Source organism: Cervus elaphus, chromosome 8 (assembly GCF_910594005.1).
Source record: "Cervus elaphus chromosome 8, mCerEla1.1, whole genome shotgun sequence".
Lineage (NCBI taxonomy): Eukaryota > Metazoa > Chordata > Mammalia > Artiodactyla > Cervidae > Cervus > Cervus elaphus.
Genome location: NC_057822.1, coordinates 44643641 through 44787819, shown reverse-complemented (window position 1 = coordinate 44787819; position 144179 = coordinate 44643641). Strand labels below are relative to the sequence as shown.

Here is a 144179-nt window from a genome sequence, read left to right as displayed (position 1 = left end):
CTGCCAAGATGCTGGCCACACAAAGAGGTTTTCACACTTTGTGGCTCCAGTGTTTCAAACTAGTAATGAAACTCAACCTAGAATGACAGATTTAAACTTGGCAAGCACTTTGGAGACCATTCGTCCTGTGGGTTCCAAGGTTTTTTTTCAACAGTAGAATTCTTTATTCAAATGAGATTTACATAGAACACCAAACTAAAACTGCCACAAGTGGAAGTGAGGAAGTTCACTGTGAGAGGCACCCCACCTCCTCATCTTCTGCTCAACCATCTCAGCAGTCACCAAGGTGCCATCTGATCAAATTAAACCTTATCATTTTAAAGAAGATTAAAACTGGAACAGTTTAAGTCCCCTGCCCAAGGCCACACACGGATTCACAGTGGAGGGTAGATGAGCACAGACCCCAGAGCCGACACTGCCTCTTCTTCTGTGAACTTGTGTGGGCGACTCAGCCTCTCAGTTCACTCAGCAGGAAACTGGACGTGAGCGGAGTCGCTGTGAGGATTAAATATTAGCACATAATATAATAATACATAATAATTAACACATAATGTAATAGATAATAATAGATACAAAGCACGCGGGCAGTATGTACTCCTCAGTCAATTCGATACTCCATAACCACGCCTGTGTGAGAACTTATATCATTCACAAGATCTTCCTCATTATCAATACCGAACATGGTTGTTGCTGTACATCAGACAGTGAAGATAAGCACTACACGTCGTTTCTCTGTTTCTAGTGGCACTTTGTGTCAGGACTCCGGCTAGCCCAGCGTCAGGAGAACGCCTTTGCCATTGTCAATGCTGGGATGAGTGTGAAGTTTGAGGATGGCACAGACACCATCAAGGAACTTCAGATGTTCTACGGAAGTGTTGGCCCCACTGTTGTCTCCGCAAGCAAAACCTGCCGGCAGCTTATTGGGAGGTATGTCATAACACATCTGAAACATGAAACCCAGGCCTTGCCATTTTAATATTTTAATGAAAATAACACTTGGAAAATTTTTTCTGGTTATAATATACATATATATATACACGCATGCATATAATGCATTGAAAATTTAATCACTGCAGAAAAGTACAAAGAAAATAAAAATCACCCCAAAACCAACCACTTTCAAGATGCAATGATTCTTTTGTTGTAGTTTCTATGATAATAATTCACAAATTAATCTAAGATAATCTAAGTATATAGTATCTCCAGAATTCCACTTCAAATTAACCTGAAAAATAAGTAAATGCTTCTAATACTGTGTCCTAAGGTAACTGAAAATGTCCTTAAAGAGCTTAAAGGAGATGAAATAGTCCAAAAGGTGAATTGGCCTTCCTCCTGTCATTTGCATTATTTCTAGCATTTGAGCAGCAAGTTTTTGAAGTTCTTCTAACCAGGAATTTTACAGTAATTTTCATCCACCCATCATGTTTTTTTGTCAACAATTAGAACTTGATGCAAGTTTTTTTTCTGATACTGAAATAACTAAAATAAGTGTTCTCAAAGCATTTATATAGAAACTTTCAGTCATGAAAAATGGCAAGTATCATCAATAATTGAGTCATTTACTAGTCTTTAGTCGGGAAGATCCCCTAGAAGAGGAAATGGCAACCCACTCCAGTATTCTTGCCTGGAAAATTCCGTGGACAGAGGAGCTTGTGAGCTACAGTCCATGGGGTCACAAAGGGTCAAACACGACTGAGCAACCGCACACGCATGCACCCGTGCCCGGTGTGGTGTCGTTGTTGGAGACACAGCCATGAACAAAACAAAGTCCCAGATCCTGGGAAGCTTGATTTGAGTGCTTTTTTCATCCAAGCTATTTGAGGTAAATCAACATTCCAGGCCATAACATTAAAAATAATCAAAACAATCTGATTAAAAAATAGGCAGAGGATTTGAATTGACATTTTTCCAAAGAAGACATAGAGATGGCCAACGAGCGTATGAAAGGATACTCAACATCACTAATCACAGTGCAAGTCAAAACCACCATGAGCTTTCATCTCACACGTTTGAGCTTGTGGGCTACGGTCCATGGCATCACAGAGTCAAACACGACTGAGCATGTGAGCATGCATGCACCCATGCCAGGCGCAGTGTCGCTGTTGGAGACACAGCCATGAACAAAACAAAGTCCTGGATCCTAGGAAGCTTGATGTGAGTACTTTTATCATACAAGCTATTTGAGGTAAATCAACATTCCCAGGCTGTGATGTTAAAATAATAAAAACAATCTGATTAAAACATAGGCGGAGGATTTGAATTGACATTTTTCCAAAGAAGATATACAGATGGCCAACAAGCGTATGAAAAGATACTCAACATCACTAATCACAGTGCAAGTCAAAACCACCATGAACTATCGTCTCACATGTTAGAATGAGTATTATATGAAAGACAAGAAATAACATGAGTGGAGAATAGGAAACCCTTATGCACTGTTGGTAGGAATACAAATTGGTGCAGCCACTGTAGAAAACAGTATAGAGGTTCCTCAAAAAATTAAAAATAGGACTACCATATGATCCTACAAAGAAGAAGGAAACATCTACTCAAAAGACATAGGCAATTCCATGTGGCATGCAGCATTATTTACAATAGCCGAAATAATGGCTATGAGGTCCACCTAGCAGTCTAAGTGGTCATTGATGATCAATGTATAAAGGAGATATACACACACACACACACACACACACACACACATATATATATTTAATGGAATATTATTCAGCCATAATAAAAGAGGAAACCTTGTCATCTGTGGCAACGTAGATGGACCTTGAGGGCATTATACTGAGTATGATGCAGAGAAAAACAAATACTGTATGATCTTATATGTGGAATCTAAAACAAAGCAAAAACTGAGCTTGTAGATATAGAGAACAGTTTGGTGGCTGCAGCGGGGTGGAGGATGGAGTGCAAAATGAATGGAAGGGGTTAAAAATGTACACACTTCTAACTATAAAATAAATGTCATTGGGATGTAATGTACAGCATGGTGACTATACTTAATAATACTATATTGTATATTTGAAAATTGCTAAAAACAAAACTAGATTTTAAAAGTTCTTGTCCCAAGAAAAAAATTTGTAACATATGGTGATGAATATTAACTAGATTTAGTGTGGTGATAATTTCACAATATATACAAGTATCAAATCATTACATTGTACCCCTGAAAATAACATAATGTCATGTCAATTACACCTCAATTAAAAATTAAAATTTTTTCAAGAATATTTTTGAAAGGAGGACTTTGTAAGAAAATTTGGGAGCCACTGCCTCAGATTCTGAAGAAACCTAGTGAGGTATTTGAGAGTATTTTGTGTAGACTTCAAAGACAGATACATATTGCTCTCCACCTTTTCGTACTCTGCTGGATTACTGGCTGTCTCTGCCTCTCCTGTGAAATGTTCACACTCTTTCCTGCTAGGCAGTGGAACGACCAGATGCTGAGTGATGCTTGCCAACTGGTCCTGGATGAGATTTACATCCCTCCAGATGCTAAGGGTGGCATGGTAGAGTATAGGCGAACCCTCATCATCAGCTTACTCTTCAAATTCTACCTCAAAGTGAGGCGAGGCCTGAATAAAATGGTAAGGATGACTTCTCTGGGTCTCTGGAGTCTTTGGCCTTCTGGACATGAGCCTGCACATGAAGGGCCTCCACGGCCTGGTTTCAAATAATACACAGAGGGTGTCAAGGGTGGGGCTTTCGGGTGGAGCTTCCCCACCTCCAACAACTTCCTCCTGGCCCTTCTTGTTTCTCTCCTTCCCTCGCCCTCCTTCACTCCTGAGCTGAGAAGGGGATAAATGACCTTGTTATTCCATTTGCCTTATAATTTGTATGACAGATGTTAATATGCATTCATGTTGATTTATAGTAGTGAAGAACATTCAATGAATAAATATAATCTTTTCCTTAAAATAAGACCTATTTTAATATTTTGAAAATATGAATAAGACAAAAAGGGAGAGAAAATCATCTATAATCCCATAGCCTGTATATAACCATTATTAGTATTTTATTATGTACTTCTTCAAACAACAGTGCTAGCCCAGGGAATTCAAAGCTCAGGGCTCTCTCCCAGCAGAACTGGTATCTGATGTCTGGAAGAATAAATAGGATAATCTATTCCTGACATGTGTTTTTCCATGCTAGTCACTCAGATTGTAAAATTAAATGTGAAATAATCTTCTTTTCAGGACCCCCACAAGTTTCCTGATATCCCAGAGAAGTTCGTGAGTGCTCTAGAAGATTTCCCGATAGAAACACCTCAAGGAATTCAGATGTTCCAGGTCAGTGGCTGGGGTTTTTTGCTTTTTAATCTGTCTGTGCATGTAAGTGTATGCCATTATGCATATATCTTCTTTCTTTTCAATAACTTATTTTTATTACTTGTACAGACAAAGTCTGCTAAAACCAGTTAATGTTACCCATTGTCACCCACGCCTGGCTTTCTTGGTTTAGCTTCTATGCTTTTACTGAAGGCTACACAAAGAATTAGATTCTGTATCTCCTTTCCCTACTATTTTCAGTCTTGCTGCTTAAAATTTCCTCCCTTTCTTGGCCCATGTCTGTCCTTTCTTTAAAATTTGACTTAACATTTACTGCTTCGCTCAGTCCTGTCCAAGTCTTTGTGACCCCATGGACTATACAGTCCATGGAATTCTCCACGCCAGAGTACTGGAGTGGGTAGCCTTTCCCTTCTCCAGAGGATCTTCCCAACCCAGGGATAGAACCCAGGTCTCCTGCATTGCAGGTGGATTCTTTACCAAGTGCGTTATGAGGGAAGTCCCTGCTTTCTTATAATCATCCTAAATCTCCCAGAAACTTGTGTATATTTCTTGCACCAAATTAGGTGATGTCAGCTACTCTTTATTGCTATACAAAGTTGATCACATTGTGTTAATGTGTTACGGTGTATTCTGATACCTCAGCAAGGTTGTAGTCTTTGAGAGCAAATAAAAAAAAGTCTTCTTTTTTGGGGTGAGGGAGTGGTTGTAATCAGAATGTATCCTTTACCGTACAGATCTTTATTAATGTTGACTCGCAGATATAGATACCCAGTTGCCTATAGTTTTTCTTGACTTTGGAGTAGGCCAAGATATATCAGACCCAAGTTTCAGTGCTTGAGGACGTCTGGCAGTAAAATAACTTGCTTTGTTCATGAACAGTGCGTGGATCCCCACCAACCCCCACAAGATCCAGTTGGCCACCCAGTCATGCACCAGTCAGCCATTAAACACGCCACAGGGGAAGCTGTGTTTGTTGATGACATGCCGCCCATCTCCCAAGAACTCTTCCTGGCTGTAGTCACCAGCACCAGAGCTCATGCAAAGATCATGTAAGAAAATAAAACGTCCTTATATGTTACTGGAATGCATTCACAATTTCATATTAGAATTGAGAATTTATTACATATGTGGGTCAATTAAGAATAATTTTCTCTTCTGAATGGGAATCAGTCATTTTTTAAACATAGTTAAGAAAAAATATATATATATATATAATATATATATGGCCAAAAGTAAGAACTACTAACTGCTGGCACTTTTCACATGGAATACTGCCCATGACTTGTTATAAGGTCATCAATTTTTTGTGGTGTTTGAGAAATCACTTATATTACCCTGAACTTACCTCTGTAACTTCAGTGTGTGCTTTCAAACTTTCCTTCCTAGACTAATTGATACTTCAGAAGCCCTGGCCCTTCCTGGTGTTGTTGATGTGATAACAGCAGAGGATGTTCCAGGAGATAATACCTATCAGGGAGAGATTTTCTACGCACAAAATGAGGTGTGTGATTTGTGTGCCGCTTGTCATTCAAATGCTTTGCTGGAAATGCCAAAATGATTATTGGTCATGGCCCATGTTCACATCACAAAGACCTGCAGGGAACCAGTGACTCCCCCTCAAATTCTCTCTTGAACGGTGGACCCTTTTGAGATTCTGTTAAAAGCCATAAGCCTTCTCAGGGAAGGCTTCTGAAAAACCATCAAGTGGTAGAAGCAATACAGAACATAGGACATTAAAAGAACCAACATTATCTCAGGACAACTGTATTACTGGCTGTGACATGGGAGTGGGAAGGAATGTGACTGAAGACAGTCACAGGCCAGGTCCTTAAATTCTGCCTCCAACCTATGTATCCCCTGAACCCCACTCAAGTTACTGTTTTAGATTTATTCTCAGAGGTTGAAAACAATACAACATGTGGCTTTTCGGCAGGTAATTTGTGTGGGTCAGATCGTCTGCACTGTGGCTGCTGACACCTATGCTCATGCAAAAGAAGCTGCTAAAAAAGTGAAGATTGCTTATGAAGACCTAGAGCCCAGGATTATAACAATAGAGGTATGCAGGCCATCTCATGTCTTCTAGAAAGACTATGCTGGTATAATTTTGACAGAATTCAACCCGTGGGGTCACAAAACCATATAGGGGCTCACCTATACTGGGTTTAGAGTTGTCCATAGTTTTAGAGAGAAGGTTCCAGCAATCTGCACCTCGAAATATAATACTGAGAAATTTTCTGCCTGGAGCTCCCTCCTTTCTTGTGTCCATTTCTCCTCCCTTGATCTCTTGCTAAGGTATGGCCACAGAATACAGATAAGGGATACCAGTGAGATGTTCTATGACCTCACATACAAAACTAGTCAGTGGGGAAATCCAGAGAGTGGAAACTCAGAACAGTTGTAACATTTACTGGATTACAGCTTGGGTCCTCTGTCTCCCTGCCCACTTCCTGCTTAAACACAAGCTCTGGAGATAGTACTCTGACTCACAGTCTGACTCTGTCATCTAGTGGGACCTTAATAGCAATGAAAGCTTTGACAAGTTGTTTCAACTCCTCATACCTCAGTTTCCTTGACTGTAAAATGGGAACCATGAAAGTACCTACACCAAAAGGTCACTGTGAGGTTAAATGAAAGAATTCAAACGCTTGGAACAGCACTTGGGACATGGAATCCATTCAATAAATGTTAGCTGTCTTTTTGTTTTAGTTGTTTTTGTTAATGAGGACAAGAACATATTCTCAGTGCTTTATAACCCCAGTACCTAGTGAAGCACTAAGCCCATGGTAGGTGCTCAATAAATATGTGTGATGGAAGGATAGATGAGTCCATAAGCAATGTGAATCCCAGCCAATGGGATGCAGTCTTCATCATTCTCTGTGATTCTCCTCTGTCCTTCCCAATGGTTACCAAGCTCAAGTATTTCCCAGTTATCCTCGGAATGCCTCCTAATTCTGTCCCTTTCTTTCTATTCTCGTTGTCTCCCATCTCACGGTTCGGCCAGATCCTCATCACCTGTCGTCAGATTAATTATCATAACTGCTTTAAAAGGCTCTTGTATTCTATTTCAACCTATCTGTCCATCACATTAACTTTCTAAGCCTCAAAGTTCAGCAGATCACTTCTTCCACACAGCAACATCCCCTGAGATGAGGTTCTTAGTATGGGACTCAGGATCTTTTGAGGGGGGCTCTTCAGGGCTTCATTGCTGCGCACAAGCTTTCTCTAGTCATGGCGAACAGGGGCCACTCTTGTTGCAGAGCGTGGGCTCCAGGGCATGCAGGCTTCAGTCTTTGTGGTGCGTGGGCTCAGGTGCCCTGTGGTGTGTGGGATCTGCCCAGATCAGGGATTGAATCATGTCCCCTGCCTTGGCAGGCAGTCTCCCAACCACTGGACCACCACGTAAGTCCTTAGGATCTTTCTTAATCCAACCTCAAGGCACCTTTCTAGCCTAACCTACTGTTTCTTGATAGAAAATCTCCACCGAGGGTGTGGGGGGCGGGTGGGTGGGGCGGCCCCGGAGCGGCTGACCCTCTGCCTGCAGGGACCTGAGTCGCGAGGCGGCGGCCATGGTGGCGTCGGAGAGCCAGCTCAAGAAAATGGTGTCCAAGTACAAATGCAGAGATCTAACTGTACGTGAAACTGTTAACGTTATTAATTTATACAGAGATCTCAAACCTGTATTGGATTCATATGTTTTTAATGATGGCAGTTCCAGGGAACTAATGAACCTTACTGGAACAATTCCTGTGCCTTATAGCGGTAATACATACAACATTCCAATCTGCCTGTGGCTGCTGGACACATATCCGTATAATCCCCCTATCTGTTTCGTTAAGCCTGCTAGCTCAATGACTATTAAAACAGGAAAGCATGTGGATGCTAATGGGAAGATTTATCTTCCTTATCTACATGAATGGAAGCACCCAGAGTCAGACTTGTTGGGGCTTGTTCAAGTCACGATTGTGGTCTTTGGAGATGAACCTCCAGTCTCCTCTCGTCCTACTGTTTCAGCATCTTATCCACCACACCAGGCAACAGGGCCACCAAATACTTCCTACATTCCAGGCCTGCCAAGTAGGATTTCTGCATACCCATCCAGGTACCCTCCCAATCCCAGTGGTTACCCAGGCCGTCCTTACCCACCTGGTGGTCAGTATCCTGACACAATAAGTTCCCAGTACCCTTCCCAGCTTCCTGTGACCACTCTTGGTCCCAGTAGGGATGGCACAATCAGCGAGGACACTGTCGGAGCCTCTCTCAGCTCAGCGGTCAGTGACAGGCTGAGATGGCGGATGAAGGAGGAGATGGATCATGCCCAGGCAGAGCTCAGCACCTTGAAACGAGCAGAGGAAGACCTGGAAAAAAGGCACTAGGATCTCTGGGAGATGGCTACCTGTCTAGATCAAGAGGTAGCTGAGGTTGCTAAAAACATGGAACTTTTGAGAAAGAAGGATGAAGAACTCAGTTCTGCTCTGGAGAAAATGGAAAATCAATCTGAAAACAATGATATTGATGAAGTTATCATTCCCACAGCCCCACTATACAAACAGATCCTAAATCTGTATGCAGAGGAAAATGCTATTGAAGACACTATTTTTAACCTGGGAGAAGCCTTGAGGCAGGGAGTTATAGACCTAGATGTCTTCCTAAAGCATGTACGTCTTCTGTCCCATAACCAGTTCCAGCTGAGGGCGCTAATGCAGAAAGCAAGACAGACTGCCTGTCTCAGTGACCTCTACTGACTTCTCTGATACCAGATGGATACTAGACTCTTCTAAAGTATTCTTTTCTTCTCTTCCTTTCTCTTATATCAGTAGGTACCCAACATAAGTTATTGCAGTTTATCATTCAAGTGTAAAATAGTTTGAATCAATAATATATTTTCTGTTTTCTTTTGGTAAAGACTGGCTTTTATTAATGCACACTCTATCCTCTGTAAACTCTTTCTGTGCTGAATGTTGGGACTGACTATGCTAAATAAAATTTGTTGCATAAAAAAAAAATAAAATCTCCACCCTTCCAGTTGGCTTGTTCTCATTTTGGCCCCTCAGCTTGGTTTCAACCTCAAACTATTGCTTTATGAGGCGCTTTAGACCATAAATGATTCTCCCTCTCTTCTCTAGCTGTCCTCAGTTCAGTTCAGTTCAGTTGCTCAGTCATGTCCGACTCTTTGCAACCCCATGAATCGCAGCATGCCAGGCCTCCCCGTCCATCACCAACTCCTGGAGTTTAGTCAAACCCATGTCCATCAAGTCGGTGATACCATCCAGCCATCTCATCCTCTGTCATCCCCTTCTCCTCCTGCCCCCAATCCCTCCCAGCATCAGGATCTTTTCCAGTGAGTCAACTCTTCGCATGAGGTGGCCAAAGTATTGGAGTTTCAGCTTCAGCATGAAGCTGTCCTTCCAATGAACACCCAGGACTGATCTCCTTTAGGATGGACTGGTTGGATCTCCTTGCAGTCCAAGGGACTCTCAACAGTCTTCTCCAACACCACAGTTCAAAAGCATCAATTCAGCACTCAGCTTTCTTCACAGTCCAATTCTCACAGCCATACATGACCACTGGAAAAACCATAGCCTTGACCAGATGGACCTTTGTAGACAAAGTAATGTCTCTGCTTTTTAATATGCTATCTAGGTTGGTCATAACTTTCCTTCCAAGGAGTAAGCGTATTTTAATTTCATGGCTGCAATCACCATCTGCAGTGATTTTGGAGCCCCCCAAGATAAAGTCTGACACTGTTTCCACTGTTTCCCCATCTATTTCCCATGAAGTGATGGGACCAGATGCCATGATCTTAGTTTTCTGAATGTTGAGCTTTAAGCCAACTTTTTTACTCTCCTCTTTCACTTTCATCAAGAAGCTCTTTAGTTCCCCTTCACTTTCTGTCATAAAGGTGGTGTCATCTGCATATCTGAGGTTATTGATATTTCTCCCAGCAATCTTGATTCCAGCTTGTGCTTCCTCCAGCCCAACATTTCTCATGATGTACTCTGCATAGAAGTTAAATAAGCAGGGTGACAATATACAGCCTTGATGTACTCCTTTCTCTATTTGGAACCAGTCTGTTGTTCCATGTCCAGTTCTAACTATTGATTCCTGACCTGCATACAGGTTTCTCAAGAGGCAGGTCAGGTGGTCTGGTATTCCCATCTCTTTCAGAATTTTCCACAGTTTATTGTGATCCACACAGTCAAAGGTTTTGGCATAGTCAATAAAGCAGAAATAGATGTTTTTCTGGAACTCGCTTGCTTTTTCCATGATCCAGAGAACGTTGGCAATTTGATCTCTGGTTCCTCTGTCTTTTCTAAAACCAGCTTGAATATCTGGAAGTTCACGGCTCATGTATTGCTGAAGCTCGTTTTGGAGAATTTTGAGCATTACTTTACTAGCATGTGAGATGAGTGCAATTGTGCACTCATTTTGTGTAGCTTGAGCATTCTTTGGGATTGCCTTTCTTTGGGATTAGAATGAAAACTGTCCTAATCCCATTCAATTCAACACCTAACTTTCATCACCTACACAAGGTCACCCTTGAGCATTCCTGGCCCCACCAACCTCCTTCTCTTTTCCTCTCTTTACTCTGTTATTTGCCCCCCTCACCACAAAGTTGGTACCTTAACACCAAACTGCCTCAGGCCCTCATTCGGCTGTCTAGAGTAGGACCATATTGTATCTATCAATCCTTGTCTCCCCCTCAGCTCTTCCTCAGAGCCCTGAACAAAACTAAGGCAATACCAATGCCTGTAATCCATTTCAACCCAACATCTGTTGTCTCTCCTTACTTCTTGGATTGTCTTGGTGTGTGAAGATCTGATTGAGCAGGAGCTTGGGGCTTTGATGGTGGTTGAATGGCTTATTAGAATGCTTTTAAAAAAACAACACCTTTTTCTTGTTTGTTTTGGTTCGTTATTTCCCCTGCAGCAAGCCCTAGAGCACAATTCATTTCTGTCTGCTGAGAAAAAAATTGAGCAAGGAGATGTAGAGCAAGCCTTTAAACACGTTGACCAAATCATTGAAGGTAAGTGATCTTGAGCCAAAAAGGTAAAGCCTCTGCAGTTGAAGACTTAATTCAGTCATCTGGCTTGAGAAATACTAGAGCTCTCAGGCAAAGTTTCTCAACCCTAGTGTGATTTTTTGAATCACAATTTTAAATGCACAAATAATTAATTTACTAAGCTTGATGAAATTTTACATATGTATAAGTCTATGGGTGGAATGGTTAGATAACATCACCAACTCAATGGACATGAATCTGAGCAAACTCTGGGAGATAATGAAGGACAGGGAAGCCTGGCATGCTGCAGTCCATGGGGCAAAAAATTGGACACAACTCAGTGACCAAATAAGAACAACAATAGGTCTATGTAAATACTACCCACACCAAGATATAGAATATTTCCAGCACTCTGAAAGCTTCTTTGTGCCCCTTCTCAGTCAGTAAACCTCCCAAAGATTTTTGTTTTAATTTTACTTATTTGGCTGTGCTGAGTCTTTGTTGCTATGCAAGGGCTTTCTCTAGTTGGAATGTGCAGGCTTCTCTTACCGAAGAGCATGGGTCTAGGGCTCTCAGCCTTCAGTAGTTGTGGCATATGGGCTTAGTTGCCCCTCAACACATGGAATCTTCCCAAACGAGGGATCAAACCAGGGCCGCCTGAATCGGCAGGTAGATTCTTAACCACTGAACCACCAAGAAAGTCCCCAAAGATTTTATTCTAACCTTTACCACTGTAGATTAGTTTTACCTCTTTTGAACTTCATATAAGTGGAACTTTATAGTATAACTCCTTTAGCGCCTACTCCTTTTATTCAATATTGTGTATGGAGGGCTCATCCATGTTGTTGCATAGATCCATAATTCTTTTTCATTGTTCAGGAATATTTCATGGTATAAATATTTATATATCCATTATATCTGTAATTATACCCATAATTTATTTATCTATTCTACCATTGATATGTATTTGAATTTTTTCAACTTGGGGCTTTTATGAATAGTTCCTGTAAACACTGTTATTATACATGTCTTGTGGTGAAGATAAGCACTCATTTTCAATAGAATATACTCAGTAGTAGAAATGCCAAATAATTCTGTTTTAATATGTTTTGCTTTTAGTTAATGCCAAACATTAAAAAATGTTTTTCCTACTTTACTCCTAATAACAATTGTAAAAGTTCCATTGTTTGTTTATTATCATCAGTCTTTTTAGTTTAAATCTTGTACACCCTTCTCAATATTTCTTTCTAGTACTTGATACTTCACAACGCTATTGTAATGCTATTGTAAATTATATTTTTATTTAATTTTCTACTCATTTATGTCTAATATATAAAGACAGTTGGTTTTTGTATATTGATCTTACAGCCAGGAGTTTCACTAAATTCCCTCACTATTTTAATTGTCTTACAGAGTCTCTTGAATTTTCTGTGTATAAAGTTGTATCTTAACAGTTTTATTTATCTTTCCTAATCTTGATACTATATTGTTTGCTTGCTTGCTTGTTTTGAATTGCTGCACTGGGTAAGACTTAGTACAGTTTTTTAAAATACAAATATCCAGATACCACCTCAGACTTGTGAAATCGGAACCTTGGAGTAAAAAGGTCAGAGCATCAGTATTTTTTAACAGATCTCCATGTGGGTGAGTCTAATTTGTGGCCAGAGTTGAAAGCTGCAGTTGTCTTTACTAAGAGAATTGCTACAGATCTTAAGTAAGAGAAAATAGTGATTTTTACAGTAACTTTTACAATCTGTTACCTACTTCTAAATAAATGGAATGGCAAGTGCTATATGTTTTACTGAAATGCCTTCAGAATAGTTGTTTCCCAGCATCATTCTGTTTAAGCAGAAAATGTAGACTGATTCCCAATCATAAAAACAATTTACTACCTCAGAAGAATAGTTAAATACAAGCAGGAAAGCTAAGAAAGATGCTCAGAGATTTGACAATATCTACTCTTGTGTCAAACATTCATTACTCCATAATAGATTTTATAGAAGAAACTAAATGGGATTTTACAAAGACTATAAATTTGGGCTAAAGGTTATTTAGTTGTGATAAAAATATTAGTTAACATTTATCAGGTACTCATTGTGCCAGGCACCCTGCCAAGCATTTTACATGTTTTATGTTATTTAATCCTGACGACAACCCTAAGAAATGAATAGTATTATATTAAGTCTATTTTAAGTTCCTAAGTATTACTGCTTACTATTTAATATGTAAGTAGAACACCGCTGAGAAAGAACACATCAGTAGTTCTTACTTTACACATCAGTAGTTCTTTATTTTAATACGTAAGTAGAACACCGATAAGAACTGGTTATGAGATCTCAACCAGTTACTTAACTTTTCAAAGCCTCAGTTTCATCATCTGTAAAATGCAGCTACTGATGTATTCTTTCTTAGCGGTGTTCTACTTACATATTAAATAGTAAGCAGTAATACTTAGGAACTTAAAATGGACTTAATAATAATATAGGGTTGTTGTCAGGATTAAATAACATAAAACATGTAAAATGCTTGGCATGGGGCCTGGCACAATGAGTACCTGATAACACATCAGTAGTTGCATTTTACAGATGATGAAACTGAGGCTTTGAAAAGTTAAGTAACTGGTTGAGAGCTCATAACCAGTTAGCGGTAGAACCAGGACTGGAGCCCAGAATTGGTTGAGCCCTAGGCCCTTGCTGTCAACCATAGTGGTATATTTTCTTTAAATTTCTGTTCTCGCTGAGGGTAACAGAATGACAAGATGCTAGCTAGCTATTTGTCATTCAGGATTCTGGCCATAGTGGGAGTTCAAGTTGAGAGTTTGAAAGTCAAAGGGAATTTAAAATTTGGACAGAAATGACCAAGAGTTGGAGAAGACTCTTGAGAGTTCCTTGGACTGCAAGGAGATCAAACCAGCCAATCCTAAAGGAAGTCAACCCTGAATATTCATTGGAAGGACTGATGCTAAAGCTGAAGCTCCCATACTTTGGCCACCTGATGCAAAAAGCCAACTCATTGGAAAAGACCCTGATGCTGGGAAAGACTGAGGGCAGGAGGAGAAGGGGGTGACAGAGGATGAGATGGTTGGATGGCATCACCGACTCGATGGACATGAATTTGAGCAAACTCCAGGAGATAGTGAAGGAAGGGAAGCCTGGCCTGCTGCAGTCCATGGGGTCACAAAGAGTCGGACACGACTGAACAACTGAACAGCAACACAACCAGGAGTTATTGAGAATATAATGTCTTGTAATAGTTAACAGCATGGATCCTGGGGTCAGGCTGCCTGGGTTTGGATCCCAGCTCCGCTCTTTACCGGCTATGTGACCTTGGGAAGCTTACTTAACCTTTCTATGTCTCAAATTCCTAATAATACCTGCCTCATAGGATTGGTACAGAGAGTGCATACATTTATTATCTATAAAGTCTAGACCTCAGAATAATATCTATCATATGTAAAAACTATTTTATTATTAAATAAATTAGATTAAAATCAGTATATACATGCTGAAAGCAAACTTTTTTTGTAGGGGAAAGGGTGCCTTTTTACATGACTCACATCCTATTATCCCAAGAAGTAATTCAAGAAATCCTTTGTTTTCTGGCAAAGCAATTCACTTATTTTTAACAGTATGGGGTTCTTTTGGTTAGTTTTAAAGTAAAAATACTAACTTTCCAATACTTAAATAAGGGCTAAATGTGTCTCTAGTACAACCTACAAAATAATAAGGATGAAGAACTTATTTACAAAACAGATACAGATTCACAAACTTAGAAAACAAACATGGTTGCCAGGAGGGAAGGATGGGGAGAAGGGATAGTTAGGGAGTTTGAGATGGACATGTACACACTGCTGTATTTAAAATGGATCACCAACAAGGACCTGCGGTATAGCCCAGGAAATTCTCCTCAGTGTGATGGGCAGGCTGGATGGGAGGGGAGTGTGGGGGAGAATGGATACATGTATATGTATCACTGAGTCCCTTTGCTGCTCACCTGAAACCATCACAACATTGTTAATTGGCTATACTCCAATATGAAATAAAAGGTTTAAAAAAACAATAATAAGGATGTACTGAGCAAGCCAAAAATCTCAGCTAAATCAACAAGAGCAGGCTGGTTTTAAGGTAGGAATCAACCTACTTACCTTCTCTGTGACCCAATAATCCTGACATTGCCTAATTAGGGTACATACTATTATTACCTCCAATTTTCTAGATGAGGAAATGAGGATTTACTAACTTGGCCAAACTCACTGAGCAAGGATATAACAGAGCTAGGATATGTGGTCATGTTGGCCTGTGTACTCAAGTCCAACACATCGCAGATCTCACCACCCACTGGACAGGCCAAGAGAAGGGAGGGAGCCAGCCAGAGTCAGGCAGCTGGTGAGGCACAATGAAGATTGATGAGAAAATGTGGTTTAACCAAATGATGCGAAGTCAAGCTCTATAAACTGAAGTAACTTGCTCTTTACAAAGTAAACACCACCAAGAGTCCCCAGGTTGGAACTTTCAAGTAAACCTTGTTCTGTGTTTATGCTTTATAGGTGAGGTCCACGTGGAAGGTCAGGAACATTTTTACATGGAAACGCAAACTATCCTGGCAATCCCCCAAGAGGAAGATAAGGAAATGGTGATACACCTTGGAACACAGTTTCAGACCCATGTGCAGGTAACAGAGTATTTTGGGAAAATGAGACTCCAAATAGCTGTGTGACAGAGGCCCTTACAACCAGGCTTTCCACTCTAGGGGCCTTTTGATGTCTGCACTCCCTGCATACTTGCCATTGGCTGAAGTCCAGAATGAAGGAAATGGGGCAGATATTTCCCTAAAAAGGCAGACCTTTCACAGATCTGAAAATTGTGCTGCCTTCCCAAAATAGAGGGCAGAGTCCATCTTCCCCTTCTAACAACTTATAGTGTGAAACTTAATCTCAGGGAGGTCAAAGCCTTAATATTGCATTTACATTTCCCTTTGTGGTGCTTCTGAGTTGCATCTCTGTGTGAATGTTTTTATAAATCGGTGGCATACGTGTGAAGTGATTGCATCTTCAAGACATTTTCAGCCCAGTGCAGCAGCATGTGAATTCCAATCCTGTTGTGGTTGAGATTTAACCTCACCAAGGCAAGTAAAGAAAATCCTCTGACATTCCCCTCTTCTGAAACATGGAGCTGTAGGTCCTAAAGCAGTGGCAGGCACAGGGGATCCTTGGCCAGTTCTGGGAGGAGGAGTAATGACAGCCTCACTGAAGGAAGGAGCTGGGGGCTTCCTGGTGGGGCACAGTGAGTTGGTAGCTTGAGGTCCTGAAGGATGGCGAGGCTCAGTAGGTGGAGGAAGCTCCCAGCTGCCATTCAAAGAAATAAACATGTATAACAGAACTAGCAAAACAGCCTATCAGCAGATGTTTAACCCAGAGCCCTTGAGAAGATGCTGGTGCTGAGCCGGGATGTAGCTGCGGCCTCCACTGTTGCAAATTTTGGAGTGGACAGAGATGGAAATATAGGCTTTGACGCTAATCTGCTACATGATCTCCAACAAGCAGCTGGACACCAATATCTTCTGTAAATTGAGGAATTTGATAATGATCACCCCTGAGGTCTCTTTTGGCAGACCATATGTGGCTCTGGGGTCCAGAGGAATAACATGTATGTCCTAAGGTCCTTAGTTATTTCCCATCATCACCTTCTGAGGTGCAATCAGTCATGACAGCAGGCATTTCCCAGGGATAATAGGGGCACTGGGTACTCACAGCCCAAAGCCCATAGCCTGGGGCAGCATCAAAGGCAGGGCCAGTAAAGAATTTGAATAGATATTTCTCCAAAGAAAGTCTGTGAATGACTAATAAGCACATGAAAAGACGCTCACACGTGGCCAAATATTAAGTCGTTTCAGTCATGTCCGACTCTGTGCAACCCTATGGACTGGAACCCACCAGGCTCCTTGGGTTCCTGGTTGGGAAACTAAGATCCCACAAGCCTCGTGTGTGTGTGTGTGTGTGTGTGTGTGTAAGTCACTTCAGTCATGTCCAACTCTTTGTGAACCTATGGACTGTAGCTCACAAGGCTCCCCTGTCCATGGGATTCTCCAGGCAAGAATACTGGAACAGGTTGCCATTTCCTTCTCCAGGGGATCTTCCTGACCCACGGCTTGAACCCGCATCTGTTAACATCTCCTGCATTGGCAGGCTGGTTTTTTACCACTGGCGCCACCTGGGAAGCTCAGCATCATTAAACCACTGTGTGTGTGTGTGCATAGTCGCTCAGTCGTGTCCGACTCTTTGCCACCCCATGGACTGTAGCCCACCAAGCTCCGCTGTCCATGGGGATTCTCCAGGCTAGAATACTAGAGTGGGTTGCCATGCCCTTCTCCAGGGGTCTTCCCAACCCAGGGATCGAACCCAGGTCTTCCGCATTGCAGGCAGATTCTTTACCGTCTGAGCCACCATGGAAGCTCACTAGAAAAATGCAAATGAAAACACAGTAATAGCAGTTCACTAGACAAACAAAGGACAAATAGTAACAAGTGAGAATGTGGAGACATTAGAAGATTTATTCCCAGCAACAGAGCATGAAAATGGCAGAGCCACTTAGGAAACAGCTTGGCAGTTTCTCAAGATGCTAAAGATAGAGTGATCATATAACCCAGCAATTTCACAACTAGGTATCTGTCCAAGGTGGACTTCCCAGGTGGCTCAGTGACAAAGAACCCACCTGCCACTGCAGGAGATGCGGGTTTGATCCCTGTGTCAGGAAGATCCTCTGGAGAAGAAAATGGCAACCCACTCCAGTATGTTTGCCTGGAAAATTTTCCAGGGAGAGAGGAGCCTGGCCGACTATAATCCATGAGGTCGCAAAAGAGTTGGACATGACTTAACAACTAAATAACAGCAAACATTTTCATTAGGAGTGACTGCTTAATAGATATAAGTGTTCTTTGGAGATGCTTAAAATATTCTAAAATTAAGTTACAAAGATGGTTGCATAATTGTGTGAATGCTGTTTTTGCTCAACTACTGAATTTCTCTTACTAGGTAGAGAGGAAGTACATGAGTGAGGAAATAAGCCAGTAAGTTGCACTTACCTGACTTTGGAGACTTACCTCTTTCAGGAATACGTGGCTGCAGCACTAAATATCCCAAGGAACAGAATCGCCTGTCACACGAAAAGAGCTGGAGGAGCATTTGGGGGGAAAGTGAGCAAGCCTGCTCTGCTGGGAGCTGTCAGTGCCGTGGCTGCCAACAAGTAAGACTTACAGTGGCCGCAGGGCAGATGCCACCTATGTCCCCCCAGCCCCGCACCCCAACTTTCATCCCACTGATCATAGCCCTTCATTTCCAAAGGGCATGGTCAGCACGTGGGTGAAGACACACTGGACCTGGAGCCAGAGGGCCTGGGTGTCAGCCCGGCTCTGCCCACTCATTCACAGGGTCACCTTGGGCAAGTCACCTTGGTTTCCTCACCAGTAAAGTGGTGAAAGTAATAACTACCTGTGTCCCAGGGTGGTTGTGTGAAATAAATGTAATCACTATAAATTTTGACTCACTGCACAGATGTAACTAGACGTTACTTTTATGAGTTGCATTGACTTTCACTCATTTAAGTGTTTATGTTTCAAACCATTAAAATAAATCAAGCTGAGGTTGGCTGAGGAGAGGGAGGCTCAAAATCCCAACCTTATGAGGGGCATGTTTTTTCACGAAATAAATCAGGTGTATTGCTGCCTGGGAATGTTCTCTTAGCCTCTGCATGTTCTGGATGGAATAACCAGACCCCAGGAATAACCACGACTTCTGTGAATTAACCTTAAAACTACTAAATTTCACTAAGTATATTCAGGACAAACCTAACTTACCCCTGGTTACTGCTCCAAAAAGAAAGGCTGTGAATGTTCCAGCTCGTTGGCGCTTTCCAACAATAGAGAAGACCATCTAGTAAGTACAGGTGTGTAGGTCTTGGGAGCACTCCCGCAGAAGCAGGAGGAGTGTTCACTAGGCACTTGAAGAAGGAAGAGTCTGAATGCAGCCAGGGGAGGTTGACAAACGATTGGTTCTCCACCCTTTCAGCCTCCACATCCCACTTATAACAAATATATTATCCCCCTTTTAATGTCCCCAGATGAAATTCATAATAGTACAACCTGCTTACACATATAATTGCAAAATAATCATAAAATTCCTTGATGTCATATAAAAAGAAATAAAAAGGAAGGAAACTTAACCAAATAACATGTTATTTCAATATCTGAATTCTCAGATGTGACTAAACCAAAATGATTACAGTAATAGGAGTTCTTTTCCCACATTTTAATACCCCCACAAATTTTCAAAATAGCCTGCAACTACCCCCAATCCCACATTGAGAAACCACGAAACTGAACTATCTTAAGCTTTCTTTCCTTATTTCGATGCATCTCCCCCGTCATGAAGCATCCAGCATGTTAACAGAATCATCTCCTACAGGACTGGCCGCCCAATACGGTTCATTCTGGAACGTGGTGATGACATGTTGATAACTGCTGGCCGCCACCCACTGCTCGGAAAATACAAAGTGAGTGACAGCAGCAAATTCAGGAAACTGCTTACAACACTGTCCGGTGATAACCAACCTATAGTACAGACAATTTACTAAGTTCTGTGCCACTTGAAAGGGACATTGGGATGCTGCCTAAAACTAATCAGAACTTCCTGTTGAGGTCATGGTCTACTTGGTCACCACCCTCAGTGTTCCTCTGGTGACTGTCACATCAAACCATGTGCATAAGCTGGGTATAGACTGACAGCTGTGACCGGATGTGTTTGTGTTCAGCATGGTCTGGTTGTAAAGGACTATTGAGGAAACGGTTTACTTGTTCTATCACTTTGCAGATTGGATTCATGAACAATGGTGTGATCAAAGCTGCTGATATTGAATATTATATCAACGGTGGATGCACTCCTGATGAGTCTGAGTTGGTAAATAAGAAACACACCTTTCCCATAAGTTACCATTGCACTGCTCTTTGTACGAATAATCATCATACAAATTAGACAAATTCTGTGAAGCATTTGAGTTAGAGATAACATTTGGATAAGCGGTTTTGAATACTTGATAGATATGAAGTTTTGTGTTGTTCTGCTTTAACTCAGGTAATGGAGTTCATGGTGCTGAGATCTGAAAATGCATATTATATTCCTAATTTCCGGTGTCGGGGTAGACCTTGCAAAACAAATTTGCCTTCCAACACTGCTTTCCGAGGATTTGGCTTCCCCCAGGGCATAGTGGTCGGTGAAGCTTATATAACTGCTGTGGCCTCTCGGTGTAACTTAACCCCTGAACAGGTAAGTCATCAGTCTGAACACCCTAACAAAATTCTGACATCATTGGTTCAAACATATGTTGAATATCTATGTATATTAATAGACGATGTCATCTTCTAGTCTTGAGGTGTCTGGTGCTAAAGAACCCGCCTGCCAGTGCAGGAGACGTGGCTTCACTCCTGTGTACCAAGTCAATCATAAAACTTGTTAACCAAAACAACAAATAGCACTTCTGATTTTGTGGATCAGTTGGGTAGCTCTTCTGGCCTAGACCAGCTCAACTAGAGTTTTATAGTCTAAAAGACAGCCTAAGCTGGCATGTCTGGTGGTCCTTGGGCTGATTAGTCTAGGGGATGTCTCAGCTGGGAAGGCTGTCTCTGCTTCACAGTTTCTCACCCTCGAGGAGGCTAGCCCAGATCAGCTCTCAAGGTGGCTCAGAGAATGAGTAGCAAGAATGTGGCAAGCCCTAATGCACAAACACTTTTCAAGTCTCTGCCTATATTGTCCCATTGGCCAAACAAGTGTCTTGGCCAATCCCAGAGTTGGTATGAAGCATCCAAGGGCATGAATAAAGTGGAATATTATGGCCATGTGTACACGCATTCTAGCACAGTTCAAGATTTTGAGGAATTAAGTTTCATTAGATCCCATTTGTTTAGTTTTGCTTTTATTTCCAATATTCTGGGAGGTGGGTCATAGAGGATCTTGCTGTGATTTATGTCGGAGAGTGTTTTGCCTATGTTCTCCTCTAGGAGTTTTATAGTTTCTGGTCTGACATTTAGATCTTTAATCCATTTTGAGTTTATTTTTGTGTATGGTGTTAGAAAGTGTTCTAGTTTCATTCTTTTACAAGTGGTTGACCAGTTTTCCCAGCACCACTTGTTAAAGAGGTTGTCTTTTTTCCATTGTATATCCTTGCCTCCTTTGTCAAAGATAAGGTGTCCATAGGTTCGTGGATTTATCTCTGGGCTTTCTATTCTGTTCCATTGGTCTATATTTCTGTCTTTGTGCCAGTACCATACTGTCTTGATGACTGTGGCTTTGTAGTAGAGTCTGAAGTCAGGCAGGTTGATTCCTCCAGTTCCATTCTTCTTTCTCAAGATTACTTTGGCTATTCGAGGTTTTTTGTATTTCCATACAAATTGTGAAATTCTTTGGTCTAGTTCTGTGAAAAATACCGTTGGTAGCTTGATAGGGATTGCATTGAATCTATAGATTGCTTTGGGTAGAATAGCCATTTTGACAATATTGATTCTTCCAATCCATGAACACGGTATGTTTCTCCATCTGTTTGTGTCCTCTTTGATTTCTTTCATCAGTGTTTTATAGTTTTCTATGTATAGGTCTTTTGTTTCTTTAGGTAGATATACTCCTAAGTATTTTATTCTTTTTGTTGCAATGGTGAATGGTATTGTTTCCTTAATTTCTCTTTCTGTTTTTTCATTGTTAGTATATAGGAATGCAAGGGATTTCTGTGTGTTAATTTTATATCCTGCAACTTTACTATATTCATTGATTAGTTCTAGTAATTTTCTGGTAGAGTCTTTAGGGTTTTCTATGTAGAGGATCATGTCATCTGCAAACAGTGAGAGTTTCACTTCTTCTTTTCCTATCTGGATTCCTTTTACTTCTTTTTCTGCTCTGATTGCTGTGGCCAAAACTTCCAACACTATGTCGAACAGTAGTGGTGAGAGTGGGCACCCTTGTCTTGTTCCTGATTTCAGGGGAAATGCTTTCAATTTTTCACCATTGAGGGTGATGCTTGCTGTGGGTTTGTCATATATAGCTTTTATTATGTTGAGGTATGTTCCTTCTATTCCTGCTTTTTGGAGAGTTTTAATCATAAATGAGTGTTGAATTTTGTCAAAGGCTTTCTCTGCATCTATTGAGATAATCATATGGTTTTTATCTTTCAATTTGTTAATGTGGTGTATTACATTGATTGATTTGCGGATATTGAAGAATCCTTGCATTCCTGGGATAAAGCCCACTTGGTCGTGGTGTATGATTTTTTTAATATGTTGTTGGATTCTGTTTGCTAGAATTTTGTTAAGGATTTTTGCATCTATGTTCATCAGTGATATTAGCCTGTAGTTTTCTTTTTTTGTGGCATCTTTGTCTGGTTTTGGAATTAGGGTGATGGTGGCCTCATAGAATGAGTTTGGAAGTTTACCTTCTTCTGCAATTTTCTGGAAGAGTTTGAGTAAGGTAGGTGTTAGCTCTTCTCAAGCTTTTGCACTACAAAGGAAACTATAAGTAAGGTGAAAAGACAGCCCTCAGATTGGGAGAAAATAATAGCAAATGAAGAAACAGACAAAGGATTAATCTCAAAAATATACAAGCAACTCCTGAAGCTCAATTCCAGAAAAATAAATGACCCAATCAAAAAATGGGCCAAAGAACTAAACAGACATTTCTCCAAAGAAGACATACAGATGGCTAACAAACACATGAAAAGGTGCTCAACATCACTCATTATTAGAGAAATGCAAATCAAAACCACAATGAGGTACCATTACACGCCAGTCAGGATGGCTGCTATCCAAAAGTCTACAAGCAATAAATGCTGGAGAGGGTGTGGAGAAAAGGGAACCCTCTTACACTGTTGGTGGGAATGCAAACTAGTACAGCCACTATGGAAAACAGTGTGGAGATTCCTTAAAAAACTGGAAATAGAACTGCCATATGACCCAGCAATCCCACTTCTGGGCATACACACTGAGGAAACCAGATCTGAAAGAGACACGTGCACCCCAATGTTCATCGCAGCACTGTTTATAATAGCCAGGACATGGAAGCAACCTAGATGCCCATCAGCAGATGAATGGATAAGGAAATTGTGGTACATATACACCATGGAATATTACTCAGCCGTCAAAAAGAATTCATTTGAATCAGTCCTAATGAGATGGATGAAACTGGAGCCCATTATACAGAGTGAAGTAAGCCAGAAAGATAAAGAACATTACAGCATACTAACACATATATATGGAATTTAGAAAGATGGTAACGAAAACCCTATATGCAAAACAGAAAAAGAGACACAGAAGTACAGAACAGATTTTTGAACTCTGTGGGAGAAGGTGAGGGTGGGATATTTCAAAAGAACAGCATGTATACTATCTATGGTGAAACAGATCACCAGCCCAGGTGGGATGCATGAGACAAGTGCTCGGGCCTGGTACACTGGGAAGACCCAGAGGAATCGGGTGGAGAGGGAGGTGGGAGGGGGGATCAGGATGGGGAATAAGTGTAAATCTATGGCTGATTCATATCAATGTATGACAAAACCCACTGAAATGTTGTGAAGTAATTAGCCTCCAACTAATAAAAAAATTAAAAAAAAAAAGAAAGATCATGAAATAAAATCATCAATAAAAAATCCTGTATTTCTGAAAAAAAAAAAAGATTTTGAGGAATTAATCTGAGAATGATTAAGAATAAGGAAAAACTGTGTATGAGTAAAAGGCTGTGGGATCAGGAAAATTTTGTCTCAGCACTAACAAATCTTGGGACAGAGTTCATAATAACCGTTCCTACCATTGCTCAGAGTGGTAAAGTTAACTGAGGAAATGCATTTAACCTACAATCTGGAGCATATGAAGTGTTCAGAGTGGTTTCTATTGTTATTATCATTAAGTTTATACATGTATGTTTGCACTTACATATCCACAGCCATTTCAATAATTGTTTTGTTTTTCAGACTCTGTTCCTATCAGGTATATAGCAAAAATGCTTGCCTCTTGTCAACAATAAACATATAGCCTTGAAATTCACTTTATTTCCCTGTCTTTCAGGTTAAAGAAATAAACATGTATAAGAGAACTAGCAGAACAGCCCATAAGCAGACATTTAATCCCGAGCCCTTGAGAAAATGCTGGAAAGAATGTTTGGAGAAATCTTCCTTCTCCGCTAGAAAACTGGCTGCAGAGGAATTTAACAAAAAGAACTACTGGAAGAAGAGGGGGCTTGCCGTGGTCCCCATGAAATTTACAGTTGGGGTGCCCACAACCTTCTACAATCAGGTGAGGTAAAGACAGGTGTCTCTGGCAGAGAGACATGATTGTCTTGCAATCATGTGTGAGGAGGGATGGTCCCCTCCAGGGAGAACAAGAAACGGGGCACTTTCCTATAGTAGGAAACACAGTGGATTTAGGCAAGTGTTGGAAACCATGGGTATTGGAGCAGACCTGGGGCAACACAGTCCCAGGGATCTTAGAAACCATCAACAGAAAAACTCCAGCTCAGGGGGTTAGGCCTTGGACTGGGCCCCAAAAGTGAGTAAATAAGGATCCCTTCCATCTCTTTTATAATTTCTCAGTGACCATAGTCATCTGAAAGTGAGAGATTTCAAAAATGCATAAGAATAGAGTTCTCTTATCCATACAGAACTTGGAATTCCTATATTGAGGCTCAGTGACTACTATCCCTCCTTTTTAATTTCATCTTAAACAGTTTTTCATAGAGTTCTTATTTCAGATTTTATTTTTTTTGGCTTCTATTCCCATCAGTCTCTGAAATATTCTCATAACCAAACCCATACAAAGACAGGCACCCTTACTGGTGTGAATGAGTTTTGGCCAAGCTGGTCTTTTATTAAAACTACCTTTAATATACGCTCTTCCTCAGAGTCTACTAACAAGGTAGAAAGGCAAGTGAGAAGGAGGGAGGGAAGGTCAGGAGAGTTTGAAGCAGATGTTCAGTCTTTCCCCTAGGTAGCGTTTCTCAAGCCAGAATAACAGATCTCCTTTAAAGGAAAACAGAAGTATTCTTGTGGACTCTCAATAGTTGCTTGTTTTTTTAAATATTTTTAACTGTGTGTTAACCACAGAACAAAGAATAAGCTTCTTATAGCTCTTATGCCTTTATAAAACACAAATTTGGAAAATTAATAAAAATAGTAATGATAAATGCCAATAATGTTCAGAATAGTAACATTAACTAAATGTGGTAAATTATGTTGCTTTTCTAAATTAAATCCTCACTTACAAAATGATGATGGCTCCGCTGCCACTGCAGGAGGCGTTTTGTATCCCAAACATGGCCAATCATCCAAATCACCTAGGAGTTTTTAAAAAATGAGTATTTGAACTCCAAGTTCAACCTTCTACTGAATTGGAATTTCCATAATGGGGCCCACATCCCTCCCCAACCACGATTCTTAAGGTCAGCAGCATTTGGAAATTATTACAACATCCCGACTTTCTTCCAGCTCCTCTAGTATCCAGGGCAGGTTGTGCCTGGAAATTGACTTATCCAAGTTCCATTTGTTTGAAAATTAATCTTCATGTTTAGGGAGGAACAAACAATAGAGTTTTGTGCAGGTTGGGGCTTTGGAGAGACAACGGGCATGCCAACCACACAATGCCTCCAGTGGGCAGGACACGTGTGGGAGTGTGGCTGAGCCACACTTCATGTCTCTGCACTAGTGTTTGCAAGTCTGGGGCTTATCGACAGGGCTTGTCTGTAGCTGTCTGTAAAGGTTTTCCTCTCCAGTATAAACAATGAGAAGTTGGCTCACGGAAGCAAAACCATTCATCGGGTAACCTCAGCTAAACTCATGGCAACATTTGTCCACGTCAGTGTCCAAACTGGTTTTATAATTATTATCTCCAGGCTGCTGCTCTTGTCCACATCTATCTCGATGGCTCTGTCTTGGTGAGTCATGGTGGCTGTGAACTGGGACAAGGCCTTCACACCAAAATGATCCAGGTGAGATATGTATTCCTTTTCTCCATTGTGGAAGAGTATCGCTGGACCTCAACCTTGTCTGCATGTGTTGTCCTAAACTAGATGTCCCAGAGTGACTGTACTGCTGTGTAGCTACTACGAGAGAGGTATAAAAGAAAACACAAAAAGATTCTTTGGTTGGCCACAAAGAAAACAGCATATGCTTCACAGTGCCATTTAAAATCTTCTGAATTATATAATCAACATATAAAATCCCCAATGTTCCCTTAAATGTTGGTCAGTACAGGGTAGCTGTACAGTTTTATACTCAGTTCAAAAAAGAATTAAAAGGTTTTTAACTTGTGGGGAGGGAGAATTAAAGTCAATGAAATAAACAGTATTTTTCTTCTGCTCCTGGCAGGTGGCGAGCCGTGAACTGAACATCCCTGAGTCGTATATACACCTATCTGAGACCAACACGACCACGGTTTCCAATGCGACCTTCACAGCTGGTTCAATGGGGGCAGACATCAACGGGAAGGCCGTGCAGGTGACTTTTTTTCATTTCTCAGTCACCCAGCTGACCGTGCTGGAGGGGACCTTGTCCCATCCCTTCTTTTATGGAACATGAAACTGAGGCCAAGAGGGGTCAAGCAGGTGGTTCTAGATCTCTCAGCTAATCCCTGGCAGAACTAAGACTCCAAGTGGTTCCAGCTCCCTCTGCGGGCTTCTCTCCTCCCCCTTGAATAAAGTCTACCTCTAACTGTTCTAATAACTCTAAGATCACTTAAAATCCATTTTGGGGGGGTCTTGCCACCTGGCATGCAAGATCTTAGTTCAACTAGGGATTGAACCCATACACCCTGCAGTGGAAACGCAGAGTCCTAACCACTGGACCACCAGGAAAGTCCCCCACTGGGGTCTCTTTTATTAGCAGAAACTATATCATTGCAGTAATTCAAACGTCCAATCCAAAATTCCAAAATATACTGCAAATTCCACTGTCTTTGCTACTTCCCAGCTTGGGCTTGCAGGCAGAAAGGGGCAGGCATGGCTTCTCTCCGTTTCTCTCCCTACCTTTTCTCCCCTGCTACCATCCTCCTCACCTACATTTCAGAGCCTTATAATGTCCAAGGAAGAGTGAGCGCAGAGATGAGAGGCAGAACGGGTCTTACTTGGCTGGCATCAGTGTAATCTGACTGTGCTACGTCTGATTCCTCCCCTCGCGGGTGCCATCGTAAGCTCCCTAGAGGGCCCCTTCCAGGCAGCTTTGACCTGGGCCGTGCCTCTCTATGGCTTTAGCCACTTGCGACCTGCCCCAGCCCTACCCTGAGGCCCAGGCCAGCTGCCTCTTTTTACTGAGGGACCTCCCCACTTTCAGGAAGCTCTGATACAGGAAAGTAAAAGTGAAAGTCACTCAGTCGTGTCTGACTCTTTGTGACCCCATGGCCTATACAGTCCATGGAATTCTCCAGGCCAGAATACCGTAGTGGGTAGTCTTTCCCTTCTCCAGGGAACCTTCCCAACCCAGGGATCGAACCCAGGTCTCCCACATTGCAGACGGATTCTTTACCAGCTGAGCCACAAGGGAAACTCTGATACAGGGGGTCCTTTTAAATCTAGAGATTAGACATTAGCCAGAGCTGGCAGGCAGGGCAACAGAAATTATTTCATAACAGTTACAGAGTCACCAAAAAATACATACTAGAATAAGATTGCTTTCAAAAATCAGTGGGTAAAGTATAGCTTACAACATGAAAACTTCATTTATTAGTAGAACCATGTGGCTATTGCTGGGCTACCTTTGAGACAAAATAAAATCCTTCATCTGAAGTCTAAAAATGTAGGAGATGTCAAAACAAAGACTTCCCACGCACTGGCTTCCGCTGTCTGGTTTGGACAGAGCTGTCCAGCAGATCCAGAGAGAGCTACTTGGGAGGAAAGGAGAAGCAGTTTGTCCCCCAGTTGTCATCAGACCTCCTACAGCTCTGCAGTGGGCTTCCATGGTGGGTTGATTACGAAGAGCTTTCGAGGTTCACAGCTTCCCAAGGCTGTAGACTCTTTGTCAGCCAACCATCATGCCAGATTTTCAAAAGAACCACATGGAGCAGAAGCTGGGGCTTCATTGGCTGCAAAGGAGACAGTGGCTCTAGCCCTGGTGTAAATAGGCTGAGGAAAGTGAAGTTGTTGATTTCAGAACCCCAGAATTCTTTTTTAAATCTCAAGTCATTTATATGGGAGTAAAGTATAGGAAATAGCTATAAAAAAGAAAAAATGCCTTGAAGAAAAGTCCTGAATAATTTCAAATTAAAAGCAGCAGTAAGAGGATGAGGTAAACCAATACACATTAGTACAGTTAGGCCTACAGGAGTAGAGATTGACTAAGTATTAAATACCACAAAGCATAGAAAGCAGCAAGCAGAGAAGATTGCTTTCATTTTGGTTTTGTCTTCTGAATTTTGTCTTAAAATGGAATGGTTACATACAGAGAATTCTATTAATTAGAAAAAAAAATATCACCCAGGGTGGCATCCACAGCGCAGACATCACCCAGAACACGTGTACCTCTGGGGACTTGGTGAATAGGAGGATGGCGCCTCCCAGAGAAGGCCCTCCAGGGCCCCAGCCCTCCACCTGCAGACTTGGTTCAGAAGCAGACTCCGGCCTGCAGAGACCCCAGCTCTGGGGAATGCATATCAAGGTCTTGGAGTAACTCTGAAGCACCTCTCCCTGGGCTCAGCATGGGGAACGCTCTGCCTGCCCCTTCTCCCCGAAGAGATGGAGACCCCAGCGCACCAACATCCTTCTCCTTGTGACACCCTCTCCCTCATTACAAGTTTCTAGTCTCCTGGCTTCGGCCCCCTGATCCCACGGAGGCAGGTGCGGGAGGGTGTGTGCAGCCACCCTCTCTCTGCATTTCCTGCGTAGGAGGTAGAGCACTGCTGCGGTCCTTTAATGGACCGGAACTGGTGGTCCGGAGTCGACGATAAGAAAGCAAAAGAGAGAAAGAGGCTAGTATTTCCTGGGTGATGCAGAGGACCAGTAAAGACCTAGGACAGGGCTTGTACCACTCACAGAGGCACAGGGCGTCCTCTCAAAGAGGTCTTGAAAGCCTGAGAAGGAAAGTGAGCTCAGCAGGTTTTTATGCTCCAGAGAATTAGCCAGAGAGAGAGAAAGAGAAAGAAAGACATGGGGACCCAAGTCTCTAGTGAAACAAGGGTATTTTATTAGCAGAAATGCAGGCTTATATATCTTTAGTAAAATGATTACTCAGCCATTACAAAGGATGAAATCCCATCAATTGCAACAAAAGGGATAGTCTAAAACATACAACGTCACTGACGCTGAAAAGAGTCATTGAAGGGAGCTACTAAAAAGAATCCAAGCAGGTACCCTTTCCCACGATCTCAATCCTGAGAACTGTGTGCAGCTCTACTCGTTCCCAGAATAGGAACTGATAAGGAACAGAGAATCCTTGAGAAATGGCACACAAATGAAGAAAAGTACAACATACTGGATTCCTTAAAGTTGAACATCCCCTGACAATTCCCCCTTTTTTATTTTTTCATAATTGGGGGTGCCTGTAGATACTTTAGTGGAAAAGGTCCTGACCAAATGAGTTTGTTTAGCTTGAATAATTTTAGTTGAAAGGCATTGATATAATATGCATATAACCACTAGGGCAATTATTAGCGTTATAATGTTAGATCTAATACTATGTATAATGTTTTGTAACCATCTTCGAGGGTCTAGCCCAGATAATTGATCAGCTAAGTTGTTTAGCTAAAGTTTTCAAATTAGTGGAAGAGGGTAGACTTTTAGAAAAGGTTTCAAAGATTTCTTTTTGTAATAATTGTACATTCAGAGAGGCATTATCATGTATGTTTTGTAAATGAAATTTGATCTGTTTCCAGTTGTAGGCACTATGATTGAATTGAACAGGAGTAACAAAAAATTGAGTAGGCCTCCAATCACATTTTAGTATCACTTGTTTTTGTAAATCTATTAATTGATCTCTGACCCACTTGATGGCTGTTTTTAGTTCCTGTATTTCATCTTGAATTTTCTCATCTATCTGAGCCTGAGTGGCCCACATACTATGAGCATCTTTAGTCCAATTTTGGATAAAATTATGTGTTTGAGTTGAAGCTTGTAAAGCAATGCCAGTGACGGCAGCAGTGGTGCAAATAGCTATTAATCCCAAAATGCCAAGAATCAGCCATCCAATGAATTGTTTAGATCGTCAAAGTAATTTAGTAAGTAACCGGGAAGTGAGCCCAGCCATGGGGCCCTCTTCCCAGGGCCGTTGGAGATTTACTGGTAACCACAAATTACATAGAGATTAAAGAATCAAAAGGGATTTATTTTTTTAAGGAAAGAAGAGTTAAGACAGGTATATAGTTTGCAATTTATACAAGTTACAGAACGTAACATTTTATTGAATTGTAAGTTTCCTATAGCTATAACAAAAGGAAGGGAAACACAAGCTTGTTTGAAATATGATTGATTATAGTGAAAGAAATAATTACTATGACTACAACTGGTCCTTGTGAAATGTCCGGTCCAAGTCCCAAGTTCTTTGGTGTTTGCAGCAAGTTTTTAGATGTCTCATTGTTCAGGCCCAATCTGTTTATCGAGGACAATTCAAGGACGAGGGGTGCCATTCCACCATCAAGCCAGTCAAGAAGTCTTTTGTCATGGTAATGTTCCATCGTAGTATTAGTAACCTACCATGTTACTTGAGTAGCATAGTCACACACAGTACTGTCAATATCATCTGAGCAGTTAGATAACTACATACCATGGGGTCCCCAATTGACACTGGTGTACTTAGCCACAAACATCAATTTTCCTGATTTGGCTTGACATTTGTCCCAACGAACAGGAGCATATTTAAAGTTCTTATAAGTAAATCCTTCATATAATGTTTTTTGTCCTTTTCCATATTGACATGGTTTTCAGAAAAATAAAGGGCAGTAGATAATCCAAGCAATGTCTGAAAATCCTCTTTTGGAGGCAAGACGAAAGCCCAAGTTTGTCAGCTAACGTTAATGCTTAATTTTGCTGGGCCCATGCACAGAGGAAGGACTTCATGACCTAGAGAAATATTAATTAGTCTTCCCTCCTCCTCAGGGTGTGACGGCCCTTTCATACTCCAGGGAGAAGGCATATGTATGGAATCATTGGTTGATACGATCGGTCTCTTTTTTGTCCATTCTACAACCTGTAATCAAGGGGGGTTGGGTATGTAAGCCCAGTAAGTATGATTAGTTACTTCAGCTTGAGTGGGGGAAATGAAAGCAAGCAAAGCAAGCATAGCAACAAAAATATTTTCAGGACTCCAAGGCATTTCCTGTTGAGAAATCAGATTTTCAGTTTGATTAGTAAGGGTTTTTATTTGTCTCCAAGAGGGGAGATCATAAGGTTGATGCCGCCAAGGGTGATGCTTTCTGGAGATCTTTAGAGGCATCATGGCTCATATTGGAATTTCTTCCTCCTGGGGTGTTTACTGTTTCACCTCTAGTTTGAATGCCAGGGGGCCCCCTTAGGTCGAATCTTCCAAAGAGGAAGCCATGTGAGTTCGTTGGATCTATCTGGAGAAATACAAGCATACTCCTTTCCCTGTAAGATTAGTTTCCCAGATTTTCATTGATTAGTTAACCCATCTTGGTACCAAATGGGCAGAGGAAGAGAAGTGTCCTTCAGTTCCTCAAAATGTTTTTCTGCTCTCGCCAAGATATCTCCCTGCGGTAAGTTTTAAAAATTTAAAACAAATAAAACTGTATTAACAATAGTCATAGGTTTAGAGAATATCTTATGTTGAAATCTAGTAAAGTCTGCTTTAGATAAGGAAGACAGTAGTGTTCCTGTGTATGCCCCCTTTTTAAATTTTTTTATTTGTAGTTTTAATGTGTGATGTGTCTGCTTGATATGTCTTGTGTCTGTGGATATAAGGAATACCTGTAATATGTTTAATAGAAAATGTTTGTAAAAATTGTTTGAAACAACTTGAAGTATAGGTAGGGCCATTGTCTGTTTTTATAGAACTAGGAGTTTTCATTATAGCAAAACAGTTATAACATGTTTTGTAGCTTCACCGCGAAGAGGTGTGGCCCAGATAAATTAAGAATTTGTGTCAATACAGGTGTGTAGGAAAGAAGGAGAAAGTTTAGGGCAATGAATTACATCTACCTGTCATAGTTTATTAGGTTGTAATCTCTGAGGATTAATATCTTGTGTAACGGGTCGAAGATGTAGAGGTCTACAAGTAGAGCAATTATTAATAATTTTTTAGCCTGGCAGTATGGGATTTTTTTATAGCTGGTGTAGAGAGCCAACATTGTGCAACAGAGCATGTTGTTTCTCTGGAGTAGCAAAGGAAACGAGTTTATCAGCCTGTTTATTACCATCAGTCATAGGACCGGGAAGACAGGAATGTGTTTGAATATGTGTAATATAAATGGGAGAAGTGTGGTTTTTAATAATGGATTGTAGTTTGAGAAAAAGTTATTGAATTCCACCTATTATTTATGGTGGAGGTTTTTATATTTTTTAATACAAAAACTGAGTATAGGAATCAGAGACTATATTAATGGGGTAGGGATGTAGGCAAATAACTTGAATAAGGGCATATAATTTATTTTGTTGAGCAGAATGGAATTTAGTGTAAAAGACTTTATATTTTTTGAGAGACTAGAATGAGGCTTTGGCGTTTTTAGTCCCATCTATATAGAAAACTTCAGCTTGAGGTATAGGCTGTGGGCTGATGATGTGGGAAATAATAAATTTAGTATTTTTGAAGAAATTTCATAGCTTGTTAGTGGGATAATGAAATGAAATTTTTTCAAAATATTTTAGAAAAGCTATTTGGAAATCAGTAGAAGTTTGTAATGTATTTTTGAATTGAGATTTTTTAATAGGTATTACAATCTTATGGGGATTGGAGCCAATTAGAGTTTTAGTCTTATTTCTTTTATTGATAATGATTAGAGCAATTAAATCAAGATAGGGTGTAAGTGACTTTATTTTTCTAAAATGGGTATAGATTCATTTTATTGGGTGTTCTTGTTGGGCAAGAGGTCTTGTGGGAGAATGAAGAGAGGGGAGTACAAATAATTTTAAAGGTAAATCTAGTCTAATGTGGGTAGAAAATGTTTCTGTAGTTTATTTTGTACTAAATAGAGTTTCTTTCATTTCTCTTGAGAAAGTGATCAAGGGCTATTTAGATTAGGATCTCTTTTCAAAGTATTAAATAGATTAGTTAGTTGACAATTAGCAATGTCCAAAGAGGGGCTAATTCAATTTATATCACCTAAAAGTTTTTGAAAATCATTTAAGGTGGATAATTTATCAGTACGAATCTGTGTTAGTTGGGAAGTAATACGTTGCCTATTAACAACAAATCTTAAGTAATGGTAAGGCATAGAGGTTCGAATTTTTTTAGGGGTAATGATTAACCCAAAGTTGTAAGCATTGTTGAGCTATATCAAACATGTATTGAGTTTTTAAAACAGATGGAGCCGAAAGCAATATATCATCCATATAATAAATAATAAGAAAGTCAGGAAATTGTTTTTTCATAGGCTCAAGGGCTTTAGCTATGTAGTACTGACACATGGTGGGAGAATTTATCATTTTTTGAGGTAGTACAGTCCATTGATATCGTTTATGAGGCCCGATGTGATTAGGAAAAGGGAAGGAGAAAGCGAATCTCTCTCAGTCTAAAGGGTGTAGAGGTATATTAAAATAGCAATCTTGTAAATCAATAATAATAATGTGTCAATCTTGAGGAATAGTGGTAGGTGATGGGATCTCTGGTTGCAATGTACCCATAGGTTTCATAGATGCATTAACTTTGTTAAGGTCTGTTAAGAGACGCCATTTGTGAGATTTTTTTTTTTATAACAAAAATAGGAGAGTTCCAAGGAGAGCAAGATTTTTCAATATGTTTTCATTCTAATTGTGTATCTATAAGTTTTTTAGCAGCCTGTAATTTTTTTTTAAAGGGGCCACAGCTCTGTCTCAATAGGCTCGTCATTTTTTTTAAGTTATTTTAATAATTATTTTGTTTGTTAAATGAGCAGTGGCCCCTAGGGAAAATGTGGAGTGTATTTCTGAGTTTGTCATTGTATAAGTAAATCTCTTTTTATTAGATTAAGGGGTATATCTATCACATAAGGTCTTAATGTTGTAGGTTGGCCTTTTGGCCCCTCATATGGATAAATTTGAGTACTCTGATAAACCTCTTATACTTTGGTTTGAGAAATTTTTGCAATTTGGCAAGAGATTTTTTGTATAGGCCAGGATTTGGACCATAAATATTTGGATAGAATAGTCATATCAGATCCAGTGTCGAGGAGGCCAGAAAATCTTTTACCATTAACTTTGATATTTATATTTGGTCGGGCATATTCAGATATCAATGATGTCCATAAGGATTGTTTTTGATCTGTACTGTCAAATCCACCTGTCCATACAGCATTAGAGAAGTTAATAGAAATGTAAGGTAAAAGAAGTAAGTGAGCAATTTTGTCCTCCTTTGTGAATTGCCATAGAATCTGAGATGACATCATAATTTGAATTTTTTCTTTATAATCTGAATCAATTACTCCAGGGTGAACAGTAATTTTTTTTAGAAGTCAAACTAGATTGGCCAAGTAAAAGACTGAAAATTTGTGGGAGCAGGGGACCAAAAATTCCAGTAGGTATTCTAGAAGGGACTGAGGGTAAATGAGAAAATCATATAGGGCTGGTATATCAATGGCAGCACTGCTGGATGTTAAGGGTTTGAGGGAAAAGATGGAAGTCGTCCCTGGCTTTTGTTGAAAGGGACCTGGGGGTTCCCCTGCTTGGAGTTTTCCGGAATAGGTTTTTCTTCAATACCAAATTTAGATTTACAATCTTTGGCCCAAAGTATTTCTCTACAGCAGTGAAGACAGATTTTTGAAGGTTTTTTATTAGCCTTCTTAGGGCAGTCTCTTTTTAAACGGTTTTTATCCCCACATGTAAAGCATCTTTTATTTTTCCTTTTAAAGCAAGCAGCCATTGTTTCCACTAGCATTTGCATCTTTTGAGTTTTTGATCTTAGATTGTGACAAGCCTTCAAATAATCAGTAATAGTCTCAGTCTCATGAATTGGAGCTATAGCTTTTTGACATTTCTGATTTGCATTTTCATAAGCAAGTAATTTTCCAAGCTGTTTTTTTGGCTTCTTTTCCAATTACAGTATGGGAAATAGTAGTTTTTAATCTAGCTAAAAAATCAGTATAATTTTTATTAGGTCCTTGTAATATTTTAGTGTAGCTACCTGTAGGCTCTCCTTGAGGAGTAATTTGATCTCAAACTTCAAGAGCCACTGTTTTTAATTGTTCATGTAACAATGGAGGGCATTGTATTTGAGCTTCTATGGCATCAAATTGTCTGGTGTCAGTTAACATTTCAAAAATAATTTGGTTTTGGGAAGCGCCAGTTCGAGCATTTTTGTTAGCATGATCTCTGGCTACATCATGAAACCACATTGTCCATTGAAGATATTTTCCTGGTTTAAGGAGAGCTTTTATTAAAATTTGCCAATCATGTGGAATAAAATTCTCAACAGAAGATGTCATAGCATTTAGAAGCTCTTTAGTAAAAGGCAAATGTGGACCATACATAATTACAGCCTTTTTCATTTGTTGCATGTGAAAGAAGTTAATACCTTCATATAGAGATATTATGTGTCCTTGAGCATCAGGATTTCTTAAAATTGGAAAGGCAGAAAAACTATTAGCTTCAGAGACTTGTGATTGCAAAGCCAGCAATTCAGAGAGCCTCTGTCACGAAGGAGAGCAAGCAAATGCTGATTTTTTGCAAATACGAATCTGTGCTAAGGACTTATTATTATCTAAAAAAGTATTGCCAGTTTTGGTGTCAAAAGGTATCTCAGGAGAGTCGTCGTCAGAATCATTAGGTTTTAGCAAAGGAGAGACTTTTGGAGTCGCACCTGTTGGCAGAGGAGGAGCATTTGGAGCAGCTGGCATAGGATTAGTAGGAAAATTCTGAAATATTTTATGTTGTTTTAATTGGGCCTTTTGTAAAAGTTTTATCATCTAATTCATATTCATGTAATAAGTGTTCTGTCTGTTGTCAAATATCAGGAGGGCTAGAATTACCTTGGAATGGCAGAACTACAGCTTTAATGAGAGCCCACGGGGGCCAGAAATCAACTGGAATATTTTTTCCCCATCTGGTGGCTCATTCAACATTTTCTTTGACCTGGTGCCAAATTTCTAAATCAAAACTGCCTTCATCAGGGAACCAAGGATTACATTCAACCACTGTTTGAAGGCAAGCCTCTATTAGTTGGTGCAAAACCGAAAGTCCCTGAACTTTAAACAAATGGTGAAGTAAAGTAGAGAAATAATGGGGCTTTTCAGCCGTTTGACCCATGTCTTAGTACTTACCGACCTCAATAGGTCCCGAGTCACTCCGTCCAAAATGCCACGTATACCAGGTCCCTGTTCAGGCGCCACTTGTTGTGGTCCTTTAATGGACCAGAACCTGGTGGTCTGGAGTCGATGATAAGAAAGCAAAAGAGAGAAAGAGGCTAGTATTTCTTGGGTTATGCAGAGAACCAATAAAGCCCGAGGATAGGGCTTCTACCACTCACGGAGGCACAGGGCGTCCCCTAGAAGAGGTCTTGAAAGCCCGGGCAGGAAAGTGAGCTCGCCAGGTTTTTACACTCCAGAGAATTAGCCAGAGAGCAAGAAAGAGAAAAAAAGACATGGGGACCCAAGTCTCCAGTGAAACACGGGTATTTTATTAGCAGAAATGCAGGCTTATATATCTTTAGTAAAATGATTACTCAGCCATTACAAAGGATGAAATCCCATCAATTACAACAAAATAGTCTAATACATACAAGGTCGCTGATGCTGAAAAAAGTCATTAGAGAGCTACTAAAAAAAATCCAAACAGGTACCCTTTCCCATGATCTCAGTCCTGAAAACTGCGTGCAGTTATACTCGTTCCTGGAATAAAAACTGATAAGAAACAGAAAGTCCTTGAGAAATGACAGACACACACACAATAAGTACATCATATTGGATTCCTTAAAGTTGAACATCCCCTGACAGAGCACCTTGATTTGGAATGAGGGGCTGTTTGTCAGTTACTGGTCTCATTCTTATGGGTCCTTAGCCTAAAATGAGTTAGCAAAGCCTTTTAACATCCTGTCAGTAAGCAACAAGTTATTAAATAATAATAAAGAAAGAAAAAAGAGGTGCAATGTCATGTGTCATGAATCAAAGGAAGTTATGAAAAGAGCAAGTGGATGTGTTGAGGGTGCCATCTTAGGCAGCAGGGAAATCAGGCAGGTGCTAACCCTGAGCCTGGTACCTGAACAGCCAGGAGGGAAGCAGAGTAGAAGGCAGGCAGGAGAGGTGAGACAGAGAACTGAGGGCTGAGGCAGGCTGTACGTGCTCACTGTCAAAGCTGGATATGGCTATACGGAGAATATTGTATGACCCTCCTTACTTTGGCATATTTAAAATTTTTCTATCATGCCAAGGAAGCCAGAAACATTAATATCTGGCATTTGGAGCTTCAGTAGGAGGAGGTGACCTTATTGGAGAACATAAAGTGTGAGAATTCTACTTAGGAAGAAAAGGCATTCAGGAGGTTATGAAAGAAGGACAAAATTCTCTGCAACATCTCACTTTCTTAAGGGAAAGCTTACCTCAGGAGCCCCTCGCACTGTTGGGTGTAAAGCTTTGACACAGGAGCATGTGGTCAGGGTGCCAGTGAGGGGAAGAACAGCTGAGCTGCAGACAGGCGGGAAGTCTGTGACTCAGGTTTGTCTTGAACGTGGCATACCAATGAAGGTATCCATTGGTAATGAGGTCAGTATTGAAAACTGAATGAGACGGCAAAGGCAGATTTATGAAAACAGGGCTCTCCCTGATGCATGAGAAGCCAGAGGCCATTCCCCAAAGACGAGATGACAGAACAGAAGGAATAAAACCAAGAGAGGGTGTGAGGGGGGCTCTGAGGCTGAGAGGAGTAACTAAGGGCAGACAAGTAAATAGATTTGCATTTGAATTGAGTGGAAGCCAAGTTGAGGCCCACCAACACCTGGGGATCAGTAGGGGTAATCTTAAGGGTCTGAGATTTCACCTCAATAATTTTTACTTTCATTTCCATTAAAATCTTTGAAAAATTAAAGCAAGCATGTTTTGCACCATCAGAATATCACTTTATAAGTGGAGTATTGCCATGAGATCTCTTTGTCCACATTTGGGACCAAAAGTATACTTTGTGTCAAGGTAACAATAGCAGAGATGGACTTGATACATGAATGATGTTTCCTTGCCCAGTGAATAGCGAATGATGGCAAAGTATGAAGTGCAAAATAAAAGTCCATAGCAATTTAAATAAGAGAGAAAATTGATCCGTCAATTGGCACACACTAGGCACATGAACTCCGAAGTATGTATGCCTCAGCACTCCAGACTTTTCTTCATTCCAAGCAGCAGTTTAGCTCCAGAAAACATCAGCAGCCCACTGAATTAATGTTATGCTGAATTTTATTGGTCTTTAGATTGGTTTGTATGCTTTGTCATTTTATTTTTGCTTTAAAGTTATCAAAGAGCTATAACTATAAAGAGACTCTATCTAACTTTATGTTAACACATATTTAAACAAGATGATAAAAATAATTTTCAGTCAACACCTCAGGAGCCACAGGGATGTCTGTCTCCCTCAGAGGGTTTCCATTCATGACTCACGTTTAAGAAGCCCTGCCCAGAGGACTAGGAGGCAGGTTCACAAAACTGATCATCTACATTTGAATTGATTTAAGTATTCTGCTGTTCTCTGAGGCCTTCATTTCTGATATTTCAAATATTTCTTTTTAGAATGCCTGCCAAATTCTTAAGGCCCGTCTTCAGCCAGTCATCAAGAAAAAGCCTAAGGGAACATGGGAGGAGTGGGTGAGTGTTCTCTTTATCACCCTTGCCCGGAAAAGGGCAAATACACCCTGGTGGGTCAAATCCTGCGTGCACAGACCAATTGGTGGTGCCCTTTCATGAACAAAACATTTCTTAACATTACTTCTTCTTTTCCAAAAGAGTAAGAGAGATGTCTGTGTTCACTGCAATGTGACTTTATTTCAGAGCCCAGTATCTCACAGAGCACAATGACAGCATAAGTAGTAAGTGTTAGTCACTCAGTTGTGTCTAACTCTTTGTAACCCCGTGGACTATAGCCCACCAGGTTCCTCTGTCCATGGAATTCTCTAGGCCAGAATACTGAAGTGAGTTGCCATTTCCTTCCCCAAGGGATCTTCCCTACCCAGATATTAAACCCATGTTTCCTGCCTTGCAGTCAGATTCTTTACCATCTGAGCCACCAAGGAAGCCCTGATGACAGCATAAGGTCTAAACTGAAACACACCCAGTTTGCTGCCCTTCCCTGTCACTGCCCAGGCCCCCTGGGCCTGTCCCCAGGGGCCTCAAGGCCTTGGTTTTCTCACCAGAGCAACAGAGATAATAGCATCCTAATATCAAAAGATTACTCTATTTTAATAACTTTATAATAATTATTTAATTACTATAATTATACTAAATACAATAAGCTACATTCAATTAATATAATGATTAATTATTTTGTTTTTATTATTATAGCCATTAGTAGTAGTATTCCCAGCACTACCCAGTTTATTCCAGCAGGGAAGCTGACATAATACACTGAGACAGCCATTCAAATTACTTGGTAAAAAGTCAGGGAAAGAATACATACATGCATATACACATATACATATATGTGTGTTAAATATAGATATACATACCTGTGTGAATACCTAATGTACACAAGTGCATGAATGTGGCCTAGCCCGTTTTCTAATTTAAAAAGCCAAAAAGGGTGAAAAAATAATAAACTTCACACTACAACCTCAAAAAATAGAGAGTCCCAGAGTACAGCCAGCAGCTGCCTTTAAGCACCTCCCTTGGAAAGCCTGACCTGTGGCTTGTATGGGTGTGAGTCTCACTCCAGGGGAACACAGACACAGAGGTCAGTGCAAACTAGAGGATGCAAGACCCTCATGGAAGGCCTTTCTCACTGCTTTCCCCAAACTTTTATTCTTTGTAACCAATCATGTCTTCCAGATTTCAGAAGCCTACGAAGAATCCATCAGTCTCTCCGCTACTGGATATTTCAAGTAAAGGACATTCTTGTTTTGGCTTAGATTACACTTAGGCAAGGATGGTGTGCACTCAGCTATCTGACCAGGTGCCCTGAGAGCCCTGGAGCTCTTCTGGGCCCCTTGTCAACCCTCAGCCCTGGGTCATGGGGTGCAAAGGGAGGAGGGGGAGGGCCAAGGACTCCCAGGGGCCGCCAAGCTATTAACCAACCAGAAGGGACACCATAGCTCCCTACGTACCGCTCTGACCATCCCAGCAACTGTGCACTGCAGGGCAGGGGTGGGACACCAGTGGACCTTCTTCCCACATCTGCAGTGGTTCTCTTGCAACTCTGATCACTACCATCCCGCTCTCAGGAAATGGGGAGAGAGGCATCAGCCACGGGGTGGGTGCTCTCTTCATCTCCAGGACCCAGAGCTCAGGGGGCGTTCAGTCCACTAGTGGGAAAATGCCTTTTCTTTTCATTCCTGGCTTCTCTTCTCAGAGGCTACCAGGCAAATATGGACTGGAAGAAGGGGGAAGGTGACGCTTTCCCATATTTTGTTTATGGAGCATCCTGTTCCGAGGTTGAAGTCGACTGTCTCACAGGGGCTCATAAGGTAAAGAGCGACATTAGTGTTTACCATCTTCACAAACATTGTTTTCTGTGCTGTAAAGATTCTCCCAGTGGGAGAACCAGGGACAGATATATAATTTGAGTCCAGATCTGTTTTAAGTAAACAGTATTTCCAATTGTGCATTTTCTCTCATGTGTTTTCAGCTCCTTAGGACTGACATCTTCATGGATGCTGCTTTCAGCATAAACCCAGCTGTGGACATTGGACAGGTGTGTGATACCAGAACCGCTGCCACAGGGGGTTTTGGTCAGTTCCCTTTAGAAAATTCTTTCCCAGAGTCCTCTAAATGTTGTTTATGCCTGATACAAGTATTCTACAGTATATATTATACACTGCACACACAAATAGATAAGATATTTGAAGAATATTCAAGAAAAAGTTGTCTTTTCTTCAGTGGTTGCCTTTATGGCAGGAATATGTATGATTTCTAATTTAGCTTTCTAATTTAGCCTCAGTTTTGTTCAGTTCAGTTGCTCAGTTGTGTCTGACTCTTTGTGACCCCATGGACTGCAGCACACCAGGCTTCCCTGTCGATCACCAACTCCCAGAGCTTGTTCAAACTCATGTCCATCAAGTTGGTGATGCCATCCAACCATCTCATCCTCTGTCATCCCCTTCTCCTCCTGTCTTCAATCTTTCCCAGCATCAGGGTCTTTTCAAATGAGCCAGTTTTTCACATCAGGAGGCCAGTGTATTAGAGGTTCCACTTCAGCATCAGTCCTTCCAATGAATATTCAGGACTGATTTCCTTTAGGACAGACTGGCTTGATTTCTTTGCAGTCCAAGGGACTCTCAAGAATCTTCTCCAACACCACAGTTCAAAAGCATCAATTCTTCAGCACTCAGCTTTCTTTATGGTCCAACTCTCACATCCATACATGACTACTAGAAAAACCGTAGCTTTGACTATATGGACCTTTGTTAGCAAAGTAGTATCTCTGCTTTTTAATATGCTGTCTAGGTTGGTTGTAGCTTTTCTTCCAAGGAGAAAGTATCTTTTAATTTCATGGCTGCAGTCACCATCTGCAGTGATTTTGGAGCCCAAGAAAACAGAGTCTGTCACTGTTTCCATTGTTTCCATGAAGTGTTGGGACAAGCTGCCACAATCTTTTTTTTGAATGTTGAGTTTTAAGCCAGCTTTTTCACTCTCCTCTTTCACCTTCATCAAGAGGCTCTTTAGTTCCTCTTCACCTTCTGTCCTAAAGGTGGTGTCATCTGCATATCTGAGGTTATTGATATTTCTCCTAGCAATCTTGATTCCAGCTTTTGCTTCCTCCAGCCCAGCATTTCTCATGATGTACTCTGCATATAAGTTAAATAAGCAAGGTACAGTATACAGCCTTAACATACTTCTTTCCCAATTTGGAACCAGTCCATTTTTCCATGTCCAATTTTAACTGTTGCTTCTTGATCTGCATACATATTTCTCAAGGCAAGGAAGGTGGTGTGGTATTCCCATCTCTTGAAGAACTTTCCAGAGTTTATTGTGATCCACACAATCCAAGGGTTTAGCATAGTCAATGAAGCAGAAGGAAATGTTTTCCCAGAATTCTCTTGCTTTTTTGATGATCCAACAGATGTTGGCAATTTGATCTCTGGTTTATTTGCCTTTTCTAAATCCAGCTTGAACATCTAGAAGTTTTCAGTTCATGTACTATTGCAGCCTAGCTTGGAGAATTTTGAGCATTACTTTGCTAGCATGTGAGATGAGTGCAATTGTGTGGTAGTTTAAACATTCTTTGACATTGCCTTTCTTTGGAATTGGGATGAATACTGACCTTTTCCAGTCCTGTGGCCACTGCTGAGTTTTCCAAATTTGTTGGCATATTGAGTGCAGCACTTTCACAGCATCATCTTTCAGGATTTGAAACAGCTCAGCTGGAATTCCATTACCTCCACTAGCTTTGTTTGTAGTGATGCTTCCTAAGGCCCACTTGACTTTGCACTCCAGGATGTCTGGTTCTAGGTGAATGATCACACCATTATGGTTATCTGGGTCATTAAGACCTTTTTTGTATAGTTCTTCTATATATTCTTACCACCTCTTCTTAATACCTTCTGCTTCTGTTAGGTCCATACTGTTTCTGTCCTTAATTGTGCCCATCTTGGCATGAAATGTTCGCTTGGTAACTCTAATTTTCTTGAAGAGATCTCTGCTGCTGCTGCTGCTGCTGCTAAGTCGCTTCGGTCATGTCCAACTCTATGTGACCCCATGGACAGTAGCCCACCAGGCTCCTCTGCTCACAGAATTCTCCAGGCAAGAATACTGGAGTGGGTTGCCATTTCCTTCTCCCTGAAGAGATCTCTAGTCTTTCCCATTCTGTTATTTTCCTCTATTTCTTTGTATTGATCACTTGAGAAGACTTTCTTATCTCTCCTTGCTATTCTTTGGAAGTCTGCATTTAGATCTTTCCTTTTCTCCTTTGCCTTTAGCTTCTCTTCTTTTCTCAGCTATTTCTAAGGCCTCCTCAGACAACCATTTTGCCTTTGCATTTCTTTTTCTTGGGGATAGTTTTGATCACCGTCTCCTGTACAATGTTATGAACCTCTGTCTGTAGTTCTTCAGGCACTCTATCATATCTAATCCCTTGAATCTATTTGTCCCTTCCACTGTATAATCGCAAGGGATTGGATTCAGGTCACACCTGAATGGTCTAGGGGTTTTCCCTACTTTCTTCAATTTAAGTCTGAATTTTGCAATAAAGAGTTCATGATCTGAGCCACAGTCCTCAGTGGACATTAATATGTTCATAGTTAGGGAACACTATATAAATTCCTAATAGAAAGTTATAACAGTATTCATATTAACATTGGTTTTAAGTAGACCACAATGTAGCAAAATATAAGGGAAAAAGAAATGCTAAAAGTTTTTCCCCTCTTGCTGAATTTCTGATTTTTATCTCACAAATAAAATGAACATGTCCAAAGGCTTTTTAAATTTAGAGTTAAAACCTTTCCAACTGTTGGCATAACTTTGCTTTTTTTCTAGCCTGTTACTCACAGTGGGTTCCCACAAACCAGCAGCATTAGCCCACCGGAAACCTACCGACCAGTCCCAGCTGTTGGGGTTGACTAGTGCCATTCCACACCTTAGGAACAGTCTACACAGGCTGAGCAGCTTGGCTTCACACCCGACAGACCTGTGGTGCTTTCATATGCAAACAGTTTCCCACTGTCCTAAGTCCTGGGAGACTGGTTTATCTAGATTGATGTACTTTATAAGGAACAAATGGGCCACTCGGTATTGCTCAAAATGTGATCCTCAGAGTCTGCAACAGAAGACCTGTAGAGTTTATTGGAAATGAGGATCCCTGGCCCATCCAGTCCTAGACTAGCTCCATCATAACCTTGCTAGGTTGAGACTGGATTCCCCACTTTTTAAAAAAATTATTTATTATAATTGGAGACTAATTACTTTATAATATCGTGGTGGTTTTTGCCATACATTGACATGAATCAGCCACTTCTGTACATGTGTTCACCATCCCAAACCCCCCTCCCACCTCCCTCCCCATCCCATACCTCTGGGTTGTCCCAGGGCACCGACTTTGAGTGCCCTATTTCATGCATCGAACTTGGACTGGTGATCTATTCCACATATGGTGATATACATGTTTCCATGCTATTCTCTCAAATCATCCCACCCTCGCCATCTTCCACAGAGTCCAAAAGTCTGTTCTTTATATCTGTGTCTTTTTTGCTGTCTCACATATAGGGTTACCATCTTTCTAAAGTCCTTGTATATGTGTTAATATACTATATTGGTGTGTCTCTTTCTGACTTGCTTCACTCTGTATAATAGGCTTCAGTTTCATCCACCTCATTAGAATCGATTCAAATGTGTTCTTTTTAATAGCTAAGTAATATTCCATTGTGCATATGTACCACAGCTTTCTTATCCATTCATCTGCTGATGGGCATCTAGGTTGCTTCCATGTCCTGGCTATTATAAACAGTGCCACAATGAACATTGGGGTACATGTGTCTCTTTCAATTCTGGTTTCCTCAGTGTGTATGCCCAGCAGTGGGATTGCTGGGTTGTATGGCAGTTCTCTTTCCAGTTTTTTAAGGAATCTTCACACCATTCTCCATAGTGGCTGTACTAGTTTGCATTCCCACCAACAGTGTAAGAGGATTCCCTTTTCTCCACACCCTCTCCAGCATTTATTGTTTATAGACTTTTTGATAGCAGCCATTCTGACCAGCGTGAGATGGTATCTCATTGTGGTTTTGATTTGCATTTCTCTGATAATGAGTGATGTTGAGCATCTTTTCATGTGTTTGTTAGCCATCTGTATGTCTTCTTTGGAGAAATGTCTGTTTAGTTCTTTGGCCCATTTTTTTGATTGGGTTGTTTATTTTTCTGGAATTGAGCTGCATAAGCTGTTTGTATATCTTTGAGATTAATTCTTTGTCAGTTGCTTCATTTACTATTATTTTCTCCCATTCTGAAGGCTGTCTTTTCACCTTGCTTATAGTTTCCTTCATTGTGCAAAAGCACTTTTAACCTGAAATTCACTGCAAGTGGGTAAAGCTTAGGAACCACAAACCCCACCTCCCATTCCCTTTTCTTCCCCTTCCTCCTAGCTCATTCCTGCCTTTTTATTGCTTAAGCAGAGGCAGAAAGGGAGAGGTCATGATCAGGACTATCTTGCATTTTTCCCATTGGAAAAAGAAAGAAAACCACAAGTGGGTGAGACTGCAACTCTTGGAATCTGATCTTTTCCTTAGGGACAAGCATTTGGAAATACTCAAATTTAGTGTTTAAATTTATTTACCTTATTCTGTAATTTTATATTTCAATAAAATGCAAACTCTACTTCAATTTTTAACCTCCAGGAAGACACTCCTTTTAAACAAGATCTTTCTTTTCCCTAAGAACACAATCATTTGTAAATAGGACACAGCATGACTTTAATTTTAAAATATTTAATTTAATAAAAATATTTCTTCCAACCCACCTTGTTTAACACTGATATAGTCTCCATAGTAAATTATAAAGGGAAATAATGAAATGCAGAAATTATAACAAATACAGTGTCATGGTTTCATTTATTCTAGTTCATGTTCCTTTAATGTTAGCTTCTTTATTTTTTTTAATTGCTTTTAACTGCTTTATTTAATTGGAGGATAATTGCTCTACAATGTTGTGCTGGTTTCTGCCATACAACAAGGTGAATCCGCGATAAGGATACATACGTCCCCCTCCCTCGTGAGCTGCCTCCCTTCCACCCCCACCTCATCCCACCCCTCTAGGTTGTCGCAGAGTATCAGGATGGGTGTTCTGTGTTACACAATTTCCCCTTAGCTTTCTATGTTACATATGGTAATGTCTGTTTCAGTGCTACTCTCTCAGTTCGCTGAACCTAGAGTAGTCTGTTATACAGAGTGAAGTAAGTCAGAAAGAGAAAAACAAATATCATATATTCACCCATATATATGGAATCTAGAAAAATGGTACTGATGAACCTCTTTGCAGGGCAGGAATAGAGAGGCAGACATAGAGAACAGACTTGTGGGCACAACAGGGGAAGGAGAAGGTGGGACAAATTAAGAGAGTGGCTTCTTTAACAACTAATTCAACAGACATTTATTGAGAATCCACGTGCCAGGCACCATGAGTAAGAACAGAATACAGGAAGGTCAAGCCTCGGTGTACTTACGAGCTAGTGAGAGTGAAGTAAGAGCAAGAACAGAACAGAGAGTATACAGGAAAAATGCCCTCCGATGCCACCATGACAGGGTAACTTGTTCAAGATGCTGTGAACCTGAGGAGGCAGTTCCTAAGTCCACCGAGGATGGACTTGGATGGTTGGAGGACCCAAAAGTCTGCAAAGAGCCAGTTTTTCTTTGACTGGACTTGGAGGATGAATAGGCATTTGCCAGGTGGACAAGCTGAGTGGTGAACAATGAAGGGAGTAAACTGCTTTACAAAGACTTGGAGGTCCTGGGAATTCCTGGTGGTCCAGTGGTTAAGACTCGGTGCTTTCACTGCCCTGACCTGGGTTCTATTCCTGGTTGGGAAACTAAGATCCCACAAGCCTCATGGCCGTGGCCAAAAAATATGGAAAAAAAAAACAAACCATGAAGACTTGGAGATCTGAATGAATCTGATGGATTTGGCACGTTACCCAGAATTTGAGAAGTGTCAGGTCCCTGGAGGGTGGGGTCTCTGGTGAGAAGAGCTGGGGATGAGACCAGGCTACCTCTGGATGGCAGGCTCCAAATCCTGGGGACCATTCATACAGTCACCACAGTGCCTTCAAGAGTGGCTTATTATAGTGCAGAGCTCCATTTTCAGTCACACAGGAATACTTATTCAACCAACATCACATACTTACGAACTGGAATTTTTGCCGGTAGATTGAAGGAGCATTTGTCCAAGGCATGGGATTCTATACCATAGAAGAGCTGAAATACTCCCCAGAAGGCGTGCTTTACTCTCGGGGTCCAGATGACTACAAAATCCCCACAGTCACTGAAATACCTGAAGAGTTCAATGTCACTTTGGTGCGTTCCCAAAATCCCATCGCCATCTACTCGTCCAAGGTAAGAACTCGAGTTTGTTAGGGCTGCCATAACAAAACACCACAGACTAGGTTGCTTAAACAATGGAGATACATTTTCTCACAGTTCCTGATGTGGGGGTCCAAGTTGAAGATGTGATTTATTTTGAAGCCTCTCTTTGACTGGCAGATGTACACCTTCTCCCCATGCCTTTATATGATCATGTGTTTATCATATACTTAATGTGTCTCTGTGTCCTAACATTTTTTTTCTTAAAAGCACACCAGTCATACTGGATTGGGGTCTACCCTAAAAACCTCATTCCTTAATTATCTTAAACCTAATTATCTTAAATTTAATTATCTTAAACTTAATTATCTCTCTAAAGACCTTATTTCCAAATATGGTCCCAGTCTGAGGTAGTTAGGGTTAAGACTTCAGAATCTGAATTTGAGGAGGCACAGTTCATCCCATAACAACCTACTCTGTCAATAAACAGTAATACAGGGACTTCCCTGGTGGTCCAGTGGCTAAGATTCTGTGCTCCCAATACAGGGGGTCAGGGTTTGACCCCTGGTCAGGGAACCAGATCCCCCATGCACCAACTGGGAGGATTCACATGCTACAACTAAAGATCCTGTGTACCACGGCTAAGGTCCAGCACAGCCAAATAAATAAAAATAATGTTTTTAGAAAAAGAAATATAAGCAGTCCCGTGAATTCACTTAACCTTTGCAATTGCAAATCCCAAAAGAAGAAGGGGAAAAAAAGCAAACATTCGGTGACTTCAGAAGCCCAAGTAGTCTTCACTCTTGGGTGGTTGTTCAGTTGCTCTCAGGAGAGATTATGAAATGAGTTTGAATCAGATGAGAAGGGCTAAGGAGTGAGCAGACATCTTGGGTCATTAGGCTAAATGCCACCATGAGATTAAACTGAAGTAGACATATTTCACTGGCCCTGGACTTTGTTTTCTGCAAACTTTCTTATCTACACTGCCTCTCCCCGCACTCTCCCCAAGTCAGGATAAACTTTCACACAAGCTTCTCACTGAGTTTACTCTGAGGTGTTAATGCCACAAATACAGGAGGTGTTGACCCTAGGCATAGAGCCAATGAGCTCTCACTGGCTCATAAAGACTTAGGGCAAGGTCCTCAAACACGTGTGGAAAACACACAGCTTCTCCAACTGAAGTTCTATTCTAGGCCCACATCTGGCCAGACAGATGGCAACTTTAACCTCAGGCTTTCCCTCTCTTTATTGGGAGTAGACCAGGTTGGGAGGAAGGTGAGACTTCCTGTCCAAATGGTCTCTACCTCCACTTCACCAGACCTTGACCAGGGACATCAAGACCATCCTGACACAGGGCACAGCCCTGGCCCTCAGGACCTAGCCACCTCTCTGCCCGGTCTACTCCCTGCTCTCCCCGCCTCCCCTCTCCTCAGAGGAAAACCCTCCTCTGCCAGCTCCTCCTCTCCCCCTCTCCCCCACATTTGCTTCAGAGAGAACACCACAGACTGGGATAGCCTTTATCTGCTTGGGCCCTTGGAACCATCAAGTCCCTGGACACAGACCAAGGACCGGAACACGTTGAAGAAAGAAAGAAGAAAAATTAGTAAAAAGAAGCATTGCTGAATTATTCAGCATGTAATGCCACCACATTGTTCATTCAAAAGCACTCAACACACAGTCAAGGAAGCTAACACATACAAAGGCTTCCACAGTCCACCCTCCAGTCCACCCTCCAGGGGCAGCCATTGTTAACACAAACAGAGACTTCCACAGTCCACCCTCCAGTCCACCCTCCAGGGGCAGCCATTGTTAACACATACAAAGACTTCCACAGTCCACCCTCCAGGGGCAGCCATTGTTAACACATACAAAGACTTCCACAGTCCTCCCTCCAGTCCACCCTCCAGGGGCAACCATTGTTAATACATACAAAGACTTCAACAGTCCACCCTCCAGGGGCAACCATCTCACTGTCTTTCAAGCTCGGCTACAAAGATTATTATTGTTTTGTTGTGGTCTTGAGTTCAGTGAAAATAGTCTGGAGCTGCAATTGGAGTATCCTAGAGGGCCCTAAGGGCTTCTGTCTCCAGAACTTTACTTGGGTGGGGAGAGGTTGCAGTGGGAGGGCAGGGAGAGACAGGAGATTTTAGCTGCCCACTGTCCTGATGGCCCTGGGACATTTCCATGAGCCACTCTGAGGAGGACCCCCCATACACAAATCAGCAGGTTGGGGAGTGATGGGGGGAGTGGGGAGGGTGGGAAGCAGAGGGGGTAGGGTGGGAATTCGATTCTGGTAATTCTGATGCAATCCATTCAGAGGGTTGTAAAGCCAGGAGGAGTGAGTGAGTGTGTGTGTGTGTGTGTGTGTGTATACACAAATTAGTCCTAAAAGAACCATGCAATTCTGACAGCCTTTTACCCTCCTTCTCAGGGGTTAGGTGAGGCTGGAATGTTCCTGGGATCCTCCGTGTTGTTCGCCATATATGATGCTGTGGCTGCTGCCCGAAGAGAGAGGGGGCTGACCAAGACTTTCACCCTGAGTAGCCCAGCAACCCCTGAGTTGATTAGAATGACTTGTGTGGATCAGTTCACTGACATGGTAAGGGTGGTGAGGAGAGCTCCCTATTAGAATCACCCCTTGTGTGAACTTTCAGGTTCTTGGTATGGATCTGACAGCCATGAAAAAATTACAGGGCAAGTTTATCTTTTCCATTGAAAATTCTCATTCTGGCTTCACTTACTACTTCTTATATGCTTCAAACTGCAAATACAGCTGCAAAGTGAGCGACCCTCTTCAAATGATGGTTTAAAGTTTCAGATCCCAAATAAAAACACACAACTGACCCAGTGCTCATATCAAATGGACATGCTAGGTTACTTTAAACATTTTGTAAGATGAAACTGACATGTTATTTTCATTACCTCAATAACTAAATAAGATTAAATAGACATCAGATCTGGTCAATTATTCTGAAAATATTTGTTGAGCAAACTAATGAAAATAATTTAAATGAAACTATCAAGTCACAGGGCTTCCCAGGTGGCACTAGTGGTGAAGAACCTGCTTGCCAATGCAAGAGACATGAGTTCAATTCCTGGGTTGGGAAGATTCCCTGGAGGAGGGCATGGCAACCCACTCCAGTATTCTTGCCTGGAGAATCCCATGGACAGAGGATACTAGTGGGTTACAGTCCATAGCATCGCAAAGAGTCAGACACGACTAAAGTGACTTAGCATGCATGCACACACATCAAGTCACTGGGCACACTTTGATTTGCCCTGTAATCACACACTAATGGATCATAGGTCCATTTTCCAGCTGCTAAAAATTCATCTAGAACTATCATCAGAGACTGTTTCTATACTGAACTGCTTACTGCAGCCCTAAATGAATCTCTGGTGTAAAATTAGATTGCCTCAAGAGGGAGGAGACACTTGCCTACTTATAGCTGATTCATGTTGCTATACAGCAGAAACCAACACAACATTGTAAAGCAATTATCCTCCAATTAAAAACTTTTTAAGAATTAGGTTGCACTTTATGCCTTTGAAATTACAGGGCTTCTGAATAAGATGCATCTTATCCTAAACATAAGAAGTATATGAGAATAAGGAAATTCAAAACTCACGGATTGAAAGAAATATGAAAATTATCTAATTTTGATAAGAATAAAATGGATATTGACTTTCCTTTTTTAAAAAATATTTGTCTTATGAATTACAACTTATTTCATATGGCAATATTTTATTAATAATTTTTTCTTTTGATCTTCTTTAGATTCCCAGAGATGATCCATCAACATTTACACCTTGGTCCATCCATGTGTCTTAATCCTCAGAAAATGTGTTTTCCTCAAAAAATGCAAGAATACATGTTTGAAATTAAAATTTTCAAACCCAAGCAAAATGTAGGTTGGCCCCCAATTGTCAAGGGTAATTTTAGCATCTTTTCATTGTTCTCTGTGGTTTAGGCCACTGTATGATATGTTTTAGAATTCACATTTTCACCAAAATGTATAAAGAAAGTTTAGAATCAAAAATTCTTCTTTTCATTTGTATTATCATGAATATCTACAGCATCAGAATTTTCAACAGTGGTGGAGTTTTCATTACCCAACAACTCAATACAGACTGCTCATACTTTGTTCTACACAAGTGTGCTCACCCCCGAAATCATTCACCCCCAAAACTCTTGGGATTCCCCAGAGCCAATGGTGTGCTAGTAGTAGCCAGTTCCCCTCGAAAAATCAATGATTTGTTTTGTTTGCCAATTTCCACGTTGTAAATACCCCATGTCGGCCAACTCCAAACCACAGACAAGAGGTCTCTGAAGGCAGAGTTGGAAGAGATGCTTGAAACCTGCTCATGATCTCCAACTTGAAAGCCCACCACAATCCTTGGTTCCTGCCGTTCCTCCCATGCAGCCCATTTAGATGGGGCTTAGAGAGGTAAACTATCCAGAGCCTCCCGCAGGTCCTCCTCTGCCATGAGCCATGCACATGGTACCATGTCTTCCTTACCTGGGAAACAACACAGACTAAAACGGCTCTCTCAGATCACCCTGGTGTCCCTTCTTTTGGCTTAGTGTCTAAACAGTGAAATCAGAGCCCCCTTCCTTTTGCTATCAAAGGGCCACAAAATCCTCAGGGTTCTCTTTCAGTTATTTCTTAGCTGTTTTACATTGCATTTTCCTGAGGAAATGTAGTCTTATGCCAGAGAAGATGTTCAGTCTCCTGTGAAGTTTGAAAACACGAATAAACTAAATCATTTGTTGGGATCTGTGTGCTAGGTATTAAAGCTCTGCGTTTCCGTAGAGAATGGACATGGAAGGAAGGAGAGGGTGGGATGATTGAGAGAGTAGCACAGTGCCATGAGTAAAATAGCCAGCTAGTGGGAAGCTGCTGTCTGGCACCAGGAGCTCAGCTCAGTGCTCTGTGGTGACCCAGAGGGACGGGGTGGGGGTGGAGGGAGGGAGGCCCAGGAGGGACAGGATGTGTGTGTACATACAGCCGCTTCACCTTGCCGTACGACAGAAACCAACACAACACTCTAAAGCAACTATATTCCAGTTAAAAAAAAAAAAAGCTCTGCGTTTATTAATAGTAATTTTGTGGTGGAAGAATAAGCTTGTAGCAATTGTTTGTGTGTGTGTAAAACTAGACTGGAGGAAGAGAAGGTTGGCGAATAGAAAGGAAAGGCTTACCCGTCAGCCTCTTATTCTGTGAGGAGTAGGGGTGTGTGTGTATGTGTGTGTACATGTGTTTCTAAGTGTCTTTTAATTCACCCAGTAATCTAAATTACCTGGAACCCAGCCCACAAAAATTCATTGTCCCAGACTGAACAGTAAAAATCAGGTAGCTGATATATTTTTCTAGCAGTAAAATAGGAAGACACATTCATCACAAACATAATTGTAAGAGTATTATACTTCCTAGACTGTGTGAACAAGACTTCTGATAACAGAAACTGGATTTTTACAAAATAAATCTGATCACTTCAGTAGTATTTAGTTAAGTAGAAGAATTGGAGTTGGGGAGGAAGAATTTATAAAAATAGTATAGTTTAAAGCATAGCAATTTCAAATGTAAGGTTGCTATTTTAATGCCTTTAAAATTAGACAATTTATGTTATCTTATAAACTATCTTATTAATGGAGATAAACATCTGTGATTGTGTGTCTAATTTTAGATGTCATTACAGTGATAGTTGTGCGAGAAGTGTAAAATACAATCTTTTCAGCCAGAGGACTCAGTAAACAGTCAAGCACAGTTTGAGTGATAGAACACATAATCATCATTAATTCTGGGCACAACAGCTAGTGCCTGTCACTCACAGAGACTTACCTTTACTGTTGCTTAACTGAAAGCTCAATAAAAGTTTGTCAGAAGAGAAATAACACTACGCGGCCGGTACTACACTTGCTGCCTTTTTCCTTTCAACCTAAAGGACAAAGAGGGCCCAACTGTCTTGCTTCTCCTGGGCCGAAAGTTTATGATAGAACAGTTTTGTGCAACCTTACAACATACTAGGGAAATGGAGTTGAGTGAGTAGTGACTGGGAGGGATTGGTTTTCAGTTCAGTATATTGACCCTGCAGCACCGGGCGTGACCTTGGCTTTTAGAACTGGGGGAGGTCAAAAAGAGGGAGAGATCAAATGGCACAAGAATGCTTAGATATCTATATTGCTTCTTTCAAGGGAAAATGTTTAACTTCTCCTCACTTGATACTTTCTATGGTGTAAATTAGCCATATTCTTAACACTATCAGAGCCGGGGGTATCTCAAGTTGACTTTTCTGAAAGAAAGTGCTGAGACAGAGTTTAGGGGGCATGATGTTTCTTCGGGCTCAACATTTTGGCCAACTGATGCAAAGAGCTGCCTGATCAGAAAAGACCCTGATGCTGGGAAAGATTGAAGGCCGGAGGAGAAGAGGATGACAGAGGATGAGATGGTTGGATGGCATCACCGACTGGATGGACTTGAGTTTGAGCAAGCTCCAGGAGATGGTGAGGGACAGGCAGGTCTGACGTGCTGCAGGCCATGTGGTTACGAACAGTCAGACACGACTGAGCGACTGAACAAAAACCTGAGGAGGAAAGGCTGAGGAAGCAGAATTGGGCAGAGGGAGAAGTCAGACTGATACAGGGCCCTCTAAGCATCAGCACCCTAGCAGGGAGCCCTGGATTGAGCATTGACCCATGGAGCAGCCCTGCTCAGGCTGAAATGGACAGGCCTGTGTATCCCCAAGTGACTGGTTCACTGACTACAGGCCTGCACTGGCAAAACTTATCCTTGAACAAGGAAACTCCTCTGCTCTAAGGAGACCCTGAGGGCACTGACAGCTGGAGACCACACTCCAACAACACTCCCTATAGCTGGGTGGCAGGTCCTTCCAGGAAGGGGAACTGAGAAGCTCACCTCCAGTCTGCCACACACATCTCCCAAAGTGATCCTCCCTGATTCGTGAGTTTATTAACATGCAAATTCTACATAGGTGTAAGCTGCAATTCACTCTTAGTTATACACTGGATTAATTGCCTTTATAAAAAAGAATAATTCTGATGCTTTTGAACTGTGGTGTTGGTGAGGACTCTTAAGAGTCCCTTGGACTGCAAGGAGATCCAACCAGTCCATCCTAAAGGAAATTAGTCCGGAATATTCATTGGAAGGACTGATGCTGAAGCTGAAACTCCAATACTTTGGCCACCTAATACGAAGAACCGACTCATTGGAAAAGACTCTGATGCTGGGAAGATTGAAGATGGGAGGAGAAGTGGACAACAAAAGATGAGATTGTTGGATGGCATCACCAACACGATGGACATGAGCTTGACTAGGCTCCAGGAGTTGGAGATGGCCAGGGAAGCCTGGCGTGCTGCAGTCCACGGGGTCACAATGAGTCAGACACGACTGAGCAACTGAACTGAACTGAATTCTACATTCAAAGAAATACACAATTTATGTATATATAACATTTCAATATTTTAAATCAGTACTTACCCCCAAAATTTCATATTATTTGTTTGCTATATGCTTTCCTTACTTATTCAGCTGAATTTGATTAAATGCATTTATTATCACACTGTACCAGATGTTGTTATTAATTACAAATAAAACCTCAGGGAAAAAAACATGAGGTTTTAAAACTCATCGTTGTTGTGTAGCCACTAAGTCTTGTCTGCTTCTTTTGCCACCCCACTGTAGCCCGCCAGGCTCCTCCATCCATGGGATTTTCCAGGCAAGAATACTGGAGTGAGTTGCCATTTCCTTCTCCAGGGGATCTTCCCGACCCAGGGATTGAACCCGGGTCTCCTGCATTGCAGGTGAATTCTTCACCGCTGAGCCACAGGGAAGCCCTTTTAAAACTCTAACCCAAATTTTATTATCTGGAAATTGATACTAGGTCAAGAAAATTAATTTGCTTTGAATAAGTAAATGACTGGGTAGAAGTGTTCAGGAAGGTCGACTTCCTGCAGAGCTCTAAACCTCTGAGCCCTGGTTGACAGATGTAAGAGCAGAAGAAGCGTTATATTAATAAGAAAACACAAAAAAAAAAAAAGAAAAAGAAAACACAAACTTTGTTGTTAACATTTGCCTGGTATGTCTTTCACCCATCTATGTTTAACTCTTTCCTTTTTCACTTTAAACATGTTTCTGAGTACACACACTTATATAAATACATACATGTATATATATGTATGCGTGCTAAGTCACTTCAGTCATGTCTGACTGTTTGCAACTTCATGGATTGTTTGTAGCCTGCCAGGCTCCTCTGTCCATGGGGATTCTCCAGGCAAGAATACTGGAGTGGGTTGCCATTCCCTTCTCCAGGGGATCTGCCCAGCCCAGGGATCAAAACTGTATCTCTTATGTCTCCTGCATTGGCAGGCAGGTTCTTTACTACTAGTGCCACTTCAGAAGCCCTGTATACCTATATATATCTTAGTGTATATATTTGTGTATATATATACACATACTACATATATATGTAGTATGTACATATAAATAGTATATACTAGGTTTGGGGTAATTTTTCTCATTGAATTTCTAGTCATCACTTTTAAGTGGTAATCCATTCCATTTGTGCCTTATAATTGTTAGAAGGGTTCGATTTTTCTACTTATTTACACATACAATAAATAACAAGTTATATAATTACTGCCATATGGTTTTATTATTCAGACTGGCACTCCTCTTTACCTTTCTTATCAGGGTTGTTTTTTGTGTGACCCTTCTCCTCAGGTAAGCTGGTTGTTACCCAGGTGGGAATACTTAGTTGTTTTTTTGTGTGACCCTTCTCCTCAGGTGAGGTGGTCATTACCCAGGTGGGAATACTTAGTTGTTTTTTGTGTGACCCTTCTCCTCAGGTGAGGTGGTCGTTACCCAGGTGGGAATACTTAGTTGTTTTTTGTGTGACCCTTCTCCTCAGGTAAGCTGGTTGTTACCCAGGCGGGAATACTTAGTTGTTTTTTGTGTGACCCTTCTCCTCAGGTAAGCTGGTTGTTACCCAGGAGAGAATACTTAGTTGTTTTTTGTGTGACCCTTCTCCTCAGGTAAGGTGGTTATTACCCAGGTGGGAATACTTAGTGCCAGTGCCTTCTCTCCTCTCAGAAACCAGCCTACAGCTGCTAGTCTCCTGCCCTCTAGCGTCCAATGTGGCAGCAAGCCCTGTGATGCCAGACTGAACCTTTTTCCTTCATAGAAAACTTGATCTTTCAACCTGAAGTGAAGTGAAAGCCACTCAGTCGTATCTGACTCTTTGTGATCCCATGGACTATACAGTCCATGGAATTCTCCAGGCCAGAATACTGGAGTTCGTAGCTGTTTCTTTCTCCGGGGGACCTTCCCAACCCAGGAATTGAACCAGGGTCTCCTGCACTGCAGGCGGATTCTTTATCAACTGATTTCTTTCAACCTAATACCTGGTAAGAAATTCTTTTTATCCTCAGAGTTCCAAGATGCTGTCAGCGGAAGTCAGATGTGTGTCTTTTTCTTCAATCTAGCGTGGAACTTTAGGAGAACGTCCAGTCTCTAGACTGAGATCTCTCTCAGATCACAGAAAGTGTCTTCAAGTGTTCATGGTTGCTTCTCCTTCGCCTCTTCCTTTTGCTCCTTTAGCTGTCCTGTTCTTCAGGCTTTATCTCTGGCATCTAGGCTCCAGGTCTCTTATTTGTTTCTTTATGATTGCTTCTTCTGCATGTCTTTACTCCATGCTCAGGTTTATGTGTTGCTCTTTGTTTTCCAAGTCACTAATGTGGGTTCCCTTGTCTCTCCCAAGCTTGTGGTGGCTGCCAGCATTCCTTGGTGTTCCCTGGCTTGTAGACACAATCTGCCTCCATCAACTGAATTGTTTGTTAGTTGGTTGGTTGGTTTTTTTTCTTGAGAGAGTCTTGAGGGCAGGGGTTGTCTTAGTCCATTGGAGATGACTATAGCATGTTCTGTTTTGAATGATCGTCTCTCTAACTCTCAGGTATGTATGAATTCCATACATATAAAATACCATACGTTGGCTGGCTTAAAATAACAGACATTTATCTTCTCACTGTTCTGAAGGCTGTAAGTCTGAAATCACAGTCTCAGAAGGGCCGTTCTTCCTCTGAATGCTGAAACAAAGTCTTTCTTGCCTATCCCTAGGTTGTGGGGGTTGCCTGCAGTCCTTGGTGTTCCCTGGCCTATGGACACATCAATTCCTGCCTTCATCCTCAGATGTCTGTTTCCCTCCCTGTATGTCTGTCTCCAAATCTACCTTTCCTTATAAGGACACCAGTCACTGGATTTAGGGCCCACCCTAATCCAGTGTGACTCATCTTCATTTGATTACATCTATGAAGACCCAGTTTCCAAATAAGATCACATTGGGAAATGCACTCTGTTCAGTCCCCAACCGGCCTCCTTAAAATTGTATTTGTCAGCTCACTGGGCTCCCACCTAGTTACTGGGATACCTAAGAGGCAACTGACTTTAGAAGCCAACATGTTCCTGATCCACCCCATGGACTGGCAGGACAGAAGCAGGGCCAGTGGCCTGCTTAGGAGGCTGGAGGCAGCCACATAGCCCTCAACTCCTTGATCCCCCTCATAACTGCCCAGACACGTTGGAAGGAAGGGCTCAGATGGCCCATGTGGCCCCTGACCTCCTATTCACACTAAAGTCAAACGTCTTCTCCATGCCTCACCCACAACCCAGAGGACCAGCTGTCCTCCAGAGTCACAGTCTTCAAGGTGAAGATTTCCAGGTTCTTCCCCAGCCTAGCACTCCTCCCACACACAGCCCAAGGCCTTACTTCCCACAAGCCCAGCTATGAGGGGCAGGGAAGGGGTCTCACAGCCAAAGAGGCTGAGAATGGGGGGTCTGGAATATGGACGTGTAATGACCAACCCAAGGTCATTTAATGACCAGCCTAGGGGATCTTCAAAGTGCCCACTGTCAGTCTGCTTGCCCATGTTCCATCTCTGGGTTTCAAAGAGCTCACACAGAAGGGACACCCCAAAAGTAGTGGCCAGTACTTTTCCATTTCCTTCAGCAGGCAACACTTGTTACAGTTTTTTCCCCAGAAACAGGTGTATTTTAGCTGTTGGGGAGGGCAGTATCATTTCCAATAGTAATCCTTTCATTGGGTAACAGGAATTCTTTGATGTTAACTCCTAAGACTTTTATTTATAACAAACATACCAGCACCTGGGTCAATAGACATGGCACTTCTCTCACTCACAAGAACAATCCATTTAAAAGTAATGAAATTCAATCCCCTCCTTTCATTAAATTAAAAAAAAAAAAAAAAAAGCAGTGGTTCCCCATTGTTTTGAATAAGATCTGAGAATCAGAAAAACCTGGCAGAGACACCCTCTTACCTTTCTACTGTGAACAGCCTTGGTCACTCTGCCCTGAGTGATCTTTTGACTCAACTCCCCAGAACCCCAAGAGCTCTGAAGGAGAGAAAATGTGAGAACTTTAGGCCTCACCCCTGGCCCTCCAGGCTACACAGTGACTTTTTAAAAATTTTGTTTACACTTCAGAGGATATCATTCAAACAAAAATTTCCCTGGCTGAAACATGTTTGGAAAACACTTATCTAAAGCATTTCAAGATTCCCAGCAATTAATGAATTTGGTTGCCTAATCCAAAGAACTTAGACCCTCCAACTCTAATACTATAATCTGACTTCGGTATTCTAACACTGATCTTCTCCATTAAATGCTTGTGCCTTCTATTGATGTTGAAGGAGTTACTCCTATAAATATTTTTTTATGAATACTTGTTCCTTTTTAAAATTATTTATTGATTCATGTGGCATGCAAGATCTTTAGTTGCAGCATGCAAACTCTTAGTTGCAGCATGTGGGATCTAGTTTCCTGACCAGGGATCGAATCCTGGCTCCCTGCCTTGGATGTGCAGAGTCTTAGCCACTGAACCACCAGGGAAGCCTTCTTATACATATTTTGAAACAACATGCTTTTCATCGGCAGTGGCCGTGTTCCTGTAAATGGGAACCATGTGCTCTTTGCAAGCACTGGCTACCCTGTTTTAAAGAGCAGAGTAAGGGAATTCCCTAATAATCCGGTGGTTAAGACTACATGCTTCTACTGCTAGGAGTCCAGGCCAAAAAATAACAAATGACAAGGACAGAGTAAGATAGAGAACACACTGTGGACCCCTAACAATGCCTGTGTCAGTCTTGCCCTCCATGGAAGCAGCCGGAGGAAGGGCTTCAGTCTCCACGTGGCCCTCTCCCTCTCTCGGCTCCCGCTCGATTCCAGTTCTCATGGAATCAACTCCTAGTCCCTTCCTCAGGGAGGCCTTCTCTGATTCCTCTCCCCAAACAAATCTAATCTCCCTGTTCTATGCTTCTCACGACGGTTGATATTCAGTTACATGTGAATTGTCTCTCATATGAACCATAAAGTCTCTGGAGAAAGAAAACCAGTAGATCTTGTTCCCCACTGTGCTTAATACTGGGTTGGCCAAAAACTTTGTTCAGGTTTTTCCATAGATGTTAAGAAAAACCCAAAATGAACTCTTTGACCAATCCAATAATAACTGAGCAAATGAATGAATGATCACTGATGCCTCCTTCAGTTAAAGTATTTGGAGTAATCAGTCAAGCATTGACGAAGCCCTGCAAGGAACAAGTCATCATCCATGCTGAGCATGGTGGGGAACACAGCCTGCTATTTAACCTCCAGGAGAGTATTACCTAATCGGAAAAATGAGATCCAAACACTGATAAGACAACCTACTATTAGTAACAGATTAGAGACTAGTTTCCTGGTTCCCAGTTTATTCAGTGGAAAGTAAAGAAAGAATCAGTTGGATATGCAGATGCTTTTAAAGGAATTGAGAGAAAGGAGAGAAGGGAGGTTTGCTTCTCTTCTTGACGATAAACAGAGAAGGGGGAGGGTAGGAGGACAAACAATCACAGGGAGACAGGAGCAGAGTTGCTGTCCCTAGACGTGGAAGGGACTGAAGAAGTGCCTTCTTCAGTCACTCAACAGTTGTTCAACAGGCAATCACTCTGTGCTCAGCTCCATTCCGGACCCGAGAGGCAGAGGTGCCCTCAGGGAGCTCAGCTTCCAGTGGAGACAGCAAACAACAGGTAAAGAAGCATCCACGTGAGTGGGTGAAGCACCATGAAGAAAATGAAACAGCGGTTAGGAGAGTGCTCCTTCAGACGAGCAGGTCAGGTAAGAGCTCAGACCCAAGTAGCAAGAATGCACCGCCAGGCCAACATCTGAGAGAAGAGGAGTCAACGTGGAAAGGGTCACACGCGCCAAAGCCTAGGACAGGAAAGAACTCAGTCCATTCAGGAAGCAGGGGAAGGCCAGTGTAGCACAGACGATGGCCAAGGGAGGAAGCGGTGAAGCTGGTCTCAGAGAGGGTATGGGTCCATCCCACGGGCCTCCTCAGAAAGCCTGTGAGGTTTTGCTAAGGCAGTGGGGACCACTGGAAGGTTCCCAGGAGAGAAATGCCAAGGTTAAGCAGAGGAATGATGATGAGGGGATAGTCTGGCTGGAGCAGGAGACTTTTCTGAATAGAAAGCGAGTCTGAGGCCTAAAACAAGGACAGATGGTAGAAGGCTTTGGACACTAGGCTGAGGAGTTTGGACCTTATGCTCCATAGGCTCCAGGCCTCAGAGGGCTACTGGGGTGTTTGTAGCAGAAAATGTCAGGATCAAAAAGACTGACCTGGGGCTTCCCTGGTGGCTCAGTGGTAAAGAATTTGCCTGCCAATGCAGGAGACAAGGGTTTGATCCCTGATCCAGGAAGATCCCATGTGGCTTGGAGCAACTAAGCCCATGAACCACAATTACTGAGTCTGTGCTCTAGATCCTGGGAGCCCCAGCTACGGAGCCCACATGCTGCAGTTACTGAAGACTGAACTCCCTAGACTGCCTGCCCCACAACAAGAGAAGCCACTGCAATCAGAAGCCTGAGCACTGCAACTAGAGAGTAGCCCCCATCCGCCGCAACTACAGAAAAGCCCGCGTGGCAACAAGACCCGGCACAGTCAAAATAAATCAATAAATAAAAGTATTATTTTAAAAGGCTGACCTGAAGGTCTTACCTAATTTGCAGTGTGATCTCCAACTTCTCCCATGGCCCTGTTGTACATTTCTTCAACAACTTTCTAACACATGTGAAACACTACATACATACCCATACATGTGCACATGGGTGTAAACACTTGTCTCCATGAGTATATGAAGCAGGTATGCCTGGGACCCAGGAATTAGAGCTGTAAAGACAATTGGAAGCTGTCAGCTCCCTTCAACTGGAGAAGGCAATGGCAACCCACTCCAGTACTCTTGCCTGGAAGATCCCATGGACGGAGGAGCCTGGTAGGCTGCAGTCCATGCGGTCACTAGGAGTCGGACCCAACTGAGCGACTTCACTTTCACTTTTCACTTTCATGCATTGGAGAAGGAAATGCCAACCCACTCCAGTGTTCTTGCCTTGAGAATCCCAGGGACGGGGGAGCCTGGGGGCTGCCATCTATGGGGTCACACAGAGTTGGACACGACTGAAGTGACTTAGCAGCAGCAGCAGCAGCAGCTCCCTTCAACCAGGAAGTGTTTTCTGGACTAGCTCTGCTGGAAAGAATCTGAAGCCACATGCAGATCAACTGGGAAAGAGCATGAGTGCGTGCTAAGTCGCTTCAGTTGTGTCTGACTCTTTGTGACCCCATGGACTGTAGCCTGCCAGGCTCCTCTGTCCGTGGGATTCTCCAGGCAAGAATACTGGAGTGGGTTGCCCATGCCCTCCTCCAGGGGATCTTCCTGACCCAGGGATCAAATCTTTTCCCACAACTCCTGCATGGCAGGCAGACTCTACCACTGAGCCACCAGGAAGTGGGAAAGAGGATCTTCCTCAATCAGCCAGGTCAGGAGGTTGCCAGGTCTTTGCCAACCCTGGCCTGAGGCATCGCCACACAGTGAGTTCACCTTAAGACAAGGGGTTGATAACATTGGGGAGCCAGGAAGGGCTAGTGAACAGAGAGGTCTTGCCTTCTCTCCTGAAACCAGACCACACAGGCACGAACAACCTGCTTCATCCAGCCATGAGGCCAACCCTGGGCATTCATTTCACTGAAAGAATAAGAACTGCTTGATTTTATCCACAGATATCTAACTGGAGTTCTTCAAACAGATCAAAAATGATCTATTTTTTTAATTAATGAATCCATCCAATGTTTTAAGCCAGAGAGCTTGGTTTTAGTTCCCATTTTGCCACTTATCCTCTGCATGACCCTGAGTTACTGATGTCACCTGTGTTCAGTTGCTTGGTCATGACCAACTCTTTGCAACCCCATCGACTGTAGCCCACCAGGCTCCTCTGTTCATGGAATTCTCCAGGCAAGAATACAGGAGTGGGTAGCCATTCCGTTTTCCAGGGATCTTCCCAACCCAGGGATCGAACCCAGGTCTCCTGCATTGCAGGAAGATTCTTTACCTTCTGAGCCACCAGGGAATGCCCTCACCTATCTGGGCCCCAGTTTATTTATCTGTTGAGTAGCTGACTAAACTAGACACTCTTTTCCAGTGGAATGATCTTTTCCAGGTGGAGAGGAAGAGCATCAAAGAGCTAAGTGGATGAGACATCCCACACCTCCACGTCAGGGCACAGACAGGACTGGTCCACGTGATTCCCTATGAGGAGACATTTCTGTAGCTAGAATTAGAAAACGGTTGGTGAAAGTGGGAGGTCTCAGAAAGCCCTCTGCTAGCTCTCTCAGAGAAGGAGAAAATCCATCCTGGACTTGTTCCTGGAGCTGAGTTAGCATGCAGAGGGGCTTTGAGTTTAGACAGTTGTTTATAGTTTTCACAGTGAAGCCCTCCAACTTCCGAGGATGCAAGAAGAGGTGTGGGCTGGCCATGAGCAAGCCTGGAAGCCAGGATTGGTGGAAGGCCAAGTGAGGCAGAGTTGGGAGGCCGGGCCACACAAGTGCCCTTGACTTAAAAGGCCATGAAGCCAGGTAGTCTCCACCCCCTTGCTCTGCTCCCTGGGGCCCCACACTGTCTGCTTCCACACCAGGAGAGATTTCAGTTGCTTGGACCTAAATCCTGTCTGCTCATTTCTACGGCTGGCTCCAGAGAGCACTCCCCCTAGAGCTGTAAGGCGAAACTTCATCTCCTGGTACAATGCACTGCCCTTCGAGATCGGATGAACTGGTTTTCTTTGTGAATGGGAGGAAGGTAAGTGTTGGGTGTCACCACCACAGTTTGCAGAGTCAGCAGGAAACTTCTAGCCTGAGGGGAGCACATGTGGCCTGTTTGGGTTGAGACCCCCTCCAACCAGGGACAAGAAGCCAGAGACTGGGAACCAGTCTACTTTGGCCTGTTCTACACTCCACCAGGGAGTGGGGGATGTGATAAAGCACTGGGGGTAAAGACATATGCCTCGTGTCATACGGCCTGGTTTCCAATCCAGCTCCACCGTTCACTGCACAACTTCTACAAGTCACTTCACTGCCTGAGTCTCAGGGTGCCCATCTTTATGACTATTGTAGAGATGGAAAGAGAGATGCTTCTTTCATTGATTAGAAACCTCTTAAATGCTTATAGAGGACCTCAGCGCTGGGCCCAATTCACCAGAAGCACTCTATTCTAGCAATATATTTTGATTCTCAAACTCAGGAGGCTAAGAAGTGGGGCATTCTTTATTTTTCTATTTATAAACTTAATTTTTCTGTTCAGTTTCCATTATACAGAATTAGTTGATATGTGCATGTGTGCTAGGTCACTTCAGTTGTGTCTGACTCTTTGTGACCCCTTGGACTGTAGCCCACAAGTCTCCTCTGTCCATGGGATTCTCCAAGCAAGAATAATAGAGTGGGTTCCCATGCCCTCCTTCAGCAGATCTTCCCAACCCAGAGATCAAGCTTTTGTCTCTATGTCTCCTGCGTTTCATTGGGTCACCCCTTCAATCCCCATAATAGTCTCCTCTCTGTTTCCAATGCAGGTGATTGAAAGGAATGCAGACCCAGAAGTCACTCTCTTGAGCTTCCTAAGAAAGAACTGGATCCTTTTGGTCAGAGTCTTGGCCAGATCTGTGTTTGCCTTAAAGCTTAGGCTGGCTGTGATTATGAAACTTAAGCAAACTTCTCTATCTGCAAACAGCCAGGCCCCTTGGCCCTCACTCTCTTTTTGCTCTTGGCAGTGGTTTTAAGGCTATTAAGTTAATTGAGCTATTTAGAGAGGATGAAGTTTCCCCAGAGTTTCTTATATATTGATTTAATAGCCATGAAATAGAAGCTAAGCTCTTTCCTTCAGCACTAATTATTCCTTTAAGGGCCTTCCAGCTCCCCAAAAGAGTGGTTATATAAGAGGGGTTTGTTTTGCATGTACCTTGCCCTGGAGGAAAACCAAATTCTCCAGATTTAGGAAGAGCACGTGTCAAAGGAGAAGATTACCTTTCCCAACATTTATTTTCTCACAACAGGTTTTCCCTCAACTTTCCATATTCTGAAATTTAGATTTTCATAATGGCTAACTTATTTTAATTGATAAATCTAGTGTATCTTTCGTAGAAGGCAAATTTTGAAAAAGAGAGAAATTACAAGTTTTGTTTAAAAGCCCACATGGTTTATGATTCACTGTCAATGTTTGAAAATTAGGAAATCTCATTAAAAAAAGAAATAGGAATTTCTCATGAAAAATAGGAATACAGTCATTCTTATCTGGCAGCAATCTTACTTAGAGCTGAGTGGGGCCTGTCTGTCATCCTCCATCTAAAAGGGGGCCCAAGCTTTCCAGGTACACTCAGCCCACTCCAACTCATTCACATACTTTCTGATAAGCATTTATGGTTATGACTTAATTTAGGTGAACAAGCCATATGTCTTTTTAAAAAAGCCAGAGATTCCAAAGTCTTCTTACCCAGTCTAGTTAATTACTAGTTTATCCAAACCATAAACTGTGTGGAAATGGACCACAATCAGGGAGAAAGATGACTAAAGAGAGGAGCAGAGGCTCCTTGGGATTGGACCTGGACCAAGAGGGAGCAGAGAGGTACTCCAGGTGGGATACAAAAATAAGGGTGGGAGTTTTCTCTGAAGGCTCACTGACTGGGTTTCAAATGCAACACAAATAACAGAAAAACTAGCAATACATTAACCTGCTAAAAATAAGTGCTTCTCTTCCAGTTACATGATTGGAACCCAGGAGAATACCTGTAATGAAATAGGTCTTTTCTAAGGGCTTTTACTTTGTTATCTGACAAGATGCTTATGATAAGCCTGTGAAGATCGAGGAGACACTGCTTTCCCCTCATTGCTGGTGAGGAAACAGGAAGGGGGAGGTTTGTGTGAGCAGTGGCACACAGCTAGGAGGACACACAGTGGTCTCAACTGAGGCTTGGAGGCAGGGAAACGTCTTCTCAGACCCGCACCTCACTCCACAAAGGAGACTCTCCTCACTAGCAACACCCTAGGGAGGAAGCTCTAAAGGAGGCGACGTGTCCGCCAGGAGTCTGTCCTTGACCGGCCCTCCCAGTGCGCCTCACGGGAACCAAGTATGCCTGCGGAAGAGGAGGCTGTGGTGCCTGCACCGTGATGGTGTCCAAGCGAGACCCCACGTCCCAGGAGATAAGGTATCACCCAGATGCCCGCGGGTCAGGCTCGCATTCTCCTCCCACAGCTAAGGACGACCGCAAAGGCCTCCCAGCTTTGTGACTCTAACCCTCTCTAGGTCTTAGACCTCTCTGAAAGTCTGATAAAAGCTTGTGCTTTTTACAAAAACTACCAATGCACAACACCGTAAAGCAACTGTACTCCAATAAAAGTTAATCACAAAAAGAAACTAATGATGCTTTACACAGTGTCCAGGGGGCCGTGGATCTCCCAAGGCCCACTGATGCATCCCAGTTAAGAAACCCCAACTTAGGGACCTCCCTGGTGATCCAGCAGTTACGACTCTGTGCTTCCACTGCAAGGGACACAGGTTTGATCCCTGTTGGAGGAAGATCCAGCATGCTGCAGATCCCACGTGCTGTGTGGTATGGCCAAAAAAAATGAAACTCCAAGTTAGGCCAAACATTCATTTGACAGGTGAGGAAACTGAGGTTCAGAATGATGAAGTGACTTGTTCAGTCAATTAGTAAGCCATAGAACAAGAACTCAAGCCCACATTTTGTGGCTGTTTTTACTGTTGGACTGAACCTGGCCCATGATTTCAGCATTTCCTTAAGGGCTGGATTCCAGTACTTGGACTGCTCCCAAATCCACTGGCCCAAGATTGCAAGAAATGGCCTCAGGACACAAGCCTTCCAACTCTGCTGAATAACCTTATACAGAGTTTAAAATAAACAGGCAAAAAAAAAATATTCTCAAATATGGTTAAAAGACAAGGTGTGCCTTTTACCTGTTATGGGATCAAGGCTGTAATGAGTAATAATTGACGTCCAACTTATTCCTGATGAGACAAGCTCATATCCACTGAATCCAGATCCAGCTGGGTCTGTTCTGGGCTTGGAAAGTGTTTCTGAGGTTCAGAATGCCCATATTCCCCCTAAAAGCCCCAATTATCACAGCTGATACAGAGTCAGCAGAAAGGACTCTAATTCTCCCTCCTGGTCACCCCTCCAGTTGCCCACCCTCTAGGCTGAATGACGGGCTGGTTGAGGGGAGGGGTTTCGCTACGCTTCTTCGTTCCCGCATTCCCACCAGGCAGAACTGTGTTACTCCTGTTGATTTTCCCTGTGCTTCTCACATAAAGACACTTCTCTGTCACCGCCTGCCTGGTGCCCATCTGCTATCTGTATGGGGCTGCTGTCACCACTGTGGAAGGTGTTGGAAGCATCAAAACCAGGCTTCACCCCGTGCAGGTAAGAGCACATCCCAATTTTCTCACTTCTTAAGCCTATCTTTGTAATCAAAACTGTGTTGACTGTGCCTCCTAGGGCTTCTAGGTTGTGGTCCGCAAAGTAGAAGCTTTAGATACACACTGATCCAGATAATCAATTCTGTTAAATGACTTAAAAGAAAGCTAGAAATACATCCATATTTCATTAGCTGATCATCTTTCTTCTTATTTTGTCTGCTTGAATGGTAACAGCATGATCAAAATATTAATTAATGCATATTAGACTGTAATGCAGAATAAATATTACACAGAGGGTATTATGCTCAGAATAAAACATCTCGAGGATGACAGGGTAAAATTCAGGTTTATTCCCTGTGGCGTGGAGTTTTAAGAGTACTGTGACAGGTATGGGCAGAAACACACTAGTCTCTCAGTCATTGGCTCAGGGGTTTGGAAAGTCGTACATCCAGACACACTAACGCTGCAAGTACTACCAGGCAGGAGTCATCTGGATTTAACCACATAAAAATCAATTCCAGGAATGTCAGCAAAGGCAGAAGCCCCAGCAGAGTTCACTAGAGTCTCTGAGAATGTCAGAGAGGATGCTTACCCCAAGACCCATAAGCCCAAATCCTAAGATTACACTACGCTCTGCATCCAGAGCAAGCCTTTTCAAGCTTTAATGTGCCTAAAAATCAATCAGCCAGGAGCTTTCTAAAAATGCAGATCCTGATTCAGAAGGTTTAAAACAGAGACCTGAGGTTCCACATTTCCTACAAAACCACAGGTGGGACCAACAACAACACTGCCAGTCCACGGACTGTGCTTTAAATAGCCAGGACCTAGAACACAGACCAAAATCTTGGACCTTTGAAAGTTGAACTCCTTTTGATCCACACAGAATTTAGAGAAGAGAGTATTGTCAGGTCCATAGTGGAGAGTCTCTCAGCTACTCAAAAAGAGGTGACCCCTGCTCAGAACCAAGGTGGGAAAGATGTGCAGGTGCTTGACAAAACTGTTTTTGAAATTACGCACACATTCCTTGTCATTACTGATTTCTGGAGAATTCTCACTCTGGGAATAGAGGTTGTGCACCGATAATTCCCAATGAGAGGGATCTGGACATTTGAGCTTGAGAAGCAGCTGTAAGGCTAGGACACGGTTCCCGGGTCCCCTCCCCCGGGGGTGCTGGCCGACTCTGCTCAAGGTGAGGGTGCTCTGCTCAGGGAGGGGGTGCCACTGTGCCAAGGGGGACGCTTGGCGTGGACCCTGGGGGGCGGAGGTGGCAGTGGGAAGTCAGGGCCTGTGACCACGCCTATTCCCCTCCAGGAGAGGATTGCCAAGAGCCACGGGACCCAGTGCGGCTTCTGCACCCCTGGGATGGTGATGTCCCTATACACGCTGCTGAGGAACCACCCACAGCCCTCTGAGGAGCACCTGCTGGAAGCCCTGGGGGGTAGGTCTGACCTGAGGCCAGGCGGGGGCTGGTGTCAGGCTGCGCTTCCCCTACCATGCCACCCCAGCCCCACTCAGGGACCCCCTCGATGGTTTCTGAAGTAGCTGCTTTCACCAGGAGCAGAGAATGTCAAACGTAGCAGCTGCTCATCAGAGCACTTGCTGGCCAAACAAGGGGCCCACACCCCCATCTTGACACCCCCCTTTCTCTTCCTTACCCAGTGACTTTACCTGGCTGCCTTCCTTTGGGCTGTCATAACAAAGCACCACAAACAGGAAAAGAAAACAACAGGAATGTCTTCTCTCATGGTTCTGGAGGCAAAGAGTCTGAAAGCAAGGCCCTAGAAGAGACTCTTCCTTTCCTCTTTCCAGCTTCTAGTGGCTGACAGCAGTCCTGGCCCTCCTTGATTTAGAGATTCATCACTCCGATCTCTTCCTCCATCTATTTATGGCCTTCTCCCCTGTGTATCTGTATCCAGATTTACCTCTTTTTCTAGTCCAGTCACTGGATTAAGGCTTGTCCTAAAATGAGTAGGGCTTCCTCTTCACCTGATTACATCTGCAGCTCTGCAGAATTTCAAATAAGATCACATTCACAGGTTCCAAAGGTTGAAATCTCAGCACATCTTTGGGGACACGATTCAACCCATAACACAGCCCTTCACATATGGAAAGGATCTTTTGAAATTTACAATGGGCTTAAGTTACTAAAGAGGAGTTCATAGACATATTTTTTTTTTGCAGGGACAGTAAACCTCATGGGTTTCCCAGGTAGTACTAGTGGTAAATACCCACCTGCCAATGGAAGAAATGAGGGTTTGATCTTGGGGTCGGGAAGATCCCTTGGGGTAGGAAATGGCAACACACTCCAATATTCTTGGGAAATTCCATGGACCAAGAAACCTGGAGGGCTACAGTCTATGGGGTCACAAAGAGTTGGGCGCGACTGTGCACGCACGCATGCACACACATATGCACATACGTGGCATGTTCTGCTTCCTCACAACAAACCTCACGTTGGGGCATCAACCATGACTAAACAAGTCATCTGTTAGATACACAAATCCTTAGACTGAAGCATGAAGGGTCAGCCCCACACACTCTCCTAGTTTGCCAGTTATGGTAGACTTCCTTTCCTCTCTCTGCTCCATTACAGGACATCCAGTCAAGTCATCTAAAATCCTGCCTTCCTTAGTTTAGGTCCTTCCACTAGATGAGGTCCTGCAACAACTCCTCATCCCTCACGTGGCCACACCCACCCTCCCTCACCCGGCATTCAGAGAAGCCCAACAGCTGGCCTCCAAAACGCACTCTTCCTCCTCAGCTATGTGACTCCCCACTGGCCGGCCTCCTCTCAGCCCTCCGTCCTCTGCACATTCCCACTTTTGCCTGCGCTGCTCTGCGAACCCCGAGAGCCCCTCCCGTGCTCTCCGTCAATCCATTTCTTTCTCATCCTTCAGCATGAGCTTCTTTGTGAAGCCTCTCCAGATGACCTCGATTCCACACTAACCTTCCTCCACCCCACCCTCCCCCACGCCTTCATCCCTTGGAAACCTGAGGCTCTCATACTTTCCCATGCAATAAAATCACCACAGACCTCTTAAATGCAGATTCCTGGGCTTGTCCCCAGACATTCTGATTTAGAATTGGAGAAAGGCCAGAGATCCACATTTTAACAAATACCCTAGGAAATTCTGAAGCGGTGACCTAATGTCCAGTGAGGGGCTCTACTAACAAGCTGTCAAGGCATGATACTTCACTCATATAGAGCCTTAGAAACAGTGCATATTCTCCTGTTTAAGGATCACTTACATCTTGCATAGTGTCTGAAATATAGTTGTTGTCAATAGATACACGTTGAATCAATGAATAATTTAATAGATGGATGCAACTGAGTTCACCAGATAGACTATCATCTTCTTTCGAACAGAGAATAAAACTGGAATCGAGGTGATGGGAAGGGTATTATCTAAGAGGAAGGAAAAAGCAGTCAACAGCCTAGCAGATATTCAAATATTCTCAAAAACAAAACACCTGTCTTCGTTTCAACTTTCTAAAGAAAAATTAAGTAAAAATCACTAAAAATAAAACATACTGATAACTTTGCTTTTCCTCTGGTTAGGTAACCTATGCCGCTGCACTGGGTATCGCCCAATTCTCGCAAGTGGAAAGACCTTTTGTTTGGTGAGTAGGGGGCCGTGGGGGTACCCACAGAGCAAGAACGACAGTGACAGATGGTCTAGGCTGGGAACACAGGAGTCGAGTTTTTTTAGACCATGCAAATAGATCGTAAGGAAGACCGGTTGAGTTATCAATAGCCCCATCTAACTCACAGGAGTCTGAGCTCTCTGTTGAGGGAAGGGTGGGTGTTATACCACTTTTCACCCTCAACACCACACCACCGGAAAGCCAGGTGATCCAGCCAGCCAGCTAGACACCTTCCATGACGATTTCAGCAAGGTGTCGGGACAGGACAGAGAGGAGGTCTCCAGCAAACCCAAGGAGACAAGCAAAGATACGGAGTTTGCCTGGGAGAGGCAAGGTTACTGCCGAGAATCCAGACCAGCTGGGAAAGTGTGAGCAAATAAAGAAGCCAAACAGGCATAGTAGAATCCAAAATTCACCCCAAGTACCAGAGTGCAGAGAGATTCCCCCACCAAATAGTGACACCTCACTGGGCTGCTGTGAAAATCAAATGAGAAATCGCAGGCATGTAGCATAGTCTTGCTTAGCGCTTAGAACTCAACAAATATTTACTGCTGTATCGAGGATGCCATCGACACTACGAATAGTGTTTGCCAGGGAGATCAGACAAACACATCTGATCACCCTCTGCAGAGGGCAGGATGGACATAGGCAATACCGCCCTTAGACCCAAGCAAGGGGGATCCCAAACTTCAGAGAACCCCTCCCTGGTCCCCCTACAGCCAATCTCAGGAGGCCACATGGCCAAAGTGACTTGTACACTTCGAGCCATCACCCTTTTCTGGACTATGCTCCAGACATGGTCTTGACCCCACTCCCGGGAACAGGCCTCTTCCCCCAGTCCGTCTTCCTTGAGAAGATCATAACAGCCAGCATATGCACCAGAGGCCAAACACTGGCTATTCAGGGAGGAAGTAGACAGAACTGGGATTTGCCGGCTGGTTCATGGGTGTGTGAGGCCCCTCACAGTACAGACCCAGAGCCAGGGTGAGGAGGGAAGAGCAGCAGGCCCCAGGCCAGGGCCTCCATCTGTACCCTTGCCTCAGCTCCATGAAGAGCGGACAAGGGCCTAGAAATGGACCAGCAGGTGTGTCCCACTCCCCAGAGCCAGGCCCAGCCCCCATGCACGTCCCATCTTCCATTGCCACACGGGGGAGCCAGTGGTTAACGAGCTGAAAAATAAAATGTATGGCTTGTAAAGCCATCAAATTACCGGTGTAAACGGAAAAACGCTTGTGAAATACAAATGAAGGAAGTTAAAGGCGACCTCTCTCCCTCTGGAGCATAGATGTTATCCACCTTTCCAGGCACAGCCTCTGGGAGTAAAGGAAAAATTGTAGTAGAGACCCATCATGCAGCCAACAGGCCCCAGGACCCTTAACGGGTGAAAGGAAGCAAGCCCCAAAGCAGGGATACCCAAGGCTCTTATCTGCTAGGCAGGATGAGACTGGCTTCTTCTGCTACCACTCACTCATGATCTGTCATGACGGCTCAGACTTTTGAGTGAGAGAGGAAGGCTACTGGCTTGGCCCAGCTGGGTTTGCTTCTTGGACAGAACTAGGAAGCTGCCGGCCTGAGACATTTGCGCAGAGACAGAGAATTCAAGTATCTGGAAGAAAGTATTTTACTAGAGACTTAGGAGAGACTGTTTGAGGAATAAAATACAACAAGTAAGGTTGGAGAAAATGGGAAATGAAAGAACCAGCAAATGGAAACCTGCTTTAAAATTCATTGATTGTCCATTCATTCCCAGGCAGTGCCATACAGATTGCAAATGTTGGGGAGATCTGGCTCCAAAACTGCTTTCCTTCTTTGTCTTTCTTTTTATTTTCTCTTTTTTAGGTCCCTATATAAATGATAATAGTCAATGTTGTCAAGTCTTGCAGAGAATGGATACTAGCAATTGTTATTGCTCTGAAAAACATCTTATCAAGTGATTCTACGGCTAGGAATTCACCTAAAAAAAATTCAGAGATGTACACAAAACTATACCTGCAATGAACAGAAGTGTTGAGCGACTTCACTTTCACTTTTCACTTTCATGCATTGGAGAAGGAAATGGCAACCCACTCCAGTGTTCTTGCCTGGGGAATCCCAGGGACGGCAGAGCCTGGTGGGCTGCCGTCTATGGGGTCACACAGAGTCGGACACGACTGAAGCGACTTAGCAACAGCAGCAGCAGCAGTTATAAAATATAGGGAAAAAATTAAGTATACATCAATGGTAAATTTTACAAATATATTTATGGAATAGCCAGAAGATAGATTAATATGCCATCAATAAAAATATATTTTAAAGACTTTAATGACAGGCAAATAAATGAACAAAAAGTGAAAATAAAAGGTATATTGTACTAACTATAAATATAGTACAAATATATATTATATAAAAATGTTTATCAGTAATGATAGTTTATTTCTTTTATATTTCTTCATATTCTTTATTATTGTTTATGCTATGTATTATATATTGTGAATGTATTGTATATTTTATCTATATCATTTATCTATATTATATATTCTGTATCTGAATCATATTTTTAAAGTAAAGTAAAAAGTAAAGATCTAAAAAAAAAAAAAAAAAGGAAAGATCTTCTGATTATCCCTATTCCAATAGAAACCATCGAAAGTAACTTAAAAAGCTTGGAGCCTCATTTAAATTGCTAAACCCTTTAAGGCACACACTGATTTATATGTCAGAAAGTTTTTCATAGGAGAGGCAGATGGTGAGAGGGAGACTCAAGAGGAAGGAGATAGATGTATACGTATAATTGAGTTGATTCACGTTTTTGTATAGCACAAGCTAACACAATTGAGTATAATTGTGTTAGTAAAGCAAGTATACTCAAAAAAATTTTTAAATAGTATTTTTTTTTAAATAGATTTTTTTTTCAAGTTTTTCATCTCAAGGCATTTCACTGTCCTAGGAGTCAAATGGCTGTCAACAGAAAGGAACAGGAAAATGCTGCCTGGATCTGGGAGAAGATGATTCTTCCCCGCTTTGCAGGAAAAGTGACGTGAGTCCCTCTGCTTTGTCTTCTCCCCAAGAGTATCACTTAACACCAACAGAGCTGAAAGTGTGCTTGATCGTTCTGACGGTCATTCTCGGCTTTTACAAGGGTCCAAAGTGGAGGCACGAATAAAGCGCTTCTCATTTGGGAGCAGGGTAAAGAGGTGAATGAAAGCTCGCGCTCTGATTTCCCCCTTCACTCTCTGGAAGGCTGAACAACGAAACAGGAGCCGGCTTAGGTCAGAGAACAAAGTCCTGCCCCCGCGAAGCGGGTCCTGTCCTTGCCTGACCCAGATCCTGCCGCCCTGTCCCCTGCAGAGGGAGGGCGCTGCTGCCTCGGGGAGGCTGGGGAGCCCGTCCACACTCGGACGGCGCGTTCACGGCCCCCACGGCTGGGACGTCCAGCCTGAGACACCCCAGCCTCTGGCTTTGCTCTCTGAGAGATGCCAGTTTCCAAAGAAAGACCCACTGCCAAGTTCTTACAGGAATTATTTAGAGAAAATTCCTAGTGAGAAGACAGGAAAAATAGAGTCTGCTCCCTGTCGACATGGAAAGCTAAGTGAACAGAGCTGCCCTTAAACAAAACTGAGCCCGTCGTTCCCTGCTGGTTCTGTTTGTACCCTTAACACCTACCTTCTTTCCATTCTCGGCCTCCCCCCGTCACTTTATTTCTCTCTGGGGAAGCTGTGCAATGGAAGAGAGGGGTGTTCCCCAGGAAGGCAGGCTACACCCTGGAAAACCACTTCACGGAGGATCAGTGCCCCCTGGAGGGCTAAAAATACTCTGAAGTCTGCATTTTGTAGCCTCCAGAATTCAAACCTGGAAGCTCAGTGGTAAAGAATCTGCCTGCAATGTGGGAGACCTGGGTTCGATCCCTGGGTTGAGAAGATCCCCTGGAGGAGGGCATGGCAACCCACTCCAGTATTCTTACCTGGGGAATCCCCGTGGACAGAGGAGCCTGGCGGGCTACAGTCCATGGGGTCACAAAGAGTCAGACATGACTGAAGGGGCACATGATTGGGCTCTGGCAACCACCTGAATCACTTTAACCAAGCTCAAAAGAGCATATTTAAACTAGACCGTGCCACATAATTCATTTATAAAGGCAAACACAATTTTAAGGTGGATCTTATGGTCACTGAGCCACATCCTTTCCTGTAGGAAAGCACACACAGGACGTCACAGTATAAGGGGAAGATTGCTTGGTGAGCAAGGATGCAGAGCCATTGATAATCATAAGGGTAACACCACAGAAGACTCTTCTCCACCCATCAGGTAGACCTACTAGATGGCACATGTCTGCCCCATGACACTCCCATCTCTTGAAGCTATGTTACTGTCTTCCATGGGGTAACTGTGAAGTCTTGGCCTAGCTCCTGTTTAGGGGAATTTTAATTCCTCAGCTCAGATTCACTGTTTTCCATTTTAATTCTCAGACACTATCTTACTTCTAGGTTATAGATATACACCACATTATTGCCCCCAGGTACTGACATTGTACAGGAGAAAGGGATCAAGACCATCCCCATGGAAAAGAAATGCAAAAAGGCAAAATGGTTGTCTGAGGAGGGCTTACAAATAGCTGTGAAAAGAAGAGAAGCGAAAAGCAAAGGAGAAAAGAAGAGTTATTCCCATTTGAATGCAGAGTTCCAAAGAATAGCCAGGAGAGATAAGAAAGCCTTCCTCAGCAATCAATGCAAAGAAACAGAGGAAAACAACAGAATAGGAAAGACTAGAGATCTCTTCAAGAAAATTAGAGATATCAAGGGAACATTTCAGGCAAAGATGGGCACAATAAAGGACAGAAATGGTATGGACCTAACAGAAGCAGAAGATATTAAGAAGAGGTGGCAAGAATACACAGAAGAACTGTAAAAAAAAGATCTTCACGAGCCAGATAATCACAGTGGTGTGATAACTCACCTAGAGCCAGATATCCTGGAATGTGAAGTCAAGTGGGCCTTAGAAAGCATCACTACAAACAAAGCTAGTGGGTGTGATGGAATTCCAATTGAGCTATTTCAAATCCTGAAAGATGATGCTGTGAAAGTGCTGCACTCAATATGCCAGCAAATTTGGAAAACTCGGCAGTGGCCACAGGACTGGAAAAGGTCAGTTTTCATTCCTAAGAAAGACAATGCCAAAGAATACTCAAACTACGGCACAATTGCACTCATCTCACATGCTAGTAAAGTAATGCTCAAAATTCTCCAAGTCAGGCTTCAGCAATATGTGAACCGAGAACTTCCAGATGTTCAAGCTGGTATTAGAAAAGGCAGAGGAACCTGAGATCAAATTGCCAACACTCACTGGATCATCAAAAAAGCAAGAGAGTTCCAGAAAAACATCTACGTCAGCTTTATTGACTACACCAAAGCTTCTGACTGTGTAGATCACAATAAACTATGGAAAATTCTGAAAGAGATGGGAATAACAGACCACCTGACCCACCTCTTGAGAAACCTGTATGCAGGTCAGGAAGCAACAGTTAGAACTGGACATGGATCAACAGACTAGTTCCAAATAGGAAAAGGAGTACGTCAAGGCTGTATATTGTCACCCTGCTTATTTAACTTATATGCAGAGTACATCATGAGAAACGCTGGGCTGGAGGAAGCACAAGCTGGAATCAAGATTGCTTGGAGAAATATCAATAACCTCAGATGTGCAGATGACACCACCCTTATGGCAGAAAGTGAAGAGGAACTAAAGACCCTCTTGATGAAAGTGAAAGAGGAGAGTGAAAAAGTTGGCTTAAAGCTCAACATTCAGAAAACTAAGATCATGGCATCTGGTCCCATCACCTCATGGGAAATAGATGAGGAGACAGTGGAAGCAGTGTCAGACTTTATTTTTTTGGCTCCAAAATCACTGTGAATGGTGACTGCAGCCATGAAATTAAAAGATGCTTACTCCTTGGAAGGAAAGTTATGACCAACCTAGATAGCATATTAAAAAGCAGAGACATTGCTTTGCCAACAAAGGTCCATCTAGTCAAGGCTATGGTTTTTCCAGTGGTCGTGTATGGATGTGAGAGCTGGACTGTGAAGAAATCTGAGTGCCGAAGAATTGATGCTTTTGAACTGTGGTGTTGGAGAAGACTCTTGAGAGCCCCTTGGACTGCAAGGAGATCAAACCAGTCCATCCTAAAGGAGATCAGTCCTGGGTGTTCATTGGAGAGACCGATGCTGAAGCTGAAACTCCAATACTTTGGCCACCTGATGGAAAGAACTGACTCATTGGAAAAGACCCTGATGCTGGGAGGGATTGGGGGCAGGAGGAGAAGGGGAAGACAGAGGATGAGATGGCTGGATGGCATCATCGACTCGATGGGCATGAGTTTGAGTAAACTCCGTGAGTTGGTGATGGACAGGGACGCCTGGCGTGCTGCGATTCGTGGGGTCGCAAAGAGTCAGACACGACTGAGTGACTGAACTGAACTGAACTGCCTATACTTCTAATTCCAGCTAAGGCAAAAACTGGTCCTTCAGCTGTTGGCAGGTATGCCTGAGTCTGGGGTCCTACTAAGGACCTACACAAGGAATAATGCAAGTTTTCCCTCCAGAATCTGGGAAGACCTTACAGAGACAGAGGTAAAAGCAGGGGAGTATTGGACAAATGTCAGGTCACTTCATCTACATGTCACAATTACCCTTCAAAATGGGCATTAATTCACTGGGAATGTGGGGGTTGGTATTTACAGACTGTTACATTTAGAATGCACAGACAACAAGGTCCCACTGTATAGCACAGGGAATTATATCTAATCCCCTAGGATAAACCATAATGGAAAAGAATGTTTTAAAAAGAATGTTTTAAAAAGAATGTAAAAAAGAATGTAAATAAGTGTAAAACTGAGTCACTTTGCTGTACACAGAGATTGGTATAACATTGTGAACCAACTACACTTCAGTTTTTTAAAATAGGTATTATTTCCATTTAATCTTTAGAGAGATTAGGTACATTTCTATTGAGAGGGTCAGAGAGCCAAGTTGTGGCAGAGCTGATAATGGCTTAAATCTGTCTCCCCCACCCCACCAACCCCACTCCCCGCCGCGCTTGGCCAGCCCATCTCCCACAGGTTTCCCCGTTATATATCCTTCCAGCCCCATACCCCACAGTTCTCTCCTGATTTGCCTTACTCTTTAGGAAGACTTCTTGAGAATAAGCGTTTCCAAAAAGAAAACATATTTAATTTAGAGAGGATTGCAGTTTGGGCAACTTTTCACTGTGCTTTAGTTTTCTAATAGATGAAATAGAGATGGCAGTTTACTTTCTTTGTACAGTTGTTGGGAGGATTAAGTAAATTATTAATATGTGTAGAAAGAACATGGAATGTAAGCACTCCATAAATGCTAACTACTGTTATTAAAGCAAGTGGGGTGTGTGTGTGCTTACACAAGAGCATATATGTTCAGAGTCATGTTTTACTTAAATTACAGAACTTCTCAGAGCTTTTTGCATTTTGAATCTTAACTTGACAGATGAGGGGGGCCTAGTGGATGGGGCACAGTGAAGAGGATTTCCCAAACTAACTGACCTCTGATTGTTTTTCATATACTGTCTTTGTATTTTGCAGGATACTATTTGAACTGGTTCATAGGATATTCTTTTCTTTAGTGTCAACACCATTCTTATTTAAAACTATTTGGTTTGAACTATTTTCCCATACAAGGAGAGTCGGATCTATTACTGTGTTCATTTTGCCTTATTAATGTAAAGAATTATGATGCTGTTTCCAATTGAGCCCGAACGATGAAACCATCTTCTTCTGCCCTTTATAAAGATTTGCACACAGTTGTTCGTGAAAGAGGAGTTCCAGCCCTTGGACCCTACCCAGGAGCTCATATTTCCCCCGGAACTCTTGGTAAGAGGGGTTGTGTGTTTTATGTGCTTATTGAAATGTCACTGGTTATAAGCTGTTTTTAAAAACTACATTTCCATCCTGTGAAATTATCAAATTGTAGAAATGCTTGATCAAATCAGAATGCTTGTCCCTGCCTGGCTCACCCAGCCCTGGCTGATGCCCTGTGCACACTCCCCAAAGCCTCAACTGAGGCTATATTTTAACCGTTTTCATCATTACTTCCACCATTGTCAGCTGCAATGTATCCCTATTGACTCTCCCAATCAATCCAGTTTTTCTCAACTTCTAACTCGGTCTTTCCAGCCCTTCCCAGATATTGACCTCAAGTGGCACTTCCAGGGTCTCCCAGTTCCTCAGCCTTCCCTCTGTCAGCATTTCTATCTTTCCTCTCTAACATCCAGTTGTTCCATTTGATAACATATGCAATTCTGAAGGTGTTCTGATATGTTTATTCATACATTTAACAAATGTCAATCATTCAGTAACATGCCAGGCACTGTTCTAGGTACTGAATACACAACAGGGAACAAAACTCACCCAAAGACCTGCCCCCAAGGAGACTGTAATCTGATGGGAGAGACACACAATGAACAAGATGATAGATGATATCCTTTATATGAATAATCTAAAAAAATGATACAAATTAATTTATTTATAATACAGAAACAGACTCACAGACTTAGAGAAGGAACTCATGGTTACCAGTGGGGAAGTGTGTGGGAAAGGGATAGTTAGGGAGTTTGGGATGGACATGTACACACTGCTATATTTTAAACGAATAACCAACAAGGACCTACTGTATGAACTCTGCTCAATGTTATGTGGCAGCCTGGATGGGAGGGGAGTTTGGGAGAGAGTGAATACATGTGTATGTATGGCTGAGTCACTCTGCCATGCACCTGAAACTATCAGCATTGTTAATTGGCTATACTCTAATATAAAATTAAAACTTTAAATAGATATATAGATAATAGATAAGTTATATAGGGTGTTAGCAAGTGATAAGGAGAATAAAATAAAACAGTGAAGGGGGATAGAATACAGGGGGTTGCAATTTTCAATGTCTGGCCAGAGAAGACATCTCTGAAAAGGTAGTATTAGATGAAAGTGGTGAAGTAGGTGTGGGAACTGGTCATGGTGGGGAAGAGCAATCCAGGCAGTGGGGCCGCAATGCAGAGGTACCAAGGAGAGGCCAACTCCTGTCCTGATCAAGGACAGAGCAGGGGCCAGCCTGGCAGGAACTCGGAACCAGAGAAGTCAGAAAGCTGCAGGGCTGGGGGCAGACCGTCCTGGACTTAGCCTGCTTGGCTTTTACTCTACATCAGATGAGAAGCTATCAGAGAGGTTGGACATAAGAGGGGTACACTCCTGTTAACCTTGCGGTGGGTGGGATCTGGGGTGGTTTGGGCTGCTGGGACAGGAATAGGCTGGGGATGGGTGAGAGAAGGATCAGTGAGCCCATCAGGGCATCTGTATCCTCCTGAGGGTGGTGGTGCTGGGCCGGACAGCTGGCATGCATGTGGTAGGAGCCAGTGGATTCTGGATACGCTTTTGGAAGAGCCAACAAGATTTCCTGGTGAACGTGATGTGGTGTGTTGGGAGAGAAAGGACTCAAGGCTGTCTCCGGGGCTTTGGGCAGCTGGAAAGGGGAGTGGCCATTTACTGAGAAGGGGAAGACCTCTGGAGGAGCAGGGGATTTTCCCTTTAGAGAATCCTTTCTGAGAGGGCTTGGAGGGGGATGGGATATGAAGAACTCAGGTTTGGACATGTTAAATTTGAGATGCCTATTGCATATCTAAGAATAGACACTGAGCACTTATTCAGGTATGTGAGCTTGGATTTCAGAGGTAAAACTGAAGATTCTAATTTAGGAGTATCAGTATAATTATGATTTTTTAAGGCCATGATACTAAATTATGCTAAGTTAATCTATACTGAAGGGTCAATGACAGATGCCAGCTCATGCTGTCACTTTCCTCCAAAGCACTACACGTGAACAAGTCTTAAGCTAAAGGAGTAAATATCTAATTCAAGCATTAGCCAATGGTATACTGAGTATCTGTTTGGTTACGGGGAACCCAGAACTTCTGAAATCTCTCTAGAGAAATATACCTCCACCCGGAGTCTATCATAACCCAGGAATACAGGTGTGCCCACCTGCACACACCTTTGTTATTTCCACTTAGAGAATGGCAGAGAACCCAGAAAAACGAACCCTGACCTTTCATGGAGAGAGGGTTACTTGGATCTCCCCTGGGACCTTCAAAGACCTCCTGGAGCTGAAAGCAAAACACCCAGAAGCCCCGCTCATCCTGGGCAACACATCACTGGGTGAGTGATTACAACAGTTCTCACACCACCATCAGGGCCTTGGTGCTGAACTGGACTTCCTGTCTCCTAGCCTACAAAAACTACTTTTTAAAGATAAAAACATCATCATTTTTAATAAAAATGTTATAGTACAATAATGTATTATAAAATGTATTATTATATATTATATAATAATTATTTACACATTACCTTTTATATATACTGTATATAATACTAACATATATATATATATATATTCCCTGGTGGCTCAGATGGTAAGGAATCTGCCTGCAATGCAGGAGACCCAGGTTCAATCCCTGGATCAGGAAGATTCTCTGGAGGAGGGCATAGCAACCCACTCCAGTATTCTTGCCTGGAGAATCCCATGGACAGAAGAGCCTGGTGGGCTACAGTCCATGGGGTCACAAAAAGTCAGATACAACTGAGCAAAAACCATAATATACTACATATACTTTTATATATACATTATATAAATAATATTTAAAGTATAATACAAATATGGTAGTATTATCATATGATAAAATAACCTCCAAACTTCAATATAGACAGACCCTGGGAGTACGCAGTGTAGCCGCTTGAGGGGTGCAGCAGTATTAGAGGACTGTTAGTCATTGAATTTGTCTTGTCCTTTTAAATCTTGTTTCCATTAGGTATTAAGTAAATAAAATAGAATTTTATGAAATATGGTGGATATATTAACAATCCACGCTCAGTTATCACCACACTCACTTTGAGAACCAGAGCTTTACCAAGAAGTTTGCCCCATGGACCCCCCAAACCATAGTCCCTCCCCTTCCCTTCCTCTCAGGGGGTGCTCATTAGACTGAATACGGTGTTGGTCCATCTCTTCTCTGTTTTTTACATGTTATACCCATATATTTGAGTTCCTAAGCAACGTGTTGCTTAGTTTTGCATATTTTTGAACTTCACTTAAGTAGACGGACACAGTATTACTCTTCTGCAGTTTGATTTGTGCATTTAACGTTCTTGAGCTGGGACTTGCCCACGTGGTTGCACATAAGTGTGCTGATTCCATCCTGTGTCCAGGGCACAGTTCACACCTCCATTCTATTGCTCAAGGCCGTGGCATGTTTTCCAAGTCTTGGCTCTTTCAAATACCTCTATGCACATCTCCTTAGAGTCTTCTAAGACTCTCTCATCCATTATATTTCCTATTTTTATATTCGCGTAATGAGTATAAATAAATACATACACTGGAAGCGCATGTGCTATAAAATTACTTGGCAGGGTGTATGGCCACTGCTGACACATATATATGCATTTATTGCCAGTGTTTAAAATTGGCATCTGAATATTTTAATGAGAAACTTTCAATGCCAAAATATTGCATTTTCTTTTTCCTAACTCTCTCTCTCTAAGATATATACTGCATTTACTTTCAGGACCTGCCATGAGATCTAAAGGACATTTTCACCCAATCCTCCTCTCTCCTGCTAGGATTTCTGAGCTGAATGTGGTGTCTAAAACAAATGATGGTGAGTTCCATGTTTTCTTTGTAAAATATTCACGAACCAATCCCTGCACTAAACTTAACACTTGCACTAAACTAAACACTAAATAGTTTAGAACCTCATCATACATTTATCTCATCTGGCTTGTTTCCAACTCTTTGACATTTTTCTGATGTGATATTATATCCCCATCATGAAAATTTACTATCAAAAGCTTTGTACAGAATATGAGGTATTTGGATGATGTCATTCAAGACCTTGTAGTCACCTGTAGGATTCTTGCCTATAAAAAGCCATGGTGGAACTTCCTTGGTGATCCAGTGGCTAAGACCATGCTTCTAATGCAAGAAGCGTAGGTTTGATCCCTGGCCTGGGAGCTGAGATCCCACATGTCTACCTCTCGGTGAGGTCAAAAAAAAAAAAAGGCATGGTGACACAAAGGCAATAAACTTGCAGTGTCAGTTTAATGAGAAGACAGCAAGAAAGAAGTACTACCTGTCACTTGGATGGCCAGTTCCAGGGAGGGAGGCAGGTTTGCAGGAGGTATTTAACTTAGTGTCTGACATTCAGATGCTACTTGTCTCTTAGGGGCAACGGCAAAAGGCCGAGTAAGACAGAAACCTGCCCAGGGAAGTCCCCCCGGTCATTTACAGCATCCTTAAGGGCCCACTATGTGCAGACTCTTCATCAGGCAAGGTAGGAAGGAAACATCCAAGGCTTTGCCTTCAAGACACACAGCAACCCCTTTAACAAAAGGAATTTTATTTTACTCCTTCCCTCATCCAGCAGATCACACATGTACTTGTCTAAGGTACAAGCATATATGTACTAAATGACTTAATGGAGAGAAAAAAAGACTGAATGAGTGGGCCAGGAACTTGAATTAGGAATGCAGTAGTAATAATGATTTCCTTAACTCGGACAACAAGGAGGTGGGCTGAACTGAAAGCTTTAGTCAGACTGACTCGTAGGCCATCATATGTTTTTGGGGATCCGTGGTGGGCAGGAGAAGGGACCCACCTTGGCAGTATCACTGCCATCCCAGAGTCCTACCTTCCCAGCCTCAACCATCATCAGCCAAACTTAGACTGTGCTGCAGACCAGCAAGCCTGCCTTCCCTGACCCTGACCCACCCATTTGCAAGGAAAGGGACCCTTCCTGGTTTTGCACCACAGCCTCACAGCTTCAGCCTTGGGACAACTTAAGTAGCACATCCACACACCACTCAGAAAATGAGGGGAGCATGCTTAGATATATCTGAAATCTTGGGCCTGGAGAGAAGAGGAAGAGAGAAGAGTAAAATGGGTGGTCTGGGGGTATAGTCAAGTAGCCTTTTTTTTTTAACATTTATTTATTTGGCTGCACCAGGTCTTAGCTACAACTGGCAGGATCTTCAATCATCCCTGTGGCCTATGGGATCCAGTTCCCTGACCAGGGATCAAACCCAGGCCCCCTGCTTTGGCAGAGCAGTCTTAGACACTGGACCACCAATGAAGTCTGTCAAATAGTTTAAGCAGACAGTCAAGACAGGACAACCCTTTTCCTCATCTTCACCCCAGGCCCATGGTTTAGCCCATGATTTTCAAACTTGTTTTAGCATCACAACTCAGTCCTCAAACAAATCCTAATAGATGAAAATATGCTCTTCTGTTTGAAGGAGGGGGAAGACTTTCTCCATCCCACCAAGCCCCCTATCTTTCCTCCAACAGGGCCAGGACAAAAGGAAAGAGACCTGGCCCAAGGTCCGCAAACTGGCTGGTGGCCGGTCACCAAGGCACACCTCTCCCATGTCCAATCCAGAACTCCCATCGTTACTGCCATTCCCTGTCCCCCCAGGCCCAACCCACTGGCTGTTCAACTGGCTCTTTGTCAGTTTAGACTCAGCAGGCAAGATAGAGGCAAATTCTAAAATCTTAACCGTGTGTTTTCCTTGGGGCTCCTTCAACTTTAAGTGTGAGTCAACTCTAGAAGCCTCCAGGACCTTTCTCAGGATGCCCAAGCTTTTCCTGAGGCCCAGAGGAGTGAAGGACACTTGTAGGGGAGGGTTACGCTGGAGCCAGCTATGCCCCACCACCACCACCAGCAACCCCAGGAAATAAATATCTGTGACAGCTTGCGTTTGTTTACCTTTTGTGTGCAATCCATGTCACCTACTTGTTTGGCTGGACATACATTCCCCGCCCCCCTCAAAATCTTTAGTACAGTAAGTGCTACAGGAAGTCAGCACATCTCAAACCCATAGACCCACAAACTCTGAAAAGCATGGAGTTAAAATAAAACCCATGTTCTGAGAATCATATAAAGATAAAGATCTTTTCAACACCACTGAAAAGCAAGCTAGGTTTTGTGACCAAAGGTGGAATAAAATATGAATAAAAGTTCAGTAAATAGAATTTTCTCAGTACAGCTGTGTCATGCCTGGCACAAAGTGAGTGGGTAACGTGAGCAATGGAAAGAATCAAACAAAAGTCTCTCAAATGGATTGTCTCACCTCAGCCTGAGTCTGAAACCCATACTTATGAGGACCTAGGCAATAGGGAGGACAGCTGACATTTTACTCTCCCCTGGGGCTGAACTGCATTGCCTGCCTTTTCTTTTCTTTTTATTTAGGTTTTTACTTTATTTTTTATTTATTATTTTTGGCCACACAACATGTGGGATCTTAGTTCCCTGATCAGGGATCAAACCCTGCAGCGAAAGTAGGGAGTTTTAACAACTGGACCACAGAGAAGTCCCTGAACTTCTCTTTTCTATCTATGTCAAATAACAGACGGTCTTGCTAGTCTGTCTGATGTTGCTGACCATAACCAGGTAAAAATCTTTGTCTCTAATTTCTTCCCTACTAATTCAGCTCTGGATCTATATGATAGGAGGAATTGTATGGTAGAAAACAAGCATGGTCTGCTCAGTGCTCCTGCAGGCAAAAGAAAGGCAAGATTTTGAGGAAGTTAAACCTTTACTGGAACTTGTGGTGATGGGAAGCAATAGACAGTCACTGATGGGACCAGATCCGTGTGCCTTTTATGAAATACTGATGCAGAAACAGGGTGAGGACTCTAAGCTGAGAGATGTTCCAGGCAGAGGAGCAGAATAGTTACTTTTAGGTGTGATTTGCTTATGGGATTCCCTGATGGCTCAGACGGTAAAGAATCCACTTGCAATGCAATAGACTCACATTTGATCCCTTGGTCAAGAAGATCCAAAGGAAATGCCAATCCACCCCAGTATTCTTCCCTGGAGAATCCTATGGACAGAGTAGTCTGGTGGGCTACAGTCCATGGGGTTGCAAAGAGTCAGACATGACTGAGTGACTAACACTTTCACTTTCAAGATTTGCTTAGCATACAGATAATAAGAAGCAGCTAGTAGTTTTGCTAATCAATTAGGTTAACTATGATCATTGAAGCAACAGGAGCTGTTATATGGGTATGTTGGTAGGACTGGGAAAGTATTGCGCCAAGTACATTTTTCAATTCAGTTGCTCAGTCGTATCCAGCTCTTTGGGATACCATGGACTATAGCACTCCAGGCTTCCCCGTCCATCACCAACTCCTGGGACTTGCTCAAACTCATGTTCATCGAGTTGGTGATGCCATCCAACCACCTCATTCTCTGTTGGCCCCTTCTCCTCCTGTCTTCGATCTTTCCAAGCATCAGGGTCTTTTCCAGTGAGTCAGCTTTTCCCATGAGGTGGCCAAAATATTGGAGTTTCAGCTTCAGCATCAGTCCTTCCAATGAACACCCAGGACTGATCTCCTTTAGGATGGACTGGTTGGATCTCCTTGCAGTCCAAGGGACTCTCAAGAGTCTGCTCCAACACCATAGTTCAAAAGCATCAATTCTTCGGCACTCAGATTTCTTTATAGTCCAACTCTCACATCCATACATGACTACTGGAAAAACCATTGCTTTGACTAGACAGACCTTTGCTGGCAAAGTAATGTCTCTGCTTTTTAATATGCTGTCTAGGTTGGTCATAACTTTCCTTCCAAGGAGTAAGCGTCTTTTAATTTCATGGCTGCAATCACCATCTGCAATGATTTTGGAGCCCAGAAAAATAAAGTCTGACACTGTTTCCACTGTTTCCCCTTCTATTTCCCATGAAGTGATGGGACCAGATGTCATGATCTTAGTTTTCTGAATGTTGAATTTTAAGTCAACTTTTTCACTCTCCTCTTTCACTTTCATCAAGAGGGTCTTTAGTTCCTCTTCACTTTCTGCCATAAGGGTGGTGTCATCTGCACATCTGAGATTATTGATATTTCTCCCAGCAATCTTGATTCCAGCTTGTGCTTCTTCCAGCCCAGCGTTTCTCATGATGTACTCTGCATAGAAGTTAAATAAGCAGGGTGACAATATACAGCCTTGATGTACTCCTTTTCCTATTTGGAACCAGTCTGTTGATCCATGTCCAGTTCTAACTGTTGCTTCCTGACCTGCATACAGGTTTCTCAAGAGGCAGGTCAGGTGGTCTGATATTCCCATCTCTTTCAGAATTTTCCATAGTTTATTGTGATCTACACAGTCAGAAGCTTTGGTGTAGTCAATAAAGCTGACGTAGATGTTTTTCTGGAACTCTCTTGCTTTTTTGATGATCCAGTGAGTGTTGGCAATTTGATCTCAGGTTCCTCTGCCTTTTCTAAATCCACCTTGAACATTTGGAAGTTCATGGTTCACGGATTGCTGAAGCCTGGCTTGAAGAATTTTGAGTATTACTTTACTAGCATGTGAGATTAGTGCAGTTGTGTGGTAGTTTGAGCATTCTTTGGCATTGCCTTTCTTAGGGATTGGAATGAAAACTGACCTTTTCCAGTCCTGTGGCCACTGCTGAGTTTTCCAAATTTGCTGGCATATTGAGTGCAGCACTTTCACATCTTTTAAGATTTGAAACAGCTCAGTTGGAATTCCATTACTTCCTTTAGCTTTGTTCATAGTGATGAAGGCCCACTTGACTGGCATATCAGGATGTCTGGCTCTAGGTGAGTGATCACACCATTGTGGTTATCTGGGTCATGAAGATCTTTTTTTTACAGTTCTTCTGTGTATTCTTGCCACCTCTTCTTAATATCTTCTGCTTCTGTTAAGTCCACACCATTTCTGTCCTTTGTTGTGCCCATCTTTGCATGAAATGTTCCCTTGGTATCTCTAATTTTCTTGAAGAGATCTCTAGTCTTTCCCATTCTTTTGTTTTCCTCTATTTCTTTGCATTGATCACTTATATCTTATATATGTAGAGGATATATAAGATCTTATATCTTCTATAACAGATAGATATAGCTCTTATATGTTATATCTATATTTTATATCTCTCTGCTATTCTTTGGAACTCTGCATTCATATGGGTATATCTTTCCTTCTCTCCTTTGCCTTTCACTTCTCTTCTTTTCTCAGCTATTTGTAAGTCCTCTTCAGACAACCATTTTGCCTTTTTTGCATTTATTTTTCTTGGGGATGGCCTTGATCACTGCCTCCTGTACAATGTCATGAACCTCTGTGCATAGTTCTTCAGGCATTCTGCCTATCAGATTTAATCCCTTGAATCTATTTGTCGCTTCCACTGTATAATCGTAAGGGATTTGATTTAGGTCATACCTGAATGGTCTAGTGGTTTTCCCTACTTTCTTCAACTTAAGTCTGAATTTGGCAATAAGGAGTTCATGATCTGAGCCACAGTCAGCTCCTGGTCTTGTTTTTGCTCACTGTATAGAGCTTCTCCTATTGTGGAGAAGCTGAGTCATCTCCTGATGGTTGGGGTGACTTCTTCATTTTCAAAGACTGAGCTGAATCCTTTACATCCCTACTACAGAGAAACCCAGAGCCCATGCAATTATCAATATCAATACTCACCACCTGACCTGCCTCTTGAGAAACCAGTATGCAGGTCAGGAAGCAACAGTTAGAACTGGACAGGGAACAACAGACTGGTTCCAAATAGGAAAAGGAGTACGTCAAGGCTGTATATTGTCACCCTGCTTATTTAAGTTCTATGCAGAGTACATCATGAGAAACGCTGGGCTGGAAGAAGCACAAGCTGGAATAGAGCTTCTCTTTGCAGCTTTGGCTGCAAAGACTATAATCAATCTGATTTTGGTGTTGGCTATCTGGTGATGTCTGGGTGTAGAGTCTTCTTTTGTGTGGTTGGAAGAGAGTGTTTGGTATGATCAGTGTGTTCTCTTGGCAAAACTCTGTTAGCCTTTGTCTTGCTTCATTTTGTACTCCAAGGCCAAATTTGCCTGTTACTCCAGGTATCTCTTGACTTCCTACTTTTGCATTCCAGTCCCCTATAGTGAAAAGGACATCTTTTTTGGGTGTTAGTTCTAGAAGGTCTTGTAGGTCTTCATAGAACCGTTCAGCTTCTTCTTCAGCATTACTAGTTGGGGCATAGACTTGGATTACTGTGATATTGAATGGTTTGCCTTTGAAACGAACAGAGATCATTTTTAATATTAATGAAAATAAAGTTATGTGGGAGAGTGAAGTATTCTTCAAGGTTAATCCACAAGAGAAAAATTAAAGCCCAGTCTGCAACCTGCTTAAAAAAAAAAAACCAAACAGACTAAAAGCAGTTAGAACCCAGACCTGGAAGTGATCAAATCATACCCTATGTGTCAGTGACTCATTCCACAAATCCCAGGGGAAGTTAAAGATTAATTTTTCAAGGCCATCTAAGTCATCTCCTGATGGTTTGGGTGACTTCTTCATTTTCAAAGATTGAGCTGAATCCTTTACATCCCTACTACAGAGAAACCCAGAGCCCATGTGATTATCAATATCAATACTCACAAGTACAGCTGCAATAGTTATTTTTTATATATAGATATTTGCTATTCTCTTTTTATATATGATTTATTTATTTTTCTTTTTGACTGCGCTAGGTCTTCATTGCTGGGCACAGGCTTTTCTCTAGCTGTGACGAGTGGAGGCTTCTCTCCATTTGCAGTGCACAGGCTTCTTATTGCAGCAGCTTCTCATTGCAGAGCACGGCTCTAGGCGCGAGGGCTCTAGAGCGTGGGCTCAGTAGTTGTAGCACAGGGGCTTAGCTGCTCCACAGCATGTGGGATCTTCCCAGATCAAGGATGGAACCCAGGCAGATTCTTATACTTTGTTGCAGGAGAAGCCTGCAATAGTTTTTAAATTCTGAGTTATTTCCTTGCCAGCTAGCGAATAGTAGTTTCTTTTGTTTTTTTCACTTTGTTTTGTTTTGCAAAGAGAAAAGGCTTTATTGCAGGGGCTAGCAAGTAGTATTGCCCTGATCCCAGGAAGCTCTCCCATTTCTCCTGACTCCCTAGCCCCTCCCTGGGAACCCCACTCTCCCACACTCAACAACACCCAAAGCAATACCTGAAGCAGGTCCTTGTATGGACTGTATTCATTCTGATTACAACACCCAAAGCAATACCTGAAGCAGCTCCTTGTATGGACTGTATTCATTCTGATTGGCTGGTGCCCCTCCTAGAATGGTGTTGAAGATTTTGAATATCAAAGTCACCTTTAGAGGGGCAAATCAGCGGTGGAAGCATTGTTGATTTACACAATGACCTTGGCAATTGAAAGACCTTTGACTTTTTTAATGCCATCAGTTTTATCCCCCTTAATCGCAAAACAGCTTGACATGGTTTGTTTCACTGTGGTCAGTCAGGAAGGGGTCATGGAAAGTTCTAGTAGAGTCTGCCTCCTACTTGTTGTTACTGCTATTCCTGCTTCCTAGCCTCTATTTTCTTAGGTTTCTCCTAAGAGTGTATACTAGCTTAGCGGTTCCCCACACTGGCTGCCCAGAAGAACTCCCTGGGGAGACTCTGATAAAGCCCTGCACCCAGGGATTCTGATTTGATCGACGTGGGAGGGGGCGTCTGTGCTGTTTGAGTTCTGGTGATTCTCTGGTGAGTCTCCAGTGTGGACAGCCCCTGCGCTGGCTGAACACCAAGGCCCCGGCACCCTGATCACAGCCCAGCGGCCCCTCCCACGTCACCTGTAACAGCTGTGTGCTTTCCAGGACTGACGATAGGCGCGGGCTGCAGTCTGGCCCAGGTCAAGGACATCTTGGCTGAGAGGGTCTCCGAGCTCCCAGAGGAGAAGACCCAGACCTACCGAGCCCTGCTGAAGCACCTGAAGAGTCTGGCCAGCCAGCAGATCCGGAACATGGCCGTACGTTCTCTGGGCCCATCACAAGGCCTGCTACACCTATCTCTTAATCTCAACAGAATATTGAAATAGGCATTGGCAGGATCAGTGTGCACATGGGTCTCAGCAGACTGAAACAACAACACAATAAACATTTAATATAGCAAACATTATTTAATAATATATTTAAAAGAAGACTCTGAGTCAAGTTCAGTAGTATAGCTAAGTAGCAATATAAGTGGGAAAAGAATGTCATGGTTTCACTAATTTCATGATAAAACCTTCAAAGAAACTAATTTAATCTCAGGCTGCAATGTTGTTGTTAAGTCGTGTCCTATTCCTTGCAACTCCATGGACTGCAGAAGTATAACACCTTAAAATAAGGAGGGTAGCCTCCCCCACTCCAGACTGTTCGGACCACCGCTAGACAGTAATGCTCAGTACAGGGAGGCAGACTTCAGGGTCTGGTTGATTTGACCTCAGACGAATGCAGATGTAGATCTTCAAAATACACATGACCCCTTCCCTTACATACCCCCGAATGATGTATTAGAAATTCTTGGGATATGCGGAATGGAGGGAGAACAGGTTTCTATTGAAAAAGCTCTTCAAGTGAATCCAGGTTATTCCCTGTCACAGGTTCTGACTGACACCCTGGAGCCTGGTGAGGGGATGGTAACAGGAGAGGAAGGGGTTGGAAACCAGAGCAGAGAGAGGAGCGGTGGGGCATCATGGAAGCTGCCTTCAGATATTTCTAGACTCCTGAGAAGAGGTGTGATATATTTCATATGATCACCAAGCGTAGAAGTATGACCGATAGGTGAGAATCCAGGGGTGTAGATTTCAGCTCAGGGGAAGCAAGAGCTTTAAAGTTAAGCTGTTCATAGAGGAATGGGAGCTCCGGGCCCTCACCCATGTTCCAGCCCAGATCACCCGCAAACCTGGGTGGTCACTGTAGAGTCTGTCACTATGTGGGAAGGAGAATACTGAGCTGAATGGCTGGTCGTTTCCCTGACGTGTTCTGAGATGCTATAAGCTTAACCAGATCCAAGCAGAGTCTCTCAAAATGACCGAGGTTGTAACTCTCTCTCTTTAGTCCTTAGGGGGTCATATTATAAGCCGGCATAGCTACTCAGATCTGAACCCAATTCTGGCTGTGGGCAATGCCACCCTCAACCTGATCTCAGAAGGTAAGCTACCCAGAACCCTCTGAACAGCACCTGCAGCGCTTCTGTCTCTGTTTTAGGAGGTGCTATGTCAGAGCCCATGACTCTGGCGCTCAGCCCACCATCAGGAGCTCAGGGTCCTGACGGAAGTCTCCTCCCACGGGGGATGGCACCTTCTGCACCACCCACCACATAGGCCACATACACACGACCCCCAGCCCCGAGCACAGCTCAGCCAGCCCGTGGCAGCCGGGGCTGTGTGCCGAGGCCTACCTGAAGCCCCTGTGTGACCGGGGGACCACTTCCTCCTCCTGCTCCTCATGCCCCCTCTCCAGGTGCCGTGTGAGAAGTCACAAGTCTAGTGAGGACACGCTGGGGACACTGTGGGCCCCCTGGGGGCAGGAGGAAGGCTAGCAACATTTTACGCTGGCTGAGAAGGGCGGTCCTTGAGGGCTGCTCCAGGGTATTCCACCCTTGTCTCCCCGCAACGCTCGGCCCTCACACTGGCTCCGGCTGCTCCTAAGAGGCTGACACTCCCATCCAGTGTGCGCTGACTGTGCCAGGCTCTGCTGGATACTTCACACAACACGTCTAACATGTCCAATCCCCCAGTTGAGGTCGCTTGCAGAGGCGGGTGAGGGATGGGAATCCAGTCAGCCTTGATTTCCCAACGGGCATGCTCGCCTCTTCACCATCAGCCACCTCCCCAGGTCTTCTAACTCCCCACTTTCCATCACTCCCCGCCTCCCCCATACCTCATCAAATACCCTCACATGGGCTGAGTTGGACCCGGGGAACTGGAGTGCAAGGGAGCAGTCACACTGCCTGACTTGAACTCCGGGGTGTGGCCGGCCAGGAATTATCTCACCAGCATCATAAGCCTCCCCAGGGGATTGTTGGCTGACACAGTCTGGTCCCTGATGGGTGGGAACTGAGAAGTGTTGGGAGGGACCTGCTGGCGCAGGAAAAGCCCTCACCCTCCTGTTCAGCTTTGTGTGGGGCCCAGGAGAGTAAATCCCTCAGCTCCGAAGGCCCCGTCAGCTGTTTTGCTGGGTCCGCCGGGCCTGTAGCCCAGGATCACCCCATCTCGAACCCTGAAGACTAAGGGAGAGGAAGCCGAGGCTCTGGGGCATCAGGAGAGCAAAGACGGCCCGGCCCCCACGCAGGGCCTCCTACTTTAGGACCAGCGGTGCTAGCTGTGTTCCTCTGCTGGGATGTTGGTCATCACCTTTGGCTCAAGGTCTCTGTTTTCCCAGCTCTGCCAAAGCCACCTCCAGCCTGTGCTCAGCCCAGCTCCAATGAGGCCAGCAGGTGAGCTGGCTGGCCCCCCCAGGAGGGAGGCCCAGGTCCACAAGGGTCCCTCTGGGGTCCACCTTCCTCTGTCTCGGCCGCATCTACCTTCCAATCAGCATCTCACTGCTGCTCCTGGACCTGAACGCGTGTCAGATTTGCTGGGCTGCACTCTCCTGACACATTTCCCGTGGAGCCACAGCCGCTTTTTAAAGCCAGAGGGGACTGCTCTAACCACCACCACCCTGCACTGACAATTTTGGCTGAAAGGAGGTTTTGTAAATTATTCACACGGCTTTAAAGAAGTAGGTATCCAGCTTAGAGAGCGTCCTAGGAGTTTAGCGGTAAAGAATACGCCTGCCAATGCAGAGGACCTGGGTTCCATCCCTGGGTTGGGAAGATACCCTGAAGGAGAAAATGGCAACCCACTCCAGTGTTCTTGCCTGGGAAATCCCATGGACAGAGGAGCCTGGCAGGCTCACAGTTCTGCACTGTGCTTACTCGATGACTCATGTCCAACCCTCTGTGACCCCATGGACTGTAGCCCGCAAGGCTCCTCTATCCATGGGGTTTCTCCAGGCAAGAAAACTGGAGTGGATTGCCATGGCCTCCTCCAAGGGATCTTCCCACTCCAGGGATCAAACCCAGGTCTCCCGCATTGCAGGCAGAGTCTTTGCCAGCTGAGCTACTAGGGAAGCCCGGGCTAAAGTCCACGGGGTCGCAGAAGAGTTGGACACGGCTCGGCAACTAAATAACAATAATCCAGTTTAGAAGCCAACAGCCGCAGCAAGAACAAAAAGCAAATCCAATAATCTGAGCTCTGTTAATAGTGGAAACAAACCCTTTCTCAGCTTAAGCTATGCCCTGACCTTGATCATAGTCTTGAACAAGTTAGGTTTAGTTCAACAGTCTCTGCTGAAAGATGAAAACAGGCCTTAGGGACAGGAAGAGACCCAGTTCACATAGCATGTGTGCTAACAAGAGTAAATGTCATAGGGATTCCCTAGCAGTCCATTGGTTAGGACTTGATGCTTCCAGTGCTGGGGTCTGAGTTTAAGCCCTGGTCAGGGAACTAAGATCCCACAAGATCCATGGAGTGACCGGAAAAAAAAAGTAAATGTCATGAAGCTGCCACCACCCTTCCTTGTGAGGAGGACGGGTGGGGGGCTGGTCCACCACGCTCAGATCCCCACTCTGCTCCACGTGAGGAAGGTGACCTTTTCTCCTCCACTGCTGACATTTAAGAGGGTAGAATAATCGCGCACTCCCCGTTGCAACTGTGCAGAAATGTCATTTTCTTCAACAGAAGGCACACGGCAGATTCCTCTAAGTGAACATTTTCTCTCTGGGTTGGCAAGTGCAGACCTGAAGCCGGAGGAAGTTTTGGAGTCTGTGTATATTCCTCACTCTCAAAAGGTAAGACTTGAGAGCTGTGTTTCTCTTTCCAGAACTGAGTCCAGTCATCTTTAGATGTTTCAAAACAGATGGAAGGAAAATAAGTCTGCCCCGAAAACCTGTTTCCTGTCCTTCATGGCCTGGCGCGGCACCCAGGCCCGCAGCCGCCCTCGGACCAGCAGTTCTGGGCGGCGTGGAGCTGGGGTTGTTGTTTCAGCTGTGGGGTGGGGCCTGCCCAGCCTGTGGTCATGCTCACACACCCCCTCATGTCCAAGGCCTGGGAGGCGGAAATTAAAGTTCTCTGGCTGTGGAATGAGCTTCTCAGCCTGACCCACAAGGAGATGGAGGCTGGGGCTAGGCCTCCCCGCTGCCCGAGCTGACCCCCAACAGTTCAGAAGACCAGGAGCGCCTAACACATGATCCCCGGGGGAGACGTGGCCACCCAGCCGGCTACAGAGGGGACCCTCCGTCCTCACCCCTGTTCCTGGTGCTTCTCCCCAAAAACGTACCTGAATCTCAGAGGCCAGTCTTCCCAAGAAGGGCAACACAACAGACACACTCAGACATCCAAAGCCAGCAGGATCATGCAGGAAGTCTTATGTCAAGTCATGCTTTCAGCCAAGTATGATCTTCATTTATTTTTCCCTTGGGAGTGGAAACTCTGAAATGTGTTCCCAGTCCAGTGTGGATCAGTGTAAGAGACCCAGACAGAATAACAGGCCGGCCCGAACACAGTGCCCCCGGTGGCCAAACAGTGGAAATACATGCAAGGCAGCGGCCATCTCTGCTAATCTTACGTCACCACACCAGTGGTCCTGGTGCCAAGGAACAGGCGGGGAGCCATCACCCTCCTGACTCTTGTCCCTAATAGAGAATTCCCTAGTCCACTGTTGGAAAGTTCTGTTCAGCACCTTTATGAACTTTCCAAAATGAAAAAGGGATAGTATCTACAAAGCAAGAAATTCGGTGGGTCTCTTTCACACTTAAAGCAAATCACCTTCAAAGCACGTGTGTTGGAGGGATCCTCCATCCTCATGGGGGACAAAGGGTCTGGAGAATAGCCTTAACGGCACCTGGAAATAAGAGCACGTGGAAATGACGCAGGGATCCCTTGCAGAGACATCCCGGCCCCAGAGGGAAAGTGCAAGTGACCCTGTTAATTGAGAGTATGGGGTGTTGAAGATGGACCTTTGGGAGGACATCACTTTGAACAAAGAGGCAGCCAAATTGTCCTCAGATTGTGTCTCTTTCGATTGAGTCTAAGTGATTAATTAGTGGCACCAAGAAGCAGAAAACTCGCTCTTAGTTCTGACATATCAAATAACTCCAAATGGTCCTTGTCTCCACAGTGGGAATTTGTGTCAGCCTTCCGACAGGCTCAGTGCCAGCAAAATGCCTTGCCCGACGTGAATGCTGGCATGCGAGTCCTCTTCAAAGAGGGCACAGATATCATCGAGGACCTGAGCATTACCTACGGGGGGGTCGGGGCTGCCACAGTCAGGGCACATAAGTCCTGCCAGCAGCTCCTAGGAAGGTAAGCGACGAACCGTGTCCCCTGATGGTGAAGCTTGACATCAAAAAAACAAAAAGTGGAAAGATGGAAACTCCTATATGTAGAGTCGTTGCTTGTTCTTTCTGTAATTTTGCTAAATGACTCTAACCTCATTTGACTTTGGCTAATAAGGCACCACCCTTTGGGCGAGGTGTACCATGAAAATGGCCCAGGAAAGCGTTCAGCCCCAGGGCTTTTGCACACATCAGCGCTCTGGCAAACCCACACCAGGCAGCATTCAAGCGCGCCCCATCGCTCCCGCTGCCCTGGGGCACTCTGTTTCCTTCTCGGCAAAGGCGGTGTCCAAGTCTGAGTCCTGTCCAGTTCACCATGGGATTGGCCATAGTCATCTCTTTATTTAATGCCTGGGTTCTAGCATGTCTGGGCTACTTAACGCAGCCTCCCAGGCCTCGGTTTCCCCAAACAGCTTATTTAAGTGATTTCTAAGTTTCCATCCAACTCATAAAATGAGACCCTGGTGTCTCTGAACCATCACCATCCAGCATCTAGCACAGGCCTCTAGTCACGGAGACCTCTGGTCATGAAGACTGCCTTTTCTCACTGCTTCTTTCCTGCCCCTACCCCTCCCAGGCACTGGGATGAGCTGATGCTGGATGAGGCTTGCAGGCGGCTCCTGGACGAAGTCTCCCTCCCAGGCTGGGCTCCAGGTGGGAGGGTGGAATTCAAGAGGACTCTGGTAGTCAGCTTCTTCTTCAAGTTCTACCTACAAGTTCTGCAGGAACTGAAGAACCTCGTAAAACCGTTCCCTGTGCCTGTAAGTGCTCTGGCTTTTATGGGCTCCTGGCAGCATAAGCTCCCACCTTCCCCACTCCTTTTGCAAACTGTCTTGTGGGCAACCTGTCAGTTCCAGCTTTTCCTTCTTCCAGGGTTCAGCCCTTCAGGGTTACTGTGGGGTGAGGCTCAGGACGCCAGACTGTCTTTGGTGCACAGATGTTTACCGAGTGCCCTGAGCAGGGAAACGTGATGGGGTCCCTGCCTCCAGTGTGCAGTTGTTTTTCTTTTAAAATCAACTCTGTTGAAGTATAATTACATAGAACAAAATGCACCTATTATTTAAACTCAGAGCGTTTCGACAAATGTGTAAACCATTGCAGCCACCACTTCAAACAAAAGTATTTCCATCACCCCCAAAAGTGCCCTTTGCCCCTCTGCTCTCAACACTCTCATCCCTGCCCCCAGGTAACCCTGATCTGCTTAATGACACTATAGATTAGTTTTGCCTATTCTGGAATTTTATATTCAATATGAAACATTAAATAAAATTTTATTTTTCAAAAAATTAAAACATTTCTGTGTGCATGCTAAGTTGCCTCAGTCACGACCGATTCTTTGCAACCCCACGGACTGTAGCCCCCCCCCCAGGCTTCTCTGTCCATAGCAAGAATACTGAAGTGGGTTGCCGTGCCCTCCTTCAAGGGATCTTCCTGACCCAGGGATTGAACCCCTGTCTCTTTTGTCTCCTCCGTTGGTGGGTGGGTTCTTTACCACTAGCACCACCTGTATGCTAATATATAAGTAGCTGCTTCTCCGAATTTCTGATTATAAACTTCAGGAATAAGTTACCAAAGCAAAACATTTTTTCTCTCTTTCTCTCTCTTCCCGCCTCCGCCTATCTTTCCTCCCCAGACTATCACTGCAACTCTCACCCTACCTTGCACCCGTGTTCCCCAACCACACCCCACCCCAACAGTCACGTGTTCCTAAACCTGTCTGGTTTTTATTCATTCAGATGAAGACCTTCACAGGACTTCCCTGGTGATCCAATGGCTAAGACTCCACATTTGTTCTGCAGGGCACACGGGTTCAATCCCTGGTTGGGGAACTAAAGAAAGAAAGATGAAGACCCTCATAAACCACATTTACTCGAATAACTCTTGCCACCCTTGAATTTATGAATCAAGACACTAGATATGTTTCAGTGACATCCAAAGAGCCTTTCCAGTCTCACTGCTCTCCCAGAAAAGCTGAGGAAAATAATTAAGATTTGGGTTCTTTTGTGGGCAGTGAACCACCCCAGCTCATTCTAGAATGGCTTCCCCAGCCCCCAGTTTTCTTGATTTTCCTGCGGCCTCTGCCCAGCTCGCTGCCAGAGGGCCTCTCCCTCCTCGGGCTAGCTTGGCTCAAGGATCAGATTCAACCAGTCTGTCCAGGTCTTCCTCGTGTGGAAAGGGAGGGAGGGCAAGGTGCATTTGCCAAAGTGAGAACCTGGGAGGCATTGTGGGTTTCCATCATCCCTGCTACCTGAACCTATGGTTTCTCGGTGACCTTAGCCAAATCTTTTTCACGTAAATCAAAGCCCAGTTGAATCATAGACTAATCAGCTTATCTTTATTGTTTTGAATCATCTTTCAGAACAACCGCCGTTATCCTGAAATTTCAGACCGATTCCTGAGCGCTCTAGAAGACTTCCCAGGCACAGTTTCCCAGGGAGTCCAAAGGTACCAGGTGAGTTTAATCCAATGGAAACTGAGAAGCTAAGAGACAGTGAGAGCTGTGTGAACAAGCGAGCACTTCAGAGTTGCCCGTTTCCTGGGAAACTCTGACTTTCTGAGTTTTTCCAGCACATTGGCCCTTTGTTGCAGGCCGATGCAGGGAGGGCCTGGATCTAAGATTAGACTCGAACTACTGAAGCTGGGTGCCCTCAGGCCAAAGTCACCTGAAGCAGCTTGACCATCCAACTAATACCTGAGAGTCTCTTCCAACTGCCGTTCTTTGGGCAAATGTTTGAAGAGTAGCTTGGCTGGGCGTGGGGCAAGGACAGAGCAGGACAGTAGCAGGGCTCAGTCTCCAGCCCCTGATTGCAAATGTTTAACCTCCAGTCAGCAAAATGAGAGCCTGCAAGCAACTGAATCCCTTCTCTCGAAGGGCAATTGGGAAAGCATCTATAATTTTCCGCTGGATCCCAAGCCCTCCCACCACCTGATCGCCACACTCACTCCACACACATCTTCTGGTAGAGGAGTTCCAGAATAAGGAGTTCCTTATTCCACTTATTACACTCCCAGGGATCCAGATCTGGATGGGCTCCATTGCATTGGCCCCCCCAGGCCCCCACCAGAGACCCTGCTCCAGTCAATCAGCAGGCTTTTGGCTTAGATTTTGGTGCCCCACTCTCAGGAATTATATCACTCCAAGCCTCATCATCATGGTGGCTTTATGTGTAAACAGGCTGATCCTTAGAAAGGTAAGAAGGCAGGACAGAAAGACCCCTGAATTCCAGAAGACAGGGATGTGGGCCACCACTCGGGAAAAGAAGATGCCAAAAGGAGAAGCCAGAGTGCTCCTTCACCGACTTCACAATTTCACTAAAACATTGGCCCCATCTAAAGCATTGCCACAGAGCTGAAATGACAGCTACCCGACCAAGTTACGTCATTAAACTCTCATCCTCATCTGACCCACTCCAGTGTTTGTTGACTGAGGGCAACTGTCTGATTTCTCAACCCTGAATCAGGAGTGTTGGCAATTGGCCAGGCCACTCCTGAAGATGGAAGTTTCCCAGGGAAGCTCTTGTCTTTCTCTGTAGAGTGTCGATTCTCACCAGCCCCTCCAAGATCCAGTCGGACGCCCCATCATGCACCTATCGGGTCTCAAACACGCCACCGGGGAGGCCGAGTTTTGTGATGACATCCCCATGGTGGATAAAGAACTCTGCATGGCGTTAGTGACCAGTGCCAGAGCCCATGCAAAAATCATGTAAGTAAAAGAAAAGCTTTCAAAAAAACTCTTTCTAAAACACACTTGGGGATTCCCTGAAGCAATGTGACTGTTCTTTTGAAATGTCGTAAACCCAAAGAACCTAATGGAAAGAATGTTTAAAAGGTCACTAGCCCCAGGAGGAGGAAAGGAATGTCACTAGAAATGAACATCATGAAAGGGAGAAAAAAAAATCAGAACTATGGGCCCTTGCTTTCATCTCCCTGCGGCAGCCTCAGGCGTGGCTCTGAGTAGGGCTAATATTAAAACCCTGAACTAGGTTATTGCTGAATGGTAAATGTGGCCACTGTCTGAAACTTCCTTAGGATGCCCCTTGCCACAGCCACGATGGCCACCCCCTCCTCTCCTCTTCCAGCAGCTACAGTGTTATCCCTGGCCCAGCAGGGAGGCTCCTGGACCCTGCTCTCTGGCAGGCCAGCTCTGATTGGTAAGGGCCTATAGTCCAGTTGTCATATATTTTGACTTTCATCCATGCTCTATCCCTCCCTCCCTCCAAGCTTACTGATTCCTACTTCTCAAATATATCTCTTTTTTCAGATCAGTTGATTTGTCCGAGGCCCTTGAAATACCTGGGGTGGTTGATGTGATAACAGCGAAGGACATTCCAGGCACCAACGGCACGGAAGATGACAAACTGCTGGCCGTAGATGAGGTGAGGTGTAGAACGTGCTGTCTCATGTGACTTGGTGCAGATGCTCACCAAGGTGCCGCCTCCAGGCAGCTTTCCATCCTCTCCCAGCCCTCTCTGCCACTAGGGGCCAGGAGTGCCAGTTCTTCCAGCTTCTCTCTAATGCTCCTCTCTCTCTTCTAATGCTTCTGTGTGGGGCTTCCCTGGTGGCTCCGGGGGTAAAGAATCTGCCTGCAATGAGGGAGACCTGGGTTCTGTTCCTGGATTGGGAAGATCCCCTGGAGAAGGGAATGACTCCAGTATTCTTGCCTGGAAAATCCCATGGACAGAGGAGCCTTACAGGCTATAGACCTGGTCACAAAGAGTCGGACACAGCTGAGCAGACACGCTTTCACTTTTCAATGCCTTTATAGACCTACTCTTCTGGAATCAGGAAATAACATTGCAAAAAGGAAATTTATTACAGAAAAACAACAAATACTCATTTTCCCACTGTGTACCGTTGAGTCAGTTTACTCTCATTTGAAGAATAAGCGCAAGAACTGGCGTGTATCAGGACGGAAAATCCTTGAAAAAATCTAGACAGGAGAAAACAATATACAGCCACTCTCCATTCTTTACACTGAACTCTCTTCCTTCCTGGACCAACCCTCTCCCTACCACCTCCCACTGACCTTCGCATATTCCATTTTTAATAAAGTTGCTCATGTCATTCCTGCCCTTTAATTCAATTCTACCATCATTCACTGGGCATTTGCTTTTGGAGCCAAACTATCTTGATTCATGGTCTCGCTCTGCCACTCACTAGCTCTGAATCATCGCCTGTGAAACGGTGTCTTGATACCTGTAAAATATCATCACCTGAAAAATGGGAATAATGAGAGGAACCCAACTCATTGTATTGTTATGGAACTTAAATGAGCTGATACATGTGAAGCGTTTAAGCAATGCTTGGCATGTGAAGGTTCTCGCTAGGTGTTAGCTACTGTTGTCACATCTCAGGCTGTTTCTCCTCCAGCCATGAAACAAACCACTGTTCTTTCGGTTTCCACATGAGGCGGTTGGCTATTGCTTAGGAGCTATGTTATCTTCTCGGGCTGCCAAAACAAAATACCACAGAATGGGTAGCTTACAAAGCAGAAATGTGTTCTCTCACAACTCTAGAGGCTAGAAGTCCAAGATCAAGGTGTTGGCAGGTTTCTCCTGAGGTCACTCTTGACAGTTTGCAGATGGCTACCTTCTCCTGTGTCCTCATAGGAGATGGCCTTTTCTCTGTGTATGAGCCTCCCTGGTGTTCCTATCTCTCCTTTTTTTTTTTTTTTTTTGGCCACGCCTTGTGGCATCCAAGATTTTAGTTCCCCTACCAGGGATGGAACCCATGACCCTGCAGTGGAAGCGTGAAGTCCTAATCACTGGGCCATGAGGGATTCCCTTTTCTCCCCCTATGTCTTCTCATAAGGACATCATTCATACTGAATTAGAGCTCCAACCTTAGGGCCTCATTCACCTTCAACCTTCACCTTCATTACCTCTTTGAAGGCCTTATCTACAAATACAGTCCCATTGGGGGTCTGTGCTTCAGTTTGGAGACTATGGAGGGAGGCACAGGAATCATAGTGTACAAAATATACTCTCCTTATCTTTAAAATGACTCCATGAAGGCATCACACATGAATGAATCACCCTCAACAGAGGACATAGCAGATTCCCGTCACAGCCAACTTCACATCCACTCTGGGGCTTACATTCAATTGAGTAAAATGGCTAATGAAACCATATGTATGATTTAAACTAACTTTTAAATTAAAAGTTTAAAGAATTTTTTTCTTAGCCAAACACATTATGTGACTCTAGTCTGGTTATTATTGGTCAATAATGGTAACTAAGGCACCAGCCATTGGTAGGTTTTCACTGATAGTACTTTTACCCAGAATTTTCCCCCTGCTTCATGCCTATACTTTTCACAGGTACTCTGCGTGGGCCAGATCATCTGTGCTGTGGTTGCAGAAACAGATGTACAGGCAAAACATGCTATTGAAAAGATAAAGATAACTTATGAAGAGCTGGAGCCCGTAATCCTCACCATCGAGGTAAGCACAGTGCCTGGGCTCTCCTATAAGGTTGTAGAATCAAAAGTCCTTTGTAAACTTCTTAATGCAAGACTTATTCAAGGCTCTACTTCTTTCTCGTCATTGGTTTACTCTGGGAAAATCAACTTTTTCTGGAAGGTATTACTTGCATGAATTAAAATTAGCTTTGGTTCCAAGAAACAGGAAAAAAAATAGAAGTTTCTTTCTCCTACACATTCAAAAAAGTCTAGAAATGGTCAGTTTCAAACTTGCATGTGGCTCTGAGTGTCAGGGTCTGGGCTCCTTATATCTATTAGTAGTTGCTGTTTCCTGCGTGGTTTCCATTCTCTAGATCACACTTCGGTCCACAACAGCTACTGAACACTGACCTTTGAGTCCACACTTCAGTCAGCAGAGAGAATGAGGCAGTGATGAAGAGAATATCCCCTCCCCTTAAAGACACTTTCCAGAAGCTGCACATAACCTTTCCATGTCTCTTTGGTTAGAACCTAGTCATGTACCACACCAACACACCTAGAAAGGGGGTCTGGGAAACATACATTTTATTCTAGGTGGCCAGGTATTCACTACAAACTGGGGGTTCTATTACTTGAGGAAAATGGTGGGAATGCATATTGGGAGCAATAATCTTTCCAAAATGGAGCCCAAAAGCAGTGGGACTTTCATGATGGAATTCCATAGAAATTTCCATCCTCGCTTCTGGGTCTAGATGATGGAATACAAATGCAACTTCCAGCAAAAATAATGAATTTAGATTAGAAAAAGCAGATGTGGATTTATGGCATTTGTGTGCTCTAATTCAATGAAAGATAAGTTCATATCAATTAAGTTTAAAAAAAAGATTACTTAATTTTGGCTTGTGAAAGAAATAAAATTTTTTCAAAGGCCCTAGTGAACCATTTGAATATTTTAAAAACGTCCCTAAAAGGTACAACTTGATCAATATTCAGAGTGTTAAAAAGGTCATGTTTCTAGTTCTTTCTAAATTCAGTTCAGTTCAGTCACTCAGTCGTGTCCAACTCTTTGTGACTCCATGAATTGCAGCATGCCAGGCCTCCCTGTCCATCACAAACTCCCAGAGTTTACTCAGACTCATGCCCATTGAGTTGGTGATGCCATCCAGCCATCTCATCCTCTGTAGTCCCCTTATCCTCCTGCCCCCAATCCCTCCCAGCATCAGGGTCTTTTCCAATGAGTCAGTTCTTTGCATCAGGTGGCCAAAGTACTGGAGTTTCAGCTTCAGCATCAGTCCTTGCAATGAACACCCAGGACTGATTTCCTTTAGGATGGACTGGTTGGATCTCCTTGAAGTCCAAGGAACTCTCAACAGTCTTCTCCAACACCACAGTTCAAAAGCATCAATTTTTCGGCGATCAGCTTTCTTCACAGTCCAACTCTCACATCCATACATGACCACTGGAAAAACCATAGCCTTGACTAGATGGACCTTTGTTGGCAAAGCAATGTCTCTGCTTTTTAATATGCTATCTAGGTTGGTCATAACTTTCCTTCCAAGGAGTAAGCGTCTTTTAATTTCATGACTGCAGTCACCATCTGCAGTGATTTTGGAGCCCAAAAATATAAAGTCTGACACTGTTCCACTGTTTCCCCTTCTATTTCCCATGAGGTGATGGGACCAGATGCCGTGATCTTAGTTTTCTGAATGTTGAGCTTTAAGCCAACTTTTTCACTCTCCTCTTTCACTTTCATCAAGAGGCTCTTTAGTTCCTCTTCACTTTCTCCCATAAGGGTGGTGTCATCTGCATATCTGAGGTTATTGATATTTCTCCCAGCAATCTTGATTCCAGCTTGTGCTTCTTCCAGCCCAGTGCTTTTCATGATGTACTCTGCATATATGTTAAATAAGAAGGGTGACAATATACAGCCTTGACGTACTCTTTTTCCTATTTGGAACCAGTCTGTTGTTCCATGTCCAGTTCTAACTGTTGCTTCCTAACCTGCATACAGGTTTCTCAAGAGGTGGGTCAGGTGGTCTGGTATTCCCATCTCTTTCAGAATTTTCCACAGTTTATTGTGATCCACACAGTCAAATGCTTTGGCATAGTCAATAAAGCAGAAATAGATGTTTTTCTGGAACTCTCTTGCTTTTTCCATGATCCAGCGGATGTTGGCAATTTGATCTCTTGTTCCTCTGCCTTTTCTAAAACCAGCTTGAACATGTGGAAGTTCACGGTTCACGGATTGTTAAAGCCTGGCTTGGAGAATTTTAAGCATTACTTTACTAGTGTGTGAGATGAGTGCAATTAATTAAATCAACTCTATTCCAAATTCCCATTTTGTCAAGTTTGCAAGAAGTTCAGGCCACTCTTCTCGGCTCACACCCCTTTCCAGAGTTGTACTAGGATCCTAACAAGGGTTTTTGAAATTTCAATTCCAATCCCATTTCCTCAAGGGGGGAAAATGGCACCCAAAGGTACTCATGAAATACCTTGGGACTCAGAATGCTTAGAGATCTAGAGTTGCCTCAAAATAGGACTCTCCACCATCAGCAAAAAGAGTTCTTCTGTGAAGAAAAGTAGGTAAAAGAACAGTCATATATACCAATAGTCATTCATCCATTCATTCATTCACATGACTGTATATTATGAGAAGCAATATAGAGTTCTGTCTAAGAGCACTGGTTCTAGAACCAAACTGCCAGGTTTGAATCTTGGCTGCAGCACTTCTTATCTATGTGACCTTGGGCAAGTTTCTTAACATATATGTGCCATAGTTTCCTCCTTTGTAAAATGAAGGGAACAGTGATAATACCTGCCTCATCAGGTTGAAGACTAAATGAGTTAATAGGTAATATGCAGAAAGCATGTAGAACAGTGGCTGGCACCTAGTTAGTGTCTGCTAAATATACATATATTATACTAAGATTATACTAACTTAGGACATATTTACAGATGACAATAAACATACTTCCACACATACTAGATTGACATACTGAGATCTTGGTATAGCAAAAAAAAAAAAAAAGGAAAACTTCAGCTATATTCTTCATTTTCTGCTGCTTTGAGAAATCAAGCATTTATTATTAGGCAAGAGGTTTCTGAAAACTGAGCCAGGCTTGAAAACTGCCTCCATCACTTATTTGACGCATGACTTTGGGAAAGTTATTTGAACCTCCTTAAGCCCAGTTTCTTCATGCGGAAAGTGGAGAGAATAATAGAATTCATGTGAGAATATATGTAAATACACTGTCTATTGTACAGTGTTTGACACAAAACATGCACTCAATAAATACTAGCTGCTTTCACTATTCTCATTGTCATTAACAAAAAAGGCCATGGACTTGAGACCGTTAGCGAGTAAGAACGCAGGAGTCAGGTACCCTTGTGAAATGTGGAAAACACCTGCATCTAAAGGTTATTAGGCATTATCATTACAGGGTAATAATCCTAGATTTCTTAACATTTGGAAAATTCTGTTATTAAATTAGTGGGTGATTTGAGGAAAACTGTTTTCTGGAGGGGGGAGAAGTTGCTTTGCATTTTGTTTCTTTTGTGGGGGTCGATCTTCAACACTATACTCTTGGCAAATGGGCATATTTGTGCTTACGGTGAATAAATTAAATTTTTTTTTAAAAGAAAAGAAAGAAAGGTTAAGCAAGAATCAACTGTCATAGATCAATCCACAGAACGGCAGGACAGGATGGCTCCCAGTATTCATGTGTCAGTCAGTTCATAATATTGTTGCAAAAATAACCTAGCATAAAGGGCCAGGAAGCCCTTATGAGATATGCCAAACACACAAAGAAATGAACAAACTGCCTACCATATCTCTGTTGGGTTTTCTTGCCCCAGAGTGCATTAGGACTTGAGTCCTCCCCTTCAACGTGAAGTCTGACACAAGTATTTTTATTCATGAAGCAGGAAAAGGGGAGGGCCATCATGGTGTCCCCAGATCTCAAACCATAATGTCTCTCTAACCCTTGCTGGCTTTCTCTGCAACTGAGAAGTCATTTCCTATGGCATCCCAGCTCTGCGGGGAGTCTGCTACTCAAGGACACACTCCCTTGCTGGCCTGTCTCCTTTCACGTGTCCTAGCAGATGGCGATTGTCGGAGTTTGCCGGCTTTTGAGTAAGAAAAATTTGCCAGTGGAAGGAAACAACAAAAAGAATTAGCTTTTTTTTCTTCCTGTCACTCAGGATGCCATAAAACACAACTCATTCCTGTGCCCTGAAAGAAAACTTGAACAAGGAAACATCGAGGAGGCATTTGAAAAAGTTGATCAAATTGTTGAAGGTGAGTGACTCAGGATGTTTCCTAGAATATTTGTGCGATTCTCTTTTGAAACAGACAGGAGAGCACGTGATTTCCTCTCAGAAAGACCACCCCCTAAAGTCGTGGCATTTTGCCAAAGTTCTCCTCCTTTGCTTCCTCTCAAATTGTGCATGTGTTGCTTGGGTTGGGAGGGGGGCAGGTAGGGAGCAACAGAATAAATAGAAAATTCCTAAGACTTTGATTAGTCAAGGACAGAATGAAGAACAAAAGCAGAGATTTTCAACTTCTTATCCAGAACCGCAGTCTGTGAAACAGATGACCTCAGTTGTCACAGGACAAAACACCTGATCATCAGTTTCTCAATCAGGACAAATCCAGCCAGCCAGTCCATGTCTCACTTGCTTTTGAATTCCCCAACCAGCACACACCTTCAGGCACTTTCCTGTTCTCGCCCTTAACAGGGGAGGTTCATGTTGGAGGACAAGAGCATTTTTACATGGAAACACAGACAGTGCTAGTTATTCCAAAGACAGAGGACAAAGAACTGGACATTTATGTGTCAGCACAGGATCCAGCCCACGTGCAGGTGAGGTCCAGTATCTCCTCCACCTCCTCCCCAACTTCCCAATTCCCTCATGGCCTTCAGCCTCCACAGCCTCACAACGGCCCCCATTTTACCTGCAGAATCTTAGAATCTAAGTATTATACATCAGCAGAGCAACTGATGTATAAGACCCCGGAACCAATTTTTATGTTTTCCGGTCTCGTCAAGTAAATGAAAGAACAGCCACAGCCAATTTCAATTTAAAGTGAACATTCATTGGCTTCATGCTTAAATGTGACAGTGATTGGATGACACAATTATACCTGTACTTGATTTTCCCCTAACATAATCACTACAGGCAACCTTTGGAGTAAACACAGCACTTCATAACACATTATCATTTCCCCAGCCATAAAGTGCTCTGGGTTTTAGCTGCAAACATTTCTTCCTCTTTAATAGCTTGTCAGGAGTTTGCTGGTTTTCACCTTACTGGGACTTTAGGTATAGGCATTGGGCTAGGATCCAAGTTTTGACAGGAATCCAGAACTCTGACAGTTTCCCTTTTGGAAAAGACCACTTTTCTGCTGGAAAGTTTGTTTTATGGAGATTAGCAACATTTATGAACTCAGTAGAACTCTGAAAGGTTCAGACTGTCTCAGTTGTTTATTTCTTTGTTTTTACTAACAGTAGGTGTGGATGAATTTTGTTGTTATGTTGTGTTTTAGGAAGCAAAAACCTTCTTTACCACTTCACCCTTGTAAAACTTTCCCATCACCTACCTTTTACAGAAAACAGTGTCCTCTACTTTAAACATCCCCAGCAACAGGATCACCTGTCACGTAAAGCGAGTGGGTGGAGGTTTTGGCGGGAAGATAGGAAGACCGGCTGTCTTCGGGGCTATTGCAGCTGTGGGTGCTCTCAAGTAAGTGCACCTAGGGACACGGGAGGGCATAAAATGCACAGAGCTGAGGGCACATCAGCGGCCTGAGGGTCACTCGGGCTGCTGTCATCACCATCTGGGTGTCCTTGGGCAACTCAGCCTCTTGTCTCTTTTACCCACCCTCCCAAAGTTATTGGAAAAGCCAAATGCACTTAGAAGTTTGAATAGACTAATTTGCTCTATAAAGGAAAAGTGGTGTTATTAGTTGAACACCTCCAGAGCTGACACTGCCCCATCCTTGAGCTTCATGGAAGGTGACCCATTTAGGGGTGGGCAAGTCACCTGCCCAAGTGGAGTGCCAAGGGAGAGGCTGCTCCCCCACTTTTCCTTCCTACCACCAGCTGAAGACAAAGTGGGGTGAGGAAGAAAAGTCTCCCTGCTCCTGGGAAGGGCTGGCTCTTCAATGGATGTTCAGTGGACACAAGACATCCTCAGACAGAGCTCCTGGTCTAACCTCAACCGGAAGTCTTGCTCCTACACTCTTCATGCTGTTCAAGTGCTGACTTTTCTATTCCTTGTTCATTTTTATGGCTGTTTTGTCTTGTTTTGTTACTATGTCAAAACACCAACTGTCCTGCAAATTTCAAAGGTCCTGCTTCCCTTGACAGTTTCCACGTGATTCAGAGGTCCCAGAGCACTCAGACATGTGTCTCATTTTGCAGTGACAGGTGGGGAGAAGGCAGAATCTGAATCGCATCCCCAGTTTTTTCATAATGAAACTCTATTCACACCCACCAATGACTCAGCAAGGAATAATTAATTCATTGTATTTCCACCAGGTTTTGTGCATTTAAGTCGTCTCAAACAAGACTGTATGTTAGAATCATCTAGGGAGCATTTAAATCCCAATACCTAGGCCGCCCCTCATTGACCCTGGCATCAGTCTATTTTAAAAATTCCCCAGTAATTCCACTGTGCATCCAAGTATGAGAACCAGTGCCTCAAGTTACTATCCCTGCTGTGCATTAAGTAGTCCCCAGAGCAGTGTTCCCAACCTATTGATAATAAGAGTCTCCCAAGTTCATAGAAAGTCCTGCCTCCCCACCCCAGACCCAGTGAATCAGGATGACCAGGAGATGGACTGGAAACTACATTTCACCGATGCTCCAGGTGATCCTCACCATTAAAGAAAAAAGAAAATTCTGGTAGAATCGTGGGTTTTCAACATGTACCTGAAGACCCCTGCATCAGTTCATATCAGTGCCTAGCACACCGTATGCAATCAGCAAATGTACAAGTGATGGGTGGATGGTTAAGTGAATGCTTGTACATATGAGTGGCAGGGTGGATGAGGGATGGATAGATGGGACGGTAGATAGTTAAATGAGAGAATGGATAAATACGTAGGTGAATGGTAGATGAGTAGATGGATGAATGGATGGGTGCAATGGAAGAAGAATCTAAAATTTGTTTTTTTTAGAACTGGTCACCCCATTCGTCTTGTTCTTGATCGCGAAGATGATATGTTAATAACTGGGGGAAGACACCCATTATTTGGAAAATATAAAGTAAGTATTAAAGAGGAGAATACTAAAGTACCTCATTTTATTTGAATGGTTTTACCCTTTTCTACTATTTTTACTTTGCTGAATTCTAAAAACAATCATCTTAACATCTACAATGTTAAAACGGATGCTGTGTATTTGAATACTCATAATATTTTGTGAAGAACTTTTAGTAAATCTATTATAAAATTATGAAGAAGCTAAATGATAAAAAATACAGTTTCCAATAATGATAAAAACACTATTTAAGGAACGGGATTTATGTTAGTGATTCCTCAGAGACAAAGTGAAACCTTAGACATTTGTTATACCAAAGCTTCTTGATGATAAAAATATTATTTCACAATACAGATGTTTGGAAATGATTTGACCAATTTAACTGCAAAATCCTTTTTTACAAGTGTTCCCACCAAACGGTTATGAGTGTCACAAAAAGCTCTTTTCAAATAGGAAAAAGAATCCACTAACTAGTGAAATAATTTAAAATTGTCTCAAATTAATCCTTTGTATTTTTGTGCAACAATAGCATAAACACTATGGTAAATAATTGCTGGGATCTGGCTGACAACAACACTTCAAATTTGTGGCTGAGTTGTTAGGACAGATCTAATGTAATTGTTTCCGTATCAAACATGCTCTATTTGGGAATTGCTTATGGCATACACATGGGCTTCCCAGATGGTGATAGTGGTAAAGAACCCACCTGCCATTGCAGGAGACATGGGTTCAATTCCTGGGTCAGGAAGATCCCCTGGAAGAGGGCATGGCTAACCATTCCAGTATTCTTGCCTGGAAAATCCGGTGAACAGAGGAGTCTGGCAGGCTACAGTCTGTAGTTTCACAAAGAATCGGACACAACTGAAGCAACTTAGCACACATAGCATACACATAGATTTTCTGTCCGATTTGGTTGTTGCTTTCGATTACTAAATTATTCTATTCTCTGTAACTAAACCACAGCTTTCCATAGCACAGCGCAATTTTATTTCTTCCACTGACATTAGTAATTTTTCTAATTAGAGGGAAAGACCATAGCTGGCCAATAAATCTTTTTTTCACCTTCAAATGAAAAATAAATGAATACTCACAACTCTTATTATCGTCTAGGCCCAAGAGCAATGTGAAGGCACCCTCTGGGATTGTGGGAATTGGTGTTATGGTAGCTGTTGAGTTCTTTGGTTTGGGCTGGATTATAAATCAGGCTTCAATTATACCATAGTTATGAGACTGTTTTAGTACTAGTACTTATTAGGAGGGTTCTAGACTATAAATATTTTGGTAATTATAGTAATACAAAATATAATTTTAAAAAACAAATAGACTTTTTGAAAAAAGTTTTATTTTTAAATATAATTTTACTTCCAATATTATAATGTGTATGTATCCTCAAAGTTTTGCTTGGTTATTTATTCAGAACTATTCATAAACTAGCATAATAAATGTTTGTGTGTGCATAAGTCCTTCCCAAATCCTTGAAAAGTTTATATTCAACAGTTTAAGAATACCTCTGCTCCCTCACTTATGGTACTGTTTTGCTTAGCAATCGTTTCTTCCTGAAAACTTCAGCCTAGCATTTGTCAAAATTACCATAAATTCTAAACTTGTACATTTTGCTTCATTTCCTAACTTTTCTGATTTGTTATCCAAAATTTCCCTTGTAGTATGAATATGGTAAATGGTTCCATCAATGTATTTATCCCTGTTTTCAAAAAGGCAAAGGAACCAGGGTCAATTCTTTCTTGGTGGAACTACACTAGTGAGTGGTAATTTTTCTTTTCATTCTGGGCTGTGCAAACAAAATGGTCTAGGTGGGAGGAAGGGAGTGGCAACTTTAGAAAAATACAAGGTGCACTCAGTAAGTCCTGGTAGTAACAGCAGCTCACATTCATGCCATCTTTCAAGAGTGACAAAGTGCTTCACTAGCTCAGTAAGATGAGGGCAGTCATTCCTGTGTCCATTCCCCAATCTCCAAGGCTTTCTCATAACAAGAGGCACTTCTATTCCTTCTGACACACTCTGGAATCCCAGAGACTTTCCCACAAGGCGGAAAACCAAAGACTAAATTAGAAGGAAAATCAGTAAAAAGTGAAGAGAATCTTCCAAGAAGAAGGAAGAAGGGGGTAGCAATTAAATGCTGGGAGACAAGCAAGGAGTTTAGAATTCCACACTGACTGTGAAACCAGAAAATTACACGTTGAAAGAAAAGAGCTCAGCGAAGTTCAGGTCAGAGGAGGTCTTTGTCTGCCAAGCAGTGAAAAACAAGGGACTATCCAGCCATAGTCCACCATAGAGCAAATGGGAGTGGTCTGCTTGAGCTATGGCTCAAACTTAGCATCAAATTCCAAACATATCGTAAAATGTCCATCATTCGGTGACAGGTGGGATTTATGGACAACGGGCGAATCAAAGCTCTAGACATCGAGTGCTTCATTAACGGAGGGTGCACGTTGGATGACTCAGAGCTGGTACGTATATCAGAAACCAGTGCCATCCTGGTTTGTGAACAGAATGCAGAATTTCTGTGTGAGTCTTTGTGGAGCAGTTTCTTCAAATACTTACCTCGTTCCACAAGCAATTCAACACTGTATTTGACTTTTAGAGAAAAGAAAAAAAATGTTGTCCGGTATATGTAAATATCTCCTTTTACTTTAGGTAACAGAATTTCTTATCCTGAAGCTGGAAAATGCATATAAAATCCGCAACCTCAGGTTCCGGGGCCGTGCATGCCTGACAAATTTACCATCCAACACGGCCTTTCGAGGATTTGGCTTCCCCCAAGGAACCCTGGTAACAGAATCGTGCATCACAGCTGTGGCCGCCAAATGTGGCCTTCCTCCAGAAAAGGTAAGGTAGATATCAAAGTCATAACCAAGGCTACTGGAGAATCAGAGGAGGCAGGAAACTGGCTACCCAAGGAAACACCCTGGAAGAGCCACACAAATTAGACCTGGCTCGGAACTCAAGATAAATTAAGGGCTATCTAAAAGAGTTCACCTCCACATATTGGCCTTCCTCTTTTTGCAACAATTTATTTTCTTCCTTTCTTAATTTGTACAAAAGGAATTACTCTTTTTAAAATTCAAAACCATACTGAAGTTATTAAAGTGAAAAGCAAACATCTTTCTTTTTTATCCCCATCCCTATTGGTTAAGGGTTAACATTGTTAACAGTTCTGTTTACTGTTCTAGCTCTTTCTCTGTTTACCCACCCATCTGTATTTCTACATACATAAACATTAACATATGATGGATAGGTGCACTTATATGCATATTTTCAAAATGAGACTATAATAAACACATAATTCTGCCCCTTACCTTTTCTACTTGACAGTACTCCTGGCCATCTTCTCATGCTAGTAGAATGAACTACTTCATTCATTTTCATGACTGGATAGTACTATTATGTGTCTAAATTTATTTAGACAATTTACTATTGATACATATTCAGTTTGTTAACCATTTTTTGCTATTTAATTGGTATTGGTACAAATGTACCAAGGTTATATCTTTGCCTTGTTGTGTGTATCTGTACAATAAACTTACAGAAGCAGAATTGCTGGTGCACTTGAAAACTCTTGAGAGGTACTGCCAAAAGAATGCCCTCCAAAAATATTATTTTGTGCAAGATCCTAAAGTGTTCATAATATGTACAATATGCCAGACCAAAGAGAGGCAGCCACTGACAATTGAGATAATTGTTGATAACACTTTTCCAACTCCTCACTCATTCCAAGCAAATCCCAGCCTACTTTTTCCACTTCCATCCCCTGTTTCCCCCAATAGAGACCCTCTGCTGCAGCAAGACTCTCCATGTCTTTGAACTTCTTTGTCATTAAATTCAACAGGGAGGACCACCAGGTCTGTGAACTGTAATTGTTGGGGGTACTTCTTATGTACAGGGGAATGCCTAAATATTGAACAAGGGAGATGATGGTTATCCCAAGAGAAGTCACATAAAGTGTTCTGTGGATACAAAGGAGACAAACATCACACTGGCTTGGTGGAGGGTATGGAGCAGAACTTCCTGGAGAGGATGACACTGGCGTGGCCTTGAAGATATAATAGCACAGAGAATGAAAGGTCATGTGGGCCAGTGGAACACTTGAACAATGAAAGGCAGCTTCATTGTGGCTCCACTTCTTTATCTACAAAATGAGGACAACACGACTCACCTCACAGAGTTCCCACAAGAAATAAATGAGTTAGCATTCATGAAAATGTTTGTTTCCATAAACCGGTACTATTCCAGTGTAACTGCTATTAATCGTAACTCCTTTATCATTAGAGTGATTGGGGATGATGAAAAACCCTGAGCATATCTCAGTGGGCTCCCCTGCTTCTTTGTCAGATGTTGCAAGTTTCTAGGGCATGACACACCCATATTTAAATACATTTTTTAAAGATTTGACCACACATTCCAAAGGCAATTGGAAGGCTTAGAGAAGATCTGCTATTTGTCAGTAGGTGCAGGGCTCTCCCTCTCTAGAAAAACAAGTCTTCCTTATGACAATAAATCCTTGCTTTAACATACCATCTACTAACTCTGCTCCACCCTTTGAACCGTGCAGGAAAAAAAAGGATACTCTTCCTCCTTCAGCGCCTCCATCCCACTGCCCTTCACAGATCAGTGAGTACCTCTACTCTGCCCTTTAAGGAGGCAGAAACCCTGATTGGTGCCCTGAAGAAAAGAAATCATGCTTCATTATTTCTACAAAAACAAAGACTGAGCTCAAAGAAAAAGAAACAAAAACCCTGTCTTCTCCCCACTGAAGTGTATGCCTTAGTGGGGAGGCTTCTCAGATCTCTATTTCGCAATCACTTTCTGTCTTATCATAACTAGTGATTCCATTTCTCACTCGCTTCAGATTAGGGAGAAAAACATGTACCGAACAGTTGATAAAACCATCTACAAACAAGCGTTCAACCCTGAGAACCTGATAAGATGTTGGAACGAATGTCTGGACACGTCTTCCTTTCACAACAGAAGAATGCAAGTGGAAGAGTTCAATAAGAAGAATTACTGGAAGAAAAGAGGCATTGCGGTGATTCCCATGAAATTTTCAGTCGGCTTTGTTGCAACAAGCTATCATCAGGTAAAGCTTGCATGTGTGGGTGGTAACCCTCCTATAGGACACACTTGGCTCTGACTTGGGGAGAGTGTCACATTTCCCCGGGGCACTGAGCCCCTCCCCCAGCACCTGGGAGAAGTAAGCAGTCCCCCACCTGCAAGCACTTTCAACACAGTGCAGCAGAAAAACACCTCAGTGGCAGAAAACGGCATCCGCGAGCATGACAGCCAGAGCAGCAAGACCGCCGAGGTGGGGCGCTGGCCACACTGACCCCACTGTTCAAACAGGAAGCAGGAGTAGGAACTTCCTGTGGTTAAGTGATTCCTGTGATCCGCTGGTTAAGGCTCCGTGCTTCCAAAGCAGGGGGTCCAGGTTTGATCCCTGGTAGGGGAACTAAGATACCATATGCCCAGCAACCAAAAAATAAATATTAATAACTTTTTAAAAGGGGGACAGGAAAAAAATAAAAATAAAATAAAAGGGGGACAGGAGCCCATAGGTCCAAAGAGGCAGGAGGAGGCTAACTGTTAAGTCTACAAATCTGGACTGAATCAATCAATGGAGCATAAACGATCCTAGATAGCTGCCAGGGTGGTTTTTCTCTCTGACACCAAGTGTTGTCTTTTCTCCTTCAACTCCCTGACACCAACTGGGTGTCCAGCAATTCAGTTCTGGCACTAACTACCCAGAGTTAGCACAGACCCCAAAGATCAAGAGCCGAGCGTACATACTCTCTCTGTCCAGGCATGCCCCCTCCAGCTTATGGATGTGTTCACCAACCCGGAAGCTCCCAGAACCCTGACATTTGACAAGGAAGGGTAATGGATTCATTACATAGGTATGGTTGATTACATTATTGACCATGGGTGGCTGAACTCAACCTCCAGTTGCTCTCCCCTCCCTGGAGACTGGGAAACAAGGCCGAGAGACGGCACCCTCTGACTGTGTGGTTGATTTTTGTAGTAATGAGCACCCACTCTGAAATTATTTACACTCCCTCCATGAACCATCCCATGAGCATACAGAAGATGATAAATTCCAAGGGTTTTAAGAGTTCTGTACTAAGAACCAGGGCCAAACACTACATTTGGGGGGGGAGGGAGATTATTATTTTTTTATTGAAGTTTAGTTGCTGCACAATACTTAACAGGTATACGGTATAATGATTCACAATATGAAAGGTTACACTCCATTTATAGCTACTATAAAATATTGGCTATATTCCCCATATTGTATAATATATCCTTGTGCTTCATATTTATTTTTTATTATACCACATCTCCCCTCACTTGTATGGCTCCCATATCCTACTCTCTACCATCATCCATGGGAGCAAATTTCTCATCTTGCTACAAAAAAAACCACCTTTCAATCAAGCACTGACTTTGTCTCCATTTGAAAGGCCTCCAGCTTCCCCACAGAGTTCTAAATTGAGGCACCCAAGAATCATCTGCTTGGGAGTTGAAGTGTGTTATTCCAGGTCAGCTGATGACTCACAAAGCTGGAACACTCACTCTCTCAATTAGGTATGAGAAGCACTGTCCTCAGAGAGAGTCAGTGGGCCCACAGTGAATAAGTACTATTATTAGCACCCACAAGCCTTGATGCTCTGGAGCTGCTCCAAGCCACCCTGGGCTTCTGGGCATCTCCAGACATGAACAGATTAAAGTCCCAACTCCTCCTCCTCCTGGAAAGAAAAATGCCACATTTCCATTCGTCCAATTTAACAAATACGTATTTAGTGTCTCTGTGATTCAGACCTGCTCAGAGTTCTCTACAGCACTCAGAGATGAGCCAGACCAGGGCCCCTCCTCTGAGAGACACTCAGAGAGGAGCTTGTCACGCTAGTGTTCATTCCCCATGGCTGCCGTAACAAAGCACCACGAGCTTGGTGGCTTAAAATGACACATTTGTTCTCTCAGTTCTAGGGGCTAGAACTTCAAACTCCAGGTGTCAGCAAGGCCTTCTGAAGGCTCCAGGGAAGACTCCTTTCCTGCCTCCTCCAGCTTCTGGGGGTTCCTGGAGTTTCTTGGCTTGTGGCTGCAGAACTCCAGTCTCTGCCTCCATCTTCACGTGACCTTCTTATGAGGACCCTAGTCAATGAATGTAGGGTCTACCCTCATCCAGTACGGGTGTCTCTAGTGGCTCAGACAGTAAAGAATCTGCCTGCAATGTGGGAGGCTCAGTTTCAATCCCTGGGTGGGGAAGATCCTCTGGAGAAGGGAATGGCTACCCACTCCAGTATTCTTGCCTGGAGAATTCAATAGACAGAGGGGCCTGGCGGGCTACAGTCCATGGAGTTGCAAAGAGTTGGATATAACTGAGTGACTAACACTTTCACATTTTTTTCACTTTCTAATCCAGTATGACCTCATCTTGACTAATTATACCTTTATAGACTCTGTTTCCAAACAAGGTTACCTTCTGAGGTTCCAGGTGGACATGAATTTGGGGTATAGGCAGGGACACTATTCAACCCAATGCACCCCCATAAGTGCCAAGGAGGGGTGACTGATCCTTCCTAGGGGGAATAAGATGGGTTCAGGGACATTTTCACAGAACAGACCAGGGGTCTGAAGACCAGGGAAGGGGCCAGGAAGAGAGAACCACACCAGCAAAAGCACAGGTCGGCAAGGAGCAGCTCTCAGGCTTGGAAACAAGGAGGGAAAAGACAGCTGAATCTGGGAAAGTTCTAGAGACCAAATCCCAAAGGTCCTCAGATTGTAGTCAGGAGCCAGTTTTCCCTGACAGATGGTGGGGAGCTTTTGTCCACCTTACCCAGTGGTGAACCCCTCTTCCCTCTGATTCTATTCAGTGGTCATTTAGGGGCACCCTTCCCGGGCTCAGTGGTAAAGAGTCTGCCTGTCAGTGCAGAAGCCACAGGAGATGCAGGTTAGATCCTTGGGTGGGGAAGAGCCCCTGGAAGAGGACATAGCAACTCACTGCAGTATTCTTGCCTGGAGAACCCCTTGGACAGAGGGGCCTGTGGGCTACGGTCCATAGGGTCGCAAAGAGTCAGACGCGACTGGGTTACTAAGCATGAGCACGTGCCCAGGCTCCACAGAAGCGTCTGGATCTGCTCTCCCAGGGCCCCTCCGCCACGTCCATTACCTCACAGAACTGCTCACGATGACGACTCGCTCTCCAGCCTGCCTCCCACTACCCATGAGCTGCTTAAGGAAGAACCGCATCTTTTTCATCTCCACACACCAAGCTGAGCACAGGTTGGCATGTAACCTGTGCAACCTGCAATGTTTCAGAAGCTGGTTGAGTGGTCAGCCAGAGAACTGAAGCGGAGAAGAGGCTTTCAAATAGTTGGAACCGATACTCACAACCCCCAAGGTATCCAAAGGGGCTCCCACTGAAACCAGGCTCCTTAGGAATGTTCTCTGTAGGCGACTTCAGCACTTCGGCATCCTACCAGGGGAGCTCTCTCTCTCTCTCTCTCTCTCTCTGCCCCCTGCCACTCCGCGAGCCTGGTGTTTCACCCCCTCGGTTCTGACACCGAACCTCCCTACACGCTGACTGGCACCAAGCTGTGCTTTCTGTGTTGTTTCTCTAGGCAGCTGCGCTGGTTCATATTTACACTGACGGGTCTGTATTGGTCACACATGGAGGCAACGAACTGGGACAAGGTATTCACACCAAAATGCTGCAGGTGAGAGAAATAAAATCCATCTCTCTATATGCTGTTGACATGGCTGACATTTGGCACTAACTTCAGAGTTAATGACAACCCCCTGTATGCGCACCCTAAGAGCTTCACTATTTAGTTGAAAAACTTCTTACATATTAGATGGAATGGCAAAGGTGGTAGAAATCCATACATGTGCAAACATCCCTGGAGCTTGGCCAGGGTTTATGGACGGAGGTGGTTCTTAGTGAAAGCCTCATTGGTGGGCCTGCAGAGCACTCAATCCTTTGGCCACCTGATGCGAAGAGCTGACTCATTGGAAAAGACCCTGATGCTGGGAAAGATTGATGGCAGGAGGAGAAGGGGATGACAGAGGATGAGACGGTTGGATGGCATCACTGACTCGATGGACATGAGTTTGAGCAAGCTCCAGGAGCTGGTGATGGACAGGGAGGCCTGGTGTGCTGCAGTCCATGGGGTCACAAAGAGTTGGACACGACTGAGTGACTGAACTGAATTGACAGAGCACTGCTGTGGGTACACATGCAGGTTTATCCAGAGTAGGGGGTTTCTCAACTTTTCTATTTTGAGACCAGTATGTATAATTTTTAAAGTCTGGACAATAATGTTGGGTGGCTAATATATTGTTTTGACCATCAAGGACAAGTAGTTCATCAACTGTCATCATCCTATAATTTTTTAAAGATATTTTAACACACACACAAATACACAAAGTAGGAAGACATAGTCCCAAAAGAAAGAAAGAATAATCCATTAAATTGAATAAATTTAACTGTGAAACTGAAAGGCAGTCAGTCATGTCTCAGACTCTTCACAATTCCATGGACTGTGGCATGCCAGGCTCCTCTGTCCATGGGAATTTTCTAGGCAAGAATACTGGAGTGGGTAGCTGTTCCCTTCTCCAGGGGATCTTCCCTATCCAGGGATCGAACTCAGAACCCAGGTGTCCCGCATTGCATGCAGATTATTTACAGTCTGAGTCACCAGGGAAGCCCAAGAATACTAGAGTGGGTAGCCTATCCTTTCTCCAGGGGATCTTTCTAACCTAGGGATCGAACCAGAGTCTCCTACACTGCAGGCGGATTCTTTACCAGCTGAGCTAATAGGGATTTATGTATAATTTACTAGATTGTTATGGTGCACATCTGCAACTTTTGACCTCTCAGCCCCTCAGCTCCTTTGGAATGCCTCTCCCACACTCTATGTAGTTTTGAAGGATGCCTCAATTCTGGTACCTTTTAACCTCATCCCCCTCCTTGCCCCAACACCTGCCACAGATATAGACACAGGCCCCTGGTCTGGTCAGGCATGGTTCCTGAACCCTGCTGGCTGCAGAGATCAGTCTGGGAAAAAGACATGGCCAAGCAAATCTAATCAGCATCCTTTCCTGGGGTGCTGTGTAGATGCCAGGAGAAAGGAACTATTTTTCCCTTGTGGTTGCTTAGCCACTATGCTATAGGCCAGGGGTTGTCAGGGGCAATTCTGTGCCAAAGATGAAACTCATCTACAGTTAGAAATAACATGACCATTATCATAGAAAGACTGTGAAAGACTGTGAGAGGAACTGAATGAGACCACAAAGCCCCTAGATACAGATATACATGACAATAACTCCTCCATCCTTCCCAGGTGTGTGAACCAATAAATTCCTTTTGGATTTTCATCACCAAGAGTTAATCAAATTGTCCTCTTTTTTTCTCATTTTGTGTCTTTCTGGAAAAATTCAGTCACTGAATAATATTAGTCTGAAGGTTAGCAAGTATGAACAGGTTCATACCTGCAGACATCTAGAAAAAGTGTTTTTGCAAAAACTAAAAAATAATATCAGTCAAAATAATGTTTTTTTCTTCCTTACCTCTCTTTCTTTCTCATTTCTTCTTGGTTAAACATCTTCATTGCCACATGTGTCCACTAGAGAAACTGGAATGAAAATAACAGAAAAGAAAAAATGAACAGCACATACTAGAGGAGTATAATCAAGTGGAAACAGATAGAAGAAAAGAGTGACATGACATATGTGCTCAGTCGTGTCTGAGTCTTTTGTGACCCTGGGGACTGCAGCCCACCATGGGATTTCCCAGGCAAGAATATTGGAGTGGGTTGCCATTTCCTCCTCCAGAGGATCTTCCCAACCCAAGAATTGAACCCGAGTCTTTTGTGTCTCCTGCATTAGCAGATGAATTCTTCACCCCTGCAACACCTGGGGAGCCCCAGAAGAAAAGAAGGAGGAAGCTAAAGTTAAGCTGGGGGCACTTCCCCGGTGGTCCAGTGGCTAAGACTCCATGTTTTCAATGCAGGGGGTCTGGATTTGATCTCTGGTCAGAGAACTAGATCCCACATGCTGCAACTAAGAGTTTGCATGCTGCAACTAAAGGTCTGATGTGCCACAACTAACTAATAAATATTTTTTAAAAGCAAAGTTAAAGTGGGAACTAGGGCAAGAAATAAGACAGGCCCTCACAGTCCTTGCAAGTTCATCTGATACAAGTACCAACAGACTTAAGACCAAACTCTGAATCAGTCAGTTTAATTTCTATCTCTCTTCCTGCCACTGTCACCAAGTAAATCTGAATAAATTCAACTTGGCCTATTCTCTACACATGCAAAATTTAGAAAATAGGAAATCCTTAATATCCTAAGTACACTAAATTTGAATTGAAGAACTGCTGTGGAATAGTACCAAGAAAACACTTCAAAAATTAGCATGAGGTCTTACTAAAAAGTGGTTTTAATTGTTATAAGATGCATTATTTTAGGCTTTAGAGGATATTGTGGATGTAATAAAAATAAATTTTTAATTAAGAAAAAGAATGACTCAAGTCTTCAAAGAAGTTCTTACCAGACTCGAAATTATTTCTTTTTCTCATAGGTGGCCAGCCGTGAATTAAAAATACCCATGTCTTACTTGCACATCTGTGAAACAAGTACAGCCACGGTGCCTAACACAATCGCTACAGCAGCGTCCATCGGAGCAGACACCAATGGCAGAGCCGTGCAGGTGCTTCCTCCTGTCTGTCTTTCCCTGGGTGCTTTCCCCACATCTCTGGTTTTCGTAACTGGATACAGGCACAGTGGTTGGCTTCAGAGAAGTCATCTGTGTCACGGAGTGTAGGCTTGGGATGACCAAAATGCCTGGAGAGTGTGTCAGTTGGACCTAAACTGAGGTGACAAATAGACCCAGAATATAATGACTCCAACACAACAGAAGTTCTTCTTTTGTACGTATAATAGTGCAGAAGGAACGCTGGGTCATTTGAGCACCCAGATTGATGGCAGTTCCTCCATCTTCAACATGTGGCTTTCAAGGTTGCCCAGAGTATCATGAGTGAGCCAGAGAAGGGAAAGAGCATGGGGGAAGACCTGGGAGGAATACAAGTCACTTCCCGTCAGCATCCATCAGCAGAACAGCCTCGGGCAATGTCCAACAACAGGGGAGGCTGGGGAAACCTGGAGCAGTGGGAAACCATGGGCCCAGCTCTGTGGAAGAGGAGATATTGGCAAACAGTCAGTCTCTGTCCCTGGGAGACATAGAAAGATGACATCTGGGTGCTGCATAATGCAGACCTGTGCAAGGCTCCACTGACACACGCAGGTTCTTACAGGCAGGTAGGCAAGCAGAAGCCAGCCAGGGAGACCTGGTGCAATTAAAGTTTCTACATCAGTAAGAATTCTACTATTTCCTTTTTTTTGTACTTATTTTTCTTAACGATGTATAAAAAAGATAAACTTCACTAATTCAGAATAGAATGATGACTTCATATTTCTTAATTCAAAGATCTTACTGCATGTATTTTTGAAATAATATCTATTTTTCATGTTTCTGTTATAAACCGTCCACTTTTTCCACTGGGACACTGAGGGGAGACATATGTCCTTACTCCCAGGACACTGCAATTATGCTACCAAGAAAGACCACTTTCAAATCCATCTTATCATTGTGGAGACATCTCCAAAGGACTCAAAAAATAGACTCATTTTGCTCAGAACAAGTTGGGAAACCTCAAATTCATAACATCCAATTTTAGATAGACTCAAACACAAAGCAAGAACTCCTCAGTGTGTGGTGGTTGTCAGCCCAAACCATGCATTAGTCTGTCTTCCAGAGTTCTAGGTTTCTGTATCAAGAATCAGAAACTTTGTTGATATAGCTTATTACAAAAACAAATTTATTTTCTCACTTCACACTCAAAGCCAATGCCTTAACTGCAGTAGTTTGATGGTGGATGGATGAACAGACAGAAGGATAAAAGGACAGACAGAGAGTTGAACAATATTTCAGACCCAGAGGGATACTGGCATATCATTGTTATAGACTGAAAAGCACAAATCTGAATGAAAATAATTTTGTTCCACTGATCGTAATGGCTAAAAAATGAAAAGAAATTTTATCATGAAATTTTCATGAAATTTTTCATTTCATGAAAAAATGAAAGAAGGTTAGGGTTAGGAACAAAGGGGGAAGGAATTAAGAACATGAATATTCTTAGAAAGGGGATCTGAAAGTATAAATTCAACTGAGCCCATGTTTTCACAGGAAATGAATGAGGAAGAGAAAACACTCTCTAACAGAATATGCGCTCCTCGGGGTCAGGAGTGGTGTGATACCATCCCTGAGTTCCCCCTGTGTCGGTGTCAGGCACCTCATAAGCATTCACTGAACTGATCAATTATCCACCAATGTTCTTTCAAGTTTTTTCAAATCCTTTCAATATCCTTTCAAATCCTAACCACCACAGTCTTCTCTAACGAGCCTTCACTTCTTTACTCTTTTAAGAATGCTTGTCAGATCCTTCTGAAACGCCTTGAGCCCATCATTAAGAAAAACCCAGAAGGTGCCTGGGAAGAATGGGTAAGTTCTGCTCTGTCTGTAACTGCAAATGAGAAGGTAGTCCACACCGGGGCCGAGAGTGCTGTGGTAGTGCGTGGTCATCCCACGCGGACTCAGTCCTAGGAGCAGGACGCTGTGGAGAGAGCAGGATTCCCAGGATTGCTTTATGAAATATCCCAGGTGTTAGTAGAGTAAGAGCCAGGAAACAGCATCGCTGAGGGGAGCAACAGAAGTGTGTGAGGAATTACCAGAGACTTACCCTCTCTGCCTGAATAGGAAAGAGGAAAAGACAGCCTTCCTAAGCCGTAAAAATGTGATGCTTTAAGTAGGGAGGGAGAAAACTGAAAAGCCTAACTGTGAATATGCCTCAAGGGAAATGACTTATTTCATCCAACTTAGCAATGTCCTATATCTTATTTCATTAAAACAATTATCTCACACTGGCACACGCATTGGCCAGAGTTCTGACACTTAGAAATGAAGCTGTCAATACCTTGTGAACTAAGCCCCTATATCACGAAGTGCAGCAAGATTCTATTTTATTTGCTTAATTTAGGTTTCCGAACTCAGTCAGAAGGAGATTGTTAGTATACCAGCCGAGGAGCAAAAATATTAAGATGGGTCCTATTATTGGCAACAAAGCACCAGTAACAATTGTCAAATGTGAATTTTGGTGTATAGAATATTTTCATTTTCCCCTCTCAGATGGTATGTTTATCTTATTCTGACTAAATATGCCCATTCTGCAGATAGAAGCTGCTTTTGAACAAAGAATCAGTCTTTCAGCTACTGGATACTTCAGGTAAAAATTACAATAATGCCTTGACTTGGCTAAGAAAATATGAGGCCATCAAATCACTCTGGCCCTCAGTTCCTTCATTTGTAAAATAAATTTTTATTTTGTGGTCCTTAAGGTTCCTGCTAGGCCCCAAATTCCATGATTTCACATAGGCCTTTGAGCTATGTTCAAAGAAATAGTAAATAATAAAAATACCCCTAATTTGTAAAAATAAATAAATAAATATGAATTGTAACATCTAATCATTATTTACTATTCTTTACTATGAGTAGTAAGAAGATATCATTAGAAATAAGTTGCAACTCAGTTTTACAAATCTCCCTCCCTTTATCATAAAACCTTTCTATTTTGAAGCTCCTTTCTGGACAAGAGAGATGGATAAGATGCTTAATTTTACTTCTGAACTCAATGAGAAGGAAATTGTTATTGTACCAGCTAAGGAGAAAAAATTTTGAATGGGTTCTATTATTGGTAACAAAACAAGAGAGATGGAGAGACGGATAGGATGGTCATCACCACTCATCACTGGTGCAGTGCCTGGCAGTGAAGGCCCTCAGTAGATGCATGTTAATTAAATGAAACACAAAAATAAGCATGTGTGCATGCTCAGTCACTTCCGTCATGTCCAACTCTTTGCAACCCTATGGACAGTAGCCCACCAGGTTTCTCAGTCCATGGGGTTCTCCAGGCAAGAATGCTGAAGTGGGTTGCCATGCCCTCCTCCAGGAGATCTTTCCAACCCAGGAATCGAACCAGCATCTCCTGTGTCTCCTGCATTGCAGGCAGATTCTTTACTGCTGAGCCAACAGGGAAGCACCCACAAAGAGGAGAGCTGATTGTCAAATGCAGGAAGTATTGACATTAGTTTTACAATCAAATGAAACAAACCAACAAACTACACACACACAGAAAATCTCATGAAGAAAGAAGGTAACAGCCAGCCCAATGCCCTGTACATCAGTTCAGTTCAGTTCAGTCGCTCAGTCGTGTCCAACTCTTTGCGACTCCATGAATCGCAGCATGCCAGGCCTCCCTGTCCATCACCAACTCCCAGAATTTACTCAAACCCATGTCCATCAAGTCGGTGATGCCATCCAGCCATCTCATCCTCTGTCGTCCCCTTATCCTCCTGCCCCCAATCCCTCCCAGCATCAGGGTCTTTTCCAATGAGTCAACTCTTCGCATGAGGTGGTCAAAGTATTGGAGTTTCAGCTTCAGCATCAGTCTTTCCAGTGAACACCCAAGACTGATCTCCTTTAGGATGGACTGGTTGGATCTCCTTGAAGTCCTAGGGACTCTCAAGAGTCTGCTCCAACACCACAGTTCAAAAGCATCAATTCTTCGGCACCCAGCCCTCTTCACAGTCCAACTCTCACACCCATACATGACCACTGGAAAAACCATAGCCTTGACCAGATGGACCTTTGTTGGCAAAGTAATGTTTCTGCTTTTTAATATGCTATCTAGGTTGGTCATAACTTTCCTTCCAAGGAGTAAGCGTCTTTTAATTTCATGGCTGCAATCACCATCTGCAGTGATTTTGGAGCCCCCAAAAATAAAGTCTGACACTGTTTCCACCGTCTCCCCATCTATTTCCCATGAAGTGATGGGACCGGATGCCATGATCTTAGTTTTCTGAATGTTGAGCTTTAAGCCAACTTTTTCACTCTCCTCTTTCACTTTCATCAAGAGGCTTTTTAGTTCCTCTTCACTTTCTGCCATAAGGGTGATGTCATCTGCAATATCTGAGGTTATTGATATTTCTCCCAGCAATCTTGATTCCAGCTTGTGCTCCCTCCAGTCCAGCATTTCTCATGACGTGCTCTGCATATAAGTTAAATAAGCAGGGTGACAATATACAGCCTTGACATACTCCTTTTCCTATTTGGAACCAGTCTGTTGCCCTGTACATAATGAGTTCCAAATTCCTGAGTTCATCTGCCCAACGAAAGGGCAGATCAGCCCTCTAGCTGGGTCCGTCTTCCATGAACAACACATCAAATTACTGGCCCTTTTTCACCAGCCCTGTATTACCGTCAGTCCCTTATGAGCTCAATTAGCACAGTCTAGGGGCCCCTCACAGAGTCAGACACGACTGAAGCGACCTAGCAGCAGTAGCAGTCACTTCCCGGATGCTGGGAACCCTAATAAAAATTAGTTGAGGTTTTCAATGGGCAAATCTAAAACTCAAATCTTAATTCCTCAAGATACAGACACCCTGTGAGGTCCGGAGCGAGTGAAATAGCTTGTTGGTGTCTCCTTTTTTGGCATCCTAACTTAAGCACAAAGAATTTCCTCTTTAAAAATGGAGGCAAATGTTAGGGTTGCTACAACAAGCTAGATTGCAAACACAGGTAGCAGTTTAATTGAGCTGAAAAGGTGGTCACAGTCAACAACAATCAAATAAAATGCTAATGAAAATTTTGGTAACTTTTAAAACAAATCAATATTGTTTGCACCCCCTTCCAAGCTAAAGGACTTTATTTCTTCCATTAGGGGCTACAAGGCCTTCATGGACTGGGAGAAGGGAGAGGGAGACCCTTTCCCCTACTATGTCTATGGAGCAGCCTGTTCTGAGGTTGAAATTGACTGCCTGACAGGAGCCCACAAAGTAAGTCATTTGACAGCTTTCCTCTTGGCAAGTTAGAACAACAACAACAAAATGTGTTTACATTAATAACGCCCTTTCATTATATAATACTTGCACAATAAGAACAAGATTCTTTCAATTCCATGGGAATGTCGAGAGATTCAGCTTCATCCTAAATTTCCACCCAAAAAGAGGTAGTCGAGAAAGAATTGCTCATGACAGCCTAAAATGCATTAAATTTTGTATTCTATTTCAGACAAAATTGCATTCCAAAGTTTTGTGGGGTTGGTTTTTTTTTTTTTTTTTGTCTTTCAAAAAAAGGATCTATTCCTAAAGGAAGGTCAAGTTACCTATCTCAGTTCAGTTTAGTCACTCAGTCGTGCCCTGCTCTTTGCGACCTCATGGACTGCAGCACTCCAGGCTTCCCTGTCCATCACCAATTCCCAGAGCTTGCTCAAACTCATGTCCATTGAGTCAGTGATGCCATCCAACCATCTCATCCTCAGTCATCCCCTTCTCCTCCTGCCTTCACTCTTTCCCAGCATCAGGGTCTTTTCCAAGGAGTCAGTTCTTCACATCAGGTGGCCAAAGTATTGGAGTTTCAGCTTCAGCATCAGTCTTTCCAATGAATATTCAGGACTGATTTCCTCTAGGATAGACTGGTTGGATCTCCTTACAGTCCAAGGGACTCTCAAGAGTCTTCTGCAACACCACAGTTCAAAAGCATCAATTCTTCCACACTCAGCTTTCTGTATAGTCCAACTCTCACATCCATACATGACTAATGGAAAACCATAGCTTTGACTAGACGGACTTTGTCAGAAAAGTAATGTCTCTGCTTTTTAATATGCTGTCTAGGTTGGTCATAACTTTTCTTTCAAGGAGCAAGTGTCTTTTAATTTCATGGCTGCAATCACCATCTGCAGTGATTTTGGAGGCCAAAAAAATGAAGTCTATCACTGTTTCCCTTGTTTTCCCATCTATTTGCCATGAAGTGATGGGACTGGATGCCATGATCTTAGTTTTTTGAATGTTGAGTTTTAAGCCATTTTTTCACTCTCCTCTTTCACTTTCATCAAGAGGCTCTTTAGTTCCTTTTTGCTGCCATAAGGATGGTGTCATCTGCATATCTGAGGTTATTGATATCAAGTTATCTATCTGACTAGGTAATTTAGTAAACTGTCTTGAATAAATGCTTTAAAAGCATATAGTGATGTGATATCTCCCCGAAGTCAATTATCCCAAAGGTAGTACTGAGATCAGTAGCACCAAAGATATTCCTGAGGTCTATCACAGGCACGCAGGGCTTTCTGTGGCTTCTCCACAACCTGCGTGCACGTGCCCAATAACACAACACAAGGGCCAGATTAGTGTGATGTTTCTCCAGGAAGGAAGTAAATTGGTCTCAACACTCACCCTTAATACACCCAAGATCTTACAAATCCCCAAATTCATACATGCCACTGTGGCTACATGACTTCCTCAGTAAAATGGCAATAATACCAGCTAGAGCAAACCACTATGAGGATTAGATGAGCTCATGATTTTAATAAAATCGCAAATCCAGCTTCAGAATCAGATGAACAATTGGGCTTATTTATTTACTAAGTGATACCCAGACACACCCACATATCATGGACTTTAAAGTCACTTAAGATAAACCAAAACTATGAATGCAGAAGACCTTCTGGGGTCATCAACAGTCCTCCTAGCACTAAATTTGAAGAGCTTGGTAGATGTCTTACCACCTCTAATGTTGATGGGGTTCCATGTAGTGCTAATCAACCAGCAAGAGTCCTGGAATAAATTGGGACCATTTGAATAAACCCTAAAATAGTATTTTTAATTCAAGTTTTTACAGTCAGGTAATTTTAATTTTGGCAGAAAATCAGAACAGACATCGTCATGGATGCCTGCTGCAGTCTAAATCCGGCCATCGATATTGGGCAGGTAGGTGCTGCCCGATCTGGATGGATGTCATTTCCTGAGAGTCATTGTGGGGTTGGTAAAGGCCTTCTGAAAAGCACACAATATCACAGAGCCTGACATTTTTCCCTCTTCAGGTTGAAGGTGCATTTATTCAGGGAATGGGCTTTTATACCACTGAAGAGCTGAAATATTCCCCAGAAGGTGTCCTGTACTCTCGAGGACCAGATGAATACAAAATTCCAGCCATCAGCGATGTCCCAGAGGAGTTTAATGTCTCCTTGTTGCCATCATCACAAACTCCACTAACCCTCTATTCATCCAAGGTAAGCATTCAAATCTACAACTACACAATGTGCTTTTAAAAACACACACACTACCTTTCCTATCGAACAACTACTTAACCCACACAGGATTTTTAAACTTCAAGTGATACTAGGATTTCTAAGAGTACACAAGTTTCACTCAGTCAGTAAGTCAGTCAGTCAACAATTATTGAAAATTATTGTATGTAAGATGCTCTGCTAGGATTTGGGGATACAGTGGTGAAAAAGACCTGCCCCTAACCTAGAGTGGCTGATGGTCTAGTGTAGAAGCCTCTAAAACAAATGTGCTTCCTTGCAGGGCCTGGGGGAGTCTGGGATGTTCCTGGGGTCATCCGTGTTCTTTGCCATCACTGATGCTGTGGCTGCAGCTCGCAAAGAAAGAGACATAGCTGAGGACTTCACAGTGAAGAGCCCAGCGACTCCAGAATGGGTTCGAATGGCCTGTGCAGATCGGTTCACAGAGATGGTATGGAATTACTGTTTATTTTCCTAAAAAGTGATTTTTCTATATCTTGCATCTTAGACTACTCAGGTAAATTATAAGATTATATATAAATCTTATATATAAATTATAAAAAATGTATAAGCTATAAAATGTATATCATATTATAAATTATATATAATTTACTCAGGTAAATTATAATCAGATTATAAGAGCACATTATAAGATACAAGCTCATCAAGATGATAAAAATACTCACACAAATACCTTTTAGTATATGTAGTAATTTAAACTTTATGAAAAGCACTTCCCCATGTTATGTAACTTAATCATCTGGGCAATCTTCAAGTAGGATAATTTATGATGCTTCAGAAACAAACAGCTAAATATGAAACAACGGACCGTTTTCACCAAACCATTCTAAGTATTCCCTCCCTCTATCCTACCTAACCTATCCAATTCTTCAACAAAAACAAACACACAAAAAATAACCCAGGTCATGGAGAAGTATTTGATAATGTCACTTTCCACGTCCCCTGTACAAACACAGAGTACACCCAGTCTGTCCTTTATTCAGGAAACATGTGGTCTCATGTCCCGCTGATGCTTTTCTACTTCATTTCATTTCACAGCAGTGCCTCCCAGCCCAGGGGTGGGGATTTGGGAGCCATCTGCTATACACACATGCACACAGCAATGCCAGCCTACTGACTGGGGCAGACACGCGATGTTGGGTGGGTCATTGGTTCCACCCTGCACTGATTTCCTCATAGCTTCCTTACATCAATGGTAAGGGTAGTTCACACTGACTAAATATTTTACAGATTATCTCACTACTCTACAGCTCCTACAACTCTATCAGGTAACTACTATGACTTTCTTCATTTTACTATTGAGGAAACTGAGGTATAGTAATTTACCCAAGGTCAAGATTCAAGCCCAGACCATCTGGCTCCAAAGAAGTAATAATTGCCTCCTAGAGAGAAAAGAACTGATTCTCTACTTCTTTTTTTTTTTTTTTTTTTCATTTATTTTTATTAGTTGGAGGCTAATTACTTTACAATATTGTAGTGGTTTTTGCCTCTCTTCTTAAAAGAAATGTGTTTTCATAACTATATTAAAAGAAACCCAAATACTTAACTGACCTCCTCAAAACAGCCAGCCATAGCGTGAAAGAACAAAGTGACCCAGGATTTAGGAATATTACTTAAAGGGATGTGTCATAACTACTCATTTCCTTCCCCTGAGTGATCCAGTCCTCTCCCCATCTCCAAATCTGACTCAGCATTTCTTGGACTCCAATAATACTGACCATCCTGGATTTCCCTCCATCTCCCAGAGATGGTTCTGCCCCTCAGGCTGACCCTCAGCCAATTGCACTGTCCATAGAAAGAATTCCAATCATCTGCCTGGGGCCAGTCCCTCCTCAGATGGTCAAGGCCAGAGACCCTGCCCTCCTCCACCGCAGGAACTCCTCCGGCTGATCTGGCCTGGAGAGCTGTGTCTGCCCATTCACAACAGCACCAGTGACACGAACCTGCAGAACCATGTGACCTCCACTCCCCAAAGCACAAGCATTTCTGACCTTTAGACAGAAGTTCTCCATCACCTTTTGCAGTAGTAAATATCCTTTTCTGGAATGGGGCAGATTCAGGTAACCAAAAAAACACAATAGAAGATACTAATCTTCCCTTCTTACCTGGTTGAACATGTTCAGCCTTCAAATGTCCCAGCTTTTAGAAAATGAATTTCTTCATTTCCAAGACTTCAGGCTTCTTTTAATAGTCCAGTTGTCTGGCAGTCACTCTGTCACATGCTGTGATAAAATGTGAATCACTTTAATTTCATTCACCATTTGAAACTCAGCCTGTCAGCTACCTGGTCCATGTAAGGAGGCCACATTTTTTCCCAAATCTGATGGTTTCACGGTAAGATTAATAAATGCCTTCATGGATATAAAGCATGTACTGATTTGTACACCCATCAACTAAATGATCAGAGTCAATGTGAGAGTAACCTCCTATTTTCTAAAATATTCATAAACGGATACATTCTAAATATCACCTCATTTTATAATCTATATTTCATATTACAAACCTCATTTGCATAACAAGCAGTTTTATCTTCATAAAAGTCACACATGTCCATTATGGAAAAACTAGAAAATGCTGAAAAGAATAAGATGAAAGTTAAAATCAGCCCTAATCCTATTAACCAAAAATAACCATAATAACCATAACATAACCATCTTGGGTTATGTGTATATATATTTATAAATACATATGCACACTTTTAACCACATTTTAATTTATATAGGGTTTTTTGTCTTATTTATTTAAAGTTTTATTGTAGTTTAGTTTGCTTGCAACGTTATGTCAGTTTCTGCTGTATAGCAAAGTGAATGTTATACATATTCATATAGGTTTATATATATAATATATCCTATTTATATACTCATTTTACAAAATTGGGATATCCCTAATGTAAATATTTTAAAAGATTTGAATAATATAATGGGGAGTGACTCGGTTGAGCCTGCATTCACAGGAAATCTGGATTGAGAAGGTCATTTTCCCATGCAATGTCACTCAAAAAATATAGTTGCTTAAACCCAAAGAGAAAATACCTGGCCAAAATTATTTATCCCCCAAACTTATAATCTTTATTTATAGCCACTGGAACAACTTTTGGAGGCAGGATCAGGGCAGAAGTTTTAACTTCTTAATACCAACCCTCCCATTATTAAGGCTACTTAGAAAATGTTGAGAAAGACCATTTACCTTTCATTCTTTTTTTTTTTCATTTATTTTTATTAGTTGGAGGCTAATTACTTTACAATATTGTAGTGGTTTTTGCCATACATTGACATGAATCAGCCATGGATTTACATGTGTTCCCCATGCTGAACCCCCCTCCCACCTCCCTCTTATCTTTCATTTTTATCTCAACCCACAATATTCCTAGCAATTCCACTGACCTCATGTATATATGAATCAATGAGAATACAGCCTTCTTCAAATCCTTGACAAGACTTGGGTTACCCAATGGTTTCTCTCTTCTAGCCTACAAACCTCCTCAGCTGTACATCAGAAGAGAGAGAACAATTAGAGCCAGCCTTAAGCGGGGCCTCCTGAAAGAGACAGAGGGGAGGAAGTCCTGAATCTCAGTTTAACAAAGAGAACCAGAAACACACGAATATAGATTCTACTGTCACTTCCTGTCCCAGGAAATGTCAGTATTCCTCCATCCATATAGTAACAGAAACCGGAAACCCTGGACTTGGCCCAACATTTCTCTTTCTCATACTCAGTAGCTAGTCCCTCATCACACCCTGTCAGTTTGAACCCCTAACAATCTCTTCCACCAGTCATGTTCCTGTTGTTGTTCAGTCACTAAATAATGTCCAACTTTTTGTGACCCCATGAACTGCAGCATGCCAGGCCTCCCTGTCCTTCACTTTCTCCCTGAGTTTGCTCAAATTCATGTCCATTGAGTCAGTTGCCATCAGATGCCATCCAACCATCTCATCCTGTGTTGCTGCCTTCTCCTCTTGCCCTCAGTCTTCCCCAGCATCGGGGTCTTTTCTAATGAGTCAGTGCTTTGAACCCTGGACTCTGCAGGTTTACAGGGTGCAGACCAGTTATAGACCTCGTAACTGGGCTGTAGGCTAGAACAGAGAAACTGTTGGATCACCCAAGTCTCGTCAAGGATTTGAAGAAGGCTGTCTTCTCATTGATTCAAATATAGGTGAGGTCAGTCTATTTTCCTCCATTTCTATTGACTCCATGTCTAACTACTATGTCATTCATGCGTTAAACAAACATTTATTGAGGATCTAATACGTGCCTGGCATTAATCTAGGTGCTGAGAATTCAGCAGTGGATCAAACAGAGTGATCTCTACCTTCAAGAAGCTTACTTGCTAGAGATTCTAAGTCCAACTTCCATCTCTCTAGCCTGGGTCAAAGCAGTCTTGTAACTGGTCTCCCTACACCCATTGCAACCAGAGATGTGTGGTGTGACAAATATGATTGTGTCCTTCTAGCATGTACACAAGGTGAACAATTTCCCATCGCTGTTAGGATAAAGATAAAACTGTTTATGTTGCCCTGCCAAGCCTATAAACCTGCGGAGTTCAACCTGGCCAGCACTCCCCTACTTCTCCTGCCACACGAGGTATCTTACCTCGCCTTGTCTCTCCACGCCAGCTACACTTGCTTTCATCTGTCTGTTCCACACGTCAAGGACAGATGCCTCCACCAGCTCTTCCTGCTGCTTGGAATCATCTTCTTGCTTTTCCTCACTCAGCTAATCCCCTGCTCACCTTTCATGTCTTATTCAAATTCAAGAAATTAAATATTTCCCTTCTTCCATAGTTTGAGGTTGAGGAGTATAGTGGTGAACTAGACTCACAGGCACCTTCTCTCTCTCTAGCTGTTTACAGCATAGGAGAGGGGGAAGACAATTGCTGTAAAGTGTAAGTGCTTGCCCAACTCTGGGTTATCCCTGAGTGTCAACGGGACAAACTTTTCTAACCTAGCCTTAACCTTTTCTTACAGTCAAAGGGTTGTAAGAGATGAGGCCCAGCTTTGATCATTCATCCTACAATCCATTCATTCATCTAGCATACGTACTCAGCCCTTTCCATGTGCCAGGCACTGCTGGGAACTGAAAAAAAACACTGAGATAGTCAATCTCTGCCAAATGGATCCTACATTCTATTGGGAAAGCCAGACAGTCAACAAGTAAAGAAATACACAATATAATTTCAGGTGGTGATAAACATTGTGACACAGAACAGAAGAGTAAGCAGCTAGCATGTGATAGATTATTTTAAATTATTAAAGAAGCTTTCTCTGGAGTATTCATGTTTGATCTGAGGCCTAAATGAAGTGGAGGAACAAGCATGAAGCTGGTAAGGGTGTATTCCAGGCGGAGAATAGCCAGTGCAAATGCCCTGGGGCAGTTTCAATGGATTCAAAGTAGTCCTCAAAATGGCCTTCGTCATCAATCTCTGATCTTGCCTCCCTGGTAGAAAAAAACAAAACTGAAAGGCTGCAGTTGTTGTTTTCCATGGCAGAGAGATAAAAGAAATAGAAATATGTGGTCAAGCCACTCTATCTTCACATCTTCAGGGTGAAACCTGAATAGTTCTTATCCAGTCAGCAGTTTCCTAGCAACTAACCTCTATCACAATGCAGATCTACTGCTTCAGATCTTTAGAAACTCATTCATTCACACAACAGGCCTCCTAAAATTCTCATAGCCTGGCTCTTGACCAGTTTTTTTTTTTTTTTTTTTTTTTGGCACATTAGAGCAAATTTGAACCTGCATTAGAATTTATTGAGGTGGCCCAAAAGTTTCTTCAGGTTTTTTAAAAGTTTGTTCGTGTTTTTCTGGAAGATGTTACCAAAGGAAAGTTTTGAATAACCCGATACATTTGCTCCAACTCCAAGGTAGCTTTTAGTTGAGATAAGTAAGGATTCACACTGGCATACAGCACTGTACTGTGAAAACAATTTTTTTTAGAAACATACTGATACTCTTTGTATTTGGTCTGTGAATACTTTTGTCAAAAGACAATTTGTTCTGACAAGTAAGAAGGTCTGTATACTAGAACATGAGCATTGGAAAGTCCCAGATCTCTTCTTTTAATGACCTTCTTATAACCACAAGGTAAATAAAAACCGGTGTATAGCTACTTCTTCAACAGAAATGATGGTTAAACATTCAGTATTTTTCCTTTGAATTAAGTAAAATAATGCATGTAAAAGTACTGTGTAAATACAAGTCACTACATGAATATTATAGTTCTGGTCTCCACCAAATATCCATGACTGCTAATGACCTTTTTTCAAAATATGCCTCTCCCAGAGGCTTAAAAAGACTTTCCACATTAAATCAAGCTGACCTGCTAAGGGCAGGAAGAAAACCAGCCCTTAACACTTAGCAGCCACTTTCACGGATAACTGGCTTTAAGCATCAGTGAGAAGCGGGCACTGGTAAGAAGCCTGGAGCTTTTTTTTTTTAAATCTTTTGGTTGCAAAAGGGACCTTGGTTCCTGGACCAGGAATCAAACCCATGCCCTCTGCATTGGTAGCATGCAGTTGTAACCACTGGGCAACCAGGGAAGTCCCTGGAGCATTTTTGTTGTAAGAAGTTCTACAACTTGAATAATCATATGAAAATTTTTTTGGCCAGTATGACCAAAAAAATGTCACACGACCAGTATGGTTACCTTGATTACAGTTATTAGCTGTGGCTCTTCCCCAGGGGCCCTTTCTTAGGTGGTTCCCTCCTGGTCAGAACAGTGTTGCTGATGTTAATTTCTGCCCTGAGCCCAACAGAGCAGCCTGGCTCAAACAGAAACCATCAGAAATATCATTCCTATACAAAATTTCCTCTCTAGTGATGGGAGTGAGAAAATTGTAATTCTTGGGAAATGTATTTTATAAAGTCATTTAAAATACGACAAGGAAAAAAAGAGGAAATTTCCTTTAAAGGTATACAGAAAATGCCTAATCAGCACTTTCAAATTAGGACTTTACTTAGAAACAATTATTTCATTAAAAAAAAAAAAACCTTTAAAAAAAAAAAAATCTTTATGATTCAGAGACATAAAGGAATATACAATCTTAAAAATTAGAAAAATACTGCTTTCTAGAATTTGTCCTGCCCTGTAATTCTATAAAGTTGACGAATGTCTTTTTTCTGAAGACGTTTACCGTCTCCACTTTGAAAACCTAAAACATAACCAGTTCGGAGAGGGCAGGAGGGAGGAACGTTATGATTAAAAGATACAAAAAAACTACTGGATTTCCCAGGGGTCCAGTGGTTAAGACTCCACAATCCTAAATGCAGGAGGTGTGGGTTCAATCCCTGGTCAGGGAATAAAGATCCCACATGCTGTATGGTACAATAAAAAAAAAAATTTTTTTTAAGATACAAGCTACTATGTATTGGGTTGGCCAAAAAGTTCATTTGGGTTTTCCCATAATAACAACCCAATATAAAATAAATAACAAGAATATATTGTACAGCACAGGGAAATATAGTCACTATTCTGTAATAACTTTAAATGGAGTATAATCCATAAAAATGTTGAATCACTATGCTGTACGTGTGAAATATAAAATATTGTAAATCAATTTATACTTTGATTTGGAAAAAACTAGAAAAAAAAAGGAAACCCTAAAACAGCCTCCTTGCAGCTACTCCCCTCCCTCTGCCTCATTAGGACCCATGACTCGTTTTCCATCCCTGCTGCTTTCGCGTTTCTAGGTGCACACACTCTGAGAGAGTTGGCAACATTAACAGTGCCGCCTGTTTAGCTCAGGAAAGGAAGCGCTTCCTGGCAGATGGAGGAGGAAAGGCATGTGAGCACTTCCTGGCTGTGACCCGCCTACTTTACCTGCGCTGTTCTCAGCTGGTTCGCCCCCAGATGCTGGTCCGCCCCCAGATGCTGGTCCGCCCCCAGATGCTGGTCCTCAAACCCATATCCTGCCCACACACAGTCTTGCGTTCCTCTGAGCAGGGGGAGATATACTGCCAGTCCTACAAGCCTGCATGCCCTTTCCTTATGGTTTTGGAAGCTACTCCAGCAGCGTGTGGAAACATGCGGTCTCCAGCCTGTTCTGCCAGAGGCTGGGCCGCAGACGACCGGCAGGACCTCAGCGCAGCACAGTCATGCCTCAGTCACGTGGATTCCGTGATACAGAGCGCGGTACAGACCGCGTGACTTGGGCGGCTGCAGCGGCTCCCCCAGGACGCCGAGCCTGTGGTCCTGCTCCCGTGAGAGGCACGCACAGTCAGACAGGCGGGACACACACACACACACACACCTTCACACGTTCAGACAGCCGTGAGCTGGCCCGTTCTTCACCTCCTCCTCCTCCTCCCTGCCTCTCACGCTGTCTTGGAAGAGGTTTGGTGCTGAAACTGGTCCCACATTGAACATGCTTGTTCCAGGAGGCAACACGTGCTGAGACTTCATGCAGTGACCTTTCTTACTGCCGAAGGGGATGAACTGCTAGTGAATATGTATTTTTGCATCTAAAAGTTCTCCTGCCTGGTCTCTGGAAGGTTGCTCCTTTAGTCTGGCAAAACTGGAGGCATCCCTCAGATTAAGAGAGGGAATAAGGGATGCAGAATGGGAAACAGGAAAAGGTAGCCATCTTACCCAGTCAGGGAAAGGAGTTATGACACACTTTCTTAGCTTTGTGATTACGATATGGCCCTGCAGTCAAAGGCACTGGGATTATGATCCCAGCCCTAATTTTCTTTAAAAAATGTATTTTTAATTGAAGGGTAATTGCTCTGCAACATTGTGTTGGTTTCTGCCATACATCAACATGAATCACCCATCCAGCCCTACTTTTGATAATGCATTTAACCACTCTGATAATTTAATTTTTTTATAAAATGGCAGGAAATGTTCGTGGAGAGAATAACTCTAGTTTCCTTATAAAGTTGTTAAAAGGTTTGAATAAAACACATGAAAAGCATTCAGCAACTGTCACACGTAGTAAATGGTCAATATACATTGATGATGATGACAACTGGGTCAGAAGTCCCCAAGGCTATCTTCAGTTTTGATGATTCAGTGATGGGCTCCCAGAACTCAGAAAGCTGCTATTCATGGTGATGGCTTATTACAGTGAAAGGATATAGATTAACATCCTCAAAGGCAAAGGCACATGGGGCAAAGTCCGGGAGAGACCAGGTGAGGCTTTCAGGGTGTCTTCTTCCAGTGGAGTCACAGAGAGCCACCTACTTTCCCCAGCGACAATGTGGAAGAAGAAGATATATGAAGGATTGCCAGCCAGGGAAGCTCGGCTGAGCCTTGGTGTCCAGGAGTTTTATTAGGGATCAGTCACATAGGCACAGGTTGTGTGCAAAGCTGACCTTAGTCACTCAGTGTCCAGCCCTTCCAGAAGTCAAGTGATGTTATTAAGACCTCAGGTAAACAAAGGCGCTCTTACAAGGCAGCATATTCCAAGAGCTGGGGTGTTCCTCCCAGGAGTTGGTCAAAGGCTAACCCTTTCTTTGGAATGTGCAGAGTTTGGACAATGGAGGCCTCCTGAGTTCATCCTTTATTGCACAGTGAGGATGATGAACAATCCTGGATTGATGACACTAGGTGTTGAAACCAGTGAGACTGGGCACAGATATACTTCAGAAGGTTTAGCTATAAGTGGAATCAGTCTTGACCACCAAAGTCAACATATTGCCTTAATCATAGCAATCAAGAACCAACAGGGAGAAAGAGGGGGAGGGAGAAAGGGAGTGATGACCCTAAACAAGGGAGAAGTGAGAGAAGATCATGAAAGGCCAGTGAAGGTCTGTTTACATCCCAGAGCCGGGATCCTTGAGGGAAAAAGGGACATTGCGTCCTCGCTCAAGAAGCCAGGGAGTGGGTGAGCCACACAAAGGCTGGGGCAGCAAGAGAATGAGCATTGATCTGAGTCCCAAAGCAGAAGAGTGCCCCAGGAACCCTGGTCTGGTGACAAGAATAGGAACAGGTTTTCGGAGAGACTACAATTTAACAGATGAGCTGACCTGAATCTACCTCAGACGAGACTGAGGAGCTTTGTCCTGCATCCAGCCCAGTCCAGGTGGAACAGGCTGACCCTAAGTAAGACAGCCAAGTAAATTCCAGTGCAGCAGTTCGGTTAGAGAATCAGGGAAGTCCCTCGCAGGAGGGCAAACTAGCCCTCTATTTACATTTCAGTACAGATTGAAAGCGAACAGTAAGAATGGGACTGGTAAAGATATCCTGACAGGTTAGGGGTTGGGCTGTGTTTTTGTTTGTGGTTTTCTGTCCTCCTTTTGTGCTTTTTTGTGAAATAAATATCAGGAGACAAGCTTTCTGAAATCTTCATAACTTTTCATTATTTACAGAAAGTTTTTTTATGTTTGAAAGTTTTTTTATGTTTTTAACACTTTTGTAACTAAAAGTCAACTCTTCAAACAAAAACATGATAGCAGAGGAGGCGGGAATATAGACTCTGCTTATTCTGCTTTGGGACAAACCCAGCAGAGAGAATTCTGCAGATGGGAGCTGCAGACCAGAAGGAAGAAGGACAAAGATGTTAAATTCTTAGGGCTTCTAGCCCAGAATAGAGAAATGGGCCTGAGTTTAACTGGAGCCAAACCATTTTGGCTAGGCATGTAGATGGGGCTCTTCTCAGATCCCTGCAGGGGAGTCTAGGTCTGTAAACTACAAGCAACTCTCAGCCTAACCCCTTTGCCCTTCCCATCCTCCTCCCACAAAGATTTTCATTGGATTTATAATTCTCTTGGGGATTCACATCTGAGAGGCAGAGAAGATAGGTAAAAAATCCAAAAAAGGCAAAGGGTCAGTCGCTCACTCACGTCCAACTCTTTGTGACCACATGGACTGTATCCAGCCAGGTTCTTCTGTCTATAGAATTCTCCAGGCAAGAATACTGGAGTGGATAGCCATTCCCTTCTCCAGATCTTCTCAATCCAGGGATCAAACTGAGGCCTCCTGCTTGCAGGCAGATTCTTTACCATCTGAACCACCAGAGCGTGCCCTCTTAATTAGCAGTGTAACGGTTAGCAGAGACGACAGCGCTGACCCTCTATCTTTTCAGAGTTGTCATTTGAAAGGCACGGTACAATCCCATTCCCCAGGAAGATCCTGCTGCTTCCCATCAGAAACATCTTTCAAAACCTACAGATTTGATATCATTTTCCTGGTGAAATATTACAAAGGTATTATGATGTTTAGTATTTAATTTACTTTCTTTCTTAGATCCCAAGAGATGATCCTAAGACATTTAAACCCTGGTCTATCACTGTAGCATAACACGGCTGTCATTGCCTTAAAGGTAAGATCAATAAGCTGAAAGAGAATTACTCAAAATGACAAGATCAGCTAGTCCAGTGGTTTTCAAGTTGTGTTCTGTGATATCTTAGGATTGCACAAGTGTGTCAATCAAGTTTCCTTTTTAAACCCTTTTTTAAAAAAATTAATCTTTATTAGAGTACAGTTGTTTCTTTTTTAATCTTATCCAATATTTTCAATATTTATTTATTTGGCTGCACCGGGTCTTAGCTGCAACATGCAGAATCTTTTAGTTGTGGCATAGTTCAAGATAGTTCAACTAGTTCAAGATCTAGTTCCCTGACCAGGGATCGATCCTGGGCCTCCTGCATTGGGAGCATGGATTCTTAGCCACTGACCCACCGGGAATTCCCTGAGTCTTTATCTATCTTCCTTTACCTGCAATTTCAAATTTTTGCACTCTTCAGAGAAGCATAACTTTCTTATGTATTTGCTTTATGTGCTGAACATTGACCTTACTAAATTTATTCCACACTAAAATCATATATGTGTGTGTGTTCCCCATAACATTTTAAATCTCTGCTAAAAATGTGTCAAAACCAGATTTCCTTAATGGCTCGGTGGTAAAGAATCTGCCTGCCAACGCAGTGAACGTGAGTTTAATCCCTGGTCAGGGAAGATCCCGCGGGCTCGGACCAGCTAAGACCGTGAGTCACAACTACTGAGCCCGTGCTCTGGAGCCGGGGAGCCACCACGACTGAAGCCCTCCTGCCTTGGAGCCCCCATCCACAGCAAGAGAGGCCACTGCAGTGAGACGCCCGAGCACAATGAGAGAGTAGCCCCAGCTTTTCTCAACTAGAGAAAGCCAGAGCAGCTATGAAGATCCAGCACAGCCAAAAATAAATAATCTTTTTTTAAAAACCTCTGATCTCATTTTATATGATCTCTCTGATTCTTATTTTATAAATGAGAGACATGGAGGGCAAGGGAGAATAAGTAACTACCTAAGTGTACTCATTCAAATCTGTGAAGCTTACAGTTCATTTTGTCAACTACGTATTGTTCTCTTCACATACAAAATTTGTACCCCTTTATAATTATTCTCTTTTCTTTTTTCCCAGGAGTTTCAGTTTTTCACAAGGGAAAAGATGGTTTGTTAATGCTAACTGGACTCCAAACTGATATTCTTGTATTGTTGCGTGTGGGAGGAAGACACAAAATTTAGAAATATTATTCAGATTTTATTATATTAAAAAGATGAATCATTACTTTCAAATTGTTGACTTAGACTTTCTAGCCTAAAGGCCACCAATCAAACACTGCACTTGTCACAGCAAGGAGCATAACGTTGATTTTTTTCTGAAGATATCATGTATTTCTCTTTATGTGCCCATCCAATCTAACTGAACTAGTAATCCAGGTTACAATTTTATAATGAAAGATACTTCTCAGCAATGAACATGTGATTAGTTTCCCCAGAGATGTGTTTGATTCAGTGCAAGGACACCACAAAATTCCTAAAGGTTTTGTATCATTTTGTTTTAACTGTGGAGTAGCTGTGGGTCTGTGTATGTGCATTAGACAGCAAAGGAATATTTTCCTCATGTAAGCCAGCTATGCAACTGGTTAACATTCTTTTGGAATTTGGAGGGGAAAAGCAATGTAAAAACATTTTTAATATATTATTACAAAACCCTTTTTTTTTTTAATTTGGTTATGAAAAGTATCCACTCTGTTATCAGTTTCAGAAATGCTTAACTGCTCAGTTTTCCACATGTAGAAGTAGGTGCCATGGAGCTGCACCATAAGGAAGGCAGAATGCCAAAGAATTAATGCCTTCGAACTGTGGTGCTGGAGAAGACTCTTGAAAGTCCCTTGGACAGCAAGGAGATCAAACCAATCAATCTTAAGGGAAATCAACCCTGAATACTCATTGGAAAGACTGATGCTGAAGCTGAAGCTCCAATATTTTGCTCATCTAATGCAAACAGACGACTCCTTGGAAAAGTCCTTGATGCTTGGAAAGATTGAGGGCAGAAGGAGAGGAGGGTGACAGAGGATGAGATGACTGGATGGCATCACCAATGCAATGGACATGATCTTGAGCAAACTTCCGGAGATGGGAGGGACAGGGAAGCCTGGTGTTCTGCACTCCATGGGGTTGCAAAGATTCAGACACGACTGGGTGACTGAACTACAACAACAACAATGTGGAGCAAAAGGATCCTGAATTGTAATCACCTTTATACTGTAGTTAAAACATGCAGAATCCATCAAATTCCACTAGCCTGCATTTTAGGGGCCTTCAGAGAAGGAGAAACCAGCATATGAATTAGGCCTCATTTGACCAAAAAGTCAGGGGGGAAAATGATGCTCTGTCAACCAGAAGTCATACCATCAGGCTCACCAGTCATCTGCAGTGACTCCTGGAGTGAATGAAGAAGGTGAGGCTGAACTGAGAGTGCTGGGTGACTGGGGAAAGAAGGCCAAGATTGGGCATGTAGTCTATTCTGAGGGTCATTGAAGGCCATGAGCACGTCTGATTGAAGGGACTGGGATGTGGCTGTCCACGGGCCTGTCCAGGGGTGGGAGGCTCCACCGGGCCACAGGAGCCCAAGGGAGGAAGTGGGACAGGAGCAGAAGGGTCATGGGCAGGGCATAAATGATACAAGACTCTTGCACACTGGAGCAGGAGAGCTGGGAACTTAGTGGGAGTAGCCAGGGTGAAATAAGTTGAAAGTAATAAAGAAAAAATGTTTTGGCTCTTGAAAATAAAATCCTTAACTGTGTAATCTAATATGAATGTGAGAAATGCGTGTGTTTTTATCATTTGTGTCATTTTAAATGATGATAAACATAATTTTTTAAAATTTGGCCTATTAGGGCTAAGGATTTTTCATTTGTCATGGTTGAGAACTATAAAGCACTAAGAACAGAGGGATCTGAATAAAAGTTATTCATGTAGTTGACACACTAAAATCTGGATGGTGTGGATATAAGTACTTTTTTTAAAAGACATATTTGAAGCCACATCCTAAAAACCAGTTCCTTGAGCTCTATAAGCCTTAGTAAAGTAAGTAAAGTTGCTCAGTTGTGTCCAACTCTTTGCGACCCATGGACTGTAGCCTACCAGGCTCCTCAGTCCATGGAATTTTCCCGGCAAGAGTACTGGAGTGGGTTGCCATTTCCTTCTCCAGGGGATCTTCCCAACCCAGGGGTCGAACCCGGGTCTCCCACATTCCAGGCAGATGCTTTACCATCTGAGCCACCAGGGAAGCCCCCTATAAGGCTTGGTAAGGGATAAAACTTAAAACTAGAATTTTTGGATAAGTAATACATGCACACAGTTAAAAAAATATATACAAAGGTGTGCAGAGCAAAGACTTATTCTAGTATCACCATCCCATCCAGACAGTTTTTACACAAGTTCAGAGTGTTAACCACTTTTGTTAGCTACTTTTTACGTTTTTGTCTCCATCAGAAATAGCTGGTCCCACAATGCCCAGTCACTCATGCCCATTATACCAGCTGGACCCACTGAGCGAGATGCTGTTCCCTTTCTCTGTCTAGACAATTCCACCCCCTTTTCCATGTAAGAACCCTGGTGCCCATAAAAGTGAGAAACTGCAATCCTTGACACTCATCTGGACTCTCTGAACCCTCCTAGTTCTTCCCCCGGGGTCTTGGGTACACGGGAGGCATTTGTATATTTGCCTTCAGAGCCTGGGTTCTCTGGGTGGGTTTTCTCTCAAGTAAATGAAAAAATAGTCTGCTTCCAGCTGTATCCCTGGAACTGTGAAAAACACTTGATCAGTCTCACATAACTGG

General features: G+C 43.0%; 2 protein-coding genes and 1 pseudogene across 5 annotated transcripts in view; all 3 read left to right on the top strand.

Annotated features, from left to right (window-relative positions):
• The window catches only part of LOC122698813 (aldehyde oxidase 4), an 82224-nt gene extending 29874 nt beyond the window's left edge, over positions 1-52350 (top strand). For both annotated transcript variants that reach the window (XM_043910439.1, XM_043910440.1), the window contains 22 exons: positions 743-927; positions 3431-3593; positions 4203-4295; positions 5175-5344; positions 5682-5796; positions 6229-6351; positions 11223-11319; positions 15842-15966; positions 18403-18536; positions 19754-19841; positions 20159-20245; positions 20420-20611; positions 24388-24615; positions 26207-26302; positions 26682-26810; positions 39154-39228; positions 40405-40457; positions 40925-41039; positions 41201-41266; positions 47421-47606; positions 50005-50172; positions 51352-52350. In XM_043910439.1, the coding sequence (XP_043766374.1) occupies positions 743-927; positions 3431-3593; positions 4203-4295; positions 5175-5344; positions 5682-5796; positions 6229-6351; positions 11223-11319; positions 15842-15966; positions 18403-18536; positions 19754-19841; positions 20159-20245; positions 20420-20611; positions 24388-24615; positions 26207-26302; positions 26682-26810; positions 39154-39228; positions 40405-40457; positions 40925-41039; positions 41201-41266; positions 47421-47606; positions 50005-50172; positions 51352-51405 (2742 nt within the window). In that variant the 3' untranslated portion in view covers positions 51406-52350. The remainder of the gene's footprint in view (positions 1-742; positions 928-3430; positions 3594-4202; positions 4296-5174; positions 5345-5681; positions 5797-6228; positions 6352-11222; positions 11320-15841; positions 15967-18402; positions 18537-19753; positions 19842-20158; positions 20246-20419; positions 20612-24387; positions 24616-26206; positions 26303-26681; positions 26811-39153; positions 39229-40404; positions 40458-40924; positions 41040-41200; positions 41267-47420; positions 47607-50004; positions 50173-51351) is intronic.
• Positions 7833-9307, top strand: LOC122698814 (annotated as a pseudogene).
• Positions 52351-63624: 11274 nt separating the features above from the next.
• LOC122698812 (aldehyde oxidase 2) lies at positions 63625-143148 on the top strand. 3 transcript variants are annotated; one of them, XM_043910436.1, is made up of 36 exons: positions 63625-63761; positions 64528-64585; positions 66060-66156; positions 67281-67389; positions 68697-68823; positions 70945-71006; positions 73954-74043; positions 78823-78903; positions 81090-81234; positions 82638-82730; positions 90700-90851; positions 91924-92017; positions 94590-94699; positions 96028-96212; positions 96822-97005; positions 98604-98696; positions 99778-99947; positions 100506-100620; positions 102564-102686; positions 106844-106940; positions 107381-107505; positions 108252-108385; positions 109824-109911; positions 112287-112373; positions 112561-112752; positions 114773-115000; positions 118539-118634; positions 121501-121629; positions 123406-123480; positions 124209-124261; positions 126755-126869; positions 128733-128798; positions 128912-129100; positions 129399-129566; positions 140319-140394; positions 141473-143148. In XM_043910436.1, exons 1-35 carry the CDS (start codon positions 63708-63710, stop codon positions 140370-140372), a joined length of 4038 nt encoding a protein of 1345 aa, XP_043766371.1. In that variant the 5' UTR covers positions 63625-63707; the 3' UTR covers positions 140373-140394; positions 141473-143148. The 3 variants fall into 3 exon arrangements, with proteins under 3 accessions (XP_043766371.1, XP_043766370.1, XP_043766372.1); XM_043910435.1 differs by having other exon boundaries at positions 90685-90851; XM_043910437.1 differs by lacking the exons at positions 129399-129566; positions 140319-140394; positions 141473-143148 and having other exon boundaries at positions 90685-90851; positions 126755-126873; positions 128912-129052.
• The last annotated feature ends 1031 nt before the right edge of the window (positions 143149-144179 follow it).

Excerpts from the sequence above, each read along its gene's own strand:
- LOC122698812 (XM_043910435.1), top strand. The coding sequence starts at position 63,708 with ATGCACTGCCCTTCGAGATCGGATGAACTGGTTTTCTTTGTGAATGGG. Across the intron at positions 94,700-96,027 it reads ATATTCCTCACTCTCAAAAG|TGGGAATTTGTGTCAGCCTT; the intron begins GTAAGACTTGAG and ends TTGTCTCCACAG. Across the intron at positions 96,213-96,821 it reads TGCCAGCAGCTCCTAGGAAG|GCACTGGGATGAGCTGATGC; the intron begins GTAAGCGACGAA and ends TACCCCTCCCAG.